The 105,916-nt window shown below is 47.8% G+C and overlaps 2 protein-coding genes across 3 annotated transcripts; one reads left to right on the forward strand and one right to left on the reverse strand.

Moving 5' to 3' along the window:
- The first annotated feature begins 5,727 nt into the window (after positions 1 to 5,727).
- Positions 5,728 to 7,672, forward strand: LOC128724761 (protein phosphatase inhibitor 2). Its single transcript, XM_053818483.1, has 4 exons — positions 5,728 to 5,831; positions 5,892 to 6,053; positions 6,118 to 6,563; positions 7,521 to 7,672. The coding sequence occupies exons 1-4, from the start codon at positions 5,728 to 5,730 to the stop codon at positions 7,670 to 7,672; spliced, it is 864 nt and encodes a 287-aa protein (XP_053674458.1).
- Positions 7,673 to 15,178: 7,506 nt separating this feature from the next.
- On the reverse strand, positions 15,179 to 91,544 carry LOC128726620 (nuclear receptor coactivator 6). 2 transcript variants are annotated; one of them, XM_053820435.1, is made up of 7 exons: positions 91,420 to 91,544; positions 78,349 to 78,452; positions 49,058 to 49,299; positions 34,035 to 34,559; positions 30,937 to 31,198; positions 25,103 to 25,230; positions 15,179 to 16,531 (listed from the first exon to the last, which is right to left on the reverse strand). In XM_053820435.1, the coding sequence occupies exons 1-7, from the start codon at positions 91,542 to 91,544 to the stop codon at positions 16,445 to 16,447; spliced, it is 1,473 nt and encodes a 490-aa protein (XP_053676410.1). In that variant the 3' UTR covers positions 15,179 to 16,444. The 2 variants fall into 2 exon arrangements, with proteins under 2 accessions (XP_053676410.1, XP_053676412.1); XM_053820437.1 differs by lacking the exon at positions 91,420 to 91,544 and adding an exon at positions 85,317 to 85,558.
- Between the last annotated feature and the right edge of the window lie 14,372 nt (positions 91,545 to 105,916).

The raw sequence follows: 105,916 nt of genomic DNA on the forward strand, positions 1-105,916 counted from the left end.
CAATCCAGATTCCATAACGTACTTATTTATGTCCGTAACTGATTGGGTTTTCAAGAAATTTCGACCCCGATTTGCACTAAGAAATTGAGTTAATTTAGTAAGCGATTTAATCGGAAAGTCACTTTCACTTAGGTTTAGTATGAAATCCGCTTGCCACGCCGGCACACTGAGAATTTGTTTCACACATCCTAATATTGTTTGCAAATACGAGAAACTTGCCCATCGCAGAATATACCGTTCACGAGCAACGATAATGTTCGGAAATACGGCTTCCAGTTTCAACAGCTCTCTGTATAGATAATGTTGTCTCTGAAAACAATCAATTAAAGCTGTTTAATCGGATATCGGATCGGATGGCTTGTTGTAATACTCACCAAGTCTATGTGAATGAAATAGTAATGGCTCCGATCGTAAATTGTGCGCAGTAACCGACGAACCTGTCTGAGATTTCGCTTATGAAGCAATAGCATGAATGCTATTCGTACTGGTTTTTCCTGAGGTCCCGGGTATAGTTTTATTGGTGCCAGAGGACGCTCTGTGAGAAAGAAGTTAGTAAAGTAATATTCCAATTTCAGGTTTCAACTAACTTACTCGCTAGTCCTGTTTCATATACGGCAGACGAGATCAAGCCTCCACATGGTAGTCTGGGATTTCCCGGGCAAGGAAGGCTGCACATTTTATCAGGTTCCTGAAATGTCGGTTTATCGTCGTCACAAAAACAAAGACCACTGAAAGCGAGATATTGTGTGCATAAATATCGCAGCAGTAAAATGCTAGAACACAAAAACCATACCCATTTTGAAGGAATGCGTAGCGAAAATTACGTTGCGTGCAGTAATCCACACAATTCGTGGGTGTGTTGTCTTTTGTATCCTTCGCTGATTTAAAGAAGCTCATTTCATTCATGCGAAAGCATCCTACATACCGGTACGGTACGTAGGATCCTCTTGGACATGTATTTTCAATATAACTAGGGAACAGCGTACCCTTAGCACTTTTACACGCGGCATTTGCCAACTTAATCTTACATTCATCACTAGTCGTGTTACTAATAGCATTAATTGCGTTTGGCTCCGTTATAGCGCAGGGAAATCGGTAGGCTGTGCCAGTTTTGGTGGTGAACGAAACAATCGAAGAATCGCGACGCGCCACGGTTAAAGATTCATTTAAAAAGAGGTGTTTGTGGTATAGTTTTAGCACAATCAATAATACAGCTACGATAAGGATGTATTTCAAATTGGAAAATCGTTTACAATTGCCAAAGAATAGCTGAACTGAAGCCATTTGACCGCTGTCGAGGGAAAACACGATTAAACTAATGAAAAATACTGCCAAAAAGAGCACGGAGCCGATAAGCCTAGAGCATCTGTTCAAACAAATCAGTTCCACACGTGGGATGAACCATTTACCGAATAAGATGAATTTCGGCCCACAGTCGGGGGTTAAAAAACGCACTCTTTTAAAACAATGAAATTAAAAGATCTTTAAATATTCTCAACTGGGTAAAACATATTGAAAATCTTCCAAATCCATAAAAATTAACCGTATTTTGTGTAAATGCCTGTACCACCAGCGAGACGTCAACATACACGTCGGATTATTTATTATATTGTATTTCGTAATTATACTTATATATTATTATACTTCGGAATGTTGGAACCGCAATAACACCAAGTATATAACGAAGCAGTCATTATCGAGAGAATACATACCATCCATTAAAGGATATCTAGAATATAGAATTGAAAATCATTACCTACATCGTGCAAAAAAAAAAAAAGAAACTCACTCATTACCATTTTACAACATTGGATTTTTCAAACTTTGACACAAATATTAACTACAATCGAAAAGGAATAAATCGAGCGTTTAATGGTTTTTCTTCACACGATAAGAAAGATCACTTTTTAAGTCCGGTGCAAAGGAACTCCAAGAAGTTTCAGAACATGCTTCAAACTGCTTCCATTTAATATATCCTGCGGCTGTTACTCTATTCGCAATACACGTTTTTTCAAGTTTGAAAAAACGTGAGATCGTTCTACTAAGTAACGGATGTTTCCTAACCGTCAGAGTACTATCATCGACTTTGCATTTATTATCGATAAGTTCCAAGAATCCTGTCTTGTGACTCGCACCTCGAGAAGTATGTAAATTAAACGAAACTATTGGCTTGTTTGGTGTAATGAAGAAATCTATCGAACCTTTCGTGCTGCCATTAATTGCAAGCTTTGCGCGCCAAACACCGCCATCGAGTGGAGCTTTTAAAACCGTACTATGCAAAGCTCGATGATTGAAATTTGCTGTATACTCTGTAAATGTAAAGTTTTCGGAAGCGATCACTTCACGCTGAGGATTAATCCAATCTACTGAAACAGTATGATTCATCGCAAACGATACGGTTTTTGTGGTTTCCAAGTGCAGTATAAGTATAGGCAATTGATCAACGCTGTAAACACCGTGATAGTCGGTAGGAATTTGTTCCGAGATGTCTATAACGTTTGAAATCTCAAGCTTACATTGTTTCAGTTTACCGGTCGATCCGTACATTAAACGATTCGGTAATCGTTCAAATTTGCTTGTTGGCTTGACAAACAGCTCCAGTTCCAGTCGTTCGTTGGCCACCCATGCTGCATGCCTAATCAGAAAACCTTCAAATACGTTTTTATCGAAATAATGTGTAATTTCCAAAATATCAACATGATCGTAAGGATACCCGTTAGCATGTGCATTCTTGTTGAGCAAAATGTATGCAACATTGAGAAGTGCAAACGTTCTAGGATTGTTGCATGGCAAATCATCTTCGGAGTGAAACACGTTTTCCCAATAGGCATTTAGATTTGGTATCGTTGAAGGGTATCTGCCGTAGATGTGCTCTTCTAACATCAGGATAATCTTTTGATCCACGATAGGGTTAACTTTACGGATAAAAAATATATCATCTTTTACACCCAACTGTATCAATGGCCATGTATCCTGGCGTATTGCAAGAGGGCTACATCCTTTCCATTCGATTACTCGATTCAATGCACATCCAAAACCCGGTATCCAGCTTACGAAACGCAAGCTACTAACGAAATGCGTTTGACAAAAATGTGAGTTTTGAATAGCATGGAGGAAAAAGTTTTCACTGCTGAAACATGTAAACTCCATGAAGCTCATGAGATCAGCAATCAAATCATGCTTTTGGTCAGTTATATACTGGGCAAATTCTTTATCTATACAAAACCAATCACCTCCACCATTTAAGTTGATTCCTCGTGGAAGCTTTCGCGGTCCTATCAGCCTCATTCGATTACCGCATTCGACGAAATTCATCTCCATACCAGATTGAGCGATGTACGTATCCACGTTAGTAGCTGCTTGGGTTTTCAAGAAATTTCGACCCCGGTTTGCACTAAGAAATTCTGTTAATTTAGTAAGCGATTTAATCGGAAAGTCACTTTCACTCAGGTTCAGTATGAAATCCGCTTGCCACGCCGGCACACTGAGAATTTGTTTCACACATCCCACCATTGTTTGTAATAAAGAAAAACTTGACCATTGTGGATTATACCGTTGACGAGTAACGATAATGTTCGGAAATTCGGCTTCCAGTTTCAACAGCTCTCTGTATAGATAATGTTGTCTCTGAAAGCAATCAATTAAAGCTGTTTAATCGGATATCGGATCGGATGGCTTGTTGTAATACTCACCAAGTCTACGTGAAGGAAATAGTAATGGCTCCGATCGTAAATTGTGCGCAGTAACCGACGAACCTGTCTGAGATTTCGCTTATGAAGCAATAGCAAGAATGCTATTCGTACTGGTTTTTCCTGAGGTCCCGGGTATAGTTTTATTGGTGCCAGAGGGCGCTCTGTGAGAAAGAAGTTAGTAAAGTAATATTCCAATTTCAGGTTTCAACTAACTTACTCGCTAGTCCTGTTTCATATACGGCAGACGAGATCAAGCCTCCACATAGCAGCCTGGGATTTTCCGGGCAAGGAAGGCTACACGTTATGTCAGGTTCCTGAAATGTCGGTTTATCGTCGTCACAAAAACAAAGACCACTGAAAGCGAGATATTGTGTGCATAAATACCGCAGCAGTAAAATGCTAGAACACAAAAACCATACCCATTTTGAAGGAATGCGTAGCGAAAATTACGTTGCGTGCAGTAGTCCACACAATTCGTGGGTGTGTTGTCTTTTGTATCCTTCGCTGATTTAAAGAAGCTCATTTCATTCTTGCGAAAGCACCCTACATACCGGTACGGTACGTAGGATCCTCTTGGACATGTGTTTTTAATATAACTAGGGAACAGCGTACCCTTAGCACTTTTACACGCGGCATTTGCCAACTTAATCTTACATTCATCACTAGTCGTGTTGCTAATAGCATTGATTGCCTTTGGCTCCGTTATAGCGCAGGGAAATCGGTAGGTTGTGCCAGTTTTGGTGGTGAACGAAACAATCGAAGAATCGCGACGCGCCACGTTTAAAGAATCATTTAAAAAGAGGTGTTTGTGGTATAGTTTTAGCACAATCAATAAAACAGCTACGATAACGATGTATTTAAAACAGGAGTATCGTTTACAATTGCTGAAGAATAGCTGAACTGAAGCCATTTGACCGCTTTCGAGGGAAAACACGATTAAACTGATGATAAATATTGCCGAAAAAGAGCACGGAGTTGGTGAGCCTAGAGCATCTGTTCAAACAAATCAGTTCAACACGTGGGTTGAACCATTTACCGAATAAGATGAAATTTGGCTGGTTAATGAATTTTTCAACAGTTCTTTAGATGATAAATTGATTATTTTAGAATTTCATTCATTGGAAATACAGCAGAATGGGTGTGTCTTTCAACTATTTAATTGTGCGTAAGCTTAATTATTTTTAAAAAGGGTTGCCGGCATTGTAAGATTTAAAATATTTGAAATTATTTTTAACTCATAATAATGCCGACCATTTATGCCGACTGTCAATACGGTATTGTATGTTGACGTTCGAGCTCGGGTTGTCATGCAGCTGTAGCTCGAAATTGATAAAAGTAGCAAAATTCTCGTGGGAATATCAACATAGTATTAAAGCAGACAAATTATTTTCCTTTTTGTCGGTTTAAGTAATTTTGTCTTTAGCATCTGGGAATCTTTCGATCAATCAATCCTTTTAAACTGTGCATTTTTTCGTGACTTGTGCTTGATCGGCGTAAAGCTTGTCCATGGTACAAGCGATCGGTGTATGCAATCGTGCCGCTAATAAGACGTAATCCTACTTGAGGGCAAAGAAAGCAAAAATAATCTAATACCAGCGGAAAACGGAGAACAGACGGCGTATACTAATTGTGCACTTCCCTAGTCTGGTAAGAAATACATTTGATTTTCCGGTTTTTTTCATGCACATGCTGAAGCTGCATCAAGCCACAACACACCGCTGGCTACTGCGATTGTTATGATGATATGATAATGGAATGTGATACGCGAAACGTTCTACAAACAACAATTGCTGCGTTTAAGCATGTTTTCATCGTCATGTTCGAGATCGATGATCACTGATTGATTACAAAACTGTTTGTGCCTTTTTTTATAATGGTACAATCAGCAGTGGCTAACATTGTCTTATCTTTTTGTTCCTTTTCTGTTTTAGAGTTCCGTTCAAACGCGCGTAGTTTGTCGGGACATACAAATTTTCTGTTAGTTTATCTTTTTACAAACACCGTCAAAATTAGTGAAGAAACAAGAGCCCGTAAAATGTCCTTCAGCTCGGACTCGCCAGATGCGAAGAAACCCTGCAAGGGTATCCTCAAATCCTCGAGCAGCTTCGACAAACATCAAATAGCGGCGGCATCGTCGGTGTAAGTAGGATGCGGTATGCTTGTTAGTCAATATTTACTCACGCCCTTGGTCGGTTTCAGGCATAGGAAAAGCGCCAAGTTTGATGAGCTGAACGTGCTACAGACGTACCACCCGCCGGATAAAGATTACGGTCACATGAAGGTGGATGAACCAAAGACTCCGTTCAATTACGTTGAGTCGGCTGACGTCGATCAACTGGACGCTGAGCTGCTCGCAGAAAGGTACGTTTTAATGTTAGGAAAAACCCAGGATACACAACAGAATGTTTCATCATAAACGTTGTAGATTACGGGTGGCAGCAGACTCACGCAGTGACTCCGTGTCCGAAGAGGAGGAAGAAGAGGAAGAGGAAGAAGAGTTGACCGAGGAACAGCAAAAACGTAAACTAGAATTTGAGAAGCGCCGCAAAGCACACTACAATGAGTTTGAAGCGGTCAAGCTGGCACGGAAACTGATTGAAGAGGATGAGGACGACGATGAGGATGGTAATAAAGATAAAGATGATGATGCGGATGATTCTGCACTGTCGGATGGGGAGTCAAACAAATCTCCGAGCTTGAACAACCCGTCAAATGCCGATGCCGGAGGATCTAGTTCAGCGGTGGGCGCAAATCCCGGGAAGGATGAAACACGGATGGATATCGAGGAGCCTGAAGAGCTGAATCAAACGGACAGCACATCGTCGTCGAAGGTACCTGCGCCCGAAAGCCAGGCTGCTCGCCTAAAAACAGGTATGGAAGAAATTGTCTAGGTAGTTGTGGCTTGTGTCCGCTGCACCCCGATCGGAAACATTTACGCTTCCACAGCCGGTGGCCCGTTGGAGTCACCGGTGTAACATTGCAAGTCCGTACACATGATAAGATATACTATGCAACGTGGAGTGATACAAAGGTCCTAAGACTGCCAATCTGCCATTTTTGAGCTGTTACACGGTACTATTTCAGGATGCGTTGAAAATAGAAACACTCTTCTATCTGTTTCATTTTTATCCTCCAAGCATTCATCTTGGGGTGTTACTGTGAAAAATGGTTATTTAGTAGATTTTCGTCTAAATTTAATCCAAAAAGTGTACGGAACAAATCTTACATTACGGTTATCGCAAACATTATATATGTTGTATATTTTTTTTTCTTTATTGGGACGGACAAGCCGTATGGACGACTCTACGTGAGCCGCCGACGTAATATACAAAGGGCATTTACTCCCTTTCTTTGCCTTATCCCGGGCATACTCGGTTGATATATTGTATATGATCCGACAAAGTTTACAAATAAAAGCTAGCAACCAAACAAAACAACCTTATTATCAGCAGCAAAACAGAACAAACTTAGCGCTCCACAACACCCGTACGTTAATAATTCAGTGACTATGCCTATTAGTTGCTAGGAAATCTTAAAATGATTTGCATTCATTTTTCAACAGATGTTTTACAATTTACCAGTAGAATGGCTTGTACAACCTTCAAGAATGTTTCGAATTGTGTTGCTAGCGCACCACAATTGTTTTTCCTGATTCTTTTTTTTTCATTTCATGTTTGGTTTGAATATCTAAATCTCTCTCTTTTTATCTCATTTTATATTGTATTCTCTATTTTTCTCTTTTATTTCTACCACGTTGTTTTGTGATTGATCCGTTTTCGTAACTTGTATGTTTTCTGTTCACGGCACTTTACGGTGGTCTATACATAGTGGCGAGTTTAGCAATTCTTGAGGAAAGTTCCGATCTCCAATCCTCTCGTAGTTCCGTGATCGCATTGATCATGATAGTTTCCATTGGTTTGATGATATTTTTCATCATTTGCTTTACATTACTGTTTTATCTGCTGAAAAGAAATAACTAAATATGATGGGTCATGGGTAGAGTGTCCCTCGCAAATGAAGGAGAAGCTAGCGTGGAGACTATGTAGTTTTGTATCGGTTCTCTTTGGTTGTTAGCATACACGAGCTAGTTGCGTTTTGAGTGAGAGTTTAGATAGGAATGGAATGTTTGTCGATTGTTTTAGCTGTAGAGATAGTTTGTTTGACGTACATGTAAGAATGTTAAGCACTTTCCCTCAGACTGTCGGTAACACGATCGAAATCGTAATAACTTCGTACGTTCATAACCAGAAATGTCACGATAACCAATATGATTGAAGTGTAAATAACCTCGCACCATTGTTTTTAGCGCAACTCCTGCTGTCGATTTTAGAGATAATCTTTAATGATTTCGCTCCAATGAAGGATTTATTCGTTTCGATTTCGTACCACCATCCGCAGGGACTTGTGCTTGTGACTTTCGATTTCACTATTTTTGTGAAGAGTTTTTTTTTTAAATAAGTGTCACCACGTCGAGAAACTAACCCAAATACCTCTATTACCAGTTGCAACGTTTTTATTACCAATAGCGCTATCACGTTCGTGATGATTGTGGTGTAATTGAGTGTATTTTAGCGATGACAGAGGCTTGTGGAATATGTGAACGAACCGTTCCGAAGCATCTCTACTCTGCAGGGGAAGAATGCTTACAGCCACGCACTGCTGCTGGTAGCATAGCATCTTCGGACGATCTCTTATCCGGATTATTGTGGTCATTTACACGCCTTCCTTGCTATAGCTAGGTTACGATTGGGGAGCACTCCGGATTGCTGCACAATCACACAATCAATGGGCTTAATGAAGAGGCGATAGTGGTTAGCAAATAAGACCGTCAAATATTAGAACTAATCCAACCACGGTAACGTGTAACATAGGCGCTTAGAAAACGATAATAATAATGATAATTTTATACTTGATTTCCTTCGGATGATTGACAAATCGCTGTCACTACTAGACACGGCCACACGGTAGGCAGAAGAGGGGAGTTAATCTTCCGTAAGAGAGAAAACAGGCGCATTACATTACAGATTTGGACACGATACGACTGCGGGAGATACCAAACGAGCAATAGAAGCAATAAACCACAACGGTTCATCATGAACTGCTTGGAAAAGAATGGCAAAACGAGATTTGGACATGTGCGCTATTTGTGTCTGCCCAACGGCGACGCGAGGATGAACAAAATTTTATCACTATGCACACCACCCACATAAATGATAATCAAAACGCAATGATGTACTTGCAAAAATGTCACAAAAATATACGATAAGACGATGAAATATAATATGAAGGACTAAAATTTGTAATACAATACATTAGAAAAGGAGCGCCGAGTCTCTTACCGGTTGCCTGTTTTGCATAGTATTGGAGCAATATTTTATCGTAGTTTGATTTCTGATTTGTTACTGAACTGAAGCGATGCTGCGAAAAGTCCCGAGGCGGCATCTTGGCAAGATTATTGGGCGAGGAAGAAACAGGCGTTGCGGAATTGTAGTTACAATTTAGCGAATATTTTGAACAAATAGCATATACCTATAGCTCATGTGTTAAGCTATCGATTTTTTTCTCCAAACTTGGCGAGAAAAACTATTCGCTTATCGAATGTGGTTTTACAAAAAACATGTTTTACAAAGGTGTATAGGAAACCAATCATTATTATCGAACAAAAGCTAGTACCGGGATGTTAGGAGTGGAGTGGAATCTAGGATTCCACGTGAATCGGATGCGAGGATTTGTCAATAAACATCATCGACATAAATCGTTGATTTTAAAACTTCCCAAAAAATATTTTTCCCCGACGGAAATGCTGTTGAATCAATCAAGTGTATTTATTTACGCGTGCTACGTCGAATACGAATGAATCGATACGAAACTTGGAATTAGGAAGCGAAATTTGAAATAGCTTGAAAGCGTGAAAGTAAAATAAAAACAATGTGTTAAGCAGGGAATGATAATTATTAAGATATGCGTTGCTGCAATGCGAGAGAGACTTTAACAGCGTGAGATTAGATGTGTTTTCTTCTTGCGGATATTTAAAATTCAAAAAGATTTCGTAAAGCTAAGCAAAAGCTTTGTTGATTCATTTTCACAACCTCCAGATTAGGATCGATGTGGTAGGAGCGCTTTACAGTACTGTATGCGGACGTACGATACGCGTGCGAGTGAGAGTAATCGGAGTGAGATCTTATTTAGCCGTAATTTTCGTTCATACATCCGTTTAGTAATTATGCTCGTTTCAATCCAACCTATTGCTGTCTGGTGACACCAAACGGTTGGCCTAGCAGCCCGGCAAATACCAATCTTCCATTAACTTGCCTGGCCTAATATAGCAAGCAAAAAGGATGGCCAAGCGTTTCGTTCCTTAGTACCGGCCGGGGGAGGTGGAGCTTGAAAGATGAGAAGCGAAAGACAGATGCAAGCGAATGGAGGCGGAAGAGAATTAGTCGAAACTGTGCGTGACGTAGACTCGTAGTATTATCCCAAAACGAACGATCGATCGATCATGATTTATTGTAATGGAACGATTGGAGTGCCCGCATCAATGTAGTTTAAAACCAAAATCATATTGTTTACCAGCGAAAAGCAATAGAATGCAGTGGGAATTTGAAAGAATTTCTTGATTAAATAAAAACAAAAAGTGAAATCTTAACACTACAGATAGAGAGATTGTTGGATTTTATTCATCTGCGAAACAAAACAAAAAAAAACTGCCAATAAATAAATTTCTTCTACAGGGGGCGGGGAGGGCTCAATCCATTTCCGAAGCGGTGCACTTTTCCCCAATTACTCGCTCGGCAATGGCAGAGATTGGAAGCGCCGGCGGTGGGATGGAAATTGAAAACGCAAAATGATTTCCACCCACCCACCCACCACGCACGCTGTGTTCGCATTTTAATTCGGCGCCGATAAACACGTGAATGTAAAAATAATCCCGCTGAAATTGTCGAACTAATTGATTCCGATGTTGCGTGCGCTCAGTGCCCGCGACCAGACGGGGTGGGCGGATATTTCGTGTGCCATCGCCGCCCATCCGGTTCCGTCCCGGCGCACAGTCACAGTCACAGTCGCCACGGGCCGCATTAATGATGTTGTTGTATTCACTCATCTGATGCTGGAGATTATTTTGCTTGCACGCGTGTTTTAATGCAACGCACTAAATCAAATGCAACGGCGCGCGGGTGGTCCTGATTGGTGGGTGGGTGAGTGGGTGGTTGGGCAGGATGGACAAATTTCAGCTTCGTTCCACTCGGGCGCACCAGATGATCGGTGCTCGCACATGCAGAAAGGTGGCTCATTATCGTTAAAATAAATTCCTATCATTACCAGCGACGTGCGATCCACTTTTTGTAATGGATATATATATATATATTTTTCTTTTCGCATCGAGCACGCGGACCGGCCAGCCGGAGCCGGAATTTCCGCTTGTCCATTCGTCATGTGTCCTGATCGATTCGCGCGGAAAGCGGCCGCCAGGACTCGCTGAGTCGTGGATTAATTTAATAAACAAAAATATCCGTTCCGAGCCGCGTCCTATCGTGGTGGTGGGGGTGGACCTCTCTCCCTTCCCTCCCCCCCACCCCCCGCACTCTCACACCAGATGATCCGAAATGGGGGGAGGGACAACCCGGGACGGTGAAAAACATCACCGGCGAATGGGTGGAAAATTGATTCCGGCAAAAAGGTGTAAAAATCAAACGTGCCATGTTATTTTTAATGCACCATTTTCCGTCCTCATTTCGCGAAATTGAGGATAAATCTAGTCGAATGGCGACCCGCTCGTGGGTGGGTGTCCTCGGTTGGATGGGGGGGTTGGAAAACAAAAAAGTGTTAACCGTTTCGCACGGGATTTATTACAACCCACCAGCGAGCGCGCCCGGTCGGTTGTTTCTGTTCGGAATCGGCGTGTCCGTTGTTTGGCGGAATGTAAAAATTAATTCATCTATCTGTTTACCTCTCACGTGCCAACGATCAGCAGTTGTTTACAGGCACATAAATTAGTGATCGATGCTTGGGTTGGTCAAACGCCCGCGCTGCATTCACCGCAACCAAAAAGCACCACGTGAAAAGCGCCCCTCGAGAGTTGCAGCAAATGCACAGCAGGGCTGCTGCGGGTTTTGTGCCGACTTCACGGCCCACTTGGATGCGCGCCCGTGAATTCAACCGGAAACGCGGCAGTTGTTATTCCGGTGCGTTGACGAGTGTTTTACAATGTAGTAAATTGCTTCATTCGATTCCGTTCAGCACTATTCCCACTGCCGGGCGAATGATCGAGTGGCGCGGTAAATGCTCCAAGTCCCGGTAGTTTTTTTCTCTACTCTCTCGCTCTCTCTCGCCACCATTTTGTTTTGGTGGTTTTGCAAACATACCGTTTATTTTGTTAAACTCCGGGCGCTATCTGCTACGATTCATTTTTTGTCCTCGTTGAATGTTTAACTCGAATGCGTGTGGAACAAAATGTCGACGGACGATCGGACAAACACAAGCGCAATAATGAAGCATAAAAAAAAGGCCCAACCCACTGCTAAACGTTCGTTACTAAAAATATGAAGCTGGAGCGTTTTTTTTTTCACCGTTCCACTCAAGTTAACGAAGAAAGAAGAACGAGGAAACAAAAAAAAACGTATTCGAGGGAAAATAGAAAGATGAACCCCCGTACCGGGGAGGGTGGAATGAATCTCGATTTGATATTTATTTGCTGATGAATATGCTTTTTGCACAGTCCGGACTGGGCGCCTCCATTTGCTTTTTTTTTCGCCGACGAGTGCAAATTCGGCACGCACAGCGTTTGCCTGCCATTTCGTAATATTGTTACTTCCCTTTCTTCGCGCTCACCCCCGCGCCACCGCGGGCGTGGGTGGCACAACGTGGAAAAGAGCGAACGAGAGAATCGGACGCACACGCAGGCACGCACAACGTGAGGGTGTACAAAGAAAACAACAGAAAGGATTCCACACGGACCGCTGTTTTGTTGGCAGATGATTCGAACGATTTTATTATGGCAGTTTTTGCATGCTCGTTTTTTTTTCTCCGCCATCCTCCGACGTGTGCGTCCCTGTCGCTCGAGCTCGGGAAAAGTGTTGAAAGTGATGTTTTGCCATGGCCACCGTACCGTGTCCTGGCACGATGGTCATCTTAATTCATGTTATTGGAATTTATAGGCTCTTTTTTTTTGTTTGCTGTTGGTGTGCCCTCGGCTCGGTAAGTCATCGAGTGGACGAGTCACGTTTTTCTCGCATCCCTGGCGTAGGATGTGCCTTCGCACACGTGCGAAAAAATGGCCTGGTTTACACTCTTCCTGATATGTGTGCTTTTTTTCTCGTCTTCTTCTTCTTCGTTTCGTTGTCGCTTTCATTCGCCCCTGCGGGTGACAATTCAATTATTCCATTATTCAACCATTTATGCTCAGCTGCGGAGTGCTTCCGAATGCTTTCGCTTCGAATGAAAATTGTATGGGTAACAATTTAACATTAATCAAATCACTCGCTATTAATTGGCGCTTAGGGGCGCTACCGGGAGCTACCGGATTGTTTTTTTGGGGCGCTCCTTTACCGAGTCAACAATCATCATCCCATCCCTGGCCGGTGGCATTGTACCGCGGGTCGGTCGGTCAAATCTGTACGGGTTTGTAAAAAGTTTGTAATTAAATTTCGCACCACCGGCTTCGGTTTCGCGTGCACCAATTAATGGTTTTAAACGATTATCTAACCTTTACAGCACCGCACCCGCAAACGCGTGTGGATAAAAATGGTGCTTTTATCGAACCGGGGACGCTCGACCGATAGCGATAGTGTAATTTTGCGGTCAACTTCCGGTCCCAACGGCCGCCCGGTTCGATGTTGGGCGGTTAGCCAAGGAAAAATTGCACTCATCCCGACTGGGCCCATTTGTGGCTTTTGCGAGGGAAGAGAGGTGGATTTTAATTGGACTAAGTTTTGTTGATAAAGCGAGCTATGAATTAAGCATACGTCTGTGCTCGTTTGGTCAGTATCACATGGGTCGGTCGGTCGGTGGCTAGAAAAGCGGGCTAGCGGGCGCTTTTGAATAATGATTATTGTCATCTTTTTAATATTATCCCACAAAGCCCGGACGTCCTAACGGCTGCGGGTGGGGCTTGTGGCCAACGCAAGCCACGAGCCGGGCGATGCATTTGTATCAAATTAATCAACAATAAGTGCAAATTTACGACACCCCGAGATATATATTATGCACGTGTTCGGTTTGGGACCGAAATGGGGCTCTCCACACGCCGGCCAGCGTCCGCTTTCACGCGTGTGTCCAGTATTTGTACATCAATTTTAATAATTTAAAACAATGTACAATAACGAAGCCACCAATTGACAGGCCCGGGACCCGGTTCCTGCCTGCCAAAGTCCTTCAGCATCATTATGTTGGGCTTCCGATGGGTGCTTATTAAAAGCGTCAAATTAAAGGGCACGCCTGCATGGGCGTGTGTGTTTGTTGGGTATTTTTCTTTTTTTTTCGTGTTTGCACCCGCCAACCGATACCCAGATCGTGTGAACAAACAAAGCGATCACGTGAGAGAGTGAGAATGAGGACGGTGGGGCAAAACAAAAAAAAAACAGACCCGGACGTGGCTCGCCTTTCCGTTGGACGCCATTGTTGGCTGGCATTAAACGGATCCAATCTGTAACAATGCGGTTTATGAATGCTCGTTGGCGGAAAATCCTCAGTTGGATATGTTTCTTTCCTTCCTTGCATGAGGCTTTTTTTTCTCGTTCTTTCTTTCTCTCTCTCTCTCTCTCTGTTACTGCCTGTTGGGTGGTGCGCGCGCGAAAAGCAGAATGTCCAGCTGGCCACCCGGCCGCCCATCGTAAATAAACAATACACGGGAGTGCGGGATGCATAAATAAATAAATAATGTACGGTCCGACACGGCGGGCATTCTTCTTTCTTGATGCGCCTTACGCCCCCGCTGTTTCGCGTCGGTGTTCGGCCAAAAGCGCAAATTGGTAAAGCTTCGGGGTTGGGAAAAATTGAGATTTACACAGTTCCTTTTCGGCCTTCGCGCATCCGATTGCGGCTGCACGCTCAACAGGACCCTCATCACAGGAGGTTCTCGTATCCCTTTTTTCAGTGTAGCGCACACACACACACACTCACACGCATAAAATCCCAGCTTTATTTTGGCCAATCTTCGAGCCCAACTGGCTGCCATATTGAACCGTTAAAATCTCGTGATATATTTAAAATTTGATTAATAATTACTTCGCCGCTTGGCCCAAACCCCCAAGGGGCTTGTTGATCCTGTGGGCGTTTATTTTTTTTGTCATTTCGCAGAGTTTTCCACATGTGCTGGTGAGTTGGTTTTTGAGGGGCGCCATTCGATTGCTTCCGATGTGGCCACCGTTCGAGAGGGTGTGCGCTTTTAATGAGCACCTCAAACACCTGCTGCTTAATTTGTGCGGATTTCTCGTTGCCGCTGCTTCCCAAGCAAGAGAAAAGGAGAGAGAGAGAGAACACGCTGAACGAATGTTCATAACGAGTAAGCCTTTATTAATGTATGTTTGTCACAAAATCACAACAAGCGTTAAGCGCTCACGGCGTTTTGGTTTACGATATCGTCGTAGATTAAAATAAACAAAACTATATATCGAAGCGTTATTACAGTTCCTGTTTTTGCGATTTAAGTGATGATATCTAGGGCACTCGCAGGTGCTACCATTTCTCATTTCTTCGAAATATATAGAAGCCCCTAAAGGATGCGCGAAAGAAAAAGGAAAAACTGAAAATTATTACAAACCGTCGATCATCTCCGCACGCCAGTGGGAGGGAGCGACAAAAAATGAAATAATCATAAACTGTAAGCTTGCATCTCGGTTTCTGCGTTCCTACGCGCGCACTCTGGCGGCCGGTTGATACTTAAACCATATTAACACACACATGAAAACGGAGAACAGGAAGCACACGACAAGGCACAGGAAAATCAAAGCCACCGCGCAGGTGATGCGCCCGTTCTCGACGCGTATCATGATCGCGCACGGGTTAATCTAAGCGTGTTGGGGGTCTGTCTGTCCCTTCGCGTAAATACCGGAACTACTACCGGTCGGGAAACTCGTACTCGTCTCTCTAAAGCTCCTCTAAAACGGCACCGTTTTTCGCAGCGGGTGGCTGAGTGCGTACCTCCGTGATCCGTGCTCGCTCGCAAAATCTTACCCTAAATTGTGTTTTCAGTTTACTGACGCACGCGCGCGTGTTTCATTTTTGGTTTCGTTTCGAAAATATCCTGTGATGGGTTGTGCTGCTGTTTCGTGTAGTGGCCGTGTTTTTTTTTTCTTTAGTGACGGTTTTTCATCCGCCCGCTAACATAACGAAAACGCTAGGGAGGTACCACTTTTCAAAAGCCTTCGCTCCGTTTGTTTTTCTTTTTGAACTAGCTCGGTCGAATAAATACTTCCAGGTGTGTCTGCTCTAACCCGTGCTGCCTTTTCTTCCTCGGGCGGTTTTGTGAATTTTTGAACAATTTTTACGTACTTCAGAACATAGCCCGATCTGCTGCTGCGCACACGATCTCCACGCGGGGAATACTACGTTCTACGCCATCCGACGGGAACTGACGGGAGGGTTTGTTGGGATGTTTTTGTTTTTCGCCCCCACTCGCAATCTATCTCTTCCGTGTTTCCGGGTTTCCTTTGCCGTTGGGAGGGGGGTACGCAAATCCACCCCACATGCACGCTACATGGCCTCACTGGGATGCACCGGGTTGTCGCGTGCCGCTCTTCTCGATGGTTGCGGTTCTAGGCATGATGCTGTGTGCCCGGTGGTGCCCGGTAACCCGGATAGGTGTTGTTTAGTGCATTCTTCGCAAAGAAGTCGCCATAGTCCTGTGGAGAGGAAAAGAAACGAAATAGCATCAACAGAACACATTAGAACGGATTAGCGGTTATGGATGGGTTTGGTGGAATTTAGGATAACGCCTGGCAAATCCACTACGAGCGGTTGCTGCGTACGGATATCCAGTCGGTCGGAATGCTAGTAAGCTCAAAGACACATGTGTTTTTCGACACAAAACCCTCCCTTGGTTCCATCTTGATTCACTGTTTAGTGGATCCATTGATCAGCATCCAGGACGCGATTCGGTATCGTTTCCCGAGGAATACGGCGTGGCCCGTACTCGAATCTGTATTTAAAAGCCGATTTTTCTATCGATAACAAGAGACAGTTGAATTCCCGTGCACTTATTTATGTAATAAATCGGCTCAACCGAGCTGTTGAGGTTTTGGAAAATAAAAGTTGAATAACACATCCATTGAGTCATCCATCGAACACGCGGGTAAACACAATCCAATCGACCCGTAAAGCTCTCTAATCTGCCGAGCCTACACTCAACGGTGATTTGTTTGATTACCACTCGGAATGAATCGAGTGCTAAAAATGCGTTTCATTTCCGCTTTAACCAGCCAGCGAGTGGATAATCATTTTCCACCACGTGCGCTCGAACTGGGAGATTAATTAATTTAACGAGCGAATGTAGAATGGTTAGAGGTTGGCCTGTTTATGTTGCAAAACGGGTGGTTGGTACTATTTTCATCCAATAACCAACGTATGTTTACCATGCATTCAACTGGTAAGTGGAGCTTTCAATAAAAAAGCTCTCATGTCACTGCGTCCCGTTTACTTTTTCAAACAAGTGCAATGGATCGAAAGTGATTAGGATGCAATGATATTCATGAGGCGTTTTAGAAACATTCAGGAAAAGCTTATATCATTTGTGAAAAAAATAAATCATTACCTTAATCACCCCACGGAAAAGCTCCCCAATGAATAGGGAACAGCTTTCTGTTATGCAGGTGAACAGGCCTTTCAAAATTTGAACATATTTTTCTGTCGCATGCTTCATAACACGTAAGCTTAGCGATCACACACATTTCCATACCTTTAAGTGCGTGCGGCCAATTTGTACAATTTATTCCACTTCCCAAAATCCCACCGGACGCGCTAACATCGCTATCGGTGGTGCACGAGATAATACTTTTAGCGTGGTGAAAAATTGCGCCTCCCCGTTCGCGAATGGCCGCGTTTGTTGCTATTTGTTGCGACACCAGCCGAAGCAGATGCCGCTCGCTTCCGGGTCGATAAATCCTATTAATTTTCGCCTGGCCTTACGGCCGATCTTGCATGAATTAATTTCATTGAAAGCAGCAATTATTCGATGGCAGCTTTTTTGTTTCCCGCTCGAATTCGTCCACTTTTTTTTTTTTGATTGTGCGACCCTTTTTGTCTCCCAAACGCAGGCATTCATAAGAATGCGCCCGGGTCCACGAAACGGTGGAAACACGTTGAGTCTCGCTAGCGTGACAACCAGGCACCGAGGCAACACCACTCGAAACCATGGCTCGGATGCCGTGCTCGAATCCTTTCCCGTGAAAAGCCTACGAGAACGGGCGACCTGGAGGTATATGGCGGTCGAGAATATGGCTTTTTGTGGGGGTTTTGGGTTTTTTTTTCTCTCTCCCCCGCTTTGCATGCGTATCGTAGGGAACAGGCCTTTTTTGGGGTGGCCAAGATGACCGCTATCGGGCGGTAAAAAATACGGCACACCGGCATGCCAATCGTGTCAGTGATGGAGGAAATTCCGGAGGCCCACAACGGAAGAACACCACGGTTCGCTGTCGTGTCCTTCGGTTCTGACGGTTTGCAGTTGGGATGAGCAGAACAAACAAACAAAAAAAGAGAGCACCGTGTGTGCCTCGGATATATCCCGCGTGCGGATGATGTCGAACCGATCGTCGCGTAATCTCCGGGGTTCGCTGGGTTGTAAGGAGCGCAAAAAAAAATAATAATAATGAAAGCGATAGGCCCATCGGTCGGTTTTGTTCACGGTCGGCTTAAAGGTGTCAAACTACAATACAGCCCCCGTCGTTCGTTTCTGCTCACCTTTCGCGCATATGCACGATTATTTCGTCCCCAAAAGTATGCTGGTTTTATGCGTATACCTTCTCTTGCCGTTCTCCGTTGTTCACAGGGCTCCCTCTTTTCTGCTCGATCGGCGAACCCCTCCGTTTGCCTATTTTTGATATTGGATCGCAGCCGCATCGAATGATACTCATATGGGGTTTTTTTTCCAATATTCTAGAGGTTCACCTTTACGTATTCGAGCCAAAAAATTCCCGGGAAGGATTATTTACTGCTAGTAAATGGTCGAAAAATGACAGCGGCGTCTGGTTTTATGAAATTTGATCGAATTATATCGACTTCACACCCGCCACATAATGTTACATAACATTTTGAATACAATAGTTGAATGTTTTAAAAAAATTTCGAACGATTTTAATAAACAGAATTTCAATATGCTCAAAGTGGTTTAATGTAGAGATGGACGAGTGTTAGCATAATAGAACTCTGAAAGCACGATTAAATCGAAAAGTCGTAGACTTTATCCGTTTCTGGGACACGGCTCGACGGCAGGATATCCGTCCGCCTGTCAGCCAGTGCCGGATGCATGCAAAATGAAGCTGTCCTCCTGATTTTGCCTTCGCGCTACATTGAAAGTCATTTGGAGCTGTTTCAAAAGCCCTCCGGTTCACATGCATTCTGTCGATGAAACAACGAACCGTTCGTAGTTCGTTTGTAACGCCGGTGACATTGCGTGCGGTTCGACGAAAAAAAAAAGCGATGCTTGCGATGACTTCATGCGCGACAATTTAGGCTTTTATCAATCATGTATATTCAGCTGGAAAAAAGCTACAGCTTGGAAACCCCCTTTTGTCATGCTTTGGTGTATTGTGGCAAACGATAGAAAATTGAATTCAAATATTGGCATAGTTAATGTATATATTAAAAATAAACCATGTGTGAAAACGCTCACATGTAGGTTTTGCTGTACATCATCACTGCTACGGTTGGATTACGTTCGACAGGTAACGGTTAGTGTTAGCATTGTTTCATAATTTTATCACATGAAATACATCGAAAAAAGTTAAAATGTGCTTTGCCATACCAGCACGAAACGGTGTACGGACGGCCCGAGGAGGGATTATACAGCTCAAAGCTGTAATTAGATTTTTTTTCTGAAAATGGCACCGGTGTATGCCCAAGAGAGCGCAAAAGTGATCCATTGAAGTTTGGGCACCGAAACCCCTTTCATAACTTTTAGCAAATTCGAATGCAACATCCAAACCAAAAGCGACATGATAATCAGGCCGGCGAGGAGACATGAGAGAGCGAGAGAGAGAGTGAAAAAAAACCCAGTCTGTCCAGTTTCAAGCCCTTTTATCGTCATCGAGAGACGGTGCTTTTTCGAAGCAAGTCCCACCACGGCACAGCATCTCGATGCCTGACGGTGGCCACGCGCAGTGATCGAAGGGGTTCGAAAATTGTACCTCTTTTTGCGAGAAGTTCGCTCGAATTCAATTAGCATTGATTTTAATTCAATTTTCTTTTCTATACCAGCCGGGCCGGGTTGGGCAGGCGAAGAAAAAAAAAATAAACCAGAATCCCCGAGGTACAACTCTACCTAATCCTATGAGGAACGGCGTGTCATCGAATGGTGGGAGAGAACGCAAAAAAAAGCTCCACTTTTAAGGTCACTGCAAAAGTGCGAGCAAAAGGTGAAACACCGTGGCTTCTATCCAACGACGGAGTACGACGCCACCGGAACGGGACGCAAAAGACACCGGACAAAGAGCTGGGAGCCATTCATACACATATATAAATGCAGGTGGCATCTGACACCGGGTGGAGTCGTACGCTGTTAACTGGATGAGCTTTTGAGCCCGTGGAAGCCCGGTGCCCCGGTGGCCTCAGGTATGTCCTGGAGCACATTTTCTACGAACGTGTCACCGACCGGCGGTGCACCGTGCGTACTGAAGGAGAGATTTGCCATCGTTAGATGAAAGCTTTGAAGCATCGTCGCACCGTTCGTGACGGAACGGAACGGATGTCGTTTCGCGGGTGCGCGTAATTAGAAATCACGATGTGCCCATTGCTACTCGCCATCTCGCCCGGTGGTTCGTTTTATCTTGATCGAATTGAATTTAATCAGCGTTCGGTCCACCCGGTCCACTCGGCCGTATAAATAATCTGTATCGGTTCGTTCGCTCATTTGTGACGGCTGGTCGATGGAATGAATTACACGAGGCGGATTGTTAGCGCGGGATTAATGATATTTTCCCGATGGCCAGCGAACAGAAGCGGTTGGAATTGGATTTAGTCGAATGAATGGGTAAATTTAATTACGGAACGCGAACGTTTTGGCGATGTGATTTCGCACAAAAGGAATGCGCTGGAACGAATAGGATAGGATTCGAATAGGGGTTTGTTCGCTGCTTAGCTGCTATTCTGAGCTGGGGAGGAGAAAAAAAAGGATTCATTTGATGGTTTATTTAAAATGCGGTGTCTATTCAAACAGGTTGATAACCTTAGGCCTTTTTGGTGATTTAAGCTCATCGAACCAATTGCCGTTTGCAGATATGGCTTTAATATGGCTATAAATGCAGCAGAACGGCTTCGCTTCAACTCGCTTCAATTGAATTCAAACTGCGTTGGGGGTGGTTTGGTCAAACAATTGAATGTGCATCGTCAGTGAGGATCGGATGGAGGAAGTAAATCAATGGCGGCTAAATTATACTCTCGCATGCACTAGCGCAACATGACAAACAATGCGCGAATGCAGCGTACGATTGGGAGGCATCGTTTCCTCGGTATTTCTCGGTTACACAACGACAAAAAAAAAATAACTCCCCCAACCATCGGTCCGGCAACAATAAGAACATGCAGCCCACTGCACGCCATTAACCATTACGCCGTTAATGCTGTCGGTGCGATGATGATGATGATGATGATGATAATCATCGTAACGATAATGATAGCGATGCTCACACGCTGGCCGTCCATTCGAGATAGTTACTATTATTCGTTACCGGTCCATGTGATGGTTGGAATCACCAGAACAATGACGAATGCACCGGGCTGCACACGTGGCACGAATGCATTATCACGGCGTATTGTTGCCTCCCGCTGGAGAGGTTAAAGGCATTGTGCTTGAGCTGCTTTGTGTGTGTCTGTGTTGTGGACGCTGTGGTTTAAGCTCACGCAGGAGAGTGGAATTTTAGTGCACTGGTAAGGCGTAAGCCATCGGGCAATCTGGCGACGGCACTCTGACGATCCTGAAAATTCTCTCGCATAACGAAACCGTCATTTGCTGCTCTTTGGGTCGGAAATGAATATGTTGTTAAGCACGCATTGGCAGCAATAAAGCGCTCTCTGACGGGTGAGTTCTTTTTGAGTCGTTTGCCAGTTTCCGCAATGCTCTGCCGGGGGGGCGAATAACGAATAAATACAGAACAGCCTCGGAGAGCGAATTCAATTTCCTGCATCGTTTTTCAAATCGCAGTTGGCTGGTTTCAGGTCAGCCGTCTGACACCGTTCCGTTACCACAGCAGGGTCGGTTGCTATGGTACGCCGGTAATGCTCATAATTGTAGCTGTTATTCGGGGATTAATATAAATCGGGATTATGGATTGGGATTACTCAATCTAAACGTTTGCCGAAGCCATTTCCAAACGACAAATTGAATTTGAACAGACAGCCTGTTTCGGGGTGGAAGCGAAAGAGGGCAGCTTTTGAGCTGCGTAGTAACGGGCAACTATCGGTTATGTAGTGCATCCATTCCCGCATATCAAGCCGGTCGTACAATGGGATTATATTTTTGCTCTTCTGGTGGCCCTTTGTACGGGACCTATGGGGGGTGTAACAAAGAAAAAAACACGAAATAAAAGAGAATTGCACCACCAAGCGACAACGGCGTACAGACGCACGCACTGCAATCTGACACAGAAATCTTATTAATCAGACGCGCTCGGTGGTTTTTCAGCACTGCGTACAAATTTTCTTTTGATCTCCAGCAGCCCCTGCGCTCGCTTTGTCCCGCATTTTATCTGTCGCATCTTAATCTGGACCAGTTGTTGACGGGGGGTGTTTTTTTGGCTAATTAATTCTCGCCATTTATTAGCCAAGCTATCTCAAGGGCAATCCAGCGTCGGACTCGATTCTCGGTCACACATGGCAGAAGAAGCGCTCGGTATATTGCTTTCGTAGGGTTGCACTTCATGCTGGTGGTCAGTGTGTGCTATCTTCGATCGGACCATTTTAACAGGTCTCGGACGTGTGACTTAGAATCTTGCAAAGACAGATATTAATGGAGCTACAACGGCAAAGTGCTTGCTCGCTTCCATTTGCTTACAGTTCAACCCTAGAAAAAAAGGGTTTTGCTTAAGCGCCTGTTTTTCACATCGGTTTCTCGCACCAATTTATCTAAATGAACAATCTACGGGAAGGTGAATTTATGAACGACCATTTCTACGGCTGTGTGTTTTCCTCCATCTGTTTTTGTCCATCTTTAATGGTCGCTAGAAGTTGTTCAATTTCTTTCACCGGCAAAACAACGCTTGCTAATGTGCCTAGTGTAGCTATTGACAGCAATAATTGCTCCATGTTTCGTTGTTTTATAGCTGAATATGCTTAAATTTACGATGGGGGTGTGTTTTTTGTGAAACTTTAGCAAATGGTTTCCGGTACAAAAAAGCTCCGCTTGGAGCGAGTTTTGTGGGCCTGCTGTTCAGACCATTAATGTCTGCGTGTATGACATTGTGATGGGTATTTTTGAACGGCTAAACGCTTCCAGCTCCCTCGCCTAAAAAGAGCAGGGCGCAGATAAAAACCGCAAATAGATGTAGCGCTTTTGACTGAGGTTTTTGAATGGTGCAATTTGCATTTCGGATTGGACCGTGTATTATTTGCGGTACTGTCAGCGTGGTTCCGCGGTGTGTAAAATGTCCGAATAAATTTTACCCTCTCTTTACGTCCATGTTCATCCCCCAAATAGGCTCCCTGATAGTATCACCATTGCCATCTCACGGATCTGTATTTATTTTGTCATCAGCTACTCGGAACACAAACGAAACAACCGGCGGGATGTATTATTTTTACGGTAATTAGATGGTCTCCAGCGGTGTCAATGGGTTTTGGGTGCGCTTTCGGTGGGCTTGGGTTGGTCCCCGAATGCGTGCGTGTGGTTTAGTGTGCTAATACAAATAGTGTGCATGACTCGGCACACTAGCGGCCGGTGGTTTCTAGCCCGATGAATTAGCCCGATCCTCACATCCACGCGCATACCCACACGCACGGGTTCGCACCGTTTTCTTCTAATGAGCGCTAGTTGGCTTAGGTTAAATTCAATTAAAACACCCATAAGCACCCGGCAATGGTGCTGCACAATCCTACCACGCGGAACCAGCGGTAATAAAACACCGGTGGTGGTTCGAGGACGGCTTCGTCGTGGGGCACCAGGCGCCTCCACCAAAAGGTAAACTGCACCGTACACGGGCCTGCCCGCCTGCCAACTGTTGATTGTTTCGGGTTAAATAAATGTGAAATTTTAAATACTTTTCGGCGGCAGTTTGGCGCGCGGCCACCAACAGGCGAGCCCGTGCGTGGGGAGGTCCTCGACGATCGGTCACCCCCAGGGGGGCGGCGCGTGAGCTAAAGTGCAAATCTAAAATTCATTCGGATTGGGTGTATATGTGTGTAAAATTAGAACGATACAATTAAACCGACCCATTTCAGAGCACACGGCAACGACTTTTGGTTGGCCGATGGTGGTTGCGGGCCCACCTGCGGGTGGAATAAATGGGCTCCTTTTTGGGTTGCTGCAGCACCAGCAGCAGCAGCGGTTAATGAACTGCGCCTGGGAGGGGAGTTTTATCCCCGCGGGCAAAGTGTTTAATAATTTGTGAAGCTCGCCATAATTGTGGCAGAGCATTGATGCCCATTTGCATGCCTTAGTTGGTGAGCGGTGGTGTGGCTTCTCCACCAAATGGCTGTTAAAAACGCCGAGTGCCGGCGCGTGTACGTAAGATCTCATGTATAGTGTACATTTTGCAAATGACGTCATTAAATATGAGCCCGGTTGTTTCATCGCAAGTACATTTTGAGATCAGTAATTAAAGGATCTGGCAGAAAAGTTATTTTTCGATGTATTTGTCGTTTTTTTTTGAAAGATGTCGTAAACAAACATTAAAGTTAATTATTCAAACACTGCTAGAAACGTTTGACATTTTGACGTGTACGTTCCGTTATTGACGTCTACTGGGAGCAATGGTTGCTTGGATTGGATCGATCAAAATATAACACGGTGGGCGTTGTAGAAGCTCCATTAGAGCAAAAGAGTTTGCCATTAGGCTCATGTAAAGCGAAATAAATTATTCCGTATAATTGCTCCGTTAGATTGTTATCTCTAGCAGTTAAGAAAATGAGCGAATCTTCTTTAAATTATGTGTCTTCATTGTGAGATAGACAGAACGAAAGTATATGCCCGGTCAAGATAACAAAGAGGCACAGGAAAACAAAAAGCAAACCCTAAAAAAGGATCGGTCAGAGGACATTTGTTGGCTTACCTTCTGCTGGCGCCGTGGGCGGAAAGCTGGCTGCTGGGCGAGCTTGCGACGTTCCTCGTTGTCCACTTCCGATTGGCGCTTGTACTCCTCTGGGGGCCACTTTTGGTCTCCTCGCATATTGCTACCTCCTGTTATGGTTCAAAAAAAAAAGAGGGAGGAAAATAAAAAACCAAAAAACCGGCTTAATGAACAAGCAGTTTGAAAGGAAACAAAACAAATGCGAAATAAAATGAAGCACTCACTTAGCAGCAATTAAATTGAAAACGAAAAGATGATTACCAAGAGCTGCCCGGGTAAGCGCTCGCAGAACGAAACAAAATAAAGCTATTACAATAAACCGTCCCGTAATGTTATTGGCGTTTCATGAGCAGTAACACGGCACGGGTCCTTTTTTCTATCTGTTCGCGACCGTCGCCGTGGCGTCGGCCATAAAATCAACCCGTTGTCGCAGCACCATAAAAAGCATAAATCTTCGCATACCGAATCGAGATTTTGGCCCCAACCGGGTTTCGTCGAGCTGCGTCGGTCTCGCAACAGGCCGCGGAAAATGAATTTTCCCATTAGCGATTAGAAACGGCGAATCATTATCGTAAAAGAAGCTGGGGCGGTAAAAAAAAAATCCCCCGAAGTAAATATCGCACAGGCTCGTGTACGTAAAACCATAAAACGCGGAATCGATTTTCAATTTCTGTCGATGCAGAATTTCATTTCACATCTGCGTAAGAATAAAGTCTTCGCCACGACTCGGAACTGGCTGGTGGGTCGTTGAATCGAGCCACGAGGATTACGGGTGTGGATCCTTCCGTTACGCGTTGAACGATGAAGATGCGAAAGCCGTTGATATGGGTTGTTTTTTTTTATCATTTTTAACCGGTCCTCCGAGATGGGAAGCGCGATAGGCGCATCCATAGGTACGCGCTCGCTGTGCGATTGTAATTCGTGTTCGTGTTTCAAAATTGCTCGAATATTGCGATTTAAAAGCCACCTCCCAAACGCTACCCAAATGCCATTGGTGCCGGTGGCGTGGGAGAGAAATGTGATGACACGAGGGTTGAATATTTTATGCGCACGATGGCACACATTGTCCCGCCCGCACGTTCATGGTAATGAATGCGTTTGGTTTGGGCCCGTGGTGTGGGTGCAAAAATTCGCAAACAGATTTGCCGCTGCAAGAAAGTTTTCTCCCGAGGCACCGAGGGAAACGCGCCAGTCGTACAAGAACCGTACACCTGATGAAGCCATTTTTATCGCCGTAAATCTAGGCCGAAACGGTGCCGAGCGTCGATAAGTGGAGTGTCGGTAAGGGGCGTATTCTGTTTTTTTTTTGCACAGCCGCTGATACACGCGCAAATGTGCGCGCGTAGGAAAATAAACGAAAAACGCACGGGGTAAAAATACATAAATTTGGCACACTTCGGTACGCGGCAGCATCCTTTCAAAATCAGCCGATATGGCAAACTTTCTTTCATTCGCTTCAGCTGCCAGGTTGCCGGTTGAGCGATGTTTGTTAGCGGCGCATTCAGTCGGGACCGGGGGTTTCCCATAAAAATGCGCAAAAATTTTCACCATTACAATACCCGCGGCTGTGGATGGGGATGTGCGCGATGTCTGAGCCCACTTTTTTTCTTCGCTTCGAGCTGCCATGTGTCGTGCCATCGGTTCATTTACATCTGTATGAATCGCTGTTCGCGCGGGTGGCAATTTTCGTGAACTCACGCGTGTATTTGACTGAGCTGGGAGGGGGAGTCTTTCGCCACACTTCACTCGCAAGTGTCGTGCATTTTTTTTCCTGCATACAAAATGGTCGATTGCGCGGATGAATCATGGTCTGATATTTCCAAACGCTCATCGTTTCACACACACACACCATCGAGTGGGTCCGAAGGAAATAGGATGCAACAAATTCTCAGCGTACAACGGCACGCAAGCAGGGCCCCGAAGAGCAAATCGTGAAAAGGGTAAATCTTTTAAATATTCCAAAAGCGTCCTTGTTGAGGGAAAGAGCTTTTTTTCTGCGCCCTCTCTCCACCTTCAAATCCCAGTTTTTTCCCAGCCCATTGAACCGCGTCGATTGTGTATTGTTTATGCGGCACTTACAGTGAATGTGTCGCGATTTGAAATGTTTGATTGCACGAAAGCATGGGCAGCAGGCGAACGATCGAGCAGCCCAACGCGTCACCATGGAAACGCTCAAAGAAAGCCGCTCGATTGCTCCATCGTACGGGCGCCATTCATAATGCATTCGCGTTTTCCCATCATCGTGAATATGTGTACATATCGCTTTTGTCTTTTGAAGCGAAATCATCACCGAAACGAGAGAGAGAGAGAGAGAGAGAGAGAGAGAGAGAGAGAGCGAGCAGGTGATAAAAGCTCCATAATTTGTGTGAAACGATGTGTGCCGTTTGGCCGCGGTGGTGATGTAACCCGGTGGGTCGTGTTTGCGCAAAAGCCAAGCCGGTGCGCATGCAAACGCCATCCGACGACAAACGCGATTGCCCTCGCAGCCGGCATGCGAACGTGCTTTCGGCACACATCGATGGCTCGAAACGGTTGCGCTCACGCGATGCATCACCAAATCGGTGCAACCGGGCGGCAATGCACGTGGCGGGCACAAAAGGGCACACTTTTGCCCAAAGGTGGCTCGTTCCGTGGGTGGCCACAGGCGGATTAGGACGAACGGACGGACGGGCGGACGGATGAGGTGGCTCAACCCGGACCCGGCATAAAACGGAAAATCGTGTCCCATCTCGACGGTGGATGGGAGGTTTTTCTTTCTGCTTTCCGCACCACACAAACACACGTCACACGCCACGTGTTACCGATTCCCGGTGCGATGTTTCCGGTGACTTTTTCGAGGATCGTTCCGAGTGGGCGGTCAAGGGTGAGTGGGTATAACATAAAACGAGTTTCTTAGTTGCTGGTTGCATTCGACGAGGCACCGTTTGACATATTCCTTCGGCACCTTCCGTTGCGTGGGTATTTCGTGGATGAATTGATGACGAGTGGTTAAGAGCCGCGAATAAGAGGGTGGGTTTCTCTCTTTCTTTTTCTTTTTTCTTGCTTTTTTGCCCGCACTGCTGACATGACTTTCGATGGGAAAATTCATTCCCGAGCGGTGGTGAGTTCAGGAAAACGGAAGAACGCTCTACAAAGAATTTGCTTTTGGATGGCAAAATAAAAAAAAAACAACGTGGGAACACTCATGTGGTTGAAAATTTTACATTTTCATACCCGCCACGAGTTCAATCGTCAACCGGGCTTCGTCTAGCGGGTTTTCCGCGTCTTTTCGCGCAAAACCCAACCTCGCCTTGGTATGAATATTTGACAAATGTCGAACTCACACGTCCCGTTATCAGCCTTTTTCCTTCTCGCAAAATGGCGTTTCCGCGTCGTTTTCTTTCGTCAAACAACGCACACGCACCATCCAAACGCGGCCAGGATCTGACGGATAAGCCAGCGAGCGTTGTGTGTGACCACAAATCGGTGGTTCCTGCAAAAGGCACCACACACACCCACCGCAGGCTTTAGTTGAATTGTTTGAGCACCCAAACGGCACCAGCCACCAGGGTGGTTGGCGATGAATATTTGATGCGCGAAAAGAGCTTTCTATCATTAAATTGAATTTATTTTAGCAATTTATGAGCACACTTGGGTGTGGGTCGTGGCGCCGGAAATGCGCCCTGTTCAGTCGTCGCCCAGTAGCCGACCGATCGTAGGTGTTTATTCGCGCTAAATGCGCTTTACGTGTTGCGAAAGCGCGAGTAGCTTACGGTGGCCGAGAGGTGGAGTGATTTATTTGCCGTACGGCTGATGCATCCGTCGCCAGCACCGGCAGAATGTTTCCGACGGTTCCAAGCCCGACTTCCGACTTGGGGTAGCCTTGGGCTCTTGCGGCTAAATCTGTTTATTGATCCCCATTTTCCCGAGCTGGCTTGGGAATGGCTTTTATCGTGGATCCGCTGCGATGTCCGCCACCGTGTTGGGTCCGTGCGAGATCGACTCTCTTTCGGAACGTGGACAGGAACGCTCACCTTTCGCTGGTGGCGTTGCTCGTGGCATTGCACCGGCTATTTCGAGCCCACTGGCATCAATAACGAAATCGGCAGACTGTAAAATGGAAAGCTTCCGAAAATCATAAATCAACCCGAGCACACCTTTCCGGCACAATCACTTTGCACCGTTATCAAATCAATCCTGCTCGCTGTGGCGTCGTCGGCTCCTTCGTTCTGGGGCCACCCGTACCCGGAACGAAGGGGACAGACTGACTGTTATCCTTGAGCAGGGCTTAGGACGCCTTGGGGCATTTATTATAATATTCCAAACGGCTCGGGGAAAGTGACAGAAGAAAAAAAACATGAGCAACTACGCGCGCCGGTTCATGGGAAACCTCCGCAGGGGAATTCGATCACATCTATAAATAATCAACGACAAATTGCATAGGAAAAATGGCCCCTCAGGGGTGATGGTGGCATTGGCGTTTGTGTGTGCATGTATTTCCGAGCTCGAGCGAACGGATTGAATAGCCCGGAGGGACTGCTCCGAATGTCAGCTACCGTGGGGTGTCGTTTTCTGGTGCCCATTATGATCCGTGACTCCGAGGAAAACGATTTGTTTATTCTGTCGGTTTTTTTTTTCTAGAAAAAGGATATCGTTACGGCGGTGGCCGGACGGGTGCGATCATTTTGTTATGATGATGTTGAATGCCCTGCTGATTGTTTGTTCGGCGATTTTACAGTCATCCGTGAAGTGGTTACCAGAAGTCGTTCGTTTCATTGCAACGGCCGTGCCTGGGTTTGGGTTTTCTCGCTCATCGAAATGCATTACGTTGCCGAAAGGTGTTAGTTTTTTATTTGTATTGCGCTCCGTTGTAAAAAAGTACTCATTTCGCAATATGTTCGCATCCATTCGCCACTATCAAACAGCCGTTCGCTTGCAGTTGCCGGTTCCAAAAGGCAAAGGCAAAGGCAAAAAAAAAAACTCATCTCATCACAACGAATTGTGCGCCTGATTGGAACCGGTCGGGCTCTCGAGAGATTGACGAGAGCTGCAGCAGGATGAATGCACGCGGCTTTCTCCCACGCTGCAGGATATGCATCTCTGAATCACCGCTCAAGTAGCATCCCGTCCGGATCATTAACATTGCGGTATTTGCACACGAGTTTGCTCACCGGCACCCCGGGGCGGGGAGTTCTCTCCGGTGCCAACCGAAGCGTCCCGGTGCGCCGTCATTATATGCATCAATGGATTGTTTTTACTTCTTGTGCGATTCAAGCGATTGATTTTGTAACTACCGTGGATTGTTAAGTGTGCGGATGCAGCAGCAGCAGCAGGCAGCAACAGCCATCGATGGTGCCCGGTGTTGTTGAATGCCATTCTCAAGGGAGACGAGTTCCAGAGGGAGTAAACATGGTGCTTCCGGTGCTCGTTGAAACTCCATTACTCGAACCTCGTGTTCGAGTATCGTGCTGCTTTGTACAGCTACCGATATTGACGATGCAGTGGTACTTTGAACAGGCCGTAAAGGCTTTTCTTTTTCATCAGAACCTTAAAGCTTTCGCTACATAACAGGCTCTAGCAAACTGTTTGAAAACTATGCAGGCAAAGGCTGAGCACAAAGTGCGATGTAAGCTCGTAGACATGTTCCATCGAAAACAGCTCATCTTAATTTGAGTTTTCTCGCCCAAATAACGCAATAACAAAGGGCTGCAGTTAAGCTTAGTTTTTTTGCAACCGTATAAGGATGCTATAAAACCAAAAGCTCGGTTTCCAGTGAATTGTTTTCGTTCCACACTGCAGGCTGTTGGCATTTGCTTAGTTCCGGGTGGGACGCTTACCTTGATAAATAGCAGCAACCGGTTGCGTCTGATAGACGGGAGCAGGCTCCTGAGACATCGGTGGTTCCTTGCGTAGGGTCGTGATCAGTGTCGGTGGCAACTGCTGCTGTTGCTGCTGGTGTTGTGGCTGAACCGGTGGTTGGTACAGCGGTTGCTGTGCCGTCAGCGGTTGGAAGGCTTCGGTTGGTTGCGGTTGGTACGGCTGCTGCTCAAGCGGATTCTGATACTGCGGTGCTAGCGGTTGTTGCTGTTGTGCTTCGGGCTGAACACAGTCCGCGTGAGAAGAGACAAGAGAGAGAGAGAGAAAGAGAGAACACAGACAAGAAGCAACATTAATTGAGTGAACATTGGTACGATTCAGTTGCTAGTTCGATGCAGTTCGGTGACGCATTTTGGCCCCAAAAGACCACTGCTTTATCGACATTACAGAGCTGGAAAGAAACCATCGAGCTACGAGCTACTGTCCATATTATTTCACACGTAGAGCAGTAGCAGCAGTTCGTTATCACAACACAGCATTAAAGGGACGATTTCGATAAAAAACGCCCAGACGAAGGCTCTCGTTTTGTTTTATTTTGCGTCGAAAGAGCACTACTCCGGGTCAGAAAATGTTAAAGCACAATTAGTACTACGCCGTTTGGGTTCTGCCGTGTGATTTGCATGTGTTTCGAATGCTTCTTGTTGTTTTGTTTAGCGGCGTATCATATCACCAACCCGTGTCTGATACGACCCACGGGCGTCTACCACGGTTGCATGCGAAATGATCTCGGTGGCCAGTGCAATGCTCCGTGCGGATGTTTAATTAACAAACACCGCCCGGAAGCAGGAACAAAAAAAGCGAACGCGAGAAAACCAACCCATTTGGCGTAGGTGGAGCGACGATCCAGGGCGCCGAGAGACACAACAACCCGCCGTACGTCGTTTCTACAACAAAAACTCCTCCTCAGCTTTCGTTGGTGTGTTTGTGCAAAAATAGCACCCATTCGGTCATAACATTGTACACGCAACAATCGCTTGAACGGACTCCGGATGCAAGACGGCATTCGACGATCAGACCGACATTCGAACCGAACCGACCGGTGAAAGATAGGTGTGTTTATTTGCTTCCTCCCTCCCCTTTGGCTCGATAAATACTCGATATGAAGTTGGGCTTTTCAAAACGTGCACCACAAAACCCGCCACACTTCGTTTTGCGATGGTGCGTTGATCGCGTTGCTGTGTGCTGAAATGTGCCGAAAGTCTCTCATCCCATCAGCCCCGGTGGGGCCGTTTGTTCGTTCGCAATGTCGCCGCTGGATTAGTGCGTCATTAGTGCGCAATCGAATGAACATCGGCCCGCTGGGTGGTTGGTTGGTGAGGCTTTATTGCGAGGCGTGTGCGTGTGCAGGCGTGATGTTGATGCGAACAAGGGTGCCCGGAAACGGTGCCCGGTGGTGGCCACGTCACGGCTTAGCGGAAGGATTTGTATTTGTTTTTGTTCGCCTCCAGCGCCGTGCCCTTTTGTTGAACCGTTCGCAAAAAGGGTTGAACCGCGCGAAAGAGAGGTTACTGTTTCATCTCGTTATCGGAATAAACAATGCGGTGTTGGTGGCGTTGAGGGCCGAGGCCACCGAAAACAACCACCGAAACAGCGGAACGCTTGGTGGTCGTGTTTTACGCCCTGTTTCGAGTGCGCGCATAATTTATCCACCAGCCGATGGAGGTTGAAAGCAGAGCGGCCAGTTTAACTAGCGCCGGTGTGTTAACTGCTTCCCAGGACCGGCTGGTTGCTGGAGTCCTGCGCCTTGGGATCCGCTGGATCTGCTGCATGTTTTAGAGTGGCGTTTTTGGCGGAAGCAAAAATATGCTCAAGCATTAGGCGCGTCCGAGCTGGTAGCGACATTGAATGTCCTGTGGGGTCCTTGTGCGTGCTTGCGTAGGGGTGCGTGTGTGTGTGTGGGTGTTTCACCTCAATAATGTTTTCATTCGCAACATGTGTGCGCTTATTATGGGGTGCCAACCCGGACACGGTTTGACCGGGACAAAACGGTTAGCGTTTGCTTTGTGGTTTTGTCCGACCCGGGGCTCGGACCCCATTTGGCGCTGTTGCGCGTAGATAGCTACACAATGTGTCCTCCGATCAGTGCGGACCAAGATGCACAGTTGATTGTGTTGCATTTTTTTTTTGCTCTCTCTCTCTCTCTCTCTCTCTCTCGCATACGAGCGCGCGCGAGTATGCTAGTTAGCTAGATTAGCTCACAAATTGTTTTCATGTTCTCTGCGCCATTGCCGAAAAACCGTGAACAAGCTTAATTGTTGCGCGTCATCTCGCGCGAACGCGTAAAATTACAAAGTCGTGTAGTTGGCAGGATTTATTGAGAGCTGGTTACCATGGTTACCGAATGTGTTAGCGAAGGGTGGATATTAGGGTATAATCGTAGAAGAAAAACAACAACACCGGTGGTTGGTGGCTGTCCATGTAATGTAATGGGCTCTATGCGGTCAGTGCTTAGACTAGGGAAGTAAATGAAACCGATAATCGCTAACCATATATATTTGATAGATAAGATAGCTAAGTACTAAATGAAGAAGGCTATAATAAAAATTCATGGGATTAGGGGGTAAATTTATTTTAAACATAAAACATAGAACCACTTACGCACAAGACGATGAGTTATGCACACGTGATTCGAAAGTTGAGCAATTACATAAACGTACACTTGCCGAGTGCTCTTTTTTATGATCAAGAAAACAACACGAAAACAAAGAAAAAAAAAACACAGACCGCTTGCAGTCGCAAACGACGTAACACACTGGGTTTGGCCAATTCAACTCAACAAGTGTAGTGGACAGCAGGACAGAACAGGACAGACGTGAAACGCAACATTAGAGAGTGTAAAAAAAAGAACACAGCAATAGTAAAAAAAAATAAAAGGACAAAAGGTACAAAAACGCAACGTAAAGGAACACAAATAAATGAAAAGTCCGTACGCGTTGGTACGGCGAACCCACCGGATGTTTCTTTTTTTTATCGTTCGTTTTTCGTGCGCGGTATGATTTTTGCGAGGACAAGGAGCAGTGGTAGCGATTCAGCGCCCTAGCGTTCAGTGGTTATGTACCTTTCGCGCACCGTACCAGGCGCCGGCAGGTGGAGCCGATCCGGTCTGAACCGCCGGTCCGCCGTACCCCGGGTGGTACGGTTGCTGATGGAAGGGTGAAGATGGCGAAGATGAGTGCGGTGGTTGGGGCGATGGGCGGTACGAACCCGCCGGTACCGGTGAGGCCACGTGGGCCCAACCACGTGGGCTAGCGCTTAGCGTGGAGCCCGGCGAACGGGGCGAGGCCACTCCAGGGGAGCGTGGGGCCACACTACCGTATCCGCCGCGTTGTTGCTGCTGCTGCTGCTGCTGTTGTTGAGGAGCAAAGAACGGTTGCTGATAATGCTGCTGCTGCTGTTGGGGCTGTACCGGTTGGTACTGCTGCTGGTTCGGCTTGTTCGGCAGAACGGCACGGCCTCCGCTGAAGGCGACGGTTGATGAGCCGCGGTTGGGCGCGGAAGTGGCCGCTGGGTAGTGAGCCGGGTATCTGGGCTGGTTAACGGGCGACTTGGTCGGAGTCGCCAAAGGAGACTGAATCGAAGTAGCCTGGCTCATGCCGTTTACACATGCGGGTTGAGTGGTTTAGGGATGGTGTTTTGTTTTTTTGCGATCGGTTGGTTCGATGTTTTTTTGTTGATGTTGTTTTTTTTTTGCGTGGTTAGGATGAGGTGGTGATTCGTCGATTACAAATTGCAGCCACGATTGCACGAGCACATTCGCCATTCGCCGTCAACGCGGCGCAAGATGAGGTGGTGAGCGGTGTGATGGTGCGTGTTGGTACAGGCGACGGTTTTAGAAATGGAGGTTGCAAAGATGGAGCCACAAACATAATTCATATACATATTACAATCGAGTATCGTTTCGGCACGATGAGATGCCGAGGGAGATGCACGCAAGGATAGGAGGAAAGAAGAAAAAAAGAAAGAAATAATATATAATTCGATTTCGAAATGAATGAGTGATTTTGTGCTATAAAATGGATTTTTTTCTGAGCACCAAGAGCTATTATATTAGCCGTTTTTTCGAGTGCTTTATCAATGCTTGCGTGCGATGGTGTTTTTGATATGAAGGATGTACATGGATTGCATTGAATAGTTTCATACATCTTTGACAAATATCAAAGCTTGAACGACTTCCGATCATACAAAATGTATTTTCATGCTCTCCTTCCTAAAATGCTTCCCATTTCTCCAGAGATTGGAATGCTCGAAAATCCCGGAAACTTTAGAAGCATTTCGCAGAAGATCATAAAGTTTGTGCTGCGTGTAACAAAATCTTTTCGACTACGTTTTGACAGAATTTCTGGAATTTCAAACACAGCTCACACATTACTCACAACCAAACGCGCACTTATTGACGTTCGTCCGAGAAACAGCGGGACCATTACCGTGAACACAAACTCGAAAGCAAATCCCACCGGAGATAGGGGAAATAAAATCAAAAATCTTCAAGGGGCGTCGCAAGGAGTCGCAGCAAAAAGCGAAACCAACGAACCGGACTAAACGTGTCCGGATTGGGTGCGGTAGGGCTCGGCCGATTTTCCTCTGGCGGGGCGAACGAAAGTGGCAGCAAATGATAAAAATCTGTTCAACATAGCATCTCAAATTTACAACCACGGCACAAAAATGGGGCCCAACTGTTATGATAAATGGCTATTGTCTCACATTTGGGGGTTTTGTGTTCCTTTTTCTTATCCGACACAGGTTCTCGGACTCGCGAACCGTGATTCGCATTTCGTCCGGCAAAGGGCCACCATAATTGTCATAAAAACGGTGCAAAGGGAACGAGAAAGCGAGCAAAAAAAAAAAATAAATAAAACAGAAATGAAGGCAGCCGTAGACGAGTTGCACGGACCCACACCGAAAGGCAGATGATGTTTCCAGCGATGGCATCGTGTTTTTTCTTTGTATTTTTTTTTTGTGTGCTGCTGCTGCTGCCACTGCTTGCCGCCTTTGCCACCGTTTACCGGAACGTGGTCCTGTGCCTCACAGCCCTAGGGTTGTCGGTTGGAGTTTTCTCTACGCTTCGCGCCATCACCGGCACCAAAGTGGTGGCACACCGAGGAAAAAGTGCCCCGAGCTCGAAGCGAAGCGAGCGGAATAGATGGAAGGTGGAAAAAGTTTTGCTCGCTTGGTGTAAAATTTCGAAGCTTGAAATAAAAGCACATCACCATGTTGGCCTTTTTTCGTCGTTTCATTCCGTGTGTTTCTCTATTCCTTCGTCTCGCTTCGGTGGTCTCAGCGCTTTCGCTTTTTCCACCGTCGGAGACACCATCGATCATATCTCCGGTTTCGTGCCCTTTTATGATCTCCCCGTCAGTGGCTCGCCCGTCAGGATTGCTGCAGACGGGAGCGTGATTTTTGTACTCCCACAATTCCCGCCACCCTGGAAAAGCGTCCCTTTCTGTGGGACATGATCTCTCTGTCGAAGCGACATCGTGTGTTGCTGGTGCAAGGAAAAATTATTGCCCAGCGCCCAAACCAAGCCACAACCGGCAACGGAATGAGCAACTTTGCTGCAACACTTTGTTCACCCGACACGCGGATACGTCGGCCTGTGTACGTGTGTTTGTTTGTTTCATTTAATTGAGGCTTCTTTCCCACCACCAAGTCCACCGTCTTCTCAGGGCGGGTGAAGTTTTAATATGTGAGCCAATTTCGTTAATTATGGAGGGATTCATTATTTTCACTTCCGCTAGTGGGCCCACCCGCTCTCGGGCGCGATTTGTTGCTAGCGTGGTGCCGACGTTGTGCCAGAAGGTGGCGTGAAAAGCAGCAGAAGAAGAAAAAGAAGGAGAAGGAAAAATCGCACCTCCCCATATAACAACCGATCAGTGCGCGCGCTCGGCCCGGGTTCTTGTGAAAGCGTTCTGGTGAACAAACGACAACAAGTGCGGTAATTAATATTTCTGATTCCGTGCAAAACAAAAACAAAACCAAAAACAAAACTGCAGAAAGAAAGTATTTACGACACCCCGTAAAGTGTCGGAAGTTTTCGGTGTGAGGCGAACGGTTTTTCTTTTTCCCACCCGCCCGGACACACGCGTGCCGGCGCGCAAGTTGCGCCGCGGATCGTTTTTCCGCGCGTCGTGCAAACATTTTTCTTCATCGCCCAACGCCGGAACTGAAAGCGTCACCCAAAGAGGGGGTGGGGCTGAGGTCTGCGAACTTGACAACGAACGAGCCTCCTGATCGGCTGGCGGCAAGACTAATGGAGCAAATTTTGACGTAAAAGTTTCTCGCAAGCTCGCGCGCTCGCACACACTCGTGCCAGTTCGCCCTTGCCGCTGGTTGCTTATCCTGCGTTGGGAGCAAAATTTATCCAAATCCACCCTCTATTTCCATCCTCCCCCCATGTGACGGGCCGTGGATTTGATGCATGTGAACGAGGGGAATTTAGAGGACGAGCAAAAAAAAAATGGAACTGAAACCCAAAAAAAAAAATTGAGCGCTTGTTCTTTACGTTCGTTGGTTGTGTTCGCTAAATTGAGGGTGAATTTTGCAACAACATTAAACATCTTTCTTGGTAAAGTGTGTTTTTGTCGCCACCCCGGAGGTGGGGGGAGCTAATGAGTAAGTGCGTTCGAGAACGGTTCCCGGAAAGGCGGACAAATGGGAAGCAACCGAACCGTGTGTTGGCATAATTACTTAGCAGCGTGTGCGCGCAGGGTTGTGTGGTTGGTTTGTAAGAGTTTTTTTAAACCTTTTTTCTTAATCGGATCACGTGCTTATGTAGTGGCGGATTAGTTTGATAAAAAAAGTGTGCTTTGGGAGCTTAGAAATTTCACCACAAGTGCTTCCTTCCACACTGGCGCCTGCAGTTATGCAAAGGATCGTCCTGCAAAGGACCATTCCCGGAACTATCCCGATTAGCGGTTGATTCCGGGCAAACCGAGCTGAATCGGGATGTTATGCTTTTGTTCTGCTCCCTGCGAACGTTGGTTCACGCTCGAAAGCAAACGTCAGCTGGCGTGGAAATAAATAGTTTCCTGATAAATGAGCTGCAACCAGGCCGCCAAGTTGAGTTCAGGTCGTTTCGTTCCGTGCGGGTGGTTTGCCGTCAATAAAAAGGCAAAACGCTGTTTCGCGGATCGTCACGATCGCAAACGAAGCGCACCACCTGGCTGCTCAATGGCTGGTGGCACGCTGCACGCTGTGTTGTAATTTCTGCTCGTTTTGCTTTCCTCTTTGCAAAGCCAGGGTCCTTTACGTGAAAGAAAGCACCCCCCGGGAATGGAAGGAAGCCACTGGAGGCGGTGTTTACGTTTCGATATGTTTGTTCCGTGTGGTTGGATAATATTTGCGTGGATGGAGAAATGCACGCTTCGAGGACGCGGCAGTTTCTTCATCAAAGACTTCACCGTGGTGATACCGAGCTTAGTGTGGTAATAAACCGGAGAATTTACTGTCTGCAACATGGAACAACAAAGCTTTGCTGTTATCGTTCAATTATGTTATCTGATACTCCTGGAATAATTCCAACCAACGGTAAAAGCGTGGCGCATTCGAGTGTGACAGGTTTTAGAGCACAAAAATCACGCAGCAGCAATCTTCGAGTGCTAAGTCCTTTATAATTCTCTGGATTAAGGTGCGCACACGCTACGCAAATGGATCCCCACCGTGGAACTGTGGCGTTTGATTTCGGCGTGAATATTCTATCAAGTGCGTGTGATAACCCCCGTTATAAATGAGGGGCAATAAACGGTCGAACACAAAAATCGCCATTCTACTCGTGCCGTCATTGACGATTTTTTTTCCCCCGCAGCGAGACCCCAACCAATGTAAACTCCACACCCCTCCGATGAAGCGAAATGCCCTTCGAGCGGCAAGCTGCTTTGCAAAATAAACTACGTGCCTGCGGTACGGTTGATCGTGCAACGCAAACAACCATGTAGTCGATTGGTGGTCATGGAAAATGGCCGGCAGAAAGAAAAAAAAACACGGTGCGTCCGGAAACGCACCGCTGCAACGGAACGATGCAAAAAAAAATAAAAAGAAAAGTGGGACGGTTCCGATACAAACAAAAAAAAATACACCCCACGGATGGCGGTTCGAATTTCGCTCGCTCCACCGAGCGATTTGGGTAACTCGTGGTTTGTCAGTTGATTTTTATTGCATGTGTTGCATGTGTTTCGATTTTTGGGACCCTCCCAACCCATCCCACATCGCTACCACGCCAACCGAGCATAAAGATCCACGTTGGGGTTTATTCGCCCGGTGGTTCGTGGCTGAGTGGGTGTGTTTTTTTACGCCACTGTTGGCCTCCGTTTCGATGCGATTATTTCGCTCCACCAGCGGGGAAAAACTCACACACCCAGCCACCCGACAACTATGCCTGTCAGTATGCTTTTCGCATTTTTATATGGCCTCATCCATCCGAATGCAGGGGGAAGCCCTGAATTGCGGGCGCACCGGAATTTTTTATTACGTCGTGAAATGTAAAACCGAGAGTAAAATCGCCCCTGCGTGTGCGTGCACACGATGTGTGGTGCGTTTCCTTGGCACCTTTTTTCGGTTGCTTATTTTTTTGCTCTTTCGTGGTAGCCCAATTTTCACGACCTTGGAAAATTGAGCCACAATGGGGGACGTGCAGCATTCAAGTCGCATGGCGCATCGAACGCTGCAGCCATTTTCATTCAGCCAGCACGACTCGACCCGCTTTTTTTTTGCGGTCGAGTTGGGTCGCGCTATTTAGGGGTCCTTACTTTCGTGTTTTTTATTGTTGCTTCCCATGAAGCATTTACGCAGCACACTATTTATTGTCTTGAAGGGGGGGAGCGAATTTATGGAAGCGGTATTCTCCTCGACCACCCAATTGATTGGTTCGACACGGGGAAATGGCCTCCCCCATAATGTGGAAGTAATATCGAACACAAAACCATAAGTAGGCCCCCCGTTTGCTCGTGATCGATAATGCGCGGGTGAAGTAATGCGCCCGTGACGTTTTAAACGAGAACCGATGGTGCACTCAACCAGCACCGGTCGGGTTTTCCCAGCGCGGCAGTAAACCCCTCGGCGGTAATTACCGTATTTAATCAATCGCGCTTGCAGCACGAAAGCGCACGGCCACTGTTGACTATTGTGCTCACCGGTTCTCACCATTCCGTCGGCCAGTTGATCCTTTCCGCATCGAATTTGTGCCTCACGTGTGGCGCACACGATCCGTACCTTCTGGTTCTGGGAGCCACGGGCACTCGCAGACGACGACGACGACGACCTGGCGTGAAGGCGCTTAAATTGCGTAAACCTCACAAACAGTCAATAATAATCATTGTCGGTAATTAATTAGACTCGCCCGCTCCCTCGTGGGGTCCGGTCGAGGTTTGACGCAGTGACCATGCGTTAACGCCACCGCACGGATCGGACCTGATGCTGATTGGCGATTGGATTTCTCCGGCCGACCGACCGACCGGCCATTGGTGGGGGTGGATTTGCGGTTTACGGCAAACCGGCCGGACGCCTTTAATGCATTCCCACCTGGTTGACTTTGCGAAAGGGGCTAAAACCGAACGATGACGAACCGGCCCCCCCGGTGGGCGCGTTTGATCAGCGGTGTTGGAGGTTTTTGCGGTTCATTCGGTTCTGGGTGGCATGTTGTGGGGGTGGTGGGTCCGTTCTGTAAGCGCCAACAATTTATCACGCAAATAGTGTCTCATCGCCCCACCGAACGCACTCTGGTGCGTGTTCACGCGCGTCTTCACGCAGGTGCTGGTGCGTAGCATTCTTCACGCAACGTTCCATCTCAAACACACACCTGGTGTGAGGTGCTGTTGACTTGTGGAGTTTCTTTCTTTTTCTCTTTTCTCTCCCGCCCAAGAAAAAGCAAGGTGAGATCTCACACCACGCACCACGAAAGAATTACTCATCACATAAATAACCATAAATAATAGCGCACCCGTGTGTCGGGTGTTTGAGCGAGCCTTGTTTCACCCGCCATGACGTTAATGCGTTCGTTCGTTTTTTTTTTCATTCTTTTTTCTTTTTGCTCTTTTTGCCCCCCCCCCCACTTCCCATCTGGCCACCTTCACCTGTTCACTTGCACCGGCCGTGATGAGGGGGGGGGGGGAGGCGGCTTTTCTTTTCATGCCGCACACAGCCGCCAGCATTCAGCATTCAGGAAGGAACTAAAACTTTCTATTCAGGGCGTAAGTGGAGCGCCTTTTTTGGTGGAGAATGGCTCCGTAGGGCTCCGGCACACGGTAAATCTTTACGAGCGCATTTCCGAGTGCACACATACACGCACACATACAGGTGTACCGCATGTGGAATGGCAAAGATGTTAATTTCATCTCCACGCTGGGTGGATGGGCGAAAAATTTGGTCATGGCATGCCACCCCCAAAACCATCCAAACACCGGGTGGGCCGTTTCTTTTTTTCTCTCGCTCTCTCTTTCTCTCTCTCTCTCTTTCTCTGCCACTCGAGAGGCATCTCTTGTAAGGACCTTGGCGTGGGATGTGAACGCAGGATCCTACCGTGAGTTGGAGGGATGCAGGCCAAATAGCTTATATTATGATGTATATCCGCGAACGGCACACCTGTCCATTGCGACGGAGGAAAATGACATGCTAACACGTATGAAATATGTTTTGGGTGGCAAAATTTCGATGGGCGCGTGATGAAATTTTACACCAAACCGTTGCGATTCCGGGGCACGGTGTCCTTGGCCAAGGAGACACCCGTCGGGTGGCGTGGGGTTTAATTTTTTCGTCCGACGGCGACAAACCGCGCGTGTACCGCGAGCACGCGTGTTACAGATGGTAACAAATTTAGCGCGTAATGGAGATTTATCGTTCGTGCGTTTGAGATACGGGCTTCCCTGTCGAGGCGGTTGTCCGTTGGGCTGACGAAATGTTAATGCTTTTAAGCGAATCGCTAGCTGCACATGGCATGCGATAATTCTTCCATAAGTGTATCCGTTTTGTTCGTTTTTTCCCTGCTCAAGGTTTTGCCACGAGTCTTTCTTCGGAAAGTTGATCGGATAATCGCACCTGGGAAGCAATGCGTATACGATCCTCCGATTCTTGTTGAAAACTTCAAAGTCATCCACCGATTCTCGTTGGAAAACTCCCACTTTTGAAGAGACACGATTGCCACAACTGCCACCGTGAAAACTGAAAGCGTCACCCATTCCCGACCGAGCATTTCATTACGAAAAGCCGTGCAGCCAGCGGGAAGGTTCGCCTGAAACGGCGTGGCCAATTTTCTGCCTTTTCGCTACGGCGTAAGTGAAATACATTTTACGGGTTTTTGTGACTATCGTTTGCGACACGTCGTGTCGTGTACGTGTACGTGTGCACGCACGCGCTTGGCACACAAAAGAACGAAAGCTCGCCCCGTTTCGAGCCTGGAGAGCTTTTCCCGCACTCGAGTGGAGGGCGACATGCAAAATTATATAATTCACTATCGGCACATGTGTGCAGCTCGTAAATCATGCGGAAAATGTGTGCCCACGTGTGGGCAGCGTTCCTTTTGCGACCAAGGGTGGATTCGGGATGCGTCCGACACGCGAAAATATTGTCGAACTTTTCCCGAGCCACAAATAATGTTATTTCGAGCGCACGAGTTTCTTCCGTGCTCCCGGGTTTCGGTTTATTTAACGTGGAACGCCACACCCTAATAAGCTGCGCTGTGGGAGGATGTTAAAGTTTCCCGTGCTGCTAGTCAATCGTTAAAGACAATCGAGAGGCGCTCGAAGGCAGCCTGCATGGGAATGCTGTCACGGGTGTGTGTGTGTGTCGAGTGCATTCGGTCGGCGCTTGGAGCAGAGAGTTTTCGGTTTGCATAGTTTTTCCTCATTGTGATTGGCGCACCACCGCTGCGGGGGTCGTCTTGAACGAGAGAACACTATCAAGAGCTATAAAAGTGGTTCGGTGGTACGGATGCAACATTAATGCACTCGCTGAAATTGTGACTTATTGCACTCACAAAACTCCCACAAACTTAAATGGCCAAATAGAACGAAATGAACTGCGCGGTGTGGCGGATAAATTTGACAATTATACGTCGTGCATGGGAGACAGCCGTCAAACGGCAGTTGATGAACTTCCCGTCGGTAGTTGGCAGCTTCAGAGGTAGAAACCTCCAAAAGCCAGCAGCTGACGAAGCATTCAATAGAACCTTATTATCAGCAGCAGCAGCGATGCACGAGACATGCGAATGTGGGTGGTGGGTTTTTGTTTTTGTCTACCTTAAGAGACCCCGAGGGCCCAACGTGGCCCGGCGCCAGTCGGAAACGGAGACTAGCAACATGTCACGTAGCTTGTTGGTAGCTGCAAACATCCTTTGCACACCGGCACTCCGACGAGGTTCTCGATTGAACGCACGAACAGCGACGATGACACGGAGAGACCCGTCGGTGGCCTTGCTTGTGATCTCGCGCGGGTCGAGCGCCATCAACCCCCGGTTGGGGCGCTTTTCCGGATCGTTCGTCGGATGAAATGTTATTGCACGCGCACCGGAGCCCAGGCTGGTCGGGAGTCCCCGACCGTGACGAGCGCGTTGAAATGTTCCATTTTCAAGTATCCTCCAGTGGGTGAGACCACCGTAAAACGGGGAGGGCGGAATCTATTTGCCAAGCCAGCACCAGGGCTTGCTCCTGACGGCTCCTATCGCCACACGGCAACGGTGGACGGTTTGTGCGATAAACTTCCTACCTTCCAATACATTGATTCGTAGCGTCGAGCCACCGCGCGAAGTGCACGAACACGTGCGAAAACTGCACAAAACGTGCCGAGTGTGTGCGTCGGGGGCTTTTTCTGCCTTCTTTCCGGCCATCCGACAACGACGACGACGACGACGACGTCGTCCATAAATTTTTGTTTCACGCCATAAATCGCGTAGCGCCATAAATTTTCGCATACCACAGCCCCAGATTGCACCTGTTTACTTTTGCGCCCGGTGTTCCGCGCAACCTGCCTGCAACGGTGGGCCTGACGCTGGGCGATCCGGTGACCGGCACTTGCGACTTGCAGCTTCATTGCGCCCGCGTGTACCCGCGTGTGGATATTTATTTATTCTAGCTTAGGTGTTTTGTTTTTTGCTCGCACTCTCGTTCTCGTTCTTCCCGCGATACCGGTTCGGGTTCCCGGTGAGCCGGAAACAAGGCCACCGTCAGCAGATAAACTGCAGTTGGTGTCGCACTCGAAAAACTCCTCGTCACCTGCTATGCAAACCGTTCGCGATGCGGTTTCATGTCGTTTTTTGGCATCGAACGGCAAACGAGTTCGAGTCCCGCGAGTGCATCCCTGGTCCGGATCGAAGTGATGACCGTACCGAGAAAACAATCGCCCCACGAGGGTAATGGATGCCCGAGATGGGCGATCATCAACATTATAACCGGCGCCATTATCGTTAGCGATGCGTCAAATCTCAAGAGAATGGCGCCCGAAGATGGGCCGGGAAAAGGGGTTTTTTTTCAAGGGCTGGGGAGAATATTTTATCACTTAATCGCTCGAAAATCATAACTGGCGCAAATGGCCGCCATCGCCGACTCCTATAGTGCAGCAGCTTTTTTACGGAACGCCGGTGATGCAATTTGACGGTTAGCGTCGTAAAAACGGGGCTCAATTGGTGAACGACCGCGTGGTGTGAAAATGGATCGGACGGAAGCAATAGAATAAAGCTTCTCTTTACAAAACAAAAAAAAATCCAAAAAGAGAGAGGCCAGACGGGAAATAATACGCTCCGAGATCTCCCGTTCACACGCGGGCGCTATCAGCGGAATATATCCTCTTTCGTGTTATTTTATTACCGGCCGGATCGAATGGCCAATTTATTACGCCCGCAAATGACCGGTGTAGGTCATCGCTGTGGCGCTATGGCTGCTAGCGGGAAGGGAGGAAAACCCGGACCCCGGGAAGGAGGACCGCGACAGGTAGAAAAGTCACGGCCCTGGGCCGGCATTTTTTTTATCGATTGATCCGCTAATAAATTTTATGAAGCACTCCAAAGGCCATAAAATCACCGTGTCTATACTGCGGCATACTCATCAGCGTTGAATGGCATGACGCATCATAACGCGGTACGCGGTGGGCGGAATGTGCGGAAGTGCGAGGGTGCTGCTGACCCGGAGTGCTGATAACAAAGAGATATGCATTTGAAATAATGCACTTAAGGTGCTCGAGTCGAGTGCTGGGCCAGATAGCGATTGCTTGGAAACGAAGTAACGTCAACATTGGCCGTTTGCGTGTGGTTCGTTTTGTTGTGGAAGAAAGCGCTTATAAACAGCCACAATTACGCAACGGGTCTTATCGTTTTGTCTGCGAAATGTTGCGGAAAATCTACGCCATTTGAAATTAGCTTAATAGAAGCATCACAGTAGCTACACAGGAACCGTTTCTATGCATTTCGTTTGTTTGAAAACCAATAAAAACGGTTTCGTCCTTCTGTTATCATGCCCGATTTGTTGTTGTGAATGCGTTTCCATTTCATTGCTTTTGCGAGCCGTTTCATAGCCGTCGCCCTAGTCACGTGGTACTGCAATTACAATATTAATTCAACCAAGCGCAGAATGCCAAGAAATGCGCCAGATAAACATCATTTTCATCCAATCACATTGAGCATCCTGGGGCCCCTCGCGGATGAAGGAAGGAATGAAACGTAGATGAACAAAACGAAAGAAAAAAAACTTGTTTTAATGAAATGAGTTTCACCCGGACACTGTTTGTCGTTCCAATTACCATCGCCATAGTGGAGTGGTTCATATTTTTCAAGACGCGCTCCGCGCCTGAGTGTCTTATGCAGAAGTGTAATTATCATTCTGCAGTCGAACCCACGCCGGCTTGGCATTTGTTTCACTCGTTATGAATCGTTTATCGTGACCCTTTTGCGCTTTTGCCGCAGCGCAGTTACCGCCAGTTTGCACCATCATCTGTACAGCAAATGGCAATCGATAATTGTGCGTCCTTGACGTGCTTACTGCCGGGATTCATTTTATGGTGTACCTGGGGTTTGCTCTGAATGGCTCATTTTACCACATAACGTGGGAATAGTTTACGACGGTGTTTAGAGATAATATTATTCACCATTAAAAGTTAAGAGCAACTTTGCGTAAAACATGCACCTTGGTTTGTTCCAGGATTTGCTATCCTTTATGTGCATCCTGTTTAGTGTTTGGTGAGATTTTGCGCATCATTTGTGATTGGACCATGTTTGTACCACCTACTAATGAGACATCAAAATCTTGCTGGAAACAACTAACTTTTGAACGAGTTTTAAACGAAAATGAGCACAACCTTTCTGAAACTCCCAGAGCACAGCAAATGAAACCAGATTCACAGAATGGTGATGATTCCCCGTTTCAAACTTTGTCGACGCGAAATTGGCAAGTGCTATCACGATGATGCAACGCTACATCTGTTAAATCGAGCATTAATGGAGACATCAATCGATTTTATGGCGTTACTTAAACCTGATTAAAGCTCGTCAAAGTGCTGTGCTTGGGTGCACGGTTGGAATGGTGCCTCCCCTCGTTTTTTTTGTTTGGTGCCTAATTGCCCTTTCCCAACCCGGGTTTAAAAGCATAATTATGTAAGTTCAATTTCCGCTCGGCAGCTTGGCCCCACGTGACCGAGGCACTGTTTCCCTCGGCACCTGTGCAAAGTGATTTTCCATCTAGCCTTGGCTTAAGCTCGTTTATTCTCTATTACTTGCATTAAAACCCACTCCGATTTCGCTTAATCTCGTGCCACCACTCGGGCCATGTGCAGGAAAACGTCACTCGATTGCAGCATCGCTTTCGATCCGCGCGAAAGACACCATTCTCGTGCCCAGAACACATTCCCGGCGAACGGGAAACTTTTGATGTGCACTTTATGCATCAAATTTGCATTTCTAGCGGCTGCTCGATGGGCCTGTTTTTTTTTGTCTGCCATCGCTACTTACACTCGCGGATATCTTCTGTCTCCACCATTGAGCCGACTTTTCCGCCCCGTTTTTTTTTGTTGTCAACGGATGGGCGGTGGGAAAAAAACGGATGAGAAAACGACGGAAAAGATTGCCATTCCCCGCATGGCACTGTGGTGGGTGAAAAATATTATAGATCGTCGAATGGCCGTTCTTTTCTGTGTATTTCTTTTTCTGCTTTCTTTTTCTCGCTTCTCCGAATGCCCGTCCGTTTCGCCGAATGCTTTTCCGCTCGGGCCAATGCAATTTTCCTCGATGGTAAATTAACAGCGAACGAGGGCACAGCTGCATGGCAATGCAAATGATTTACGTCACACTAACTATCCCTGCCTTTTACCGGCCGTTTCACCAGCCACTCCCGGGGCGGGCATCCGGCGGCCAATTAAGGGCACACGAGCTGCGAGCTCGGAGTTGCGAAATTATGGCCAGAAAAACAGGGACCCCCGACGACCGAGGGTGCGAAATCGGGCGTGGAAGCTTTCACAATCATTTGCACATTTTATGCCAAACAATCGTGCCCGTTTGAGAGTGCAGCTTGGGGTGGGGTGGCAAAAACGCCATGCAAGAAAAAATCCTTGTGGCGTGGTGGATGTGAAAATGAAATAATTAAAATCAATCCTACCCTTCGCCTTGCTCTTACGGACTGAGCTATTTGTAAGCTATTGGTGGAATAAAATTATAGAATAGGCAGTGGTGGCGTCGCAAACTTTCGCGTTCGTTGATGGTTGAAAATGTCACGGAATAAAATCCTCCCAAAAAAAAAAACTACTACGAGCAATTAATTTCTGCTTAATCCGGTTGGTCGTGAGGATGGTTTAACGTTATGCAAATAATGCATTCTATCAAATCCGCGATGCAGGCCAACATCTTCGACTAAGGAGTATTTTTTTCAATCTTTCCGGCCGTTACCATGGAGATATCCTGCGAGCTCTCATCGAGCCGCAAGATGGATTGAAAATGACAGTCATAGCAATCTTGTGACAGCTGTCAATTTTCTCACGAAGGATGCGCTAAAAAGGCACCGTTTGCGATAGCCGTATCCGTGATCGGTGCACGAATGAGGTCGCACGGTTTGTTGCAAAACAGGCGTGTTTTTGTTCTACCCCGTTCGGTTCGTTCTTTTGTCACAATATGTCATCCTGTTTGCACCGACGCGACAGACTAGACGTACAATTTTTACACATACTTCCTCCTTTTAGTTGATCCAAAAATAAACCAGAAAGCGTTAGGAAACGATGGTGAAAAAAATATGAAACAAAAATATCCACACTAAGCGATATTTTGGTTGACACGAGGAAAAGTGTGTCATTTGGTGTGCCATAACAGCGCGCGCCAAGGCTGTCACAGGAGTCAAACAGTCTAGGCAACAACGTGTCCGATAATTACTACGCTTCGCTTCCCTAAAACTCAAGTGCGACGTTGTCGTACGATCACACGAGATCCAGATTGATCATCAAAATGGATTACGGTGCCACATCGACATGAGCATCGCGTAACCTTCAACATCGGGGACGTGTTTTGAGTTGATCAACTTTTACGTTCCAGAAGGCGTAGGTGTTTGCGGACCATTTGACCGCGTGCCAGAGTGTCATCGGTGCGCTAAGTGGCTCGATGATGTGCCTCAATTGGCTGGCCGTAACGAACGAAACCATAAACACCCACTTGTCGCTATTTACCGAGGTTTGGAAGTGAAACATGACATGTTCGGTCGGTGCGCGGAACGTATTTGTTGGCATCTTGTCGATTTTTTGGCACGGCGTTTGCATTTGCTGCCATGAAATCCGTGCAACAGACGTCAGAGAGAAAAAAAAAACGTCTCTCAGCAGCTTAACTCATAACTGATTACTTTTCTGCCACTAGCATTTCCATTTGATCCGCTGAGCTTAATAAAATGTGAGCACATTTATTTATGCCACCGGTGGCGGTTTGAAAAATAGTTTTAATTCCCGAACCCATGTTCTCGAATGCGTGTGCGCATTCTAACTCAAACATTGTCATATCAAATGCTGCACGGTGCATGCTGCTTGGTACACTCGAGAAGCATTTCCTCGCTTGCACATTCGTGTTTCGGCTTAAGAGTAATGTATTAAAATAATATGCACAGCACATAATCTACACCATTCCGTGGTGAGAACACTCACCCTTTGAATGGGAATAATTCTCTCAACCGGCTGGTGTTGCTGGGGCGGGAAGCTCGTATGCTGATAAGCCGGCTGCTGCTGCTGCTGGGGAGCAGACTGATGGTAGTACTGCTGTGGTGGCTGCTGTTGCTGCTGCTGCTGCAATGGGATTTGCTGACCTACAGCGTGTTGTTTCTGCTGTGATGGATGTACCTCGTACTCTGGACCGTCGGCTGGTGGTGGCCAAGCGACGCGCTTCAATCCTGCGAGCATGCGGAAGGAGAAACAATAAAAGAAACAAAGCATGAGAAACGGGAACAAGGCGCACAACAAAGGGTGGTGGGTGGGTTTCGAAAGAAAAAAAAAACGAAGAGAAACACACAACCGGATAAGGTACGCATGGGCTGGTGGGGAGTAGAATAAAATAATTAAATTGCTACAGCGATTCATCTCCAGCGTTTTGCGCGCTCCCTTTGGCTGCCCGTGGCATGCGCCTTGTCCAACCGAAATGTGCCACGAAATGCAAGCCACCAGTGTCCGTGTCAGTTAGCGATGGTGTGTATTTTTTCATACCCCCCGAAGAAGCTGGGAGACGCGATTCATCTCTGCCCTGTCCGCTGTCGCTGGGTCTGACTGAGTGAAAAGTGTACGCTCGGCCGAAACCGCGTGCCGAGTGAATAGGCAGGGGAGAGCAAAATCCGAGAATTATCTAGCGGACACTTGCCAGCTAGTTCCGCAGCCGCACTAATACTTTGCGAGCGTCTGTCCTCGAGCAATTCCGTCGCCGGGTGTAAAGCGGGAGCGTGCGGCACTGGCCATACAACCCCTTATGCCGTATCGGTATCTCCGCTTGCGAAGATAAATGGGATTTGAGTGAAAGACTTTTCATCTGATATGTTAGTGCCGCCACTGCCGGTGGTGCCACTGCTGCTGCCGCTGCTGTTCTATTTCGTTATCTTTTTTTGATGAGCGGCTCTAAATTGCCAGCCAGTCTTCGGGTTTATCCAGTGTCCGGGCGTCCCGGACAGTGCCGAGTGGAGTGGTGGCGAGAAAAGTTTGCTGCCGAGGAATGACAGCAAAAAAAAATAGAGAGAATCATCTTGGGCCATAAAGCTTAAAGCCGTCAGTTCGCTCACTCATTCACTGCGCCGAGAAACCTTCGGTCTGGGTTTGCGTGCGGAGGTGGATAGACTTCTCAACAATCAGTTCGCTTGATAAAAGATATATATTCACATGGATCAAACCACCATCCAAGTTTCTTAAGGGTGGCTTCTTGCGAGTGGGTGACATAGAAGAGGGTTTTTGTGTCATTTTGTCCCCGCAGTCCGTTGCTACTGACGTCTGTAAAGCGCCGAGACTAGAGCTCGGGCGTCTTCTTCAAACGATGGGTTCAGGCGGGACTAAAGTCCACTTCACGTCCCGTGCGATGGTTCACGAGATTTTAATTAAAACAGACACTTTCTATAACAAGTTTTTAAAAACTTAATTTGCTGTATGAACTGGCGCGCGCTGGTCCGCTTTGAAGTTTCCTTCCGTGAGTATTGAGCTTTGTTGGCGTAAGCCTTCATTCATGCGATAAGATCGCTCGTGCCAGCCCCGACTGATTTCGTTGGGGTTTTCTTTTATATTATTCTTCTGTTTGGGGCTTGCGTGCCTGCTCACCCGTAGATCGGCTTTGATGGCCGCAGCAAAGTTTTTCTTCTACAAGTCGGGCACTTTCTCGAGAGTTTCTGCCCTAAAGGTTCGCTGCGTATCGTTATTTTTTTGTGAAGAGTTTTTGTTTTGTGGAATACTCTGTTTTTATACTCTCGATTGTCCCGCCCGAGCATAATCATTCATTAATAGTGGGCGGGTGTTATGAGACTGTTTTTATTTTCAGCCACATTGTAAAGGATTGGACGTTTAATGACCATGTCGGTTCTTCTTAGGCTGCCGGGAACAACTTTTGTCACCAGAAACGATGTTTTTGGCTCTGCGCACATTAGAAGCGCACAAAAGAGTTTCTGGTTTTTCTTCATCATCCTCGAGTGAAACGTTAACATCCTCTATGCGATGAATGATGATAGCCTGGGGCGAGGTTCCCGCTGGGCGAAATAATTAAACGTTTTTAAAGCTGGTGCTAATGACCTCCGGCCTGCTGCGTCACTTCGCGATAAGCTCCATTGGATTATGATTTCTGCCCACCGGGGATTTGGCTTGGCAATTAATCGTTCATTTGCTGATCCGACCACCCCCGAGTCTCGACAGCTGGAAGCCTCGGGCTCAAGTTCGTCAAATTTAATGATCCCGATGACGATAATCAGCGGTAATCGGTCGGCGTATCATCGCTGGTTGTGGATGGTTTGCATCTTGGCTTCGACATATCGGGTTTGGTAACAAATTTGCTGCATGAAATCTATTACAGTGAAGATTGAGTGAAATTTATGCGCACAATTTTCGATGAATACGCTTAGGTGTTGTTTTGGTGGAGGCGCCTGGTTGCTGGTTGTCACTGACGATCCGATGGAGACGCCTGGTTGTTGTTTGGTATTGGCAAATGTATCATCGAAAATATTTAGACATAAAAACACACACTTATAAAAAGGTACAAATGTTAGGTTTCACATTTCGACAACCGTTTATGTCAAGTAGTATGGGTTGTCAGGTCCAAGTTTCCTGCCAAACAGTTCTTTATATGAAGTTTCAGCTAAATGTGGTCAAATTGGCGTTAACCATAAATGATGTGGTATTGAAGTGCTGCTGCAAAATACCAGCATATTTCCGACCCAACCCGTGACCCCAATTTACGAAACCACACGGATCGAAACCGAACGCCATACACAGTAAATGCCACGCGAAATGCGTTCGAAAATACGGCCACGGCAAACAGCACTCCCGCCAAGCAGCACCCAGGAGTTATGACCGCATTCCAAATCGGTTACTCCTGCGCGTCGACCGTTTGGGTGGATGCAGGGGAGGGTTTTATTTTAGAAACGAGCTCAAACCGGCCACGTATATACTCTGTGCATGCGATGCGACGCCATGTGCAGTTTGTAGTGCCGTGTCTGGCCTGTATGCTGAACCTGCTGCTGGTCTGAAGGCAGCGAAAAAGAAAAACAAAATGATTCATCATGTTCGTTTTATTTCGGAACCATTTTTGCTGCAGGCGTTTTTTTTCTTTGCCCTCCATCCAAAAGTGTAGAAGCACGAATGGAAGTGGGCAAGAGAGGCGTTGAAATTCCGATACTCCAGGCTAAGCGCGCCGAGCAAAAACGAAAACTGTGCGTTTTGCGATACATAAAGTTCTATTTTTAATGCCGTTGGAATTCGCATTTGCCGAGCGAGTGAGTGAGAATGATTATGGTCTCCTAATTCGAAAATCCCCCACTGCTTGTATGATGATTCACACCTTCCATTTTCGGTGCCCGCCGGGCGGCTATCCGCGAGTCTGGTTTCTGTCTATCTGTTTATCGTATCCACAAACACTCCCTGCCACCTAAACACCGCTTAATTAAGCGAATAAATTCACCGAAATTCCTAGCTAACGGGAGTGCGATAAAAGCGCCAGCCTCTAGCTGGAATCACACCGTGTCGCACTTCAATCAAGCAAATACGACCTACAATAGCTTGAAAGCCTATGAGAAACGACACGACCTTAAGCAGCACATGATAAGCAGCATTCACAAACCTTTGGGTTGTTTCGCACTAAAAACCAACACTCACTGCTGCACTGGAAAAAACGATAAAGCGCGCACGAAACTACGCGGAAATACGCGGTACGATCGACACAAGTATGACGCGGTTTGCTGCCAAACTAAACTTCTCCTGGCTCGCGGATGCTGAGTGCTTGAAACTTCGCGACAAACTGAACGACCGGTTTAGCGTTGGATCGCACAAACGGTACCTGGTTGGCTGGCTGCCCGAGCTACCTGTGGTTCGTTGCGCACACCGCTTACAACACTTGCATGATCCTCGTCGGCTTACAAGCTAGCGATCAGACCGACCTTCGGGCTCGGCTGAGAACGTCTTTCTCCCGCCCCCAGCTCGCATTGGTGGTAGTGGATGACCAGGTCGAATAAAACAAACATCACTCGGTGGCATGTGATGGAAGCTGTAAGGCAACCATAAGTCACTGTCGCCGGTTATGGTTGCTTTCCTCGTTTTTTTTCTCTCTCTCTCTCACTTCGCGTTGGAACAAATGCCCGTGTGAGATGAGTCAGCGCTGGGTTGCGATGAAAAACGATCGTAACGCCGACCGGTGAAGATTCTCACTCTTCGTCGCGCTTTCGCCATTGGTGTTTGTGTGTCCGTGTGGGGGAGGAGGAGATTTTTGTCTGACGCTGTAGATAATTTTTCGTCGGAATGCGCATATTTAATGAGCACGTCATCATCAGCACCGACGCGTAGAAAGTGTTTGCTTGCTTCCCACCCATTTGTTCTTCGGAGCCAATAAACTTGACAACGGTGGAGACAAAGAGCATTTCGGCCGAAATTCGTACCGATCACCGAAAAGCGGTCGTTCTCCTTTATGAAAAGCTGTCATTAGCATTGATGCACGTTTTAATGACCTTTGGATGCTGCCGATCGGTTTGTTCACCCACGGCACGAGTGCCCTTCGTACAGAGGCTGAGGTCACTTTCCCGAAGGACGCCACACGGGAAATGACCAATTTGTTGTAACACATCATCAACAACAGAACCGTACCGTGGCGAACCGTTTGAAGGATGTTTTATTTGATTTAATCATCGTTTTTATTTAGACGACGTCGATCTGACTTACTCATGTCCCCGGGGAGGGGAAGAAAAGGAATCAGGAGTTGACGAATGAAAAATATAAATACATTCGTCAAAGAAGCACACTCATGCCACCCCCGGGGTCGCCTCGAGTCCACACGCTGGTGTTAAATTGTTTATTAGAAGATGAAAAATTGCGTCCTTTTCATCGTCCCGTGTGTGGGAATGGTCACACACCCGACTCGCTGATGGACACAGGGCGTCTTTTCCATACCCAACCGACCGGGCGGATGGAGCACAGAATTCTTTCCACCATATTACACACATCCGGCGAGCGCCATTCGCATTGCGACACGATGCCTCTCGTTCGACACTTGCCTTGCGATTTGACCGGTATTCTGTCGACCACAAAGGCGTACTCCGGGTTCGGTGGGAGGAAAGATAAATTTCTCTAGACGCTGTGCACAGACGGGTGGCAAGCGAGAACGAGAGATACTAAAAAAAAAACAGGAAAGCTGCTCCATACAGGCAGCAATCCGGTTACTCTTGACAAGTGACAAGCTGTCTCCGTCCCGTGCCGAAGGGACGACGTCATGCAGCAGCTGCATCCTCGTGTGCTGTGCCGTGGAGTGGAGCAGAAAAGTATCAACCAACGCTAAGGAGCTTACCGGGGTGTACACGTTGGAATAAAAATATTTATCGACCCACAGCACCGGTGATATTGGTGAAGGTGTAGAAACAATGGACACAAAAGCGGATCGTTTTGGTGAGATCAATCGCCACCATGGCTAGTAGATTCCTCCGTCGCATTAATCGAAATATTTGCCTTGAAGCGTTTTTCGTTAATGCGCTTTTGCATATCAACATTCAGTGCATTCTTGTCGCTTCTAGTTCAGCTCACCTCGCTGGTGCGACCAACCAAGCAGCAAGCTTGGAAGCACATCACAAACATATACATATTTCTGTGGAACTCAACGGCGGCTCATGGCGCTTCCTTCTCAGTAGCCTGGATGCTTTCAAGCACACAAACTGCTATCGGCCAATGTCGCACATGACTGCACTATCTGCTGCCTGTGCCGTCGTTGCATGCATTGTACTGGTGCGAGCCCGCGTCGCTTACCCGGCGTGGCTAGTAGAGGAGGAGGACGTTTGGAATATAACGAGAAAATTTAAAAAAAGAGAGATAGAAACAAAAAATGGCCAAAGAAACGAATAAGCTGCTGGCAGACGCATGCCATAAATGCAAAAAGAGCTGCCAAGTGGAACGCGATGCGATGCTGTCAGTTTGTTGACGATGGAAAATCCCAGGTTTGGCGCACTGGCAAGCGACCCCGAGCCGGAATCGTGGTGGTGTATGGATGAAAACTGCACACGCCCGCTCAGGGCGTATGGCGTAAAATTTTGTGGCCCCCTCTTGGCGAGAGCGACTGCTACGCGAATGGTAAAGCGTACCGTGCGTTGCAGTTGCTTGGTAACAGCGAGCAGTGGCACGTGTTGCATATTTTTCGTACACGGCACAGCCTGCTCGATCCCGGTGGGGTTTTTGCGTGGCGTTTCGAGAAATGTCACCGCTTCTTCCGCGCAAGATCTCTCACGGTTGGTACACCACCAAGGACAGTGGCTCGTGTTGCTTAATGGCGAATCGAGCATAAACGAGCATTCCTTCAGGAGTTCCCTTTTTTGCTATCGGGCGTGACGTGTGCACCCGTTGCCAAATGCTATTGAAGAGGATACGAACGAACGAACGAACGAACAAAAAAAATTAAGAGCTAACGCAGGTTCCAGTGCCAAGCCGTTCGGGAGGAATGCAATGCAATTGAACATATTCTGCACATTATCTTTCCGATCGCTTTGTCCGGAGTTGCCGGCTTGGGGACGAGCGCAACGAGGATCATTAGAAAGGAGGTTCAAAATTGGCATCGAAGCCAACCCCAGCTTGCCAAAGCTCGCTTGTTTATGTAGCACGAACCATTGGCAATGGCAATCGGAGTGCTAAATTTGTTTGCTCATCCCGCTTTCTTTCTCGACCTCGAAGTTTGCCGTCGGTTTGCGTTCGTTCCGGACAATCTCATTTCGCCATAATGGCTCGGGTTTTGAATGGTACGGTATGTACCGAAAATTACTTATACCGTACGGAGCACCGAAGCGTTTAATAGGGGGGTTGTTTCGGGAAATTCCTTGAGAGAAATCTGTTTCCGAACGGTTCAACAACTTCTCGGCACGGAGCGTACTATTGAGGATTTTTGCAAGGAGTGCAGCTGAGTTTTGATAAACAGCGTGCAGCGTGCATGGAATATTTGGTAATGGTTCGCATGAGCAAATCAAGAGCATGAAGGAACGAATCAAGAGCTCAATATAGTAGTATAGGTTACATTTGTTTTGAGTTTGATGAATTTAATTCTCATATAAATGCGGATCATCTAGTTGTTTTTTTTCCCAAGATTTATCTTTAATTATATGTTTGATGATTTGAAAACATTTGAAGGATCTTATGTCTTTAAGGATAAGCTTCGCGTATAAGCGACCAAGAACCACAATGTCTCGTTGAAATCCGTGCCATCGCAGGCCCCCAAAAGATAAGATTGAAACCAGCAAAATTTTGTCCGCATGAGCCAAATTTGAATGTTGCGCTATTTTCGCTTCAGTTTTTTTGCGCCTCCGAACCTCCGTGCTGCATAACCGTACGTATGATGAGAAAATATGACAGTTTCATGGGGACAAATCTCACCCGACACGTATTAGCCGTTCTCACTTCTTGGCACGGTTTGAAAGCGAAGCAAAACGAAACGTCCCCCGGAGCGCATCGTCGTTCCACCATTTAGGGGTTGCCGCTACTTTATTCGCCATGCTCGCATACACAGAAAAGGGTTTTTTTCTCCTTTCTTCGGACGGTTAAAGAAGCGTTCTTCGCTCGGTCGGGCATCTCAAACGGGGTACTTCAAACGATGGACCAGGACCAGCGATGGCGAAGATATGGGAGCAAAGTGCTTTGCAGTTGCCCAACCACTCCCATCCAAACGACAATGGGCCAAAAAGGCAAAAAGTTTGCAGACGAAGATGCAACTGCTGCAATGCCGAGGAATTGGATCGAATGATACCGGACCGATACGTGACGGTTTGTCAAGCGGTCGTATTAAGCGATGGTTTTGCACTCGCCTCAAATCCTGCATTGAATCACGTAAATGGTTCTGCTTTAGCTCCTGTTTTTTCTTTTCGCTCCTTCCAAGAGTGTCACTGCTTGTGTGAGAGAGGATTCTTCAGTGTTTAGAACACTATACCAACGCGAACTGCATCTTACAAGAATATATCAAGGTATCCTTTTTGAGAGGCAACTGTTCACAAAACGAATGGAATGAAAATTAATTAAATTTTTACTCCGGTAAAATGCGACCAAAATGAAGACGAATCTTAGTCTCTGCATGAACGCGTTTTTCGTTGTATTTCGCTATCCCTACGGTGCATAATTGATTCTTCGCACCGTAGGCATTCCCAGGTGCCACGAATAGAACCATCCCCGCGGTACATAACGCTTATGCATACCAAGGAATACTCCCTGCCGGGCGTGGAATGCCACCTTCAGACAGAAAATGAGCGCCACGAGAGAGATACCTCCGTTGCGGGAATCGAGCATTCGAGCCCGCTGAAAAATGCTACTCGAGCATTCCCGTCAAGACGAAGTCATAAATATGTACACACGGCTCATAGCTCATTGCTGCACGGTGAACTGCCGCGTGGAAGCGCCCGTTGAGCGTTCCCTCGTGTAGGTGTGTGGATCCTTGCAGCCTTCAGCACTCCGCCACACGGTGCAAGCATGCAAGCATTCCACGCGCGTTGCCGGCAGAACCTCAAACGGCGCGCATATTGGATGCATTCTAGGTTGCATACTTTCAGGCGGCAAAACACCGCGCTGGTAGACTTTCGCGTGCTACGACGAGCCAGGCGGGGCAAATTAATTTATTGATGCTAATGAATGTTTACTGTACCGTTCGCTAACGTCGAAGGATGTGCACTTTTATTTTTTTGGATTATTTGCTCCCCGCCGGGGCTGCACACGGAACGCTGCACAACGGGCGCATTGTGTTCTTCGGGGTTTTCTCGTCGCTCATTACGGTGGTTCATTTCGGTAAATGAGCTTTCCATCGGTGGGCGCAAAAATGAGAAGCTTAATCAGAGTGGAACGTGTGAGCAACGTGTAAAATGGGTCGTATCACAGGAGTGTTTCGGTGGTTGCTCGGTGCCTCTAATGGGCGCCTCTATGCAGCCCGCCAGGGTGCAGTTCGTTCCGGCGGAGGTAATAATTATTTGCCTGTGAAATGTCTAATAAAGACAGCTTAAAATTCTAGTAAATATGGTAACGTTTTTAGTGGCTGGTACCCATTTGCCTTTCGAACGCTCTACATAAACTCTCTCTTTCTCCGGGGAACGGACATGACACATGCTGCACGTTCAGCGCACCCTTACGAAACTATACATAATTTACACCGAATGTAATTAGTTTTCCCCTTATCGCGTCCTATCGCAATCAACACGGCACAACACGGCTGGCCGGGCACTATAATAGGTCGGTGTTTTATGAGGAAGTAATTGTATTATTCAATAACCGCTACTGTTCGTCACGGTTTCATTGCTTAGCAAAGGGTGTTGAAAAAGTAAAAAAAAAAAAAGTTAACCCTCGAGGGCTTAGCTTCACGCCCGCGCGTTTGACCCTGAACTGATTGACGTTGATCAATCACGGCTTATTTGATTATTTTTATATGCTCCGTCAGCGCGCTCGGTTTCCGAGCACTTTCCGGGCGGAGTAATAATTCATCCGACGGAACACCACGTCGCCTAAAGCGGCCGGGTGAGATTGGGGTTCCATTAGGAAATCCAGCGAATAAAACGAGGAAATTGGTACGAGCGTGCTTATCTTAATAGTTTCCAGAATAAACAAATAGCCACCTCGCAATGGGTTGCGCGAGAACAAGCGCGCGGTCCGTACATTAGTGAAAATCAACCGATTTTATCGAACGGATTTTTGTTGTCCCTCTTGTAGTCCATTTATGGATTAACGGAGCCAGTTTTATGCAACCCAGACGAGATTTTTCATTATAATCATGAGCAATTGGTGGCGTAGGTTTTGGATAACTGCAAGGGTCAATTAATAATACTTCTCTTTCACTAACGCCTCGAGTAGTTTCAACGACATCCATCGACTTACCTGAAAATAGAGAGCAAAATATAAAGCAGTTAATGAGATTATTTAATTGCTGAACATTTGTGTAGAAAACGTTCGCAAGCCCCCTTTGCTCGAACATGAAAAGCAATTAAACCAAACAAACTGACAAAACAACGCGCGTTCGACTTGTTGTGTTGTATTGATTTACTCGACGCACAACGGTGAAATAGTTCCCACACACTCAGACGCCGGTAAGCATGGAACCGATTGCAGCCCCAATGTGGCCCCAACCGATTTATCGCCCCAACCGTCGGTTAGAAACCCCCCCGTGGGAGTCGCTGTTAGGACCAAGGGGTTTTTGTTTTTCTTGGCGGTTTTATTTATTCGCCCGCGCGGCTTCCACGCGAGTTCCACGCCCGGGAAAGGTGAAACGTACGTGGGCTGAGCGAAAAGAAAAACTATTAGAAAATTTGAAGAACAACGTCGTTACGGGAGGGCTGTTTTTGCCACAGCCACTGCAGCCCACGGAGGATGCCCACGGTTCGCATGAGCAGTATGATGATTTATGGCGAAAGGAAAAGCAAAATTACCATCATTAATTTGATGGTCGTTTCCAATAAGCTACGCTTTCGAACACCGCGTGCCATTAGCCGGGCTCGTTTGTTTTCCGTGTATGTGCCCACGTGGAAACATAAAATGCCTTATGGCAAAATAAAAAAAACCCGCACTAGTGTTGATTCAGCGCAGCACCGAAGACATCACCGAACGATGTAAAAATTTCTTCACCTTTCACGTCCCCACCCAGCCAGCTCGCGTTCGTGTTCACATGTTTGTTCGTCTAAACTTGGGCAAATACGGTACAGCGCGGGGTCGTAATGCCCACTGGCACATGTGCGGAGGTCACCACAGGCAGGCGAACGTCCGGTGACATGTAATGCGGGCCGGTTGTGGCATGATGGAAAATCGGCCGCGGCATGATTGTTTGTGGAAATTATTAATCACACGAATGCCATGGTCATAAGCGCACATCGGAAGGGCCAGAAGGAATGCCCACGGAAGGGGAGTAGGGGGGGAGTGAGGTGGAGGAGGGGGGGCTCAACCAATGGTCCTCCGAACCACCTTCCGGGTGGTATGGCTTTTTCGCGGAAGACCTGCCCGCCCGAGTGGTGGCCCGGGCGGTGAGTTTGATTGGTTGTTTGTACTTGACTCGGTTGGTTGATTTTGCCTCGCTCGTGATCGCTTCCGCATCGATCTGGCCGGGACGCCGGCAAAACAAATGGAGCGCAGACGGTTCCGAGCACGACGACGGTGACTCCGGCGACGATGATGTGAAGTTCCGTGGACCACCGTCGGGCCGGGAACGAGCGCGCACAAATCCAATAATAAGCTTTTCAAGCGGCTCGTGAACTGATAATTGGGAATGCTGTTTCCGGAGGCCCCGAAGACCGTCGGGCCTTGGAGGTACGGTCCCGCACGAGCGCATTAATGATTGGGAACTGGTTCCTCGAACGCCGCGGCGCCCGAGAAGTTAGATCAAATTAGCGCGGGGAAGCTCTTGTTCTAAATTAATTTATATCATTATCTCGTTCTGGTTTGGGAGCGGTAATTTTAAGTACCCGCGTTTTGGCGTGCGGAAACAGAACCGAACGCTCGGGACGTGGCATTTGAAGAGATCTCTCTTGTGTTTTTTTTTTTCATTCATTCCCCGTTCGTGACATTTACGTGGCTGGCTAGTGAACTGTGAAACAACTTCCAAAAGTCAATTAGAGCTGTGCGTTGATTATTTTTTCTCTACCCACGTGGCAGAGTTGGCAGGGGCGCTTCTAGCATTAACTGGATTAACAGTGGGTATTACAACTGTGCGGTTGACTTTCAGTAAAAGTTCAGCGAAACCAACGTGGGCGCGAGAGTGTTGAGGGTGTTTTCATGGCACGACGAGAGCGCCGAGAGAATTACGCAGCAAATCCCCAAAACGAAGCGTCCTCCCCCATTTTGGTGGAGGTGTTGAAACACGCTCGAATGATAATAAAATATGACAATCTGTGAACGATTTGTGGGCGCAGTTTCCTAGCAAAAGGGAGAAACCCGTTGCTTTTGGACGCCGGCCCGGGTGCTCCCCCGGTCACCACCGGTCGGAATGACAATTTACGAGCCCACAAGTGGCACCGGACGGAGAGACACCGCAACCCCGGACTTCATGCCGTTTCCGGCAACGAGCTTCTGCTGTCCCGAGCACAATCATAAATATTCCCATTTCAGGGGGGTGCTTCGTTCTATTTGATCCGCATAAACCGAGATTTGTGTGGTGCGGAAGCAAACCTGGGCGGGCCTGGGTGGATTTCCTTACACTTTTCACGCCGGTGGCGAGTGTCACGAGCTTTCTTGCCACGAGTGGTTGAGATGCTCACGCCCGGGCATTGTTTTCCCCGTGGGATGTAATAGCTTTTCGCTTCTTGACCGGGGTAACCTTCCCGGCTCGTTTTGTCGCGTTTTTTGTTCGTATTCTTCTTTTCCTTTCCCGCTTTCCAGGGTGCCCGCGCCGGATGTGGTCAAATAAACAGAAGTGCATTTCTGTGGCTTCGACATCAGCACCAGACGGCTCCTTCAGCTTGCTGCGGTTGCATGCGCTTTTCCTCTGGAGTGGGCGCCGGGTAACGGTAAAAAGGCGAAGGCGTATCCGCCGTGCCAGCACAGACGACGTCCGGTGAAGAGCAGGAAGTGTCGAACTTGGTGATAAGAGTACTTAGATGCCAGCCGCTACTCGGGGTTTGCGCGTTTGCCTTCTCGTTTCTTGGCCCGCTTGGGAGCAAAAAAAAAAAGCAGGCGACGGAAGAGTGTAAGTGAATTGCATCCGGCGCACGGAGAGTGCAAGATATGTCGTTCGTTGTCAATATTTCCCGCTTGCAATTCCGCACACTGGTCGTGAGTTGAACAATGCGCTGGCGGCGTGCACCGTTTCCGGATGGTGCCATGTTCGTTAGGGTGTGCTTCCCTTTTTGTCAGTTTTCATTAGGGAGTCGAAGGAAAAATCTAAATGCATTTCCACCCATATCATGATTATGTCGCTTTGTGGATGATATTTGAACGAGTGACATGCAGGAAACGTATTCCATCCGCATATTAGCGCTTTAGTGTGCACCCAGGGTGATAAGGAAAAAAACACACGGAACAAAACATATGGCACCGGTTCGGCCATGTTTCGTAATGAAAGACCTGAGCAATCCATCCGCCTCCGAATCGGCTATGAAATGAGGACTGTGAAGGGTCCGCTCGTAAAAACCATCCCCTTTTGGTTCGGTCCTGCCGTGAACCAGCGCGAGCGCGATTTCCGTGCACCATTTTCCAGGTAATAAATTGCACAATACCGAAATATTATTTCCACTTTTACGAGCATCGCGGAAGGGGCGCCGTGTTGATGGTTCATCCTCTCTCTTTCGGCTGTGCTTTTTCTTCTTCGTCTTCTTTACAGCGCGCTGGTTCACTTCATTGGTTTCCTGCTGGCGCCGTTGTCCCTTTGCCCGTTTCCATGGCGATGTTAACAAAGCAACAAAGCTCACTAAGCAGCAAAAGCGCGCGAGCTCCGTTGACGACGAAGGTTACTGCGATTTTGACAGCAAAATGTCTCCCACACCGACGGTCGCACAGCGCGATGATGAAGGAATTGCTGTAAATCGGGCAGAAAATGGGTGACGTGTAATAAAGACAAATAATGAACATGCTATCGACATCATCGGCGGGCGTGATTTGTCGAGCAGCGGCAGGCATCTGTACGCGGTGAGAAATGGTCCTTCTGCTTCATCCTTACTCCCACTTTTCTCTTTTGTTGTGTTAATGGTTGTCGGAGTCGAAAACTTTTTCTGCGTTTCTCGCAGATCCTTGCCCTGGTCCCGTGGGTGGGAAAAGGAAACTTAAATCCATTCAAAATTTTTGTTTTTTTACTTAGCCTCCAAAGCCCATTGAAATGGCCAGGAAAGAGAGTGCCGATGGGAAATAAAACCCGTATAATATGGTTCCGGTGCAATCGTTGCCCGTTCGCAGCATTGTTGCTACCCCGATCGGAATGATCGCTGTTATGACCGTTCTACCTTAATGTTTCCGATTCGCCCGCAGCTCGTTACGATGGCCGTGTCGACGACGCTTCGCGATAAAATATATTGATGTCCTCGTAGCATTGATTCGTTGTGATTTATGATGTTTTATAGTTCTCGGGACGAAGCTTTTGTCTGGATTGCGGCAAGCGTCCTGTTCGTATTCCAACCATTCATGTCGCTCATTAGGGATGGCGATATCTGCACAGCTTGCAATAATTTGTCGAAACTGTACATATCATGGGGACGAAAGCGTATGTCGTGGCCGTTTTATCGTTTGTGGATGATTACAGACACAAACAGTGATTCATGATGGTTGAAGTAACAAAGAAGCAAATGATCGTAGAAAGTCAATAGGAGAACACATCGATAGTCCAGCTCTAAAACATTTTTCTTATCATTGTTAAATTCTCACAAAATATAAGTTTACAAAAAAATATATATAAACAACACATCGAACATAAAAAAAGACACGTTCTACTACACGTAAGCGGTTTTCATTTGAAGGTGCGCAAGGAAGCGTCCAGGTTGGTTCACGCCATAAAACTATAAATAATGGCACCACATCCGGCAAGTAATGTGTTTTCTTGCGCTGCAAAACAAATAAACTCTATGATCGGGAACAAATCTGTGGCGTTATAAAAAAAAACAACACAAACAACAAACAAAGTACAGCTTCAAAATTGTTTGGCGCTCAGTTGTGCGTTTACCGCACTTTTTTAACGGTTCGCATCTGTGACACCGCCCGACACGAAACTGTTGGTGACAGTGCCAAAAAGCTGAATAATGTATACTCAGGAAACCGGAAGCGCACCGGATATGGTTTCTTATTGGAAAAGTTTAATGCCTGGGTGCTGGAGGTGCAAACATTTGGGATGAAGCGGACGAAGCAAGAAAAAAAATGGTGGGCTAGGTGCGTAAAATATTCACCATATCAATGGCTCGAACATTGTTTGCTGCGCACCGGATGGGAGGGCAATATATTTTTTTGTTTTCAATACAGCTTTTTTTTCTCCACAAGTGATTTCGTGACAGGTGGGTATTGTTTGTTCTTCTATACATGGGTCTAGCTTTTTTTCTGAATTGCTATCGGTTTTGTATATGTATTAAGATGCGCTTTAAGTTTACAAATTCTTTTTGTATTCGTACTTTTTATGATAGAGCAGCGTGTAATGGCAGAGAAACTACTTATTGATTATTTTTTAATTGGATGTGCACTCAATTTCAATCAATGGAAGCACTTCTGAAATAATAATAATTTTATTTTACGCAGAAATTCATCAAATTATCAAAAGGGGGTTTATTGAGAATTACAGGCGATGCTCAGCAAAAATATTCCTCCGATTTTGCCGCTTCCTGGAAAGCCGTTTTGTAATAACTATGGCGTTGAGGGAAATCAGCAAATTACTTCATCAACTGTGGTGGAAGTTTTAAAAAAGACAAACGATTTTATTGGGAATAAATAATGCTCGTGCAGCAATGATAAACAGAGCGTGCATTAATAAGTGATGCGTTGGGCGCAGAAAAAAAGGTAGCCATTTGATCCGGAAGTGCTAGGGTGGAAAACTGCAATTTGAAAAAACTCTGCACAGAAACCATTTCACTGTTGGTAAACGTTCTGCGCTTTTATCAACTTTTGTATGATGTCGATGGTTTCTTTTTCCCTGTTCAACCACCGTTTTCAGCTCTCTGTGGGCTTGATTGGTGCATATTCCGATCCGCTCGTGGTATGGCTTGTAATTTACTTTTCCTGAAACTCACTATCGCAACCATTGGGAATCGCAACGGAATTGGAATGAACGGGGGATTCGAGCACTAGCCAAGGTTTGGAGTGAACTGCTGTTGAATGGCAAGCGTGAATGTAATACAAACATTGTGCCGTTGCCTATTATGCATGAAACAAGATCGAAAAATGGAGCTCAAATTCCTGTGAGTCGAAAGTTGGCACGATTATAAACTGGACGCTTGAATGCACGAGGGAATTAAGAAGAATAACGAATCAAAGCAAAAAAGTTACTACAGCAGTGCTGCGAACGGGAAACGCAAAGGGTAAAAAGCAATGCAATATGGTGTTGAAAATGTGAAAAAACAACGTCGAAAAGCGTAACGCGAAACGTCATAATATGTAGCGTGTATAAATGAAAGTGGGACAGAAAAAGGGCTGAACAAGCCAGTTACAGCAAGTGTGCTGTTATAACAGGCTACGGCTGTTTGGTGGTTAAAATCACATTCACACACACACATCACAAAAAGTAAAAATCACACATGTCGAAGGGATTGCGAGAATCCGAGTTTCCACCACGTTTCGTTGTTGTATTTATATTGCAAAATATTTATTGCTGATGTCGAAGCAAATCCAAACCCATTTAAGCGTCATTCAGGGGGGTTTTGTTGAGTCACTTTTTATGCCTTCGTTGAAGGCTCATCACTTCATGCGAAGTGAACCCGTGACGACAGTTTACAATTACGAGAAAAAATGTTGTTTTATTTTCATAAGCAGGTCACATAAATGGGAATTCGGATAGAGTTTTTTAAAATATTAAAATATGAACAAAACGAGTTTTTCAGAAAGGTTCAGGAAAAGGTATTGGACTGTGAATACATTTATTCGCACATAACATAAAAATCTTACAGAACACAAAAACTGCTTAATATGAGAGGTGCTGTGACCATTCTTTGCGAATAGTGTCATTTTCAGTGTAATAAAATACCTACACAATTGGAAAAAATCAAACTTTATTTGTAAACAATTCTCAATCACATTACGCTCGCACACTCGCATCCGTAGTCAAGTGGGCGGCATATTTTGGTCTTTTTGAACTCTTCAACACGTACGTTTGCACGTCCACCCACGTGAGCATTGAGCTGGACCAGCAGTGTGATAAATATATCTCGCACCTCACGTTACACGGAACATAATCGGGTATTATCACAATGGAACACATTGACACATTGTCGTCGTGGCAACGGAGGAGGGCAATAGGAACAGAACCGGGGCTGGGACTGGGAGAAGGTTCACTCACGTGGACTTAACACAGGCAATCAAACGGCACGGGTCAGCACCGACGTACCTTCGGTTGTTGCGCTGGTCAGTATTTGCGAACGGTCGCCGAGCTCACGTTCCCCGGCGCTGTCCTGTTGCCGACGAGGTGGTGTGCCAACGAGTGGATAGCGAACGTGGCCCGGATCGTAGAAATGTAACACCTGATTCATTTGCACAATCTCATCTGCATTGTCACCCGTGTGTTTGTAGCTGCCCGTTGCCATGGGATCATCATCGGTTGACCGGGAATAATTGTGACTAGCGTTGATGTTCGGCGTGGGCGCAGGCATCTTCGATGCAATCGGATCGGAATAGTACTTTGCAGAATCAGCACCATCTTTCTCGGTAGCAGGCATGTAATCACCACCACCTGACCCATCATTCGCCGCGACACGCGCTGTTTGAGTTTCTTTTTTTGTCACGCCTCGTTCGATGGAGGCGCCTGGTGGCGCACTGCTCTCAACAACGACCGCGTTGCCATTAGCAACGGCATCGATTTCTTCCGGTACGGTGGGAAGTACATTGCTCGAACCGTGCACCAACGTACCCGTCGGCGGGGAAATGGCCCTCATGTCAGCCAGCGCGAACCGAGGATCGATCATAAACAATCCGTGCTGCTGGTACGCGTCCAGCGGGTTCCAGTTAAAGATGGCCACGGCACCGAATGGGTCCTCACGCGGTGCAACGACGTTCGCATCTTCTTCACACGGGATGGCTGCGCTGCTCTCAGCGCAATCCTGCTGATTGCTATTCCGGTCACTGTCGGGAGATTTTTTGTTCCCGCGTGACCACTCACCGATGGAGGCGCCCAGTCGTTCACGATTGCTCGCCACATCGTCACTGTCGGTGCGATCGTTACAGCGCGACTTATCGACATCGTCCGGGTGGTTGTCAGCGTCTTCGCGGGTGACATCACCACCGTCGGCTAATAAATTAATTAAATTATCATCATTTATCTCCGTTAGCTGTGCCGGCGCACGATTCTCGCGTTCTTCCGCTGTGTCTTCATTACACGCCTCAGCGTCGCCAGCCGCGGGTTCGATCGGTTCACCCGCCTGCAAACGCTGCTTCTGCTCAAGCAATCGCTTCGAGAAGGCCAACAAATCGTCCAGTATGCCCTCGATCACGGGCACGTTCTCCACCAGCTGACCCATGGCAGCTCGCGATGCATTTCCGGCCGCATCACCACCGGGTGTCACGTTGTCCTTCAGCGATTGGTTCAGTTGCTGGAAAATGTCTTCGATTTCTTCACCACGCGTTCGACGCTTCGAGGTCACGTCACTGGCCACCCGGTCGTCCCACCCGGTAGCATCCGTTTCCGGGCGACCCGGACCCGGGCTTATATTTCCATTCTCGAACCGTGCCCATCTCGCGTACCCATCGACATCCGGCTCTGGTGAAACTGCGCGACGTACGGGGCGCGCGACAACCATTAAAATGGCACGGGTTGCGAAAGAACCAAAGAAAAGGAACGCGATGAATATTCAAACAAAGAGCACTGTAAAACGTGACAGGAACGTGACCGATGGCGATGTGGTGGCGTGCGTGCGTGGGTGGTATGTAATAGAATCAAAATTGACTGACGTCTGACAATGATTACTCAATTAGAGTGCATGAAAGTGATAGTAGAAAAAAAGGATATGCGGCACCACGTTAGGAAATGGGGGTCTCGCTTTTTCTCTCTCTCTTCTCTTCTCTTCTCGTTGCTGCCGCTGCTGATCGTCGTCCCTCATGCCTCGTGCAACCCTGTCGAGTGTCGAGTGTCGATGGTGCAGTGCGATGTAACCTTCAAAAGTTCAATTTTCGACACCACTTTCCGAGCGAGCGTCTCATGCGGTCGATGTCGCTTCCACGCCATCATCGAGATTATTAAATTCATGTTGTCACGGTGCAACCACCACCGGAATGGTTTGCGTTCTTGCTTTGTTCTCGTGATGGCGGTGTGTGAGCGACTGGCTTATTCCCGGGTTTTGCTGGTTTGTTGATGGTATCGTTTTGGTGACACCGGACAGAGACGCGCATCGGTGGCCTTATTTTTAGACCTCCCCGACATGCGCTGGGACCGGTGAGATGAAATATTTTCCCATATCGCTGTCGATGTGGGGTGCGTGTGTGTGTGGGCACCGTACGGTCAACACATCGGTGGCATCGGCACATTCCGAGCCCGAAATCCCACGCGGGTTGACCAGACCCGACCCGGGACCATCGTATCGCATTTTTCTCACCCCCCATCATGCTGGCTTTCCGATTCATTGGCAACCATAATGCAATTTCCCTCGCATCCAGCCGAAAGGTGAAAAACGGTGTATCGGTTCGCGTGCGTGCGTACGTGTGTGTGTTTGTGCGCACGAGGGCGCTGGTCGGTGGGGGTCGCAAAAAAAAGGGTGATGTTGATGAAATTTCAGGGCCATGTTTCGGAATTGAAAGTGTAATGGTCCTGAAGGAATTTCCACGTCATTGTCATTGGGGATGTTGTGAGTGCGTGCGAGCGAGCGTGCGAGCGAGTGGCTGACGATCCGGGGCAAACGTTCCGGCTGTCCGGCCATTTCATCATCCGTAAAATGGCACCACCGCTTGGGGACACACACACACTCTCTCGCACGTTCTTTCACGTCACCTACGCCCCGAAGGAGGATTCAACCGTGTACCACCTGTACCCTTGTGCCGATGAGTGAGTGAGTGAGTGAGTGACGATGAATGATAAGGACGGCTGGCTGGCTGGAATTGACTCCAATCACCCGGGCCACCTTCTCGTGCGTGGTGAGTGATGAAAGCGTAATGCTTTCGCTCGTGCTACGCACCAATTTTCGGTTTATCGTCATCGTCGGGTTCGCTATTTTCCGCATCGTCGCGTTTGCAAGCACGCGTTGCCCGTGGGTCGGGTGGCAATGTTGCCACCATCCCGGTGGTGTCCACTCGCGGCTCCACAGGGACGGTCGACGTCGTTCCGGGGCTTGGGACGATCTTGGCATGATCACCAGTACCCAGGCCAGTACCGCTCAATAATTCAAATCGCTCGAATTCCAGCGAACGTTCGTCGAACGGTCTGAAAATAAACTCACCATCGGTGAAACTAATCATGCGCGGAACAGAGCTCGCCCCGATCCCGCTGGCCAGCTCGTTCCGAACCGGTGGCCTATTTCGGTCACCATCGTCGACGGTGGCATCGACGGTGGCGATTGATTTGGCCGCGGGTGAGTCGCCCACCGGTGCGCTGTCGTATTTATTATGTTCTCGAACGAAATTGCGCGCCATGTTTGCGCTGGCGCCTGATGTTTTATCATCCGTTAAATTTGCTTTAAAATAATCAACACCCCCATTACGGTGGATCGAGCGCACTGCTGCACCGTTCAAGTGCCCGGGGGTGTATTCGGACTCGGTCGCGAACGGTGTGCTGCACGAAAACGAGCACCGCCCGGTCGGGGATTGGATGGTCGTGGTGACATCATTATCACCACCGGTGAGGTCAACTGTACGCCGGTTGCCATCGACCGTCCAACGGGGGGATGCGCTCGGTGATGGGAAAATTGTCGGATTGACAGCTTCGCACGGGAGAAATGGGGCTGTAAACGTTGCTGCTACTGGGGATCCTGGCGTCGGCGTCGGCGTCCTCGTCGTCGTCGGTAACAGCCTCGGTCTTGCTTCGGGACGGTTGATTTGCTCTGCAATGGTGCAATTATTTTAATCTTTAATCCTGCACACGATCCCACGGGGCGGTGGGTGGGTGATGCTCGTGGGGGGTGGCGTGATGGGTGGAATTTCACTGGGAATTCCATCAGTTGGCTCCGGTGTGTCCCCTTCAGCGGAAGGTTTGGAACGATTTCCAGATGGCTTCACAATGGCGAAGGGCAGTCTTTTGTCGGCTCGGTTGAATCGAGTCACCTTCCTCCCCGGCGGAAGGGTCAAGGTGTTCGATGAGAGGAAAGTAATTCAAACGGCAGCTCGCATTACGGACGAATCCGTCACCGGGCGCATCACAGCCGCAATCGACGTAAGCGCGCAGCTGAGAGTGTCCGAACGGTGGCTCCGGTGGCGGCGGCTAATTGTTCATGGAATCGCAAAACCTAAGCATCAAACCTCATCTCATCTCATTGGCCACCGGTTGCGGGAGTAATTTGAAGTGACACATTCCATTAAAATACGGCCCCGACTGGATCTGCACAATGTCGGCATCAGTCAGCATTTACGATCGAGTCACTTATCGTTATCGGAACAGCATACACACGGCTAAATGGCCGGTCGGATGTGTAACCACCGCGATGGCAAAGATCCACCACTCGCTGATATATATTTATCGGGAATGCCAACGAGATTCCGAGAAGAGCAAAAGGTTTGCCATTTTTGATTAGCGGTGCCTGGGATCACGATCCACATCCAAGTGGAAGGAGCAAAAACCAGCATCACCGAAGAACTGGGGGCTTTTTTTCTCCGGGAAACTCTTACCGCATCTTCTGCTGCACGTTTTTCCCAGCAACTCATGCACACAATCAGCGTGATTTAAAGTGCCATAATTAATTGCACCAAATCAATCGCTTGCGATCGATGCACAAATGCACAAACTCTCCCACGCGGATGCACTTCATCACGATCGTACGCACGCTCGAGAACCGCCGGCTCCTTCAAACGGCATCATTCGCCATTCGATTGGCGTGCCGCGTTCGTCCGAAACCGAGCCAAACATAAAATGCAGCCGCTGCAATTGTTATGCCAAACAATTGGACGGTACCTTTTAATTTCCACACCACTCGAACAAAGCACGGCGATGGGCGAACGAATAAAAAAGGCCAAAAGCGGAAAACCGTTGCGCAAACGGTGGTTCAACGGTGCGAGCAAACAGCAGTGGGAGAAAGAAAAAGTGCGCGAAATAAACCGAACCACACGCACTCGTCAGGCGTGAGTCACGCGCGTGTCCTTTAATTGTTTTATGCTTCATCACGGGCCATCTAGTGTTCTGATTTTTTCGTGGTTTTTTTTATTCATCAGCGCCAACGGGCTGCGCGTAAAGGAAAGGTTGGCCAGCGCGCCTTTTTATTGCCACCAACCTTGTTTTATTGGAACGAATCGGAGCAACAATAAACAGTGGACGAATTTTTAATCCACCCCGGGTGCTTTTATTACCCGGCACTAATTCTGGCCGCGCGCTTTCGATACGAATTTTTGATTGATACGGCAAATAACGGGCGTGGGACACACACACACACACGAATGGAGATCATCTCGCAGTGCAATTTTGCCAATTTCCACCCACTGGCGAGGGGTGGTCCGTGGGTGGTAATTCGATAACGCTTCTCTGCTTGATTGGGGGGTGTTTTTTTTCATCGAAAGAGAGAGAGAGAGAGAGTGAGAGAAAAAAGAGTCCCGAGCTTGTTTAATCGAAAGACAAATACCCTCGTAGGGCCTCTTGGGCGCGTGCTGGGAGCCATCGTTAGCAAGAGAGAAAGAGAGAGTGAGAGAGAGAGAGTGAGAGAGAAAGAAAGTAGGTCCTCGAGCCAAGGACACCACCTCCGACCACCCACCCACCCACCCACGCACCACCAGCGATTCAGCGTCCAGCGATGGCGCGAGCTAGGAAAAGATAATTACCACTTGTGGAGTAATCCCTTCCGCCGGGTCGCCGGTCCTTCTTGCCGTGCGATTCCGATTCGTTTACATCCGGAGTGGTTTTCTCGCACCACCGCCCCCACTCACCATCACGGGCGGCTCCCTCCCTCGCATCATCCACCGCGCAATCGCACGGGTACGGCGGTGGTGGTGGAAATTCGAAAATCTCATTAATTTTTACGCTCGAACCGGAACTACCCGACCGTGCCGACCGTGGTCGACCGGTTGGCTCCGGAAATGGTGGTGGCGGGGGCGACGGTGTCACAAAACGGTGCGGTGCGTCATCCGGAAGCCGCCCATTGTCACCGGCAACGGCGACGGTGACGGCTAGCGATGCTCCCGAGCGATAATGACCCCGAACGCTTTTATTATCATAATTATCGTCCGGCCGGCCGTGGACGATGCACCCGCGAAGGTTATCATTAGCGTGTTCGCCGATCCGCCGGTCCGGGTGTCCGTGGTTGGCCACGTTCGGGCCGGTTCGAGTGCGATCACCGTACGCAACATGTGTCCCGTGGGTTGAAGCCGGTCGGTCGATGGAGTCACTCCCGGTGGACCCGGACCCGGAACCGCCCGGTGACAGTCGCTGACAGGGTGAGGCTCGATCCGATGGTACCGTCGGTTCGGGTTGGTGATAAATTTGATTTGAATTTAAATTAATCCAATTACGATTTGGCTGATTTGATGCATTTAACGCTGACGAATGGTGCTCGTCGGGTGGCGTTGGCCACCGGCCATCCGGCGGGTTCGTAATTAGTTTTTCATTGTAATTATGAGGCGTGCCCATCGGTGGGCTGATGTTACTGCCAAATTCGTGATCCGGCCACGCAAGCTCGGGGCCGCGCAGTGGAAAGACACGCTGAAGTTCGGGTTCCGGCCAGTCTGGCTCGACGGGGAAGTGCGCGAGTTCTGATGAACCACCGAAAGCCATCGGATGCGGCCACTGTTTGGTGCCGTAATTAGTGGTCAGCTGATCGGGCATCGCACCGACGGAGGCCACCGGAGAGACACAACTTTGTTTCACCACTGGCCCGAACCGAGCTCCATCAATATTTAAATTGGGCAGCGTATTTGAATTTAAATTGAATTCGTGACGCGCCTCAACCGCATCGACGTGCAGGCAGACGGCTGCCTCCTCGATGCAGCTGACATCCGGTACGGTCGGATGGCGTTGCAATGTCCCCGAGCGTGGCGTACTTCTACCCGCCGTCGGTCTCAGCTTCATCGGTGGTTTAGCATCGATGCCGTCTTGCAGAAGGCGACCCGGTTCGGATGGGCCGAGGGCGGATTTACTGCGTTCCGGCAGCTGCAAGTGGCCACCAGCGTACGATGGCGTTGCACTGCGCCGTTCGCCCTGTTGCAACCGACCGGCGGTAATTGGCGTGTCCTGAAACAAGCGAACCATGACCTCGAGCTCACCGCTAGCGATCTTATCCATCGGTAGGTAGTACCGACGAGGTGGTGGCACCGGTGGATGCACTTCCTTCCGGCGATGGGCATAATCAACTGCCTGCGCCTGATTGCTATGCAGCGTCCGTGCGTTATCCGTGCCCTCGGTGGTCCAATGCGTGTGATTATCGTCCGACTCATCCGACACACCGGATGCTAGCTTCACGGTTGGCGATCGACGGGCATGATTATCATTTTTATCGGCACCGGCCTCGGGGACCATCGCACCGTCGTTGGGTGATGAAGGACGATGGCCCCAGTCCGTCAGGACGACGTTTTCCTTATCGAAAAGCGTACGCAACGGTTCGATCTTGTGCTGCCGACGGATACGCTCGTCAAAGTACACACTGTCGTGGCTTCCATACCGTCGGCCACCGATAGCGAACTCATCCTCCGGTTCGTCTGCGGACGTTAACGGTGCATGTGGCCGGTGTCCGGGAGCCAGCTGACCCTCGGCGGGAGGTTGCTTTGGAGGCCACACGTTGTCGCAGGATCGATGCCGCCGTTGAAGCGGACGACGATTAATCTTCAGCACGGTTTCACGATCGATGCAGGGCGTCACCGATGCGGACCCACTTGCACGACCCACTGACGGTGCCGTCGCGTACCGGGAGCGACTTTGACGTCCTGCACCCGGTGGAACGGTGAGGGATACAGATTCGGGAAAGAGATAAGAGCGATAATGTGTAGCTGTAATTAATCAATCGTGGGCAGTAGGCTGGGCGCGGATCTACATGACGTACGGGTTACAGCCCTTCGTCGGGAAGATGCAGCAAACACACTCACGCAACTCGACACTTGACGTGAATACACGCACGCACACACACACACTGAACAGTTGTTATCACTCGAGTAGAAGGAAAAAACATGAGCTTACCGTACACGCGAACACCATGAATATACACGCACGCAGCACACAAAACGCGAACTATTAACAGGATGAAACGGACAGTGTGTGTGATTTTCGTCCACCGGTGTAAGGATGGCTTATCGTGTCGTTGTCAGGCGCGATCACCCACTACCTAATAACGTAGTAAAATTCCAGCCATCATGTTGCTTTGTGCCATTGAACAGCTTTTCAAAGTTCCTGCCTATTGTGATTCGTCACAATGCGGTGTTTTACGCTACCTGGCACTGCAGGTAAATGGCAAATGCACTAGGCGGTTAATGTTCGCCAACCCATTGAGAGGTGTTTTTTTTTGTTGCATAAATCCACACTCACGTAGCCGTATCCTCTCGATTATCTCCACATCGACGCCCGTCATGGGTAATGACGTGGTAACGTTCGCGGGTGGGGCTAAATTTACTGTTTGCGTAATTAATGCCATCGGTAGTGAACGATCGTGCCAGGGCACGGGTGATTTTTTTGTTCCCCGTCATTCGGTGGCCTCGGAAAGGATATTGATTTGATTGAACACGTGAGTATGAAATTCTGAAGCCTAGAGGCTGATATCGAGCAACATTCGTTGATGTACGTTTGGCATTTACAGCGCAACATGATATGATATTCTAAGCATCTTTCTATTGTCAATGTTGATCATACGAATGGATTAATATTTATAAATATGAGATTAGAACAGTGCAAACTTTCCCACAAACATTCTCGAACGCTCACAAACGTGAATAGGTTTTGTGTCCCTTTGTTCCCTTTGCTGTAGAGTGAAATCTGATATGGTACATGATCATTTTTTACCGTTCGAAATCGATCGTGTTTCTGTACCCACAATTGACTGTGAGTTTTTAGGTTTTAGGCGATCGAAGGCTGACATCCAGCGTTTGCCAGCTTTTGTTGATAACATGCGCAACTATAAACTTTTCAAAGCATATCACAATGTTAAAAATATTCAAACATACAGTTGCAACAGTGAAATGCATCACCAGTGGCTATTTACGTCGCGAATATGATATTATTTGCACGTGTCGAATCGCTCGCGTTTCTGTACTCATTTTACTGTGAGTAAGTGAAAGCAACCATCATCAAGTGGTGGATTTTTTTTTACTGGGGACTGCAACAACGGATAAAGGTGAAAAGCTGGACAACGGAAAACGGAGAGTAATTAACAATGCCTCTTTAGTTTCCCATCCAGTAACTGGAAGCTGTAATGAGTGCAATGAACGTTTGCTGTAACTATGCCAATCATTGTCCTGCTTCTCTCTTTTGGAGAGCTTGCGTACGTAACGGATGTAGCTTGAACAAAAATTGCATTTATATATACATTTTCACGCTTCCCTCATTTGGTTTGTAAATAATTATCACTTGCGCTGTGATTGGATGGCACTTGACTGTGAGGTTTCATGTTTCCTTTTATTCATCATCGCAATTCAATCATTTGCTGCTTGCGAAAGCTCGGCGATATTCCAACCATGTTGCTAACAGTTGTACTTTTACATGTATTCCGAACGAATGAGAAACACCTGCCACATGAGGATAATTTTAAAACCCTGCTGGTGTGGAAAGATCCCAAAATATCCCATAAAATGTACGAGAGCTTTTCATTCCTCCATCGAGTAACGTGCCGGTAACAGAACATTTCATAACGCACGGGCGCCCAGTTTCACATTGCCGCCATTGCTTTCGAGCGATTAATTTTTCCAACCGATCGACCCACCTCGAATCGCCAGCACGCGCTCGTGAGCCGACAAAACTCTGATTTCCTTCCCGATTACTAATTACTTTCCATTTCCTCTCGCTCGGTGGGTGACGGTTTTGCGGACGGATGTGGATTATCGTCTGTCGACGAGAGCTCCGCTGTCGGCGATCGTAGACGCGGCAATTAAAATATAATGTGCTAATCATTGCAAAAAAAAAAAAAACAAAAACCAGTGGCCTGGGAAATACTGCGCTCCGGTGAATGCCGGAGCGATTCCCTTCCGCATAAATAATTAAAAGGGTTTAATAAGGTTCAATTGAGTCAACCTTTTCCTTCGCTTACCGGTGGAAAACGTCTACGGTTCATTGCGCTTCCATCGGTGCGCTTACACACGGTTCAACACCTTCAGCCGGGAAGGTAGCGCTGGCGTGTTGTTTTAATCAGCGGAAAAATTCATTTTTTTTCAAGCTCTTTTACGATCCTTGGAGGCAATGAAAATTAGAATAATTTCGTGTCCCCATGGGCCCGTGGAGAAGTCAGCCATTTTTTTTATTCTCTAAGTTTGCCAAGCGTGTGTTTGCTTTGCAAAAGACGCTAGACTGGGGTACGTTGCTCCGATAACACGCGCGAGAGACTGTTAAGTTTTGCGCGCTGTTTAAAGAGAATAAATGCAAACACCCAGCCGGGTTTAAATATGTATGCCAGCTAACGCCCTCAAAGTGTTTCCCATGGGCCGGCTCCGGGCCGGTGAAAGTTCACACAAAGCTGCTCCTGTCGATACCGGCACGCGTTGGGTGGATCGCTTTTTTTGTTAGTTTTGGCATTCTTTCCTCTCACCGGTTCTAGGTCCCCGCAGGCTGACGGTAGAATCCGTCCCAAAAATCCATCAATCAACAACCCCAACGGCACACGATACGCGCCGACGGAAATGACACACCGGAACTCCCATCTGTGTCTGTCGAAACCGGCCGTCCGTCGGTGGGTGGATAACCGAACCGGTGGAAAAGCGAGCTGAAAATCCGAGGGGAGATCAGTTGTTGGACCTGGGTCGCTAGGAAGCGGTCATCACCGAATCGGTCGCCCTGGTCTCTGGACGAACAACCACCGGAACTTTAATCAATATCACAAACAATCGAGTAACTGTCAATTGCCGGTGGGATCCTTCGTCAAACCATGCGCGCTTCACGGCTGTCAGTCGCCACGCACGGTGAAGGTCGGTTGAGCCAGCCGCTGACCCTTGTCAGGGCGGGAAAAACGAACAATAAAGGGCCAAGCAGCGAGGAAGAAACCACCCGCACTAGCTTAATGGAGTTTGGCGTGGTCAGTATAAACGTCGGCCTGCCCGGTTCGAAATATGATAAGTACCTGCTGTTTTGCCGTTTGCGGCTGATCGACGATCGCACGCTAAGCTAACATCAACGCCTCATTAAACTTGGCTTGCGTTTTTGGTTTGCCCAACGTCGGGACGTGTGCAATTACAGCCGATGACCATTGACTTTGATTGAACGGGTGTGCGAAAAACGCACCGATAAAGCCGAACCGCACGCTGCATCGATGCAACTGGCTCGAGTGGGGCAAATCTTCGTAGCCCAGCCCCAGGAAGCGCATGGAAATCAATCAATGAACCCGGTCAGAAGCTTAGTTCCACAACGACACTTGCCGTACGGCCAGTACGGCCCTTCGGTTGGATAAGACGACGCAGGTTGGTAGGCATTTTGCACCGAAGCCTAAGCTCACATGGTGCACGCAATGGGTGGGCATGTTTCGGGTGAATTGATTAAATGCCTCACGGCAAGGGTGCCTTGAAGCGAGTTGAGTTGAGTGGACGATCCCGGGATGGATGCAAATGCGCCCAGTGGCTGTTTGAGCGGTTTGAGGATCAACCCGGTTCCCGCAGTCCAGCGATTCTGAAGCGCGATTCTGAACCGAAACAAGACACGGCCGTCCCTCGGTGAGCAACGGTGTTGGGCGCCACGCGCTTTGTATCCAGCGCACCGGGACACCGGGTAAAGGACCGCCAATTCAGCCGATAGCCGACGCCCGAAGGCAGGTATCCAATTACCGTCAATTAAACGCGAGATAAGATAACGAGCGTCGTGTATCTCGTGGTGCCTCCGGCTACACCCGGCCCGGCCGGCACCCAAAAACGGTGGTCCGCATTCGGAACGGGGTTTTCGGAACGGCAAGTTATTTAAAACTGTCCCTTTGGCAGCGCAGCAGCCCAATCAGCGCTTAATGGGTAAGAATCGACGTACGTAAGACGACTGTCTGGCCAGCGCGAAGGCGCCCATCAAATCGAGTTATGTTAATTGATGTTGGCCGAACCGGATGTTGCCACCGAACCGGGGATGGTCTTGCGAGCCGGGTATATCAGTTATCTAGACTGCGGCCAAATATCCCCAATCGACAGCAGCGAAACGATCGTGATGTGGCATAAGTAACAAGCAATTAGTATCGAGAAAGAGGGACAGCGAATGGGTGGGAATTCTATTAGAGTGACGGGGTTGGCAACTACGATTAGGTAACATCTGACAGTTGGACAGACCCGAGAACCGGACCGGCGCTTCCGACACCGGCCCGGGAGTTTCGCTTTTCGGATGGTACTTGTTGCGTCCGGTGGAAGCCCACCGGGGGTGGAATTAAGCCCTTCCCCAGTGCGATCGTACTCACCAGTGCCGCGAGACTTTTCGCGCTCTTCGTCCTCGAGCGCGGCGAGCACGGCCGATTTGGCCAGGCTCGGTGGCTTCGTCGTTGATGGGTCATCAAAGTCGATTCTGAAAAGGGATATGATACACACGGGATATGATACACACAATTAATTTGCATAGTAATGCGACGTTGGGGTCGGTGCGAGGACCGATCCTGCGTGCTCGTGCTGAGTGGTTAAATTGGCGCTACTTAGCGTCAATTAGAGGCACGACAAGTGCGCACGCTCGCTCGAGAGATTCGTACGGATGCATAATGGACTTGTTCAGATGGATGCGTAGAATGAATTTGACGTACTCGAACGTCGGTCAATGTGATCGGGTAGCAAGATGCTTAATTTAAAGCGCCATTAATAGGCCTTTCCACGTTGATACAGCGCAATTTTTGCGCACACACCCACGGTTGTGACGATAAGATTTCATCTTCTCGACCTCAAATCAAATAAATATGTCATCAGCTTCAGCTTGCAAGTCGTGAACCTCACACGAGCAAACCACGACCAGTGGTAAAGCTGGCAGAGATTTCACCAAACGAACGAATACCCCCGACACGAGGGAAAACTCTCACCCAGTAGCGACACGAGATTAAAGCGATGGCGTGGGTTTTCGGACCGACCCGGCACCACCCGGTCATGGTCTCGGCACTCGGCAGAAAGGTCAGCAGACAATCCCGGTCGGCTTGCTGAGATTGGGCACAATTTTGCCCCACGCCCATCAGATTCAGAAAATGCAGTAAGTAGTCGGAGCATTTTCTCCGAGCGTCCAAATAAATCAAATTCCAGAGCGTTTCCAACGCGGCGGCGTTGTTGTTGAGGGTCTGGATTTTTGAGCTCGAACGCCGGATGGCTGCGATGGTAACCATCGCAACGAACCAAGGGCTCGACCTGCGGAACGGAGCGGACCAGCTTGCCGTAACCAAAGCAAGCCAGAAATAGCTACCCGTTGGCTCAGGATGCTCGGTATGGGGTTTGGCAGCACAGACAAATCCTTGCCATGGCATCCAGTTGGGCACGGGTTTTTGCATAGGCTGCCATTTGGAAGGCTGCCGTGTATGTCGCCGGGGATATGCCACACAGCTCCAATCTGCCGGCGTGATCTGCCCCTCGTGGGAGAGCTGTCGGCCGGAAGGGCTGGCCAAAAATATTTTCGGAACGTGCCACCGGTGCCCCCGGGAAGCGCGTGTGTGTGTGTCGTTTTCGGGTGTCCTTGATTGAAATTGCCCCGAAACCCGAAAGCAAAACGGGCCGGCTTGGTACCACAGGCGAACCACAGCTCCATCACTTGCACTCCCGGATGTATGCATGGTTTTACGGACGAAATTGGCCTCTAATCTTTAGATTACAAAATGGATGAAGTTTGCGGAGCAATCATTTGCAACCAGAGTGCCTGGTGAGGGATGTAGACCGTGTGTTTGTGGATTCGTGGACGTTTTGTGGATTTATTTTTAAATGTACTTCATTCGTTCACTCTGTGAGTACTCCAACTCGTCGGGGTCCAGTTTGTTAGGCCAGCGGAAAGTGCAGCTCCGAGTGGCAACTTAATTAGTAATGCGTAATAAATCGCTGATCGATTACATTACCGTTATCTGCTCGAGCGCCGTTGCCAGACTCCGTGCAGAACGAGACAGAAAGGATGGAGCAAAACTTTTCCTCAACACAATTACCCGAGAGTCTAGGATCGTAGCGAGAACCAACCAGCTAGCGTCCAACGAGTGGTGAAGGTTTTTCTCGCAGGTACACTTCCTCACCAAGTTATGAGCCGTGTCGTAGAGGATGTGTTGGGAAAAGTTTTATTCATAAGAAAACTCCTCACCGGTCCAAAACGGAGCGGCTGAAGAACGCACAGCTGTGAAGAAGGGCACAAGCTATTTTCATCGAACAAACGGACCCGTTCGTGGGGTCTCGTTCGCACCCGGAATGGCGGAAGAAAGATGGCGAAAATATTTGCTTATCTAATTTACAAAGGAAAGTTTGCTCGTTTTCCACCCCGGTGAAGGTGGAACTTGGGCCCGCAAAGCGTGTGTGAATCGTCGTGCGCGCGAACGTGCGCGCGTGCGTTTCCATTTCATATGGTTCGAAGCTTGGCCCCCATTTCCCATCGCCGGTGTGATGATTGAAAGATCTTGTTTGGTCCCAACGTGGGACGCTCGTCGTCGATTGTACCTGGCAAAAAAAAAAAACCGGTGCGCAACCGGTGCGTCTCAGTCGACGATGGGGGAGGATTTTTAATGCTGCATAACGAACGATCGAGTACTCCAGCTTGTGTCGGGGAAAAAAAAGTTCAACCCGTCGCATTCGGCACGTGTAACCGTGCATTTCGAGGCACCACGCACCCTACCAAAGGCGTGCACAACAACATATGCAAATAGCCCTTATGAGGTTCAGGAAAAGTGATATATTTCCCGACCGCCTCGAGGCCGCCTTCCTTCGGTTTCGAAGCGAAACGATCGCTGCTGGCAATCGATTCCCACCGGTCTCGATGATGAAGAGGGTGTGTATTTGTGTATGGGTCTCTTGCCAGGAAGGAAAACTCCACCCGAGTTCGACTTCCCGTCGTCCAGCCGTCCAGCCCAGTCCCAGTGCTCGCAAAGGAGACGAAGAATAATTCAAAAACTTTTCCGCAAAACCTAAGGAAAGTTTTCCCACCCAAAACCCCTTTCTGTTTTTGCCCTCCTCGGCCGGGGGGGGGGCGCGTAAAGTTCCGGTAGGACTTTTGGCACGTTGTGTGCCTTTGCTTTTGCAGTCTATAAATCATTGATACGATAAATCTTTATCAGACACTTGTCGGATTAGTTTACAAACATGACATTTTCTCTCCCCGTTACCGTGCCATTCCCGTTCGGTTGGGTTGTGTTTTTCGAAGGAGAGAAGCTCACGCTGCCTGTGAGTTGTGACTGTCCCTATGGGGTTGAGTGTTGAAGGATCGATTCGTGGATCGAAACCGACCGCCGACGGGGCCCTTTTCAGAGGTGTTGAAAAGCGCTCCTTCCCGGCAAGTAAAGTTCCGCACGCCGGCAAATGCTAATGTCGTAAAGGCCTACCGATTTTACCACGCAACACGAGCCACCATAATGGACGGACCGAGTGCCGGGACAAATTTATCTTGACCGCGAGCGTACACCCCGAACCGGGCAAGGAAAGCAGCTATTATTCTTTCCTAATTTATACCGATGGCTTATCCGGGATAAGCAACTCTCGCACGGTTGCGTGCCGCTTCCAACGCCTCCCCCGAAAGGCGATCTTCCGATGTCAAAGTGAAGTGGAAAACATCATATTATGTTGTTTTAGTCACCCTCGTTCCGGCCGAGGGCCTTCGTTAGCGCTCCGAACGAACCAGGAAGGCCATGTGGTTCGGCTCAACTCCGTCAGTTCGCCCAGAATCCGTCACACGTACGGATGCGTGCGTACGTCCATACCCATAGGTTGGCCCGTTCCGGTGTGATGCGGTTTTCGCATCATTCTTTCTACATCCATCCCCGAGCCCAGCGAGAGCACCAGGAACCCAGCAACACACAGATACGGCAGGCCACCATCACCAACAGAAACGATTACGGATTACATGCAACGGTTGAATGAAGATATAAATCCATCAAGATAAACATTTAGATATTCCACCCGGCTGCTCGCCATTGCTCGTCGGCTCGGGTAGGTTTTGCAAGATCCGTTCGGTTCCCGTTTGCGCTTGGAACCGTCCATGTGTGGTCCTGGTAGGCGAGGAGCAACAATTTAATCACTCCAAGCCGGCAGAGATCCACAAACTCGGGGCAGGATGAGAAGCCACAGCGTGTGGATGTGCTGTGTCTACGTGCAATAAATCATACCGGGATTTACTTCCGATGGTTCGTCCGTTGGCCATGCGAACGGTTCCAGGAATTTGTCCATCGATCGGAAGCTGCTCACCGTTCGGTGGTTGCTGCATGGGCTGCAGGCTTCCGTCCTGTGGGTAGTGTTTCTTTTGTGGTGTTATCAGCTGCGCTATCACACGTCGACCAATTATACCTCGCATCTCCGCACGGCACTCGCATCTCACCAGCAGGGAACTGGAAGGACTAATTCTGAATGCTCTTTAACCTACTCTTGGCCGATGAGAGGGTGACAGAGTGTGGCTAAGCAAACCAACTTTCGCAAAGACAAAACCGGATGCTCGGCTGGGAAAATGCGTTGCGGTTGAACGTACCCCAGGACAGGGTATTTACGTGGTTTCGTTAAACTGTGCCTGCCGACACCGTTCAAGGGGTTGGAACTCGATGCTTCTAGTGTGTCTGAAGTGTGTACATCCCCTTCATGGGCTGTGATCCTTGTGGATTGTCCTTGTGGAGTATGTTCACAGTCTCAGTGCTAAACCAGAGCCGGTTCAATTTGAATGGAAAAACATCATTTTTTTCCTCAATTTGCTGCAAGGATACGAGCCGCATTAGAGTCGCACTACTCTCGATGACAATCACAAAAGACTGCTGTTACACTAATAAACAAGAACGTTTTTTGTGCATATTTCATAGCTGTATCCCCTAACGTAACGTATCACTCGAAAACACGTGTTCTAGTGATTCTGCAGAGAGATGCTTTAGCTATTCAAATCGACCGAGCTGGTTCTATTGCGTGTCGGTAGAAGCACAAATCCACCAACCAAGAGTCAATCAAACCGTCTATGACTCCCAGCAACACACCCACGATAAGGAGGTTGGAAACACACCAGCAACCAGTGTTCCATCTCCCAATGCCCACCCACACGAATTCCCGATCCATTCATAGCCGATGAAAGCGCTGCTTTCACCAGCACACCCTGAAGGATAGCATCCTTAGGGCTCCCGGGCGCATCCACACGGATGCATGTGATGCCTTTGTCCGCCCTGGCACCGCTGATGCCGGTGACCATAAATTCCGTTTTAATAGCTCGTAAAAGAACGATACGCTCGCTCGCCATGTTATCGCAGTTCGTAATTTGTTTTTCGGCGATTAACTTCGGCCGAATTTCCCACGGGAGCACGGGAAGCTGTGGATGCTGGGTGTTGCTCGTGCACTGGAAAATGGATTTGCACGGTGATGAATGTGCCACTGTAGCTGCTGGAAGAGTGTCACCTTGTGTCTGTGAGTTTTGCTCGCATCTGTTGAAGAAACGCACCTTCGCTTTGTGGGTGGCTTGACATAAGGCAAACCGCAGAACGTTAGCTCCGGATTCGTCTTCATAATCGTAATAAAGCAGTGCCTCCTCTGTTCTCGGTCATTTGGCTTTCCATTCTCCCCTGGCAACGGGCACGAAAAACGCCTGCTTGGACTAACCGGTGCGCATGTAAATGCAGGTCCTTTTAATCGCTTTTGTGGCTGTGCGTGCGTACCTTTCTGCAGCGTACGTGTTCGTCATTAGGGGACACACAATTTTTATCCCGCAACCGATTCGTCATCGGCCTTCGACCAATCACCAGACGGAGCTCACCTGTGCGGAAAGGTTGCCTAATGAAGGCGAACGGTGTGTGTGTGTGGGTCGTAACGCAAATAGTTCGTCCTTGTTCCCCCGGGATGGCGTAGCATCCGGTGTTTGGCTTTCGTCCGCAACAAATCGCCCACCATAAATTACGGTTCATAATCCAATTTCGTTAAAACCGTCGGCCTGCATGGGCTCCGTGACGGATGCGGTGTCCGTGGTGCCGAGCTTACCTACCGTGCCTTATTGTTTCGCAAAAGGATTGTGGTAATGATAAAGGGCAATCGCTCGTTTGGTGTGAGGAAAGAAGGATTACTAAAGAGCCTAGCCTACATATCTTCACCGGTGAGGTGCAGAAGTAAAAAAAAGAGAGAGAGCAAATGAAACAAACGACCGGTAAGGTGACTGGCTCCATTGCGAAGAAAGCTTGATGAAAGAAATTATCTTTGCCCTCATCATTCCAACGTGATTGATGTTGGTGGCTCCAGCCAAGCCCCGGAATGATGATAAATGCTAATGAAGGTGCCCCATTCTGCTGGAATGGTGAGTTGGGGATTTGGCAGCTGGTGGGTGGGCTGACTGGGGCAAAATCGACGCATAAATATGCCAAAAAAGGAGTGCGTCTGTATTCGGAAAATTCACTCGTTGTTCGGTGGCGCTTTTGGCTAGTTTTAATAAAGCAAATCCGGTTTCATGTCTCTATGATGTGAGTAAATTTGGAGCAACATAAAACCTCCACTCTAGCCGGGAGGCTTTTGCCGGTGCAGTATATTGGAGACCATTTCTTCTGCATCTTTGTAGCCGTCTGCGTAGATGACAGAGCAGTAAATTAAAATTCTATCATCTGCAAGTGCAACACAATCGTTTGATCTGAACAAATGCAGATCTGGTGATTAAGAAACGAATTTGGGTGCTTCAGGTACACCTTCGTATGCAGAGAATGCAGAGGTCCTCCCAAAAAGGCGCACTACTGAGCCAGCGGCTTTATCCAATTACGAAGCTCTAGAGAAAACAGCTCCGATATTTATTAGCATTCTCCAGAACGCACAGGATTGGAAGAATATTGAGTATTAATATGGAAGAAAGTTAAGCTACTCTCACAAATTTCACAGGTTATATTTTAAGCTCAAATTAATGAACGATAAAACAAGAAAAAAACCCTTTTCATTCAACGTTTCCATTGAATCTCAATTGCAGCTTTATCTCTGCGAATCTTTTAGCAGCGAAAGCGATGCTTTATTGATTTCTCCGCAATATTCCAATAAAAAATGCATACAATGAACAGAATGCCAATGGAAACGAATAAAGAACCGACGGGCAATTTGAAGCGTACCGGCTTTTCTGATCACTTGAAAAGCACATCATGAGTGGTGGTTGATTTTCGCCTAAAATCAGTAAAACAATACTGTCGTTTTTATTTAACCATCAGGCCTTCTGTTGAACTTTTATCAAGCCCTTGTCAAGAAAGCTGGCTGGAACCATCGATCACCTCATCTCACCCTCACGACGTACCTTCTGGGGCTACGATACTGGGAAACCCGTTGATGATAGGCCATCATTGTCACTAGCACTTTAGTCGTCTAGAAACGCCGAACCACGAACTTAAACACGCACTCTGTTCCGCCTAACGGCAATGTTATCGAAATCGTTCCACCAGCCAACCGAACAGCTGTAGTTTGTCACCAGAACCCGCTTCAGACACCGAGAAAGCCAACAGTTCTAACTCCAAACACGCTCGTTTGTTAATGATAAATCTCGACTTTAACGCCCGCAGGGCTGGGTATGAGTTCGCTCGTGCACTAACTACACGCCTATAAGCTTCCGAACGTGAAGATAATCAGTCCCGAACCGGGGTATTGGATCGTGTGGCAATCGCAACTCCGTGTGGGATGATTCCGTACTAATGGAATAACGTTGGCTCTAGCCGTGTGCACACGGAGAAGATTCCAACCCGTCCAGATACCGACGCGCACCAGCTGCGGGCTGCTTTATGTCCGGATCGTTAGATCGTTTCGCGGAAAATGCGATCCCATCGATACTGGCTCGACCGATCGGGGCGCGTTTTCGTGCCAGTCACCCGACTCGGGCACTCACCACCATTAATCCACAACACCCGGTGGGTGGGTGGGTGTGGGTGTTCGTAAGGAACTACTCATTACCTATGACGGTGTTGCCCGGCAGGATGCATTTAGGAAGGATCGGACGGAGAAGAGGACGCGCAAAAAAAAAATAGACTACATCTTCGGCCAATGGAGATCGGCCGAGCAATCGGTGTGTACACCCGCTACAATTAGCGTGGTGAGTACGTTTTTAAAAATACTCCCTCGTCCATCGTCCCACCCAAGAAGGCCAGCTCGTGGTGGCAGAACCATCTAGCATCTTCTGCCAAAGTGCAACGCCCAGAACGACCGGTGGTGCGGACGTCTCAGCACACCTTAAGATCGTACGTCAACAGCTCTGTAGACAGCTGACTTTCAAGAGCTCTTAGTCATGGACCGCGTTTAATATTCACGGGCACGAGCTATTACGTTGTAGAAAATACGGCTCCTGCTGTGTGCTTATCCCTCGCTCGCTAGCCCGTTCTAGCAGGTTTAAGGCAACCGATCTCCTGCCGATCGTTGACTAACGCTTCCCGTACCCGTGTCAACCCAAGATCGAGGTGTTGCTTGTCGGTTTGATGATATTTTTAAATCCGCCTCAAACGGCCGCTCGACGGTGGTTCTCCTAACGCGCCCAGTCCTACCCCGACGAGCCATGGGATTGCCTCTAACGCGCTCTAATAATAAAGCCATGACTAATCGCGAGGTTCTCTGCCCCACGGCCGACAGTACCGACAGTGCGGCTCGTCTCGGTGTCGTTTCGTTTTCCTTCAACCCTCCCTGGTGGATTATCGTTTTTCAGCTGATTCATTGGACGAAAAGGGGCGACTTGGTGCCCGAAAGATAGGTCAGTTTGTTGTCTGTCGAAGCGGAATCGGTTGCATCCGCGCATCGAACAAACGAGCGAACGAGCGAGCAAATGAAGACGTGGCCACAAATCATGGTGCAGTATCTGCTTACGTTCTTTCCCCTTTTCGCTGGCAGCTGACGATGATGATGATGATGATGATGCAGAAGATTGTTGCTCTTCAATTACCGTCCGTTGGAAGGAAGCTTGTTGTCGGATTAAGTGCACCAGCATCCCGGTTGGGCCGGCTGATGCATGTAACAAATTGGTAGCGGATTGGCAGCGGCGCGAAAAATGGATGACTCGCTGCCGAGGCCACGTGCTACATTGTTCGTGCTGTGGCTACGATCGTTGATTGAAGGGCTTTTTCCCGTTCAAAACTATCACTTATATCTAGATCGTTTTGAGTGAACAAAAGCTAGCGAAGAATCTCCACCGAAATGAGCTCGATTTGTGAGCCGAAATTCGATTAAAGCCGACGAAAGATCCGCCGCTAATTGAATTCGAGTTTCATTATGCATCGCGATTAGGTTCGTTTCCGGTCTCAGGCTGGTTTCGGGTGGGGCGCAAATTTTATGAGCGTCCTCATCGGTAGCATCCGCACCGGATACAGATTTCTGTGCGAATGCGCCGCCTAACGATTGCAATTTCCTCGTTCTCGCGAACGTGATAAACGATATGGTGGCAATTTTGTCTGCCTTCAGTTCGAGTAAGAGCTCACCTCTTCGCTCCCTGCTCGGTGATACGGATCTTCGTTTGGGCCGGAAATTAGAGTTAGACTGATGTTCGGTGAATCGCGCAGCGATCGCAAGATATTAAAAGAATTATCTTCCGAAGGGTGAGAGACCGATTTCCAAGCTACCAGGGGGTTCGGGAAATTAAATTTGCTCTATCCGTTATGAGCAAATGAATCAAACGCTCAGCACTTCGTTCGGAGAAGACTGTCTGGATAAGGAGCGCAACATGAACCAATTCAGATATCCTTGCTTAAACGTTAGGGAAAAGGGTTATTTGCGATCTTTATAGCACATATCAGCAACCGATACTCTAGGTTGAACTTTAAAAAACGCTACCTCAATTGATGCTGTCATTACCAACTAACCCTGTCAGAGACTCGATACGTCCAATAACAATTCAATGTGTCCTTGAATAGGGCGAAAGGGATTCAGCTCCCACAGCTGTTGTGATCAACCCGGAACGACAACGAACGATTGAATTGTTTGTGAGCTACTGGCAAATGCCGTTTCCCTCGTCCACATCTGCACACGGAAACGTGCCGGACCGGGGGAGAGAGACAAGACATTATTGGCTCGGTGACTAATGATTAAATTTCCGTGTGCAACTTAATTAACCTTTCCCACGTTCGTACCCTTCCCGTAGACCATTCTTCCCCCGAGGATCCGAGCCGTGCCCGAACCAGTCACGACTCTATCAAGATCTGCTACCATCGCCAATGAAAGCCACCCGACCGAAAGGAGGGCTAATTTTCACGCTGCAGGTCGGAAAGAATCGCACCAATCCGACCGACCGTCCGAGAATTGCCCCGGGGTGACAGACTAACGATCGTCGTTCACATTTACACTTCCGGAGGGTGTCCGGCCCGGACCGCCGGCAACGCCGGCAATGTTTTGCATTAATGAGCCGTCCCGCTTCCTTCCGGGTTTGGGGGTGACATGGTGGGATCCCGCCAACCGGTAGGATCCTCCGGGCGGTGACCATTAATCCTAATCAGGCTCCGGTCTCCGATCCTGGCGAGCAACGCCTTGGGTCGCTTCCCCACGCCAGTGATTCATTTTCTTTTCATAAATTCAGTTCCGGGCGAGGATTACTCCATCGAAAGCCATTCGACCGTTCCGGTTCGGACAGATCGGTTTCGGTTCGGTGTGTGGACATCGCGCTGGGAGAATGGTGCGCAATAGAAACGAGTGAACAAAACTCCCCCCCACCAAAGCTCAGCCATTCTGACCCTCTTCGTTCGCACCTTTTGCAGGCTTGTGGAAAGATGCTCCAGACGGCTGCGAGCGGCTTCCGGAAACGGAGCTAATGATAGTAGAGCGCGCACACGAAGGAAAGCTTCCGGTGGCCATACCTAGGGAAGTTGCGCTTTCCGCAGAGGGGGCTGTGTGCAAATGGGAAGGTGCCAGAAGTCAGAAGGCGCTCTGTTTGGATAAGATGGTCGGCTGTGAAGCTGCGACTCTCCGATCCCCGTACGCGAACGCGATGCCCAACGGGGCGAGAAAAAATACGGCTCCATTCATCTCACGTTCAAATCTAATTAGCAAGAATGGAATTAATTGCAGCACTAATTAATTAGCATACATGAAATATTTCCGCTTCGTTCCCGTGCCATTGGTTGTTCGGTGGGGGGTCTGCTATTTTTTTTCTTCTGTCTCACTCGCACCAGCTCGTGCTCGAGGCCTGTCGGTGCCCGTGGAAAACGGAACACCGTGCCCTGTGTCTTTCGAGCACCGAGAATGAATTGAATCAGTGAACCATCAGACAACCGGTCCGCCAGCCGGAACGTGGCCGTTGGCTACTCGTTGGCTCGGCTCGAAGACATTCTACTGATGGGAACCCCGAAGAACCTTCGGTTGGCGTACATTTCCCCGGCAGATGGAATGGTTTTTCGCATGTCAAGGTGATGCTGGCACCGCCAACGGACGAGACACCGTTTCCCGTTCGATGGCCGGCATGATTAAAGTAGGACCCAAGAGTGACGTGAAGCAGGGCACTCGGTTATAGTCCGGTTTCGTGTTCTTCTTAAAGCCACCCACGCCCCAGTTAGCCCCATCACCCAAGGCCAATGATGATGGCGATGATGATGATAATGGCAAGCGCCCGATGATGATGGCGCTGTTGGCGATGCTGATGGTGGTGCTTAAGTATGTAAACACGACGCTAGAAGTAAATGACAACATCGGCGATGGGGCTGTGATTAAGTCGTGAGTACGTGAGTGAAATCGCTCCCATCGGGGCGGCTTCACAGACGGCATGAAACGGCTCCACGGCTGGCGAGGAGCGAGCACAAACTAATCGACTTGTACCGGTGGGAAGGCGACCGTGGCTAATCCTATTCCTTGCCTCTGAAGAGGACTTCGAGCTAATGCCGTGCGCCACCCGGCAGGGACGAGCTTTGCATGAGCAATTTCAATGACCAGAGGAGAGCGCGTTCTTTCGCCACGTTTAAGTATGTTAATCATGGTGACGGAATGCGAACGGGCATACGGGTTGTGCTCTAATTGGGTCCGGGATGTGAAACTGCCCACTAACCTTGGCTTTGTTTCGATCTCAAGCGAGGCAAAGGGGCGCACTGACGCCTTACAAGATTATTCATCTAGAATTAACCTCAAGCCCTCGCGATAATGTCGCGCGAACAGTGAACATAATTTCTCACCCAACGACAGACGCCCACCGGGGGGACGTTTTGCTTCTAAATTTTTCACTTAATAAACGCCGCACCAGCTGTCAAGCTGGCCAACCGTCACTAAATGGCGTGAAACAATGTTCCATTTGTTCGTTGCTGTTCTGTCCGCTCGCAGGACAACGCTTCAACGCGTCGTGCGTTTTCCAGTAGTCAGTTGAAGGAAGAAAAGCAGCAAAAAAGGAAGAAAAAAAAAACGTTCCACTTCCCGTACAGAGCAGCATCAGCTGTCCGCATCCGGAACTTGCGAAAACGGAGGAGAGCACAATGTAATAATACGTGATTGACTCGGTGCCCGGTGTAGCGTGAGCGGATCGGTGTGAAAAACTTTCTCTAGAATTTTCCCGTCGCTCGGATAATATCTTCTTCTTGCTCGCGTTTTAAGCCCTCCCACACCAGGCGGAGATTGTTTGCTGTTTGAGTTAATTTGTTTCGATTGTTTGATCTGTTGTTCTCGGAGTATTATTTTGTGTGTGTGTGCTGAACACTGAACGATGTTTTTTTTTTCTAACATCTTCGATCAGTCCAATACATCGCAGTATGTCGCGCTGGTGTGTTTCCTTTCCAATGCCTACTGTGCGACACTGCGCTCGCATATAAATAAATACCACAAAATAAACTTTCCACCGTCGCGGGGAGCATACTCGGTGCGCACGTACCGTGGAAAATCGGTGAAAAATTACACCCACAGCCATCATTCTCGAACGTGAAATGCGAAATTCCACCGTGGTTGGACTGGTTTTCGGTGGATGGTGGGTGTTCGTGTGCGTGTGTGTGCGCTGAACGGCCAGGTGGTTTGGGGTAGTGGGAATCGAGAACCACGCTGCCGCGCACACGGTCCCGTTTGTTGGAAAGGCCGAAAAATAACATAATCATCCGCGAAAATGGTGCCTGGTGAGCACAGTTTTTTTTTCTCTCCCACGGACCGGTGGCAGGAGGAGACAAAAACGCGCGCCGGATGCTGGACGAATGTTCGGTAGATTTAAAATTCTTTTACTCGAAAGAAAAATATTTACCGGACGTGATTTATATATTTGCCGGTCAGCGTAGGACCGCCACAAAACTTTTCTTTCCGATGGGTTGGTATTTCTTCTTTTTACTCCCTCCTCACTTCATTTTTTCCCTCACCCGCCAGGCTGTTATTTTTCAAGCATCAAAGAACAACGGGCGGAAAGGAAATGGAAATATGCGCCGTGCTTCCGTTTCATCCTGTAAAATGTTTATTCCCTGCTGCGAACGGCCACTTACCCGACGGCCCCGTTCGAGAGGAGCTTCAGTTCGCGGTCGAGCGTTTCCTGGATGTTCTTCTGCGAGTAGAGATTGATCGGCGAGTTGAACTGCTTGTGCACGAGTCTTCGCTGCATCGCGGCCATCGTCGCACTGCTACTTTGTGCTGTTTTCGATTATTTATTCAATTTCAGTTCGCTTCGGCTGGCGCCTTCGCAAACTTCTTACAAACCCGCTGGGTGAGCTCCAGCGATCGAGTTGGGTGCTGGTGAGCTTTCTTCTTGGGGTGAGTTTCGCTTTAATTTGATATGCGCTCAAATTAAACAACAAACCGTGTGGTGTAATGTTCTGTGGCTGTGTCGTGACCCTACAAGGGTGGGTGAAATTGAAAATGAAGCTTAACAACAATGCAAAAAAAAAATCAAAACGTAGAAGAACACTGAAGAAGAAAGGTAATAGATTTCTTTAGACGCACTGAAAGCATATTGAAACAACCATAAAGAAAAAGCATTTCAAGCAGCTACAGGGTAGGTAAAGAGCTACAGTTAATAATTGGCAATTGCTTGAATACACTATTTAATGATAAATCTCATATTAAGGAGATTTTTATGCATTCTGTCAGTTGAGAAAAATGAAGAAATCCAAAAAATAAAAGCGTAAGATTGATGGAAAATCTTGTCAGAGTGATCGATATTTCGTGGGTGATCGTTGATTTAAAATCACTCCCTCTCGTGGCATAATTGCAAGAGAACATACCCAGCTTTGATTTTCACCTCTCGAGCCTTATCAATCATTAGAACATTGCCCACCAACAAAACACATTGCATGTTGGTTGGAATTAGAACGCAGAATCGTTTCCAAACGCTTACTCGAACCCCGTTGGTATTGATCGAATCCGTGAACCGGCAGCAAATTCTGACCGAACGTTTCTGAGGTGGGATGAAATTTATCCCTCCGTAACGAAGCCCCTCACTGGGAGCGCCCCATAGCTAACCGGGTGGGAGCAAAGCGCAAATGCATAATGCTCCCTTTGGCGGAACTGACCAACCGGAAGGAACAATTGTTAAAAGTACCCGTGGCCTCAAGGCAGGACGATGGCATGGCGCGAGCGCGCGCGCGAGAGAGAGGTGAGAATGGAATGAATGAAATTAAATTTCAAAATTAATTAAATGCATTATGAATCATGGCGTGGCATCGCTGGCCTGATGCTTAGGGTAGCGGGTAGCGAAATCCCTCGGTGACCGAAATCCGGCTGTTTGAAAGCCAGCTCCCGGAGAAAAGCGCGGGCTGGATGACGCGAGCAGTGCGCAAGGTGAGGCCGATTATGCCACCGAAGCGTGGCTAGCAAAAGCTTGTGGTGGGAGCAAGATTTCATTTCGTGTTCCGGTTTGGGTTTGGGCATGCCTCGAATATTGAGCTATGGGGGCAAATTCACGGCCGCCACCCAACACGACCGCCCTCGTAAATCCATCATCCTCTTAGCCCGTAGTCTTTTGTTGTTTCCATCAGACGGCAAAACAAATATCGAATCCCGTCTCGGTGCCTCGACGGAGGTCAAACTTCGTCCGATTGATGGCCGGAGGCTGGCTGCATGGGTCGGGTAGGAGCAAGAATAACAAACCGCACCCGGGAAGCAAGCGGAATAGTTGCACCAGGTGCTAGGTTGGTGTGAGTTGGGCAAATGGAATCCAAAATATGAGAAAACAAACCCCAGCAGCCGACAGAGGCAAGACAGCGGCATGATTTTCCGCCTTGATGCCCGCAAAATTGCTGCAAACACGCTGCGGAAAGGTGGCAAAGGTGAGTTTTTTTTTGTGCCATAGCCAGTGCATCGGGTGGAGTGCATTTTCACCGAGAGAACGAGACAGAAAGAGTAAAAGCGCATTTTTGGGGGATTTTCTAATTAAAACTTCGGCTACCGGGGGCTGCAGTTGTTTACTTTCAATCTAAGCGCGCGACCGTATGGCTCTTGTCTGGCTGGGAGCCGGCATGGTGTGATGAGAAATTGGAGTTCCGGGGATGCTTCTAAAGGGGCGCTAGTTGGGCGAATGTTTAAGGCACATTTATTTCAGCCCACCGCTCTCACGGACCAGCTTCCGGGAAGCCAGTTTAGCCGGTGCCGGCTGCCCGATGGTTTTAATCGATATTTCAAATCAATTCCACCAATCGACGGACCGCGGTATGGGGAAAGCAAAAAATATTTATTTAGAAAATTGATTATCAATTACAATTACACGGTTGAGAAATTGCTCGCTGCATCGTACCTGGGCTGGGCTGGTCTGCACGCACATATGCGCCCGAGTTCCCGCACGACTTGCACCAGCCCATCCAGCTCCAGTGGCCCTCAGTTCTCAGCATTTCAAAGCCCGCTGCGGGCTCTACGCCAAAGGGCCGGCCCCATCCCCAAGGTCCCATCGATTCGAACCGAGGGGAGATAATAAATTTCGGCGACTGCACGTCCTCAGGCGTGGACACACTCGACCGGTGTCCAGAACCGTGCGCTTCCGGCTGCTCGGTGGATCGGAATTTGTAGCGGGTTCGCTTCTCAGACTGCCCACAGACCCGAACCACCGGTCGGACGGTCGGTCGGTCGATTCAAACGGCCGGCCGGAAATACATCCAGACAACACAACTCACACGCCTGGCTGGAACTTTGGTTTTCCGATGCCGATGGAGGCGCCCGGTGGTTGGTGCTGATGGAGGCGCCCGGTGGCTGGTACTGATGTCGCTGGGTAGCGTCCGGTGGAGCGAACATTTCGTCCACTTCACGCTCCCGGTGACGCCCACGGGGCCGGATTTCCTGATTTTCCTCTTCAAAATTTCCCAACAAACGCAACCCTTCGCAACCCCGGGGTCGTTCGGCGCCCATAGCCCCACCGAGGTCACAGAGGTTCGAAAAGGGGGTTCTCACACCCGAACGTAGTAGCTATTTGTGATTCCGAAGAGCCTGTGTGGCATGCATGGCCAGCCAGTTCCATCAATTCCACTCGCCCCCCCCCCATCAACCTAACACACTTTTGCACGCTTCGATGCAGATGAATTTAGAATGAAATAAAATCGCAATGAAGAGATAAATCGTGCACCGGTTACGTGCAGTTCAGTGAGCTCGTATCAAATCAGCTGTAACGCAGGCGAAGGCGATCGACACCGCTTCGGCGTCTGAGTGACGGACTAAATGTGTCCCGGACCCCGGGTCCCCGGTCGTTCCCTTTGACCCACACGCATGCAAATCGCACCCATTTTGCCGTACGGTGGTTGCCAACCCGTGTCCGGCATGATTTATGCAACAAAAGGTGTACGCCGGCGGAACAAATTTGGAAATTTCGAAATTCGATTAATTGGGTCGCTGATTGCATTTTCTCGCCAGTGCAGTGCACCGAGCTCCGTGTGGGGGGGTTGGAACGCAGCTCGTTGCGTATTAGGCGCATTTAGCTTATCCACGCTGGTGTTGGACGAGCTTCGAGCGGGGATTTTCATTTGAAGCTCATCGGAGCATGATTATTACTACGGCGCGCTTAGGTAATCCATCTTGGTGAGTGTGGTTGGGAAATTGAGATCGATTTAAAATTGCATCTGCAATTAATTACGTGCCCGCTAGGAAGGGAAGTGATGATTGCTGAGAAGTCGGTAAACGAATTATGCGCACGTTATTTTTTCGATAGCGACGGTCGAAGAACATAATTGAATGCGGGGTTTTTTTTGCGGCAGAAAAACATTCTTGTGTCACTATGCTAATTTATAGTAATTGGACGTTGGCAAATTATCATTCACACTACAGCATCTTTACCAACAGCGCAGGATGCTGGCTTTCGGTTAAGCAACGTACATATTATTGTTTATAAGTTAGTTTAGACGTACTCAAATAAATGGTTCAAAAAGAGTCTCGCACCACCAATGCAATGGAGAAAGAGCACACTTGTTCGATAAAACGACCATCAAAAAAGTGCATTCGATGGCGGGTTATAACCCGCACCGTTTCCTACTGTTTTGCGCTTCATATTACAGGGCACTGTGAGCACTTGGCCGTGAAGAGGCGGATAGGCGATCCGTTGAAAAAAAGTCATTTTTTAATGCACATCCTTGATATCCTCTCGAGTAAGCAGTTTGCTTTCTCACTCCAACTCTCTCTCTCTTTCTGTCCATCGTTCTCTTCCGTTTCTCTCTCTCTCGCTCTCTTCCAAAACGTGCAACACAATGCACATCGGTTCATAACCAGCCGGTTTGAAGCGACGGAACCAGCATGCAATCGAGTGTTTTCCTTTCTTTCTCTGTCTCGGCAAACAGGTCGGAACAAAACCCCTCGCTTCGCTATTTTTTGGGATGACGGATCGGGCACGGAACCGGGCAGGGATAAGCATGTTCAATTTTGAAATTTATGCGCTGACAAAGTAGATTTTAAATTCAATTCGTACTAAAGCTGCTTTCCGAAACGAATCCACGGTTTCCAGAGCGCTGAAACGAGCGGCACTCGAACATCGAGCGAGTGGGGATTGGACCGACAGTGTTTTGTGTGCCTCGATTTTGATACGTTCGCGTAGCGATCATGCTTTTTTCTTCACATTGTTTTTTCGCTTCATTCCTTTCTCTGACGTCGTTGTATTGTGGTGAGAAAATTGAAGTACGTAAGGGAAATCTCGCTAGAAAGTAGCGTTATTAGATAGCGTGGGGATGGAAAAATGTAACAAAGTAGTAAATGGGATTACGAGGAACGTTTCCAAGCTGTGAAGCGGTGTGTTGCAGTAACGACTATGGAGTATACATTTTTACTACGGGAGAAATTTGTGTATCGAAGCTATTTCAAAACAAAAGATCATATAGTGAGATAGATATGTTTTCCTGAATCAGAAGCATGTTTTGAAAAGGATATTTTAGTCCTTTTTTTTGGTCAATTATTTCGTCAGTTGTTTAATATTTCCCTTGCATTTTACATGCGTTAGATCCTACGCCTTCTCAACTGGACATACATTTGTGTCCGGTTTGGCAAAGTTCCCTCCGACCGAGTTGCCAATAACGGTCCGGCTCTCGCTACACCGTAACATTGCAACCCTACATCATTCGTGACGCTCGAATTCCAACTTCCCACTGCGCTGGGGGATTGAAAATTCTTCTCCATTGTACCCACCCATCACGTTGACTGGCGATGGCGAGATGAAACTAAATTTAGTTCCACCACGCTGCCGTCCGCACATCGCGAGATTTATGCTGCCATTGGTGTCGACTTTCGACACACACGCGCCACAATTTTCGGATCGTTCTTGAGGAATTGCGCCGGGTTGGAGATGTGTTTGGATAAAGTGATCCAAAAGGTGGCTTGGGGTGGATGAGCGTGAGTTGCGAGGGACCAAACGTCCAAAGAAGTGAAACCCGGACACACACGCTGGGAGAGTGTAATATTGAGCGAATCTATAAAAATAGATTGATACGCGTGTTCCATGATCCGTCACACTACCCTCAACGAACTGGCGCCGGACGAAGGAAGGAGAATTTATACTTGCGAAAAGCGCCTACCTAGCTGTTAGGCTGAATTTTTGAATGGTTAGCACAAGAGACGAAAATAATCCGTTAGTAGAAAAAAAGGCCAGTGTACCTACCTAGTCTAAAATTGGATCAAAAGGATACAATTTCGATCGCAGATCGCACAATTGTATCTGTTTTTTTTTGTTTCACTAAAAATAACACAGTTTGGGCTCTCGTTTTTTTCGTTATCCACCACTACGGGTAATCGAACTGAAAGAAATATAAAATGGAAGACTAATGGGAGATCCTGGAAATCGGCGAAACACACGAATCACTTCACACTTTGCCACCTAGGGGCCCGTTCTGTCGATCGAACCCTTTCAAGCGATAAGAGATAGAATCTCCGCTACGTGCCTCAAGTAGCTCGCGCTCAAGTGGAGCGAAAATTGCGCACGAAAAATGTTCCACCCACCCTCAACCCAGACACACACAAACACACTTGCACGCACATAGTCACACACGTCCTGGACGATCTCAACCAACACCTCACAGCAAAAAGGGGGCAAAAATTCGCACACGTTCGCTTGATTTTCCACGAACACTTATTCGGAAAATTCGGTACCGCTCCGGGTGCTAATTTCCACCTTGCAAACTACCCAGTGGCAATCGGTTGATAAGCGGCTACCTTTTCGGAAAAGCGAATGGAAACACCAACCACCTCCCAGGCCAACGCTTCGACTCTACCGATGGACAATCGGTTCAGATCAACCCCAAGCCAATTGGACCACCCTTTGCGTGTGTGTGCGTTCGCGGTACGTTTCTTCGCGATCTCGTTTCTTCGCCAGGGAAAAACTCGTTTTGCCATCCTGCTCGGTGGTAATAAATTTCCACCCCAGTTGTCTACCAACGCAAGATTGGTCCCTTGCTGGGGTTCAGTTTGCGCGGTATTATGATACAAATATTCATGCGCAGTGTCCATCGTCCGTCTGGCAAGTTGCACCGTGTGCCCCATTTCTTCGGCACGATCGTTTTGGGTGCGGTACGCTTTGCGCGCGTTACACTAGTTTTCGTTCAAACCGCAGGCACAGACGTCCTCAGGTTGAACATATGTCTGGGAACGCGGGTACGAGAGGGCTGAGGATCGCCACTACTTTCGTCACAGCTTTCGTTTCGTCGATACGGTCTGTCTCGATGGATCAAGATCGTTGCAACATTTGAGTGACGTGAATAGTTCAACCTTAAAAGAGTTTTTGAGCAAAGTCCTAAACTAATCTCATCTGCACTCTTCGAAAGTTTTTCTTTTAAAAACAATATCATATTGAAAAGAAAATGCATTTGATCTTGAATTAAGCCAACACTTTTTGTACACCCAATGGAAATGTCTTTCTCAACGATCACGATCGAAACCCCTTAAGACTTGGACAAGATTGGTGGTATAGTTTACTGAAGCGATGGGAAGATCTGAACTTGCGCCACGTCCCACTCGACGGCTCAGTGGCCGTGAATTATTATTGGAGGGAAATATTCAGGTCACCGAAAATTGTTGTGAGAGGTTGTAGCTCGAGCAGCTGGCTTACATGCCTCTGAAAAAGTGCTTGGATGAGTTGAAAATTTGCGACTAAAGTATTTAAACATTGAAACGGTTCAACATGAGCTCCGTAAATTTCGACGACAAATTTGAAGTATGTATGTATATGCAAGTAATTTGACGTGAGATATAAATGAATGACGAAGGCTCAAGCAATAACCTGCAACTTCCTATTGTATACCTGGCACATTGATAACAAGAGCAATCAATATTAGTTATACAATTTGCTTCATTGGTTTTCTCAAAAAACAGCTTTACAAAAATCGCATAAAACACGCTTTCTAATTATATTCGCCATGATGTGATAATTTGTCGTTTTGTCGTTGCCAAGATACGTATATATGTAGCAAAAAAGTAGGCGCAGACAACGATGGTAAAGAAGATCGTCATGCCAATCGGTTTTCCCGACGCCGCCACATCACGGTTTTCCCGTTCCACCGGTGGCGAAGATCAACATCAAACCACCATCGTTGCTCAAAATTATGCTCACCAGCAGTTCCTCTCGGTTCGCGCTGTGTTTGTGCGCTTGCAAGCGAATTTCGGTATTTACGACGAGCGCTTAGTGGAACGTATTAGTGCGATTGCATGCACACCGACGCTGATCGTGAACTTTCCGGTGGATGCCAGGCCCGGGGTGCAGATGGTGCAAGTCCCAGCGCTCCTCCAGCCTGCGCGTCCACAAAAGAGAGAGAGACGTGGGATGTTTAAATAAACACGAAAACGCGAGCCGGAAAATTCTATTTTCCGTTGCCAAACGAGCGTGCCGCCTGGTCGCTCGCGCCAAAGGAATTTCGGAACGAGGCGGTATATCTCGCGCAGCACAACAGGTGTTTTTCGTACACTTTTTTTGCTCCCTTCTTGTTTGAAGCGGTATTAAGTAGCGGCTTCTTCATGCACCGTTTCCAGAGTGGCCTCGTCGAGCCGCCGTGCTACACCGGCTCGGTATTCGGTATTCATTCGAATTCGTTGTAATGTAATAAGCTAGCGCAACCTTGAAATTACGTTGCGTTGCAAATGTGTTGCTTGAAATGAAAACTCAATGCGCTAAAACCACAGATGGCCTTCAAACGCGAGCGTCTTTCGCCTGTGCTGCTTTTCGCCAGTTGAAGGCAAATTTTTGTCAAGTAAATGCAAACACTCTGCATTTTTCAGCCCTGCTGGCATCTGCTACGCCATCGTTATTAGGAAACAATCGTCTTTTCCGACCCAGCGCGTTCGTCGCTCATCGGTATCATTGTTCAAGCGATTGTTCGGTTGATTTTGCGTTTTTGTGATGCACAATTGGCGGCAGAAATAAACAGACCAAGAAAAGGCGCAAAACGTTGGTTGGTGTGCGCTTGAAGCGCCGACAACAGAAGGCCTGCTCAGCGAACGACACAAAGGGCCGCGGCTAAACTTTACGGCAAATTGAGAGTAACGTTTTGGCCGATCAATAAAAGTGTGGCTCCGGTTTGGGAAGATGGAGTAAACTCAAACCACCGGTCAATATGGCCCCCGAGAAAGGCCCGCAGCGAGTACTAATGCGCCGTGGGTATGGTAATGAGAAAAGTTGCGATTGTTTTCGTCCAGCGCATCGGCAGCATAAACGCGCCTGGTCCGGAGGGCTGGCCACGCATCCGCCAATCCGGCTATCGACGCTGGCTACCCGGGTTGGGAATTAGTTTGGAGCTGCCGAAATTTCGTGTAGAAATTTTGCATTTCCTTTCCCAGTCGGTCCCAATCCCGGCCAGTCCGTGCCGGTGCCGTGAAAAGCATGTTGCTGCAACTTTTACCACATCATCGACCGTCGGCAGTTTATTACGATCTGCTTAACGTGCGGCTCGAATATTGGCCGCTAAACTTTTCGCTCGTTTTCACTGGGCAACGGCAGACGCACCACACCGGGAGGTGAGGATTTCGCTTTCATCAGCCACCGGCCACCAGGCTTAGACCTGGTCGGTTCGATGCAGCGAAGGGCGGAGATGATTATTCCGCCGGCTTCGGCAATATTTGTTTGGGCGAAACTTTCTTAATGCAAATCTTGCTTACGACTTGGGCTTGGCTTGGAGGAAGCGACTTTTATCTCGGTTGCTTCGAACCGGGAAGGCTGGGCAACCAGGAAGCACACGGACGAACCCATCCGGCCTGGTTTTAAAACCTGTTGATTAAGGCATAGACCACATTACATCATCCCCTATCATGCCATACTAAGGGCCAGACCGTTTGCCTATGCCGTATCATTGGCAGCTGGTGGGTTTTCATTAAAAGTTTGCCAGTAAATACAGATTAAAGATTCATCACCATGATTGTGATTACCTCCTTCGGGAGCATCAGCGCTATTTATGGCGTTGGGGTGTTGCTACGTTAGCCGGCATTAAAAAAGCGCCATCTTTGATTATTGAATGATATTTATTGGATTGGATTTGGAGGTGAAGGTTTTAAATGAAAACGACATTTTTTTCTTTACGAAATCCAATCTAAGTTTGATTGCACGGTATTTTCGGTTTCCACGAAAACGATGTTCGCAAAAAAAAACGCGTAAAGATGAATATTTATCGTACCTTCATCGTTTTTGCGTACTGAAGCAAAAATAGCTTCTCGCAAGGTTATATTTATCCGCGGACGGCAACACGACAACAAAAGCACACGCCCTGAACGGCCGTGTGTGTCGCGCACGCGATGGAAATGAGCGACGTTCGAAACATCCCGACGCGGTGTCACTCACCTGCCGTCGGGCGTGGCGGAATATTCCGTGTGCTTCTGCATCGTTGAAATGTTTCTTAATTCATTACTACGCTGGCCGGCTTACGGCTCGAGCAGCGGGCGCATAATTTTCACCCGATGAACGTGCGATGGTGTTTGCGATGACGCTCGCGTTCATTTTCTTTCGTTTTTTTTGATACTCCACGCCGGTGGTGTCCACGCGAAGTATCATTTGGGCGTAATTAGTGCATGATCGTCACAAGCAAAGCCCTATAAATAGCTCATTCACATCGGCACCAAAATAAACATGCGACGCATTGCAGTAGTAGGCTATGCGGTGGATAAAATAGGTCGACGAGGAACGTGAGAACGAATTTTCATTGCCATATGGTTTGGTTTGAAATGTGACACCGAGAGCATGAAGATTGAACTTCTATTTTCAGGCGGAAACCATAGCTATCGCACCGCATAATTTATTCATGTTTTTAATTGATAAAAGAAACAACCCACGCACCCACGTTACTCAGCATGTTCTTATCGCGTGCTTAGGCGAAGCGGCGACTAGAAATCTAATTACATCGATGTATATTAATGTCAAAGTTCAATTAGCAGCAACCGCACCGAAGGGAAACGGTGGAAAAGCGCAGCGGGGCGCAAAAAAGAGGATGCTTTTATCCTTGAACACAAAAAGGCGTCACCCGACGGGTGTGCAATCTAGTGGAACACTGCAAAAAGGGCGCGTCCCTTGTGTGAGCGAGAAAGCGTAATACGGGGGAAAGAAGAAGCTGTTTAAGCGAATATATGATCTCGTGTGGTTTCATCGTGAGTGCACCGAAGCGCACGAGATTGGCTTTGTTTTAGCGCAAAAGTTACATATTTACTTAGGCTCCGATCCTTCGGGGTGCCGTGGCACACTCTCGGCATCCCGCAGCCATCATCTCGCTCTTTCTTCTTCCCTGTTGGTAACCACACTTTAAAAGTACTTCACGAGAAGGATATTTCGAAACCCTGGATTGATGGGCCCGCCCTGCTGCAACGGGTCTGAGGTCGGGAAAAAGCGAGCCACCACTCAAAATAACAGCAATATCGGGAACGAGCACAGGGAGCGATAAATCAGGGCGGTTTTCTCCCGCCCCCGGAGCGACAACATGGGGTATTTCGTGGAGCATCCTTACCAGTTGATAAGCCGCCATTAACATTCCCAAAAATGTGGCCCGTTAAATCTTGCGCTCATGTCGTGATGATGCGTTACTGCGTCGATAATGCGGAACGATGCGTGCTAGTTTTGTGGGAAGTTGCAACGAGGGCTTTTCGTGTGAAAAAGCATGCGCTTTCGGAAAACACCTATTGTATGTTGAATGCTGAACATGCATTCCTTTCACTACGAACATATTCAGGTCGTTCACATTTATTCGTGGAATTCAATTTGTTCGATGGAGGAGCTCATAAGTCCTTTTGCTCATGCTTATGAGCTTATAAATATGCTGTTTGCTTATGCATGGCTTCAAATCATATTTGCCATTTAAAGCGACCTCCAGTTTGCATGTCAATGACCACATCCAACCACCCGGCGAGGCCTTCGCAGCTCAGCGCGTTTATGACGTGCAACCGAAGCACCGGCGTTCCTAAATTTGGTATCCAATTTCGCTTATCGATCGGGTAGATTATAATTTCCTAAAGCATACGTTGATAAATGGGGGTGTATTAATCAATAGCACTCGTACTGCTGCTGCTGCTGCTGCTGCTGCTATCGGTCCGAATATCGAGTTGCTCGGTTGGACCAGAAGCACACGGTTCGAATAATTTTCCACACCAATTCACCTCACATCCGAAAGCATCAAAACAAACGAGCCAAATCCGGGACCATTACGCTCTGTCTCCTACGCGAATGGTGTCGTTTTTCTTCACCATGTTGGCCCACTGGGAAGCAGGTGATGAAGGTGGAGCTGGGCCACGTCGGGTCAGCCACGAGGCCGTTCGAGGGCTTGTTGGTCTGTCATTTCGTTTCGTGCAATAATAAATCTGGAAACAAATTAAAATTTGCATAATTAATGTGCAGCCCGAACGAAAATAATAATGTAATGATTATTATTGTTATGCTAACGTTTGCTGTTTTCTTCCGCGAGCCACCGAAACGGATTCATAATTCGCGCTGTGCGATGGAAAGGGCACGCGTGCGGCACACGGAAAGGTCGGTTTAATCGATAGCGACGCGCTTTTAATCAAAATTCAAACATTTCATTCATTAATATGGAATTGTGTGCATTCCGTATGGAATATAAAACCAAAACTGTTCGGTGCATGTAAAACAAACCCGAAGCAAGGTTGAATAATCAAAAAACTGTGTAAGCCACCACAATTGCTGCCCAGCCGAACTACGGTAAACGGCTTCGATATGCGTCATAGCAGCTCGACGAAATTTAAACACATTTTCTAAAACAAACAAATCGTGTTTTCTTTGCGTCCTTAATGAAAGGGTCAGCTGGGCAATTTCTGTGAAATAATCGGTCATGGGCTGTTTCGCATCATTTGCATTTCCGCCGGTGGGTCCCTTTGTGTGTTCGGCCACGGAGCTGGTATTTCGAAATTCAAACGATTTTTGTGCTTGAGCTGCAGTGGACTGTGACCATCAGCGTGAGTGGTCCTCATCTCGCGCTCTTCAAAGGAACGGAAGGATACATGTGGCACGGTATCGCTCTGATGAGTTTGGAATAACGTGGAAAAAGCAAGGACCACTCAGGCGTCGTAATGAAGCGTAATCGTCACCGTTTTACGGCCATTAATAACGATAAACGCTATCGAATCAATCGCTTTTTTTTGTGTTCCGTTTCACAAAGTGCTTTTCGGCGTATTTTTTGCAGCTAGTTGAATATAAATACCCGTTTGAGATTATCTTTTTATTTCCTGCGTGTACTCACATGTGTTAAATTACGAAAACATTGTGGAAGGTTCTGTAAATTCAAATCGATTGAAATGATTTGCGCATGATGGTGGTTTTTTTTTCAAGCTTTTACATTATCAGTGGTCTGCTTTCTTTAAGTTATTGCAGCCATTGAATTGATAGCTCACCAAATATTCGTCAGTTTAGCTCCCTGTTTCAGGATTTAATAAAATCACATCCCTTGTTTTGGTATGTTAGTTGTTTAAATTAAAATGCGCATAGTTTGCTGTATAATTGGTGAAAATCTGCAATGCGCCTTTTGATATGCAACATGCATACACATTAAAGAAAACTTAGTACAATGGCAACTTATCGTCAAGAATCTCACTATTTTCTGGTCACTATGTATTGATTATTTGGTAGAATTATGATGCTTAAAGCCTTTCATCACCATTCCACTTCTATGCTGCAAATGGGATATAAAGTTGGAATAATGTTTGGGGATACGCTGTTTTCCGCGAACTGAGGAAGCTGAAGTTGAACCAGGTGAGATAAATCCAAAGCTTTGACGTAGCGATGACAAAGTATCTCCTCTCCATCTCAAAAGCTGTTCGAACCAATAAGCAAAGAGCAAGTTTGGATCTGCTGTACGGAAAAGAGCGAGTGGTTTTAGCTGATGGACCAAACTTCACACTTTCTGGTGGCTTCAAGCTTGAGAGCAAAGTTTCAGGAAAGCGTGCTAGGAAGAAGAAAACTTTCATTTCTCGGACCGTTTTTCCGAGCTGCATTAAGAGCTGTTGGGAATGTACGATTTAGAGATTGATACTGACTATATTGTGAAGGCCGGCAAATTAACTATATGAGAGTTGTGAAAACAAAACTAAAAATTTTACCTATTATATGTTGACATATTTTTCTTAAACAAAGTCCCTCAATTCGCTTTGTAAAATCATTCGTGTCGCATTTCCTTGTGTATATTATTATTTATGTACGTGTAATTTTTTTTACGTGTACAAAAAAGTACTCATAAATTCGGACTTTCGTGGACAAGAAAGTGGCCACAAAAAACGATTATATACAGCATTGGCTTTTGCGACTGCATATGAAAGCGTGTAACGAGCCACGAAATCCGCTCCATTCATGTCCATGCGTTAATTACTACCCGCCAAGCTGCATAGCTGTCAATGTGGTTGTGATGAAGTTAATCATTCCCAGTTAAGCTTTCGCGGGGGTTTTGCTGCGGGTTGGAAAATTATCCACTTAACCACTTGGGGAAGCATTTATTGCCTCGGGGCTGGGCGAAAAAAAAACGGCGCCGTTCTGAAAGGAGCAAATACACACACATGTATAGATTCGTACAAGTGGGCATTCGTGCAAATGAGCAGGTTTTCATTCTGTAGTGTAAAATTTCCATTTCCAAGCAACAGCATGTTGAAAGTTGCATGTTCTTTTCATCGCCCCTGACGAGCCTGTGCAGCGAACAGCTCGACGCCGCCGCTGCGCACGAGAAGGGCTGTGCATTATTAAGAAAATAATTGCAAGTGTACATTAACAACATTTGTTATCTCAAATGACTCAATTATATGGCACGGCGACATGCCACCTAACGCACATATAATCCGACTCCGGCACACCACCAAACACGGCCTGGTACCGAAACCTGACCTGTGGCAACGAAGGGCACCATTCCCTTTCTGACGCTGTACCGGGTCGACGCTGGGAGCGAGCTAAAAAGGGGCACATGAAAATGGGGCGGACCGGACCATCATGTGACCTCGTTGAATTTGATGAGGAGATTGATTATATATGCAGTAAAGTGAGTGCCGGAAAACTGGCAGCACGGGAACGAACAAAGCGTTAAGCACAACGCTGGTAAGGGGGCGCGTTGTACGAGGCAAATGTCACAGTCT

This window comes from Anopheles nili, chromosome 3 (assembly GCF_943737925.1).
Source record: "Anopheles nili chromosome 3, idAnoNiliSN_F5_01, whole genome shotgun sequence".
Lineage (NCBI taxonomy): Eukaryota > Metazoa > Arthropoda > Insecta > Diptera > Culicidae > Anopheles > Anopheles nili.

What these genes read in the sequence shown, in the direction of transcription:
- LOC128724761 (XM_053818483.1), top strand. Translation starts at nt 5,728, where the DNA reads ATGTCCTTCAGCTCGGACTCGCCAGATGCGAAGAAACCCTGCAAGGGT. An exon ending in GCTGAGCTGCTCGCAGAAAG is followed by an intron (nt 6,054 to 6,117) that starts GTACGTTTTAAT and finishes TAAACGTTGTAG; the next exon opens with ATTACGGGTGGCAGCAGACT. An exon ending in GGCTGCTCGCCTAAAAACAG is followed by an intron (nt 6,564 to 7,520) that starts GTATGGAAGAAA and finishes GTCTATACATAG; the next exon opens with TGGCGAGTTTAGCAATTCTT.
- LOC128726620 (XM_053820435.1), bottom strand. Translation starts at nt 91,544, where the DNA reads ATGGCCGCGATGCAGCGAAGACTCGTGCACAAGCAGTTCAACTCGCCG. An exon ending in CGAAAAGTCTCGCGGCACTG is followed by an intron (nt 49,300 to 78,348) that starts GTGAGTACGATC and finishes GCATGCTCGCAG; the next exon opens with GATTGAAGCGCGTCGCTTGG. An exon ending in GAATTATTCCCATTCAAAGG is followed by an intron (nt 34,560 to 49,057) that starts GTGAGTGTTCTC and finishes GGCATGAGCCAG; the next exon opens with GCTACTTCGATTCAGTCTCC.